Source organism: Ambystoma mexicanum, chromosome 8 (assembly GCF_040938575.1).
Source record: "Ambystoma mexicanum isolate Mex_15411 chromosome 8, UKY_AmexF1_1, whole genome shotgun sequence".
NCBI classification, from domain to species: domain Eukaryota; kingdom Metazoa; phylum Chordata; class Amphibia; order Caudata; family Ambystomatidae; genus Ambystoma; species Ambystoma mexicanum.
The window spans coordinates 996,620,193-996,764,371 of NC_090929.1; the positions used below are offsets into that span (position 1 = coordinate 996,620,193).

General features: G+C 45.9%; 1 protein-coding gene across 1 annotated transcript; it reads left to right on the plus strand.

Annotated features, from left to right (window-relative positions):
* The first annotated feature begins 10,612 nt into the window (after nt 1–10,612).
* LOC138472970 (mucin-3B-like) lies at nt 10,613–76,392 on the plus strand. The gene is made up of 5 exons (XM_069611400.1): nt 10,613–24,230; nt 24,342–44,831; nt 60,095–60,219; nt 61,371–61,435; nt 75,210–76,392. Exons 1-5 carry the CDS (start codon nt 10,613–10,615, stop codon nt 76,390–76,392), a joined length of 35,481 nt encoding a protein of 11,826 aa, XP_069467501.1.
* Nucleotides 76,393–144,179: the final 67,787 nt, after the last annotated feature.

A 144,179-nucleotide genomic window follows, 5' to 3' on the forward strand; every position in this document is an offset into this window, starting at 1 on the left:
TTTGGTGGATCAGAATTCTCCCACATCTCGACATAACTTAGGAACTCACTCCATAAGGAATTACGAACAAACAACAGAAGAACACCTAACATTCAGAAAACTACTAAAATCGTGCCTCTTTAACTCACAAACCTAAACACGAAATACCATCCAAGAGAAACAACCAACCACAGCACAAGAAGAGACAGCCAGAACCAAAAACAATTGAAACCTAAAGAACCAAAACTAGGATGCCCAATAAAATAAAGCATTTTAACACAAGCCATCATACAAGGTTATCAACTCAACCAAACCAACATAAGCCCACAGATCACTCTCATCGCTAACCCTACTAAAAAACCTTTCATTATCCTACACTCTCAGCCTCTACCACAAAACAAAACACACACATACCTCTACCTCAGCAGAAACCTCAAACTGCCACAAACTTCACACACTCTGCAACATACAACTCAACCCAACACACCACATAAAACTAATCGGCCGACCATAAAACCACCCCATGCACACTCATACACCAAAACACTGCAAGGCCCTTAACTAAAAGCAAACCCAACACACAGTGACAGTTTATTTTTTAACTTAAGCTACCAACAGCACAACAATGCTCCCTCGCACTCTCCCTCTCCATCCTACTAACTGACCTTCCTGAGCCCTCCTTCCTTTTCAGATCCGGCAGAGCACCTGGAGACCATGAGCATGGCAGTGGTGTGTGATATAAATCACAATAACATAATAGCCACTTTTTGGTGGAAGCAGGCCAGAGTGGCCAGAGTGTTCTGGCACCTGAACATGTTATTTAATCTAGATACAGGGGTGAATGAAAGCCTTTTTATGCAGAGACGTCTTTATGGGAGGGCAAAAGGGGCACTTGCCCGGGCCCCAACCTTAGAGGGGGCCCCAAGAAGGAGCCTTATTAAAAAGAAATGTCAGTTTCCCTAAGTCAACAAAATTAAGTATCACACATCAGGATTTTCTATGGTCTGCTGCTAAGGCTAAACCTATTTTCTGTCTGTTGTTGGCAAGTATATTTTGTTCATATCTTTTCATCCTGTAATGCTATTTTCACTATGGTATACATAGTTTGCGTGGCACACCTGCAACATTCTCACCTTTCTGTGGGGATTATATTGATCATGTGCAATACCCAAAGTTGAAATACAATTGATACATTTCAGTGTCCCGATGGTTCAGAGGATAGCTCAGTGTGTTAAGCACTCATTGCAGAGATATGCGTTCACATGCAAGATTACAATACCAAATTCCAGCAAGGCCAACTCAGCATTTCCAATGCATGAAGTTGTTAGGCCTGCATGTATATGTACTTTGTTCTATAGCACTCCAGGTGTTATCATCACCAATGTACCTGCACTAGATAGCGGTTGCTATAGAAACTAACATAGCGTCAGTATGGTGATGGTCTAGTAATTGGTCTGTTTAAATGGGGAGTTGTAAAACCTAGGCAGGCACCTCCAATAATGACAATAAAGTGTCCAAATTCCAGACTGTGGAACCAAAGCGTTCATGCTTGGATCCTGACTTTGCCAGCAGATGATACAGTGATCCAGGACAAATCTCAAATCACTGACAGGACTGTACTGCCTTCAATGAAAAGGTTTACTTCTCACATATTGGTGGCATTGCTTGGCCAATTACCTGATCTTTCCTATCATGTAGGCCATTTGAGTGGAAGGAGTTGTAGACAGAAGAGAGCAGACCATGTATTGTAGGCTTCTTACCAGCATATTTTAAGGTCTGCTTATGTGACAACAAAACAGTTTGCTTTTTTGTACAATTCAAATGTTTTTCTGTACGTTTTTTAAATGCCATTGCACAAGCCTGTATTTGAGATGTATTTAAAGCTTTACAATGCAAAAGAGAAACCTATCTGAAATATTTCAAGATCACATCCATTAGAATGCTGGTACTTATATACTTTATTTGATGATGGAGACAATGAAGCTAGAACCATTCCCATTTTGAATAATATGTTTCTATAACATTTTGTTTTTTAAAATGTTTAAATTGGGTTGTGATTTTCATATTTTCCAAGTCAGTTCTGTAAAATGGGATTATTTTAGTTCAAGGTAAAAACTAGAAAATTAATTGGTAAAGAGCAGAAACTGTGGATACGAATCCCAGCTTCACCTCTTAATCAATGTGTGATCCTGGGTATCTAATTTAATCTTGTATTTCCTCACCTGTTAAAATTGCCCCTAAACCTTTCAAAATTGTCAGCCCTTCAGATGATTTCGTTCTGAGGGAATGATCTTTAAAAAAGACTCATTCATGGTTCCACTGGCTATGTATAGTGTTGCATCCTCTATGATAGTGAGCATTGATATATTACACACCACAGCCTCCTGTTTCTTTGCTCTCGAATGGCAACACTGCTTGAAAACCATGTCCCACTTCTAATCTCAGTCTATCTGGATACAGACACCTTCCTGGTATCTTCAAATCGTCATACACTCTCTATGCTTTGGTATGTGTAGTTTTATCCTTGCTTTCCATTGGTCGTCTTTATCCATGCTTGAGCACTTTTGCTGTGTCTGAGGCAGCTAATCTCAGACTATTCTGGATTATGTGTACCTTTGACATAAAATCTGTGTCCTGCAGTTACACTATGTCCAGTATACCTTCCACGTGGCTGCTATTGATGAAATGTTTGCTATACCTATGCTTGAACACAAGTACCCTCGCGTAGACTGCTAATGTTGCCCTTGAAATGCTACTTGTTTATCACTCTGATTACAACATGAATGAAGAGTGTAAGGTATCTGAAAGGAAGTTTACCATGTTTATTTTGATCTCTGCGAGGCAGCATATCAAGCTATAGGTTGTTATTGTGAAACGGGGTGCGGCGCACTAGATATTCTATATCCCTTAATTCCTTTGGTCTGTTGGAGGGGGCCCCAGTAGTGTCCGTGCCCCGGGCCCCCAAAGTGCTTAAGATGGCCCTGTTTTTATGTGAGGTAAGGTAGGGAAAACATGGACCACATGTTTAGCCTGCACTCTGCATGGTCGTGCCCACTTTGGCCATATCCGCCTTTTGTTTTCCACCAAATTCTCTAGCAGGTACATTTTACCAGGGATTATTTTAAGTGTGCTGATTTCTTTTTAAATTAGTGAAAAGTCAGGTATTCTTAAAGGGTAAGTGATCAGTAACTGACAGTACATTGAGAGATTCTTGGCTTGTCTTGCATTGTCACTGGAAATGCTATTCCACTCACTTACCTTCAGTGCACCCCTCCCGAAGCTAGGGAAAGTTGAAGTGAAATGTTTAACACCGATTGAGTGATGCAGTGCCAGAGTCCTGCAAAGAAAAAAGAGTGACTGCACCGGGGTGTGCACACACCACCACTTTGTGTGTCTGTGGTCCTACTGTTTTTTCTATTTCTCTTTTTAAGGGCACTTTGTCTATGCACAACACTCTAACCATCACTACCTCCATCGCATTCGGGGTTAACAGGTGAAGGGAGAAAGGGTGCGAAGGGCATCTGTGGAAGGGGTTATAGCCAACCAGCGCACAAACCATGCAATAGAACAGCAAACAACCAATGGACAGCACAGACACACAGCACTGTCTGTGAGTGCACACTCTGCAGTGGTAACATATCACCCATTAGGAAGGACAATGGGCCTCATTCCGAGTCAGGCGGTCTGGTAAAAAAGTTCCAGTATCCGTCGATACCGGCACTTTACCGGACCGCCTGACTAAGGGTTTTTAATGGGGATTTACACTGTCCCGCCGGCACGCGTAATCTGGCAGCAATGCCGCTGCACCGAGTGCCGGTAAAGGCAAGTAACAAATGCTGGTAACCTGGTGGCTTTACAGACAGGATGCCGGCATACTCGGAATGAGGCCCAATGTCCACTCAAGCATCTTTCCTTAACCGTTATCATTCTCTTTCATTGATGTCTGCGACAAAGGGGAAGGAGAGTGGCTAGGAGATGAAAAAGAGTTTTTTGCTCTATGACTTTGAGCACCTTGTTATTTCAACATAGAGTGCTAATAGTTCTCTAGGAGTATTATTACACAGAGGAACAGTCATGATCACATATGACAATTATCCTTAGTGATTTAACTACTTTTTTTCAGATCTGGCCGATAACTCCAGAATGAAAGAAGAAAAGTGAAAACAAAAATTATTCTTTTCAAAGTAATCTCCGCCAAGATACATGTAACATATCACAACACCAGAACCACTGAAACATATTGATCTGTTTACTCTATTTACTCAATCAGGGATGGCAGAGGGGGAGAGGGAATTCGAAGAGGAAGGGGAGGAAGGAGGAGAAGGAGGAAAGAGAGCTCAGGGGCAACTCGTTTGTCTTAGAAGCAAGACAAAGCAGTGTAACACAGGTTCCAATCCCTATACTGTGCTTAGAAACCACCTGCAGGTATTAAGCGTGTTATAAATGAACAATAAAATTAAATTAAATTAAAAAATGAGAGGCGATGGACAGAAAGAAAACAAAAAATATGTCAAGTGCATATACTCAGTGACTGGCAGTATAGCCCATTAAAGCACCATGTTTCGATTACACAAAAAGGAATTTGCTTTTCATGTGTGTTTTTTGTCAGAACAAAATACTACAACTATCATGTTCGGAGAAGGAAAACCGTGTTGACATACAGGCTTTCAAAAAGGCGCTTGAGAGTTAAGATGGGTTTTGTAGCAGCGGACGGGTTGGGTTGGGGAAGGGAGAAAAAAAGTGCTTATGTAAAAGAATAAATGTGTAAACATGGATAATACATCATTTTAAGTACTAGGCCAATTTTACATATGTGTTCCAACTTCCTTACAGGTGTAATAATGAATATTCAGGATTATGGTGTAAAAATGAAGAGACAACAACTATTCATTCCTCAGGACAAGTGGAAGTGACTGAGTCGCAAGAATATACATCTTTAGGTGTGACACGAGAGGCAGCACCATCAATTTCAACAGAAACATCAGCAGCAACACCACCAACTACAACAGAAACATCAGCAGCAAAACCACCAACTGCAACAGAAACATCAGCAGCAAAACCACCAACTGCAACAGAAACATCAGCAGCAAAACCACCTACTGCAACAGAAACATCAGCAGCAAAACCACCAACTGAAACAGAAACATCAGCAGTAAAACCACCAACTGCAACAGAAACACCTGCAGCAGAGTCAGTAATTACAGCAGGCACATCGGCAGCAGTTTCTGTTACACAGAATTCAACGTCTGGTGATGCGCAAACGACACACATGTATAAAAATGGATCTGAAAGCGGCATGATTACATCCACTGAAGTAAACACACCTCTAGACAGTAGGATTTCTACACTACAAATCAAAACATTGCCAAAGAGCCTTCCTGGATCACCATCAAAGGCACCATATATATTTTCCACTGAGCCAGACACAAACCGAAATACCAAAGTGACACCACCAACTGAGTTCCATTATACTGAAGAAAAAACATCAGCTCTAACTACGTCAACATTCAGACCTATTGAAGAATCAACACTTGTAGGAACAGATCCTTCAAGAGTCTCAACATTTGCATCAGAAAGCAGCACATCTGGTCACGCAGATCAAATAGATGTGTCGACAGGCAAAATCCTTTCTACCCAACAAGCTAAAACATCTCCTACTCCAACGTCTGAATATTTATCCTTCCCTCCCCTACAAGTATCCACTGAATTCACAAAAGTCAGTGGTTTCACAGGAACTGATCCACAAGCTACATCAAAGGATGACATCTCTTCAGAAGCACACCGGTCAATCCGCTCAGAAAATCTATTTTCACCTCAGACTCGATCCCTCGCAACAAGATCTACAAAAATACAACAGGGTTTTACAAACTCAACAGATGGCTCAGAAATTATACCATCAACAGCATCTGTTGTCTATCCCACACGCCACTCACCTCCTTTCACAGAGGATCAATTAAACAAACTCTCAGCGTTGACCAAAAGCTCAACCCATTCAGAATTATCTGATTCGGCTCAAACAAAAACAACACGTGCTGTTTCATCCAGCATTTCATCTAAAAGCAGTGGCTCACCCTCAGCACCCATATTCTCAAGCAATCCAGAATTTTCAAGCGTAAGAGGCACAGTAATATCATCCCTTCGTTCTCCCAGCACCACAATGCATTCTCTTACACACATAGATGGGACTGTGCCTCTGCCACAATCATCATCAACAGTTACACTCGCACAACAACCACTGTCAACTGAGCCATCAGTATCGCTGTCTTCTTTTTCAGCATCAGCAAGCAGCCCTTCCACATCTGCTTCTGCCTTCACCCATACAGAAATATCAACACTGGGTGAAATTACTCTGTTGAATTTAATAACATCTTCTTTTTCACCTGAATATTCATCTAATCCAAAATCAGAAGTGTCTTCCTTCACCAGTGAGATTTCAAGCACTACAGGAACACAACCCCTTCTTACCTCAGTGACCACCACACTTGCACTTATACAATCCGGAACGAGTGCAGAGACTATTCCAACTTTTATGACTTCATTGGTCTCAAAAGAGTCTTCCAGTCACACATTGCCATCATATGACACTCGTATCCCTGAAACAAAGGACTCCACTGAATTGCTTCCCACCACACCAAGTCTATCCTTTCACATGACAGATTCAGAATTAACAGATCAATTCACACATTCCAGCACAGCATCAACATTTTCTTTGACACAAATGAATATCACTTCTGAAGCAAATGTTACATTGCAGGTAACAGTGGCCAGTTCTGAAAGCCACGCTACTGACAGCAGAATGCCAAGCACTGTAGTCTCCACAGCAAGCACCGCCCAATCATTACCAGCATCAGCTGTACTTTCCACCATGCAAAAGACAAGTAGTAATACCAAAACAATGCCATCAACTGAGCTCTATACTCCTTCAACAGATGTCTCAAAATCTATGGCATCATCAAGAACTGTTGTTCCTTCCACAAGACAAACAGCTATGTTCATAGAGGTTCAATCGACAGAACTTTCGGCATCTGCCAAATTTCCAGCACATTCCGACACATATGTTTCCACTGACACAAAACGTACATCTGAATCATCGTCTGTTGATCCATCCAAGATTTCTGGTGAAAGGAGTGTTTCACCATCAGCAACCACACTCTCCAGCAGCATTGAATTGCCAACCGTAATAGGGACTGTATTATCATCCCATTCTTTCCACAGTACCACAATGCAAACTGCTACACACATACCTACATCTGATTCTGGGTATGCGACTCCTCCACAGTCATCATTCACAGTTACACCCACAGAAGAAACAGTACCAACCAAACCTTCAGTATCGCTGTCTTCTTTATCAGCATCAGGAAGCACCCCTTCCATTTCTACATTGGCCGTCACCCAAACAGAGGTGTCAATATCGAGTGAAACTACTCGTCCTACATTAATACCATCTGCTGTTTCGTCTGCATGTTCATCTTTCTCAAACTCTTACATGTCTTCCATTGCCAGTGAGATTACAAACACTGCAGAAACACAATCCCATCTTACCTCAGTGACCACTACAACTGCACTTCTTCCATCTGCAACAGGTGAAGAGACTATTCCAACTTTAATGACCTTAACAGTTTCAAAAGAGTCCTCCAGTGGTACATTGTCCTCATCTGCAACTAAAATTACTGGAGCAAAGGCCTCCACTGAATTGCTTTCTACCACACTAAGACAATCCAGTGACATGCCAGACACAATATCCATAGAGAAATTCATAGATTCCAGCACAGAATCAATGTTTTCTGTGACACAAAGTGGTATTTCTTCTGAACCCAGTGTTACATTTGTGGAAACAGTGACCACGTATGCCAGCCGTGTTCCTGACAGCAGAATGACAAGCACCCCAGTTTCTAAGTCAACTGTACCTGGACCATTAATGACAGCAGCTGTACTATCAACCATACAACAAACTAGAAGCGTTGCTCAAACAATACCACCAACCGAGCTAAATTCAACGTCGTGGTTGACTTCTCCCGTGACCGCATCCACAGTACCATCTACTGAAGAAAAGACATCTGTTACATCAACTGCTAAGGGATTTTCAATATCTGCATCAGACAGCAGTTTTTTCACAGTTAACCAAACAGACAAATCCTCATCCAAAATACAGTCTACAGTAGATATTGAAATGTCTTCTACTCTGTCTTCAACACATTCATCTGCTCCTCATTCAGAAGTATCCAGTCCAACGAAAAAAGTCAGCAGTTTTACAAAAATTCAATCACAGCCTACGTCTGAGGTTGAAAAGCCTTCTGAAACAAAGCCATCAACCAGCTCAGAGACCGTTCATTCATCTCAGGCGTTTGTTTCATCAGAAACCTCAGTTACTCATCGGATCTCTACTCCTTCAACAGATGTCTCAAAACCTATTGCATCAAGAACTGTTGTTCCTTTGACAAGGCAAAGTCCGCCATTTACAGATGTTCAATCAGCAGAACTGTTGGCATCTACCAAATTCCCAGAGCATTCTGAATCATCTGCTTCCACTGAACCAAACTTTACCTCTGAACCGTCATCTGTTGCTCAATTCAGTATTTCACCTGAAGGCAGCGGTTCACACTCAACAGCCACACTCGCCAGTAGCCCTGAATTGTCAAGCGTAGTAGGCACTGTATTATCATCCTATCCTTTGCCCAGCACCACAATGCAATCTGTTAAACACATCGCTACATCTGAATCTGAGTATGTGTCTCTAACACAGTCATCATCCACAGTGACACTCACAGAAGAACCAGTGCTAACCGAATCAAAAATGTCTTTGTCTCAAAGTGGTATCTCTTCTGAAGCAAGTGTTACATTAGGGAAAACAGTAACCAGTTCTTCCATCCGTTCATCTGACAGCAGAAATACAAGCATTGTAGCCTCCATTTCCACAGTCACTGAACCATTAATGACAGCAGCTGTACTTTCCACAATACAACAAACTAGAAGGATTACCCATACAATGCCACCAACTGAGCTCCATTCAACTTTGTGGTTGACTTCTCCCCTGGACACATCAACAGTACAACCTACTGAGGTAACAACATCTGTTACATCAACTGCTGAGGGCATTTCAATATCTGCATCAGAAGGCGGTATTTTCACAGTTGACCAAACAGAAAAATCCTCAGCCAAAATCCTATCAACACAAAAGGTTGAAAAGTCTTTTACTCTGTCTTCTGCACATTCATCTGTTCCTCGTTCAGAAGTATCCAGTCCCACAACAAAAGTCAGCAGTTTTACAAAAATACATTCACAGCCATCGTCTGAGGTTGAAAACTCTTCTGAAACGCAGCCATTAACCAGCTCAAAGATTGATTATTCATCTCAGGCGTTCATTTCACCAGAAACCTCAACAACTCACCTGATGTCTACTGCTTCAACAGGTGTCTCAAAACATATTGCATCACCAAGCACTGTTGTTCCTTTCACAAGGCAAAACCCTCCATTCACAAAGGTTCAATCAACAGAACTGTCGGCATCTGAAAAATTCCCAGAGCATTCTGAAAAATCTGCTTCCACTGAACCAAAACTTATATCTGAACCATCATCTGTTGCTCAATTTAGCATTTCGACTGAAAGCAGTAGTTCACTCTCAGCAGCCAAACTCTACAACAGCCCTGAATTGTCAAGCATAGTAGGGACTGTATTGTCATCCTATCCTTTTCCCAGCCCCACAATGCAATCTGCTAAACATATCACTACGTCTGAATCTGGTGATGTGTCTCTACCACAGTCATCATCGACAGTTACACTCACAGAAGAACCAGTGCTAACCGAGTCTTCAGTATCAATGTCTTCTTTACCAGCACCAGGAAGCAGCCCTTCCTTGTTTACATTGGCCGTCACCGATACAGCCACTGGTATGACTGAAGAAATGGCCTCCACTGAATTGCTTTCCACCACACTAAGCCTATCAAGTTACATGACTTCTCCCCTGGACACATCAACAGTACCACCAACTGAGGTAACAACATCAGTTACATCAACTGCTGAGAGAATTTCGATATCTGCATCAGACAGCAATATTTTCACAGTTGACCAAACACAAAAATCCCCAGCCGAAATCCTGTCTACAAGAGAAGCTGAAATGTCTTCTAATCCATCTTCTGCACATTCATCTGTTCCTGTTTCAGAAGTATCCACTCCCCCCACAAAACTCAGCAGTTTTACAAAAACGCATTCACAGCCTAAGTCTGAGGTTGAAATGTCTTCTGAAACACAGCCATCAACGAGCTCAGAGATCGTTTATTCATCTCAGGCGTTCGTTTCACCAGAAACCTCCACAACTCACTTGATCTCTACTCCTTCAACAGATGTCTCAAAACCTATTGCATCATCAAAAACTGTTGTTCCTTCCACAAGGCATATGCCTCCTTTCACAGAGGGTCAATCAACAGAACTGTCGACATCTACCAATTCACAAGATAATTCTGAAAAATCGGTTTACACTGAACCAAAACTTACATCTGAACCATCACCTGTTGCTCAGTTAAGCATTTCGACTGAAAGCAGTAGTTCACTCTCAACAGCCACACTCTCCAGCAGCCCTGAATTGTCAAGCATAGTAGGGACTGTATTGTCATCCTATCCTTTTCCCAGCCCCACAATGCAATCTGCTAAACAAATCACTACATCTGAATTTGGGGATGTGTCTCTACCACAGTCATCATCGACAGTTACACTCACAGAAGAACCAGTGCTAACCGAGTCTTCAGTATCGATGTCTTCCTTACCAGCACCAGGAAGCAGCCCTTCCTTGTTTACATTGGCCGTCACCGATACAGCCATTCGTATGACTGAAGAAATGGCCTTCACTGAATTGCTTTCCACCACACTAAGCCTATCAAGTTACAGGACTTCTCCCCTGGACACATCAACAGTACCACCTACTGAGGTAACACCTGTTACATCAACTGCTGAGAGAATTTCGATATCTGCATCAGACAGCAATATTTTCACAGTTGACCAAACACAAAAATCCCCAGCCGAAATCCTGTCTACAAGAGAAGCTGCAATGTCTTCTTATCCATCTTCTGCACTTTCATCTGTTCCTGTTTCAAAAGTATCCACTGCCCCCACAAAACTCAGCAGTTTTACAAAAACGCATTCACAGCCCAAGTCTGAGGTTGAAATGTCTTCTGAAACACAGCCATCAACCAGCTCAGAGATCGTTTATTCATCTCAGGCGTTCGTTTCACCAGAAACCTCGACAATTCACTTGACCTCTACTCCTTCTTCAGATGTCTCAAAACCTATTGCATCATCAAACACTGTTGTTCCTTCCACAAGGCATATGCCTCCTTTCACAGAGGGTCAATCAACAGAACTGTCGACATCTACCAATTCACCAGATCATTCTGAAAAATCTGTTTACACTGAACCAAAACTTACATCTGAAACATTACCTGTTGCTCAGTTTAGCATTTCGACTGAAAGCAGTGGTTCAATCTCAACAGCCACATTCGCCAGCAGCCCTGAATTGTCAAGCATAGTAGGGACTGTATTGTCATCCTATCCTTTACCCAGTCCCACAATGCAATCTGCTAAACAAATCACTTCTGAATCTGGGGATGTGTATCTACCACAGTCATCATCGACAGTTACACTCACAGAAGAACCAGTGCTAACCGAGTCTTCAGTATCGATGTCTTCCTTACCAGCACCAGGAAGCAGTCCTTCCTTGTTTACATTGGCCGTCACCGATACAGCCACTCGTATGACTGAAGAAATGGCCTTCACTGAATTGCTTTCCACCACACTAAGCCTTTCAAGTTACATGACTTCTCCCCTGGACACATCAACAGTACCACCTACTGAGGTAACACCGGTTACATCAACTGCTGAGAGAATTTCGATATCTGCATCAGACAGCAATATTTTCACAGTTGACCAAACACAAAAATCCCCAGCCGAAATCCTGTCTACACGAGAAGCTCCAATGTCTTCTAATCCATCTTCTTCACATTCATCTGTTCCTGTTTCAGAAGTATCCGCTCTCTCCACAAAACTCAGCAGTTTTACAAAAACGCATTCACAGCCTAAATCTGAAGTTGGAATGTCTTCGGAAACTCAGACATCAACCAGCTCAGAGATCGTTTATTCATCTCAGGCGTTCGTTTCACCAGAAACCTCCACAACTCACATGATCTCTACTCCTTCAACAGATGTCTCAAAACCTATTGCATCATCAAAAACTGTTGTTCCTTCCACAAGGCATGTGCCTCCTTTCACAGAGGGTCAATCAACAGAACTGTCGACATCTACCAATTCACCAGATCATTCTGAAAAATCGGTTTACACTGAACCAAAATCTACATCTGAACCATCCCCTGTTGCTCAGTTTAGCATTTTGCCTGAAAGCAGTGGTTCACTCTCAACAGCCACACTCTCCAGCAGCCCTGAATTGTCAAGCATAGTAGGGACTGTATTGTCATCCTATCCTTTACCCAGTCCCACAATGCAATCTGCTAAACAAATCACTACGTCTGAATCTGGGGATGTGTCTCTACCACAGTCATCATCGACAGTTACACTCACAGAAGAACCTTTGCTAACCGAGTCTTCAGTATCGATGTCTTCTTTACCAGCACCAGGAAGTAGCCCTTCCTTGTTTACATTGGCCGTCACTGATACAGCCACTCGGATGACTGAAGAAATGGCCTCCACTGAATTGCTTTCCACCACACTAAGCCTATCAAGTTACATGACTTCTCCCCTGGAGACATCAACAGTACCACCTACTGAGGTAACAACATCTGTTACATCAACTGCTGAGAGAATTTCAATGTCTGCATCAGAGAGCAATATTTTCACAGTTGACCAAACACAAAAATCCCCAGCCGAAATCCTGTCTACACGAGAAGCTCCAATGTCTTCTAGTCCATCTTCTTCACATTCATCTGTTCCTGTTTCAGAAGTATCCACTCCCTCCACAAAACTCAGCAGTTTTACAAAAACGCATTCAAAGCCTAAGTCTGAGGTTGAAATGTCATCTGAAACTCAGCCATCAACCAGCTCAGAGATCGTTTATTCATCTCAGGCGTTCGTTTCACCAGAAACCTCAACAACTCACCTGATGTCTACTGCTTCAACAGGTGTCTCAAAACATATTGCATCACCAAGCACTGTTGTTCCTTTCACAAGGCAAACACCTCCATTCACAAAGGTTCAATCAACAGAACTGTCGGCATCTGAAAAATTCCCAGAGCATTCTGAAAAATCTGCTTCCACTGAACCAAAACTTATATCTGAACCATCATCTGTTGCTCAATTTAGCATTTCGACTGAAAGCAGTAGTTCACTCTCAGCAGCCAAACTCTACAACAGCCCTGAATTGTCAAGCATAGTAGGGACTGTATTGTCATCCTATCCTTTTCCCAGCCCCACAATGCAATCTGCTAAACATATCACTACGTCTGAATCTGGTGATGTGTCTCTACCACAGTCATCATCGACAGTTACACTCACAGAAGAACCAGTGCTAACCGAGTCTTCAGTATCAATGTCTTCTTTACCAGCACCAGGAAGCAGCCCTTCCTTGTTTACATTGGCCGTCACCGATACAGCCACTGGTATGACTGAAGAAATGGCCTCCACTGAATTGCTTTCCACCACACTAAGCCTATCAAGTTACATGACTTCTCCCCTGGACACATCAACAGTACCACCTACTGAGGTAACAACATCAGTTACATCAACTGCTGAGAGAATTTCGATATCTGCATCAGACAGCAATATTTTCACAGTTGACCAAACACAAAAATCCCCAGCCGAAATCCTGTCTACAAGAGAAGCTGAAATGTCTTCTAATCCATCTTCTGCACATTCATCTGTTCCTGTTTCAGAAGTATCCACTCCCCCCACAAAACTCAGCAGTTTTACAAAAACGCATTCACAGCCTAAGTCTGAGGTTGAAATGTCTTCTGAAACACAGCCATCAACGAGCTCAGAGATCGTTTATTCATCTCAGGCGTTCGTTTCACCAGAAACCTCCACAACTCACTTGATCTCTACTCCTTCAACAGATGTCTCAAAACCTATTGCATCATCAAAAACTGTTGTTCCTTCCACAAGGCATATGCCTCCTTTCACAGAGGGTCAATCAACAGAACTGTCGACATCTACCAATTCACAAGATAATTCTGAAAAATCGGTTTACACTGAACCAAAACTTACATCTGAACCATCACCTGTTGCTCAGTTAAGCATTTCGACTGAAAGCAGTAGTTCACTCTCAACAGCCACACTCTCCAGCAGCCCTGAATTGTCAAGCATAGTAGGGACTGTATTGTCATCCTATCCTTTTCCCAGCCCCACAATGCAATCTGCTAAACAAATCACTACGTCTGAATTTGGGGATGTGTCTCTACCACAGTCATCATCGACAGTTACACTCACAGAAGAACCAGTGCTAACCGAGTCTTCAGTATCGATGTCTTCCTTACCAGCACCAGGAAGCAGCCCTTCCTTGTTTACATTGGCCGTCACCGATACAGCCATTCGTATGACTGAAGAAATGGCCTTCACTCAATTGCTTTCCACCACACTAAGCCTATCAAGTTACAGGACTTCTCCCCTGGACACATCAACAGTACCACCTACTGAGGTAACACCTGTTACATCAACTGCTGAGAGAATTTCGATATCTGCATCAGACAGCAATATTTTCACAGTTGACCAAACACAAAAATCCCCAGCCGAAATCCTGTCTACAAGAGAAGCTGCAATGTCTTCTTATCCATCTTCTGCACTTTCATCTGTTCCTGTTTCAAAAGTATCCACTGCCCCCACAAAACTCAGCAGTTTTACAAAAACGCATTCACAGCCCAAGTCTGAGGTTGAAATGTCTTCTGAAACACAGCCATCAACCAGCTCAGAGATCGTTTATTCATCTCAGGCGTTCGTTTCACCAGAAACCTCGACAATTCACTTGACCTCTACTCCTTCTTCAGATGTCTCAAAACCTATTGCATCATCAAACACTGTTGTTCCTTCCACAAGGCATATGCCTCCTTTCACAGAGGGTCAATCAACAGAACTGTCGACATCTACCAATTCACCAGATCATTCTGAAAAATCTGTTTACACTGAACCAAAACTTACATCTGAACCATCACCTGTTGCTCAGTTTAGCATTTCGACTGAAAGCAGTGGTTCAATCTCAACAGCCACATTCGCCAGCAGCCCTGAATTGTCAAGCATAGTAGGGACTGTATTGTCATCCTATCCTTTACCCAGTCCCACAATGCAATCTGCTAAACAAATCACTTCTGAATCTGGGGATGTGTATCTACCACAGTCATCATCGACAGTTACACTCACAGAAGAACCAGTGCTAACCGAGTCTTCAGTATCGATGTCTTCCTTACCAGCACCAGGAAGCAGTCCTTCCTTGTTTACATTGGCCGTCACCGATACAGCCACTCGTATGACTGAAGAAATGGCCTTCACTGAATTGCTTTCCACCACACTAAGCCTTTCAAGTTACATGACTTCTCCCCTGGACACATCAACAGTACCACCTACTGAGGTAACACCGGTTACATCAACTGCTGAGAGAATTTCGATATCTGCATCAGACAGCAATATTTTCACAGTTGACCAAACACAAAAATCCCCAGCCGAAATCCTGTCTACACGAGAAGCTCCAATGTCTTCTAATCCATCTTCTTCACATTCATCTGTTCCTGTTTCAGAAGTATCCGCTCTCTCCACAAAACTCAGCAGTTTTACAAAAACGCATTCACAGCCTAAATCTGAAGTTGGAATGTCTTCGGAAACTCAGACATCAACCAGCTCAGAGATCGTTTATTCATCTCAGGCGTTCGTTTCACCAGAAACCTCCACAACTCACATGATCTCTACTCCTTCAACAGATGTCTCAAAACCTATTGCATCATCAAAAACTGTTGTTCCTTCCACAAGGCATGTGCCTCCTTTCACAGAGGGTCAATCAACAGAACTGTCGACATCTACCAATTCACCAGATCATTCTGAAAAATCGGTTTACACTGAACCAAAATCTACATCTGAACCATCCCCTGTTGCTCAGTTTAGCATTTTGCCTGAAAGCAGTGGTTCACTCTCAACAGCCACACTCTCCAGCAGCCCTGAATTGTCAAGCATAGTAGGGACTGTATTGTCATCCTATCCTTTACCCAGTCCCACAATGCAATCTGCTAAACAAATCACTACGTCTGAATCTGGGGATGTGTCTCTACCACAGTCATCATCGACAGTTACACTCACAGAAGAACCTTTGCTAACCGAGTCTTCAGTATCGATGTCTTCTTTACCAGCACCAGGAAGTAGCCCTTCCTTGTTTACATTGGCCGTCACTGATACAGCCACTCGGATGACTGAAGAAATGGCCTCCACTGAATTGCTTTCCACCACACTAAGCCTATCAAGTTACATGACTTCTCCCCTGGAGACATCAACAGTACCACCTACTGAGGTAACAACATCTGTTACATCAACTGCTGAGAGAATTTCAATGTCTGCATCAGAGAGCAATATTTTCACAGTTGACCAAACACAAAAATCCCCAGCCGAAATCCTGTCTACACGAGAAGCTCCAATGTCTTCTAGTCCATCTTCTTCACATTCATCTGTTCCTGTTTCAGAAGTATCCACTCCCTCCACAAAACTCAGCAGTTTTACAAAAACGCATTCAAAGCCTAAGTCTGAGGTTGAAATGTCATCTGAAACTCAGCCATCAACCAGCTCAGAGATCGTTTATTCATCTCAGGCGTTCGTTTCACCAGAAACCTCAACAACTCACCTGATGTCTACTGCTTCAACAGGTGTCTCAAAACATATTGCATCACCAAGCACTGTTGTTCCTTTCACAAGGCAAACACCTCCATTCACAAAGGTTCAATCAACAGAACTGTCGGCATCTGAAAAATTCCCAGAGCATTCTGAAAAATCTGCTTCCACTGAACCAAAACTTATATCTGAACCATCATCTGTTGCTCAATTTAGCATTTCGACTGAAAGCAGTAGTTCACTCTCAGCAGCCAAACTCTACAACAGCCCTGAATTGTCAAGCATAGTAGGGACTGTATTGTCATCCTATCCTTTTCCCAGCCCCACAATGCAATCTGCTAAACATATCACTACGTCTGAATCTGGTGATGTGTCTCTACCACAGTCATCATCGACAGTTACACTCACAGAAGAACCAGTGCTAACCGAGTCTTCAGTATCAATGTCTTCTTTACCAGCACCAGGAAGCAGCCCTTCCTTGTTTACATTGGCCGTCACCGATACAGCCACTGGTATGACTGAAGAAATGGCCTCCACTGAATTGCTTTCCACCACACTAAGCCTATCAAGTTACATGACTTCTCCCCTGGACACATCAACAGTACCACCTACTGAGGTAACAACATCAGTTACATCAACTGCTGAGAGAATTTCGATATCTGCATCAGACAGCAATATTTTCACAGTTGACCAAACACAAAAATCCCCAGCCGAAATCCTGTCTACAAGAGAAGCTGAAATGTCTTCTAATCCATCTTCTGCACATTCATCTGTTCCTGTTTCAGAAGTATCCACTCCCCCCACAAAACTCAGCAGTTTTACAAAAACGCATTCACAGCCTAAGTCTGAGGTTGAAATGTCTTCTGAAACACAGCCATCAACGAGCTCAGAGATCGTTTATTCATCTCAGGCGTTCGTTTCACCAGAAACCTCCACAACTCACTTGATCTCTACTCCTTCAACAGATGTCTCAAAACCTATTGCATCATCAAAAACTGTTGTTCCTTCCACAAGGCATATGCCTCCTTTCACAGAGGGTCAATCAACAGAACTGTCGACATCTACCAATTCACAAGATAATTCTGAAAAATCGGTTTACACTGAACCAAAACTTACATCTGAACCATCACCTGTTGCTCAGTTAAGCATTTCGACTGAAAGCAGTAGTTCACTCTCAACAGCCACACTCTCCAGCAGCCCTGAATTGTCAAGCATAGTAGGGACTGTATTGTCATCCTATCCTTTTCCCAGCCCCACAATGCAATCTGCTAAACAAATCACTACGTCTGAATTTGGGGATGTGTCTCTACCACAGTCATCATCGACAGTTACACTCACAGAAGAACCAGTGCTAACCGAGTCTTCAGTATCGATGTCTTCCTTACCAGCACCAGGAAGCAGCCCTTCCTTGTTTACATTGGCCGTCACCGATACAGCCATTCGTATGACTGAAGAAATGGCCTTCACTCAATTGCTTTCCACCACACTAAGCCTATCAAGTTACAGGACTTCTCCCCTGGACACATCAACAGTACCACCTACTGAGGTAACACCTGTTACATCAACTGCTGAGAGAATTTCGATATCTGCATCAGACAGCAATATTTTCACAGTTGACCAAACACAAAAATCCCCAGCCGAAATCCTGTCTACAAGAGAAGCTGCAATGTCTTCTTATCCATCTTCTGCACTTTCATCTGTTCCTGTTTCAAAAGTATCCACTGCCCCCACAAAACTCAGCAGTTTTACAAAAACGCATTCACAGCCCAAGTCTGAGGTTGAAATGTCTTCTGAAACTCAGCCATCAACCAGCTCAGAGATCGTTTATTCATCTCAGGCGTTCGTTTCACCAGAAACCTCGACAATTCACTTGACCTCTACTCCTTCTTCAGATGTCTCAAAACCTATTGCATCATCAAACACTGTTGTTCCTTCCACAAGGCATATGCCTCCTTTCACAGAGGGTCAATCAACAGAACTGTCGACATCTACCAATTCACCAGATCATTCTGAAAAATCTGTTTACACTGAACCAAAACTTACATCTGAACCATCACCTGTTGCTCAGTTTAGCATTTCGACTGAAAGCAGTGGTTCAATCTCAACAGCCACATTCGCCAGCAGCCCTGAATTGTCAAGCATAGTAGGGACTGTATTGTCATCCTATCCTTTACCCAGTCCCACAATGCAATCTGCTAAACAAATCACTTCTGAATCTGGGGATGTGTATCTACCACAGTCATCATCGACAGTTACACTCACAGAAGAACCAGTGCTAACCGAGTCTTCAGTATCGATGTCTTCCTTACCAGCACCAGGAAGCAGTCCTTCCTTGTTTACATTGGCCGTCACCGATACAGCCACTCGTATGACTGAAGAAATGGCCTTCACTGAATTGCTTTCCACCACACTAAGCCTTTCAAGTTACATGACTTCTCCCCTGGACACATCAACAGTACCACCTACTGAGGTAACACCGGTTACATCAACTGCTGAGAGAATTTCGATATCTGCATCAGACAGCAATATTTTCACAGTTGACCAAACACAAAAATCCCCAGCCGAAATCCTGTCTACACGAGAAGCTCCAATGTCTTCTAATCCATCTTCTTCACATTCATCTGTTCCTGTTTCAGAAGTATCCGCTCTCTCCACAAAACTCAGCAGTTTTACAAAAACGCATTCACAGCCTAAATCTGAAGTTGGAATGTCTTCGGAAACTCAGACATCAACCAGCTCAGAGATCGTTTATTCATCTCAGGCGTTCGTTTCACCAGAAACCTCCACAACTCACATGATCTCTACTCCTTCAACAGATGTCTCAAAACCTATTGCATCATCAAAAACTGTTGTTCCTTCCACAAGGCATGTGCCTCCTTTCACAGAGGGTCAATCAACAGAACTGTCGACATCTACCAATTCACCAGATCATTCTGAAAAATCGGTTTACACTGAACCAAAATCTACATCTGAACCATCCCCTGTTGCTCAGTTTAGCATTTTGCCTGAAAGCAGTGGTTCACTCTCAACAGCCACACTCTCCAGCAGCCCTGAATTGTCAAGCATAGTAGGGACTGTATTGTCATCCTATCCTTTACCCAGTCCCACAATGCAATCTGCTAAACAAATCACTACGTCTGAATCTGGGGATGTGTCTCTACCACAGTCATCATCGACAGTTACACTCACAGAAGAACCTTTGCTAACCGAGTCTTCAGTATCGATGTCTTCTTTACCAGCACCAGGAAGTAGCCCTTCCTTGTTTACATTGGCCGTCACTGATACAGCCACTCGGATGACTGAAGAAATGGCCTCCACTGAATTGCTTTCCACCACACTAAGCCTATCAAGTTACATGACTTCTCCCCTGGAGACATCAACAGTACCACCTACTGAGGTAACAACATCTGTTACATCAACTGCTGAGAGAATTTCAATGTCTGCATCAGAGAGCAATATTTTCACAGTTGACCAAACACAAAAATCCCCAGCCGAAATCCTGTCTACACGAGAAGCTCCAATGTCTTCTAGTCCATCTTCTTCACATTCATCTGTTCCTGTTTCAGAAGTATCCACTCCCTCCACAAAACTCAGCAGTTTTACAAAAACGCATTCAAAGCCTAAGTCTGAGGTTGAAATGTCATCTGAAACTCAGCCATCAACCAGCTCAGAGATCGTTTATTCATCTCAGGCATTCGTTTCACCAGAAACCTCCACAACTCACATGATCTCTACGCCTTCAACAGATGTCTCAAAAGCTATTGCATCATCAAAAACTGTTGTTCCTTCCACAAGGCATATGCCTCCTTTCATAGAGGGTCAATCAACAGAACTGTCGACATCTACCAATTCACCAGATCATACTGAAAAATCGGTTTACACTGAACCAAAACTTACATCTGAACCATCACCTGTTGCTCAGTTTAGCATTTCGACTGAAAGCAGTGGTTCACTCTCAACAGCCACACTCTCCAGCAGCCCTGAATTGTCAAGCATAGTAGGGACTGTATTGTCATCCTATCCTTTACCCAGTCCCACAATGCAATCTGCTAAACAAATCACTATGTCTGAATCTGGGGATGTGTCTCTACCACAGTCATCATCGACAGTTACACTCACAGAAGAACCAATGCTAACTGAGTCTTCAGTATCGATGTCTTCCTTACCAGCACCAGGAAGTAGCCCTTCCTTGTTTACATTGGCCGTCACCGATACAGCCACTCGTATGACTGAAGAAATGGCCTCCACTGAATTGCTTTCCACCACACTAAGCATATCAAGTTACATGACTTCTCCCCTGGACACATCAACAGTACCACCTACTGAGGTAACAACGTCAGTTACATCAACTGCTGAGAGAATTTCAATGTTTGCGTCAGACAGCAATATTTTCACAGTTGACCAAACACAAAAATCCCCAGCCGAAATCCTGTCTACACGAGAATCTGAAATGTCTTCTAATCCATCTTCTGCACTTTCATCTGTTCCTGTTTCAAAAGTATCCACTGCCCCCACAAAACTCAGCAGTTTTACAAAAACACATTCACAGCCCAAGTCTGAGGTTGAAATGTCTTCTGAAACACAGCCATCAACCAGCTCAGAGATCGTTTATTCATCTCAGGCGTTCGTTTCACCAGAAACCTCGACAATTCACTTGACCTCTACTCCTTCTTCAGATGTCTCAAAACCTATTGCATCATCAAAAACTGTTGTTCCTTCCACAAGGCATATGCCTCCTTTGACAGAGGGTCAATCAACAGAACTGTCAACTTCTACCAATTCACCGGATCATTCTGAAAAATCGGTTTACACTGAACCAAAACTTACATCTGAACCATCACCTGTTGCGGAGTTTAGCATTTCGACTGAAAGCACTGGTTCACTCTCAACAGCCACACTCTCCAGCAGCCCTGAATTGTCAAGCATAGTAGGGACTGTATTGTCATCCTATACTTTACCCAGACCCACAATGCAATCTGCTAAACAAATCACTACGTCTGAATCTGGGGGAGTGTCTCTACCACAGTCATCATCGACAGTTACACTCACAGAAGAACCAGTGCTACCCGAGTCTTCAGTATCGATGTCTTCCTTAGCAGCACTAGGAAGCAGCCCTTCCTTGTTTACATTGGCCGTCACCGATACAGCCACTCGTATGACTGAAGAAATGGCCTTCACTGAATTGATTTCCACCACACTAAGCCTATCAAGTTACATGACTTCTCCCCTGGACACATCAACAGTACCACCTACTGAGGTAACAACGTCAGTTACATCAACTGCTGAGAGAATTTCAATGTTTGCGTCAGACAGCAATATTTTCACAGTTGACCAAACACAAAAATCCCCAGCAGAAATCCTGTCTACACGAGAAGCTCCAATGTTTTCTAATCCATCTTCTGCACTTTCATCTGTTCCTGTTTCAAAAGTATCCACTGCCCCCACAAAACTCAGCAGTTTTACAAAAACGCATTCACAGCCCAAGTCTGAGGTTGAAATGTCTTCTGAAACTCAGCCATCAACCAGCTCAGAGATCGTTTATTTATCTCAGGCGTTCGTTTCACCAGAAACCTCGACAATTCACTTGACCTCTACTCCTTCTTCAGATGTCTCAAAACCTATTGCATCATCAAAAACTGTTGTTCCTTTCACAAGGCATATGCCTCCTTTCACAGAGGGTCAATCAACAGAACTGTCAACTTCTACCAATTCACCAGATCATTCTGAAAAATCGGTTTACACTGAACCAAAACTTACATCTGAACCATCCCCTGTTGCTCAGTTTAGCATTTCGACTGAAAGCAGTGGTGCACTCTCAAAAGCCACACTCTCCAGCAGCCCTGAATTGTCAAGCATAGTAGGGACTGTATTGTCATCCTATCCTTTACCCAGTCCCACAATGCAATCTGCTAAACAAATCACTACGTCTGAATCTGGGGATGTGTCTCTACCACAGTCATCATCGACAGTTACACTCACAGAAGAACCAGTGCTACCCGAGTCTTCAGTATCGATGTCTTCCTTAGCAGCACTAGGAAGCAGCCCTTCCTTGTTTACATTGGCCGTCACCGATACAGCCACTCGTATGACTGAAGAAATGGCCTTCACTGAATTGATTTCCACCACACTAAGCCTATCAAGTTACATGACTTCTCCCCTGGACACATCAACAGTACCACCTACTGAGGTAACAACGTCAGTTACATCAACTGCTGAGAGAATTTCAATGTTTGCGTCAGACAGCAATATTTTCACAGTTGACCAAACACAAAAATCCCCAGCAGAAATCCTGTCTACACGAGAAGCTCCAATGTTTTCTAATCCATCTTCTGCACTTTCATCTGTTCCTGTTTCAAAAGTATCCACTGCCCCCACAAAACTCAGCAGTTTTACAAAAACGCATTCACAGCCCAAGTCTGAGGTTGAAATGTCTTCTGAAACTCAGCCATCAACCAGCTCAGAGATCGTTTATTTATCTCAGGCGTTCGTTTCACCAGAAACCTCGACAATTCACTTGACCTCTACTCCTTCTTCAGATGTCTCAAAACCTATTGCATCATCAAAAACTGTTGTTCCTTTCACAAGGCATATGCCTCCTTTCACAGAGGGTCAATCAACAGAACTGTCAACTTCTACCAATTCACCAGATCATTCTGAAAAATCGGTTTACACTGAACCAAAACTTACATCTGAACCATCCCCTGTTGCTCAGTTTAGCATTTCGACTGAAAGCAGTGGTGCACTCTCAAAAGCCACACTCTCCAGCAGCCCTGAATTGTCAAGCATAGTAGGGACTGTATTGTCATCCTATCCTTTACCCAGTCCCACAATGCAATCTGCTAAACAAATCACTACGTCTGAATCTGGGGATGTGTCTCTACCACAGTCATCATCGACAGTTACACTCACAGAAGAATCTTTGCTAACCGAGTCTTCAGTATCGATGTCTTCTTTACCAGCATCAGGAAGCCGGCCTTCCATTGCTATACTGCCCGTCACCCATACAGCCACTCGTATCACTGAAGCAATGGCCTCCATTGAATTGCCTTCCACCACACTAAGCAAATCTAGCTACGTGACAGACACAATAGACACAGAGGAATTCACAGATTCTAGCACAGCATCAACGTTTTCTGTGTCTCTAAGGGGTATCTATTCTGAAGCAAGTGTTACATTAGAGAAAACAGTAACCAGTTCTTCCATCCGTTCATCTGACAGCAGAATGATAAACACTGTAGCCTCCATTTCAACGGTCACTGAACCATTAATGACAGCAGCTGTACCTTCCACAATACAGCAAACTAGAAGGATTACCCATACAATGCCACCAACTGAGCTCCATTCAACTTTGTGGTTGACTTCTCCCCTGGACACATCAACAGAACAACCTATGGAGGTAACAACATCTGTTACATCAACTGCTGAGGGAATTTCAATATCTGCATCGGAAGGCGGTATTTTCACAGTTGACCAAACAGAAAAATCCTCAGCCAAAATCCTATCAACACAAAAGGTTGAAACGTCTTTTACTCTGTCTTCTGCACATTCATCTGTTCCTCGTTCAGAAGTATCCAGTCCCACCACAAAAGTCAGCAGTTTTACAAAAATACATTCACAGCCATCGTCTGAGGTTGAAAACTCTTCTGAAACACAGCCATCAACGAGCTCAGAGATTGATTATTCATCTGAGGCGTTCATTTCACCAGAAACCTCAACAACTCACCTGAGGTCTACTGCTTCAACAGGTGTCTCAAAACATATTGCATCACCAAGCACTGTTGTTCCTTTCACAAGGCAAACACCTCCATTCACAGAGGTTCAATCAACAGAACTGTCGGCATCTGCCAAATTCCCAGAGCATTCTGAAAAATCTGCTTCCACTGAACCAAAACTTACATCTGAACCATCATCTGTTGCTCAATTTAGCATTTCGACTGAAAGCAGTGGTTCGCTCTCAGCAGCCAAACTCTACAGCAGCCCTCAATTGTCAAGCATAGTAGGGACTGCATTATCCTCCTATCCTTTGTCCAGCACCACAATGCAATCTGGTAAACACATCACTACGTCTGAATCTGGGGATGTGTCTCTACCACAGTCATCATCGACAGTTACACTCACAGAAGAACCAGTGCTAACCGAGTCTTCAGTATCAATGTCTTCCTTACCAGCACCAGGAAGCAGCCCTTCCTTGTTTACATTGGCCGTCACCGATACAGCCACTCGTATGACTGAAGAAATGGCCTCCATTGAATTGCTTTCCACCACACTAAGCCTATCAAGTTACATGACTTCTCCCCTGGACACACCAACAGTACCACCTACTGAGGTAACAACGTCAGTTACATCAACTGCTGAGAGAATTTCAATGTTTGCGTCAGACAGCAATATTTTCACAGTTGACCAAACACAAAAATCCCCAGCAGAAATCCTGTCTACACGAGAAGCTCCAATGTCTTCTAATCCATCTTCTGCACTTTCATCTGTTCCTGTTTCAAAAGTATCCACTGCCCCCACAAAACTCAGCAGTTTTACAAAAACACATTCACAGCCTAAGTCTGAGGTTGAAATGTCTTCTGAAACACAGCCATCAACGAGCTCAGAGATCGTTTATTCATCTCAGGCGTTCGTTTCGCCAGAAACCTCCACAACTCACTTGATCTCTACTCCTTCAACAGATGTCTCAAAACCTATTGCATCATCAAAAACTGTTGTTCCTTCCACAAGGCATATGCCTCCTTTCAAAGAGGGTCAATTAACAGAACTGTCGACATCTACCAATTCACCAGATCATACTGAAAAATCAGTTTACACTGAACCAAAACTTACATCTGAACCATCACCTGTTGCTCAGTTTAGCATTTCGACTGAAAGCAGTGGTTCACTCTCAACAGCCACACTCTCCTTCAGCCCTGAATTGTCAAGCATAGTAGGGACTGTATTGTCATCCTATCCTTTACCCAGTCCCACAATGCAATCTGCTAAACAAATCACTACGTCTGAATCTGGGGATGTGTCTCTACCACAGTCATCATCGACAGTTACACTCACAGAGGAACCAGTGCTAACCGAGTCTTCAGTATCAATGTCTTCCTTACCAGCACCAGGAAGCAGCCCTTCCTTGTTTACATTTGCCGTCACCGATACAACCACTCGTATGACTGAAGAAATGGCCTCCATTGAATTGCTTTCCACCACACTAAGCCTATCAAGTTACATGACTTCTCCCCTGGACACATCAACAGTACCACCTACTGAGGTAACAACGTCAGTTACATCAACTGCTGAGAGAATTTCAATGTTTGCGTCAGACAGCAATATTTTCACAGTTGACCAAACACAAAAATCCCCAGCAGAAATCCTGTCTACACGAGAAGCTGCAATGTCTTCTAATCCATCTTCTGCACTTTCATCTATTCCTGTTTCAAAAGTATCCACTGCCCCCACAAAACTCAGCAGTTTTACAAAAACGCATTCACAGCCTAAATCAGAAGTTGAAATGTATTCGGAAACTCAGCCATCAACGAGCTCAGAGATCGTTTATTCATCTCAGGCGTTCGTTTCACCAGAGACCTCCACAACTCACTTGATCTCTACTCCTTCAACAGATGTCTCAAAACCTATTGCATCATCAAAAACTGTTGTTCCTTCCACAAGGCATATGCCTCCTTTCACAGAGGGTCAATCAACAGAACTGTCGACATCTACCAATTCACCAGGTCATACTGAAAAATTGGTTTACACTGAACCAAAACTTACATCTGAACCATCACCTGTTGCTCAGTTTAGCATTTCGACTGAAAGCAGTGGTTCACTCTCAACAGCCACACTCTCCAGCAGCCCTGAATTGTCAAGCATAGTAGGGACTGCATTATCCTCCTATCCTTTGTCCAGCACCACAATGCAATCTGGTAAACACATCACTACGTCTGAATCTGGGGATGTGTCTCTACCACAGTCATCATCGACAGTTACACTCACAGAAGAACCAGTGCTAACCGAGTCTTCAGTATCGATGTCTTCCTTACCAGCACCAGGAAGCAGCCCTTCCTTGTTTACATTGGCCGTCACCGATACAGCCACTCGTATGACTGAAGAAATGGCCTCCATTGAATTGCTTTCCACCACACTAAGCCTATCAAGTTACATGACTTCTCCCCTGGACACATCAACAGTACCACCTACTGAGGTAACAACGTCAGTTACATCAACTGCTGAGAGAATTTCAATGTTTGCGTCAGACAGCAATATTTTCACAGTTGACCAAACACAAAAATCCCCAGCAGAAATCCTGTCTACACGAGAAGCTCCAATGTCTTCTAATCCATCTTCTGCACTTTCATCTGTTCCTGTTTCAAAAGTATCCACTGCCCCCACAAAACTCAGCAGTTTTACTAAAACGGATTCACAGCCCACGTCTGAGGTTGAAATGTCTTCTGAAACACAGCCATCAACCAGCTCAGAGATCCTTTATTCATCTCAGGCTTTCCTTTCACCAGAAACCTCGACAATTCACTTGACCTCTACTCCTTCAACAGATGTCTCAAAACCTATTGCATCATCAAAAACTGTTGTTCCTTCCACAAGGCATATGCCTCCTTTCACAGAGGGTCAATCAACAGAACTGTCGACATCTACCAATTCACCAGATCATACTGAAAAATCGGTTTACACTGAACCAAAACTTACATCTGAACCATCACCTGTTGCTCAGTTTAGCATTTCGACTGAAAGCAGTGGTTCACTCTCAACAGCCACACTCTCCAGCAGCCCTGAATTGTCAAGCATAGTAGGGACTGTATTGTCATCCTATCCTTTACCCAGTCCCACAATGCAATCTGCTCAACAAATCACTATGTCTGAATCTGGGGATGTGTCTCTACCACAGTCATCATCGACAGTTACACTCACAGAAGAACCTTTGCTAACCGAGTCTTCAGTATCGTTGTCTTCTTTACCAGCATCAGGAAGCCGCCCTTCCATTTCTATACTGCCCGTCACCCATACAGCCAATGAATTGCCTTCCACCGCACTAAGCCAATCTAGCTACGTGACAGACACAATAAACACACAGGAATTCACAGATTCCAGCACAGCATCAACGTTTTCTGTGTCTCTAAGGGGTATCTCTTCTGAAGCAAGTGTTACATTAGGGAAAACAGTAAACAGTTCTTCCATCCGTTCATCTGACAGCAGAATGACAAACACTGTAGCCTCCATTTCAACGGTCACTGAACCATTAATGACAGCAGCTGTACTTTCCACAATACAACAAACTAGAAGGATTACCCATACAATGCCACCAACTGAGCTCCATTCAACTTTGTGGTTGACTTCTCCCCTGGACACATCAACAGTACAACCTATGGAGGTAACAACATCTGTTACATCAACTGCTGAGGGAATTTCAATATCTGCATCAGAAGGCGGTATTTTCACAGTTGACCAAACAGAAAAATCCTCAGCCAAAATCCTATCAACACAAAAGGTTGAAACGTCTTTTACTCTGTCTTCTGCACATTCATCTGTTCCTCGTTCAGAAGTATCCAGTCCCACCACAAAAGTCAGCAGTTTTACAAAAATACATTCACAGCCATCGTCTGAGGTTGAAAACTCTTATGAAACACAGCCATCAACCAGCTCAGAGATTGATTATTCATCTGAGGCGTTCATTTCACCAGAAACCTCAACAACTCACCTGATGTCTACTGCTTCAACAGATGTCTCAAAACATATTGCATCACCAAGCACTGTTGTTCCTTTCAAAAGGCAAACACCTCCATTCACAGAGGTTCAATCAACAGAAGTGTCGGCATCTGCCAAATTCCCAGAGCATTCTGAAAAATCTGCTTCCACTGAACCAAAACGTACATCTGAACCATCATCTGTTGCTCAATTTAGCATTTCGACTGCAAGCAGTGGTTCACTCTCAACAGCCACACTCGACAGCAGCCCTGAATTGTCAAGCATAGTAGGGACTGCATTATCCTCCTATCCTTTGTCCAGCACCACAATGCAATCTGGTAAACACATCGCAACATCTGAATCTGGATATGTGTCTCTACCAGAGTCATCATCCACACTTACACTCACAGAAGAACCAGTGTTAACCGAGTCTTCAGTATCGATGTCTTCCTTACCGGCACCAGGAAGCAGCCCTTCCTTGTTTACATTGGCCGTCACCGATACAGCCACTCGTATGACTGAAGAAATGGCCTCCACTGAATTGCTTTCCACCACACTAAGCCTATCAAGTTACATGACTTCTCCCCTGGACACATCAACAGTACCACCTACTGAGGTAACAACATCTGTTACATCAACGGCTGAGAGAATTTCGATATCTGCATCAGACAGCAATATTTTCACAGTTGACCAAACACAAAAATCCCCAGCCGAAATCCTGTCTACAAGAGAAGCTGCAATGTCTTCTTATCCGTCTTCTGCACTTTCATCTGTTCCTGTTTCAAAAGTATCCACTGCCCCCACAAAACTCAGCAGTTTTACAAAAACGCATTCACAGCCCAAGTCTGAGGTTGAAATGTCTTCTGAAACACAGCCATCAACCAGCTCAGAGATCGTTTATTCATGTCAGGCGTTCGTTTCACCAGAAACCTCCACAATTCACTTGACCTCTACTCCTTCGACAGATGTCTCAAAACCTATTGCATCATCAAAAACTGTTGTTCCTTCCACAAGGCATATGCCTCCTTTCACAGAGGGTCAATCAACAGAACTGTCGACATCTACCAATTCACCAGATCATTCTGAAAAATCGGTTTACACTGAACCAAAACTTACATCTGAACCATCACCTGTTGCTCAGTTTAGCATTTCGACTGAAAGCAGTGGTTCACTCTCAACAGCCACACTCGCCAGCAGGCCTGAATTGTCAAGCATAGTAGGGACTGTATTTTCATCCTATCCTTTACCCAGTCCCACAAAGCAATCTGCTAAACAAATCACTACGTCTGAATCTGGGGATGTGTCTCTACCACAGTCATCATCGACAGTTACACTCACAGAAGAACCAGTGCTAACCGAGTCTTCAGTATCGATGTCTTCCTTACCAGCACCAGGAAGCAGCCCTTCCTTGTTTACATTGGCCGTCACCGATACAGCCACTCGTATGACTGAAGAAATGGCCTCCATTGAATTGCTTTCCACCACACTAAGCCTATCAAGTTACATGACTTCTCCCCTGGACACATCAACAGTACCACCTACTGAGGTAACAACGTCAGTTACATCAACTGCTGAGAGAATTTCAATGTTTGCGTCAGACAGCAATATTTTCACAGTTGACCAAACACAAAAATCCCCAACAGAAATCCTGTCTACACGAGAAGCTCCAATGTCTTCTAATCCATCTTCTGCACTTTCATCTGTTCCTGTTTCAAAAGTATCCACTGCCCCCACAAACCTCAGCAGTTTTACAAAAACGCATACACAGCCTAAATCTGAAGTTGAAATGTCTTCGGAAACTCAGCCATCAACCAGCTCAGAGATCCTTTATTCATCTCAGGCGTTCGTTTCACCAGAAACCTCCACAACTCACTTGATCTCTACTCCTTCAACAGATGTCTCAAAACCTATTGCATCATCAAAAACTGTTGTTCCTTCCACAAGGCATATGCCTCCTTTCACAGAGGGTCAATCAACAGAACTGTCGACATCTACCAATTCACCAGATCATACTAAAAAATCGGTTTACACTGAACCAAAACTTACATCTGAACCATCACCTGTTGCTCAGTTTAGCATTTCGACTGAAAGCAGTCGTTCACTCTCAACAGCCACACTCTCCAGCAGCCCTGAATTGTCAAGCATAGTAGGGACTGTATTGTCATCCTATCCTTTACCCAGTCCCACAATGCAATCTGCTAAACAAATCACTACGTCTGAATCTGAGGATGTGTCTCTACCACAGTCATCATCGACAGTTACACTCCCAGAGGAACCAGTGCTAACCGAGTCTTCAGTATCGATGTCTTCCTTACCAGCACCAGGAAGCAGCCCTTCCTTGTTTACATTGGCCGTCACCGATACAGCCACTCGTATGACTGAAGAAATGGCCTCCATTGAATTGCTTTCCACCACACTAAGCCTATCAAGTTACATGACTTCTCCCCTGGACACATCAACAGTACCACCTCCTGAGGTAACAACGTCAGTTACATCAGCTGCTGAGAGAATTTCAATGTTTGCGTCAGACAGCAATATTTTCACAGTTGACCAAACACAAAAATCCCCAGCAGAAATCCTGTCTACACGAGAAGCTCCAATGTCTTCTTATCCATCTTCTGCACTTTCATCTGTTCCTGTTTCAAAAGTATCCACTGCCCCCACAAAACTCAGCAGTTTTACAAAAACACATTCACAGCCTAAGTCTGAGGTTGAAATGTCTTCTGAAACACAGCCATCAACGAGCTCAGAGATCGTTTATTCATCTCAGGCGTTCCTTTCACCAGAAACCTCCACAACTCACTTGATCTCTACTCCTTCAACAGATGTCTCAAAACCTATTGCATCATCAAAAACTGTTGTTCCTTCCACAAGGCATAGGCCTCCTTTCACAGAGGGTCAATCAACAGAACTGTCGACATCTACCAATTCACCAGATCATACTGAAAAATCGGCTTACACTGAACCAAAACTTACATCTGAACCATCACCTGTTGCTCAGTTTAGCATTTCGACTGAAAGCAGTCGTTCACTCTCAACAGCCACACTCTCCAGCAGCCCTGAATTGTCAAACATAGTAGGGACTGTATTGTCATCCTATCCTTTACCCAGTCCCACAATGCAATCTGCTAAACAAATCACTACGTCTGAATCTGGGGATGTGTCTCTACCACAGTCATCATCGACAGTTACACTCACAGAGGAACCAGTGCTAACCGTGTCTTCAGTATCAATGCCTTCCTTACCAGCACCAGGAAGCAGCCCTTCCTTGTTTACATTGGCCGTCACCGATACAGCCACTCGTATGACTGAAGAAATGGCCTCCACTGAATTGCTTTCCACAACACTAAGCCTATCAAGTTGCATGACTTCTCCCCTGGACACATCAACAGTACCACCTACTGAGGTAACAACGTCAGTTACATCAACTGCTGAGAGAATTTCAATGTTTGCGTCAGACAGCAATATTTTCACAGTTGACCAAACACAAAAATCCCCAACAGAAATCCTGTCTACACGAGAAGCTCCAATGTCTTCTAATCCATCTTCTGCACTTTCATCTGTTCCTGTTTCAAAAGTATCCACTGCCCCCACAAACCTCAGCAGTTTTACAAAAACGCATACACAGCCTAAATCTGAAGTTGAAATGTCTTCGGAAACTCAGCCATCAACCAGCTCAGAGATCCTTTATTCATCTCAGGCGTTCGTTTCACCAGAAACCTCCACAACTCACTTGATCTCTACTCCTTCAACAGATGTCTCAAAACCTATTGCATCATCAAAAACTGTTGTTCCTTCCACAAGGCATATGCCTCCTTTCACAGAGGGTCAATCAACAGAACTGTCGACATCTACCAATTCACCAGATCATACTAAAAAATCGGTTTACACTGAACCAAAACTTACATCTGAACCATCACCTGTTGCTCAGTTTAGCATTTCGACTGAAAGCAGTCGTTCACTCTCAACAGCCACACTCTCCAGCAGCCCTGAATTGTCAAGCATAGTAGGGACTGTATTGTCATCCTATCCTTTACCCAGTCCCACAATGCAATCTGCTAAACAAATCACTACGTCTGAATCTGAGGATGTGTCTCTACCACAGTCATCATCGACAGTTACACTCCCAGAGGAACCAGTGCTAACCGAGTCTTCAGTATCGATGTCTTCCTTACCAGCACCAGGAAGCAGCCCTTCCTTGTTTACATTGGCCGTCACCGATACAGCCACTCGTATGACTGAAGAAATGGCCTCCATTGAATTGCTTTCCACCACACTAAGCCTATCAAGTTACATGACTTCTCCCCTGGACACATCAACAGTACCACCTCCTGAGGTAACAACGTCAGTTACATCAACTGCTGAGAGAATTTCAATGTTTGCGTCAGACAGCAATATTTTCACAGTTGACCAAACACAAAAATCCCCAGCAGAAATCCTGTCTACACGAGAAGCTCCAATGTCTTCTTATCCATCTTCTGCACTTTCATCTGTTCCTGTTTCAAAAGTATCCACTGCCCCCACAAAACTCAGCAGTTTTACAAAAACACATTCACAGCCTAAGTCTGAGGTTGAAATGTCTTCTGAAACACAGCCATCAACGAGCTCAGAGATCGTTTATTCATCTCAGGCGTTCCTTTCACCAGAAACCTCCACAACTCACTTGATCTCTACTCCTTCAACAGATGTCTCAAAACCTATTGCATCATCAAAAACTGTTGTTCCTTCCACAAGGCATAGGCCTCCTTTCACAGAGGGTCAATCAACAGAACTGTCGACATCTACCAATTCACCAGATCATACTGAAAAATCGGCTTACACTGAACCAAAACTTACATCTGAACCATCACCTGTTGCTCAGTTTAGCATTTCGACTGAAAGCAGTCGTTCACTCTCAACAGCCACACTCTCCAGCAGCCCTGAATTGTCAAACATAGTAGGGACTGTATTGTCATCCTATCCTTTACCCAGTCCCACAATGCAATCTGCTAAACAAATCACTACGTCTGAATCTGGGGATGTGTCTCTACCACAGTCATCATCGACAGTTACACTCACAGAGGAACCAGTGCTAACCGTGTCTTCAGTATCAATGCCTTCCTTACCAGCACCAGGAAGCAGCCCTTCCTTGTTTACATTGGCCGTCACCGATACAGCCACTCGTATGACTGAAGAAATGGCCTCCACTGAATTGCTTTCCACAACACTAAGCCTATCAAGTTGCATGACTTCTCCCCTGGACACATCAACAGTACCACCTACTGAGGTAACAAAATCTGTTACATCAACGGCTGAGAGAATTTCAATATCTGCACCAGACAGCAATATTTTCACAGTTGACCAAACACAAAAATCCCCAGCCGAAATCCTGTCTACACAGGAATCTGAAATGTCTTCTAATCCATCTTCTGCACATTCATCTGTTCCTGTTTCAAAAGTATCCACTCCCCCCACAAATCTCAGCAGTTTTACAAAAACGCATTCACAGCCTAAATCTGAAGTTGAAATGTCTTCGGAAACTCAGCCATCAACCAGCTCAGAGATCCTTTATTCATCTCAGGCGTTCGTTTCACCAGAAACCTCCACATCTCACTTGATCTCTACTCCTTCAACAGATGTCTCAAAACCTATTGCATCATCAAAAACTGTTGTTCCTTCCACAAGGCATATGCCTCCTTTCACAGAGGGTCAATTAATAGAACTGTCGACATCTACCAATTCACCAGATCATACTGAAAAATCGGTTTACACTGAACCAAAACTTACATCTGAACCAGCACCTGTTGCTCAGTTTAGCATTTTGACTGAAAGCAGTGGTTCACTCTCAACAGCCACACTCTCCAGCAGCCCTGAATTGTCAAGCATAGTAGGGACTGTATTGTCATCCTATCCTTTACCCAGTCCCACAATGCAATCTGCTAAACAAATCACTACGTCTGAATCTGGGGATGTGTCTCTACCACAGTCATCATCGACAGTTACACTCCCAGAGGAACCAGTGCTAACCGAGTCTTCAGTATCGATGTCTTCCTTACCAGCACCAGGAAGCAGCCCTTCCTTGTTTACATTGGCCGTCACCGATACAGCCACTCGTATGACTGAAGAAATGGCCTCCATTGAATTGCTTTCCACCACACTAAGCCTATCAAGTTACATTACTTCTCCCCTGGACACATCAACAGTACCACCTACTGAGGTAACAACGTCAGTTACATCAACTGCTGAGAGAATTTCAATGTTTGCGTCAGACAGCAATATTTTCACAGTTGACCAAACACAAAAATCCCCAGCAGAAATCCTGTCTACACGAGAAGCTGCAATGTCTTCTAATCCATCTTCTGCACTTTCATCTATTCCTGTTTCTAAAGTAGCCACTGTCCCCACAAAACTCAGCAGTTTTACAAAAACGCATTCACAGCCCAAGTCTGAGGTTGAAATGTCTTCTGAACCACAGCCATCAACCAGCTCAGAGATCCTTTATTCATCTCAGGCGTTCGTTTCACCAGAAACCTCGACAATTCACTTGACCTCTACTCCTTCAACAGATGTCTCAAAACCTATTGCATCATCAAAAACGGTTGTTCCTTCCACAAGGCATATGCCTGCTTTCACAGAGGGTCAATCAACAGAACTGTCGACATCTACCAATTCACCAGATCATACTGAAAAATCGGTTTACACTGAACCAAAACGTACATCTGAACCATCACCTGTTGCTCAGTTTAGCATTTCGACTGAAAGCAGTGGTTCACTCTCACCAGCCACACTCTCCAGCAGCCCTGAATTGTCAAGCATAGTAGGGACTGTATTGTCATATTATCCTTTACCCAGTCCCACAATGCAATCTGCTAAACAAATCACTACGTCTGAATCTGGGGATGTGTCTCTACCACAGTCATCATCGACAGTTACACTCACAGAAGAACCTTTTCTAACCGAGTCTTCAGTATCGATGTCTTCTTTACCAGCATCAGGAAGCCGCACTTCCATGTCTATACTGCCCGTCACCCATACAGCCACTCGTATCACTGAAGCAACGGCCTCCACTGAATTGCCTTCCACCACACTAAGCCAATCTAGCTACGTGACAGACACAATAGACACAGAGGAATTCACAGATTCCAGCACAGCATCAACATTTTCTGTGTCTCTAAGGGGTATCTCTTCTGAAGCAAGTGTTACATTAGGGAAAACAGTAACCAGTTCTTCCATCCGTTCATCTGACAGCAGAATGATAAACACTGTAGCCTCCATTTTAACGGTCACTGAACCATTAATGACAGCAGCTGTACTATCCACAATACAACAAACTAGAAGGATTACCCATACAATGCCACCAACTGAGCTCCATTCAACTTTGTGGTTGACTTCTCCCCTGGACACATCAACAGTACAACCTATGGAGGTAACAACATCTGTTACATCAACTGCTGAGGGAATTTCAATATCTACATCAGAAGGCAGTATTTTCACAGTTGACCAAACAGAAAAATCCTCAGCCAAAATACTATCAACACAAAAGGTTGAAACGTCTTTTACTCTGTCTTCTGCAAATTCATCTGTTCCTCGTTCAGAAGTATCCAGTCCCACCACAACAGTCAGCAGTTTTACAAAAATACATTCACAGCCATCGTCTGAGGTTGAAAACTCTTCTGAAACACAGCCATCAACGAGCTCAGAGATTGATTATTCATCTGAGGCGTTCATTTCACCAGAAACCTCAACAACTCACCTGATGTCTACTGCTTCAACAGATGTCTCAAAACATATTGCATCACCAAGAACTGTTGTTCCTTTCACAAAGCAAACACCTCCATTCACAGAGTTTCAATCAACAGAACTGTCGGCATCTGCCAAATTCCCAGAGCATTCTGAAAAATCTACTTCCACTGAACCAAAACGCACATCTGATCCATCACCTGTTACTCAGTTTAGCATTTCGACTGAAAGCAGTGGTTCACTCTCAACAGCCACACTCGACAGCAGCCCTGAATTGTCAAGCATAGTAGGGACTGTATTGTCATCCTATCCTTTTCCCAGTCCCACAATGCAATCTGCTAAACAAATCACTACGTCTGAATCTGGGGATGTGTCCCTACCACAGTCATCATCGACAGTTACACTCACAGAAGAACCAGTGCTAACCGAGTCTTCAGTATCGATGTCTTCCTTACCAGCACCAGTAAGCAGTCCTTCCTTGTTTACATTGGCCGTCACCGATACAGCCACTCGTATGACTGAAGAAATGGCCTCCATTAAATTGCTTTCCACCGCACTAAGCCTATCAAGTTACATGACTTCTCCCCTGGACACATCAACAGTACCACCTACTGAGGTAACAACGTCAGTTACATCAACTGCTGAGAGAATTTCAATGTCTGCATCAGACAGCAATATTTTCACAATTGACCAAACACAAAAATCCCCAGCCGAAATCCTGTCTACACGAGAAGCTCCAATGTCTTCTAATCCATCTTCTTCACATTCATCTGTTCCTGTTTCAGAAGTATCCGCTCCCTCCACAAAACTCAGCAGTTTTACAAAAACGCATTCACAGCCTAAATCTGAAGTTGAAATGTCTTCGGAAACTCAGCCATCAACCAGCTCAGAGATCGTTTATTCATCTCAGGCATTCGTTTCACCAGAAACCTCCACAACTCACATGATCTCTACTCCTTCAATAGATGTCTCAAAACCTATTGCATCATCAAAAACTGTTGTTCCTTCCACAAGGCATATGCCTCCTTTCACAGAGGGTCAATCAACAGAACTGTCGACATCTACCAATTCACCAGATCATTCTGAAAAATCGGTTTACACTGAACCAAAACGTATGTCTGAACCATCACCTGTTGCTCAGTTTAGCATTTCGACTGAAAGCAGTGGTTCACTCTCAACAGTCACACTCTCCAGCAGCCCTGAATTGTCAAGCATAGTAGGGACTGTATTGTCATCCTATCCTTTACCCAGTCCCACAATGCAATCTGCTAAACAAATCACTACGTCTGAATCTGGGGATGTGTCTCTACCACAGTCATCATCGACAGTTACACTCACAGAAGAACCAGTGCTAACCAAGTCTTCAGTATCGATGTCTTCCTTACCAGCACCAGGAAGCAGCCCTTCCTTGTTTACATTGGCCGTCACAGATACAGCCACTCGTATGACTAAAGAAATGGCCTCCATTAAATTGCTTTCCACCGCACTAAGCCTATCAAGTTACATGACTTCTCCCCTGGACACATCAACAGTACCACCTACTGAGGTAACAACGTCAGTTACATCAACTGCTGAGAGAATTTCAATGTTTGCGTCAGACAGCAATATTTTCACAGTTGACCAAACACAAAAATCCTCAGCAGAAATTCTGTCTACACGAGAAGCTCCAATGTCTTCTAATTCATCTTCTGCACTTTCATCTGTTCCTGTTTCAAAAGTATCCACTGCCCCCACAAAACTCAGCAGTTTTACAAAAACGCATTCACAGCCCAAGTCTGAGGTTGAAATGTCTTCTGAACCACAGCCATCAACCAGCTCAGAGATCCTTTATTCATCTCAGGCGTTCGTTTCAACAGAAACCTCGACAATTCACTTGACCTCCACTCCTTCAACAGATGTCTCAAAACCTATTGCATCATCAAAAACGGTTGTTCCTTCCACAAGGCATATGCCTGCTTTCACAGAGGGTCAATCAACAGAACTGTCGACATCTACCAATTCACCAGATCATTCTGAAAAATCGGTTTACACTGAACCAAAACTTACATCTGAACCATCCCCTGTTGCTCAGTTTAGCATTTCGACTGAAAGCAGTGGTTCACTCTCAACAGCCACACTCTCCAGCAGCCCTGAATTGTCAAGCATAGTAGGGACTGTATTGTCATCCTATCCTTTACCCAGTCCCACAATGCAATCTGCTAAACAAATCACTACGTCTGAATCTGGGGATGTGTCTCTACCACAGTCATCATCGACAGTTACACTCAGAGAAGAACCAGTGCTAACCGAGTCTTCAGTATCGATGTCTTCCTTACCAGCACCAGGAAGCCGCCCTTCCTTGTTTACAATGGCCGTCACCGATACAGCCACTCGTATCATTGAAGCAATGGCCTCCACTGTATTGCCTTCCATCACACTAAGCCAATTCAGTTACGTGACAGACACAGAGGAATTCACAGATTCCAGCACAGCATCAACGTTTTCTGTGTCTCAAAGGGGAATGTCTTCTGAAGCAAGTGTTACATTAGGGAAAACAGTAACCAGTTCTTCCATCCGTTCATCTGACAGCAGAATGACAAACACTGTAGCCTCCATTTCAATGGTCACTGAACCATTAATGACAGCAGCTGTACTTTCCACAATACAACAAACTAGAAGGATTACCCATACAATACCACCAACCGAGCTCCAATCAACTTTGTGGTTGACTTCTCCCCTGGACACATCAACAGTACAACCTACTGAGGTAACAACATCTGTTACATCAACTGTTGAGGGAATTTCAATATCTGCAACAGAAGGCAGTATTTTCACAGTTGACCAAACAGAGAAATCCTCAGCCAAAATCCTATCAACACAAAATGTTGAAACGTCTTTTACTCTGTCTTCTGCACATTCATCTGTTCCTCATTCAGAAGTATCCAGTCCCACCACAAAAGTCAGCAGTTTTACAAAAATACATTCACAGCCATCGTCTGAGGTTGAAAACTCTTCTGAAACACGGCCATCAACCAGCTCAGAGATTGATTATTCATCTGAGGCGTTCATTTCACCAGAAACCTCAACAACTCACCTGATGTCTACTGCTTCAACAGATGTCTCAAAACATATTGCATCACCAAGCACTGTTGTTCCTTTGACAAAGCAAACACCTCCATTCACAGAGGTTCAATCAACAGAACTGTCGGCATCTGCCAAATTCCCAGAGCATTCTGAAAAATCTACTTCCACTGAACCAAAACGTACATCTGAACCATCACCTGTTGCTCAGTTTAGCATTTCGACTGAAAGCAGTGGTTCACTCTCAACAGCCACACTCGACAGCAGCCCTGAATTGTCAAGCATAGTAGGGACTGTATTGTCATCCTATCCTTTTCCCAGTCCCACAATGAAATCTGCTAAACAAATCACTACGTCTGAATCTGGGGATGTGTCCCTACCACAGTCATCATCGACAGTTACACTCACAGAAGAACCAGTGCTAACCGAGTCTTCAGTATCGATGTCTTCCTTACCAGCACCAGTAAGCAGTCCTTCCTTGTTTACATTGGCCTTCACCGATAAAGCCACTCGTATGACTAAAGAAATGGCCTCCATTAAATTGCTTTCCACCGCACTAAGCCTATCAAGTTACATGACTTCTCCCCTGGACACATCAACAGTACCACCTACTGAGGTAACAACGTCAGTTACATCAACTGCTGAGAGAATTTCAATGTCTGCATCAGACAGCAATATTTTCACAGTTGACCAAACACAAAAATCCCCAGCCAAAATCCTGTCTACACGAGAAGCTCCAATGTCTTCTAATCCATCTTCTTCACATTCATCTGTTCCTGTTTCAGAAGTATCCACTTCCTCCACAAAACTCAGCAGTTTTACAAAAACGCATTCACAGCCTAAATCAGAAGTTGAAATGTATTCGGAAACTCAGCCATCAACGAGCACAGAGATCGTTTATTCATCTCAGGCGTTCGTTTCACCAGAAACCTCAACAACTCACCTGATGTCTATTGCTTCAACAGATGTCTCAAAACATATTGCATCACCAAGCACTGTTGTTCCTTTCACAAGGCAAACACCTCCATTCACAGAGGTTCAACCAACAGAACTGTCGGCATCTGCCAAATTCCCAGAGCATTCTGAAAAATCTGTTTCCACTGAACCAAAACTTACACCTGAACCATCATCTGCTGCTCAATTTAGCATTTTGACCAAAAATAGTGGTTCACTCTCAGCAGCCAAACTCTCCAGCAGCCCTGAATTGTCAAGCATAGTAGGGACTGCATTATCCTCCTATCCTCTGTCCAGCACCACAAAGCAATCTGGTAAACAAATCACAACATCTGAATCTGGGGATGTGTCTCTACCACAGTCATCATCGACAGTTACACTCAGAGAAGAACCAGTGCTAACCGAGTCTTCAGTATCGATGTCTTCCTTACCAGCACCAGGAAGCCGCCCTTCCTTGTTTACAATGGCCGTCACCGATACAGCCACTCGTATCATTGAAGCAATGGCCTCCACTGAATTGCCTTCCATCACACTAAGCCAATTCAGTTACGTGACAGACACAGAGGAATTCACAGATTCCAGCACAGCATCAACGTTTTCTGTGTCTCAAAGGGGAATGTCTTCTGAAGCAAGTGTTACATTAGGGAAAACAGTAACCAGTTCTTCCATCCGTTCATCTGACAGCAGAATGACAAACACTGTAGCCTCCATTTCAATGGTCACTGAACCATTAATGACAGCAGCTGTACTTTCCACAATACAACAAACTAGAAGGATTACCCATACAATACCACCAACCGAGCTCCAATCAACTTTGTGGTTGACTTCTCCCCTGGACACATCAACAGTACAACCTACTGAGGTAACAACATCTGTTACATCAACTGTTGAGGGAATTTCAATATCTGCATCAGAAGGCGGTATTTTCACAGTTGACCAAACAGAGAAATCCTCAGCCAAAATCCTATCAACACAAAATGTTGAAACGTCTTTTACTCTGTCTTCTGCACATTCATCTGTTCCTCGTTCAGAAGTATCCAGTCCCACCACAAAAGTCAGCAGTTTTACAAAAATACATTCACAGCCATCGTCTGAGGTTGAAAACTCTTCTGAAACACGGCCATCAACCAGCTCAGAGATTGATTATTCATCTGAGGCGTTCATTTCACCAGAAACCTCAACAACTCACCTGATGTCTACTGCTTCAACAGATGTCTCAAAACATATTGCATCACCAAGCACTGTTGTTCCTTTCACAAAGCAAACACCTCCATTCACAGAGGTTCAATCAACAGAACTGTCGGCATCTGCCAAATTCCCAGAGCATTCTGAAAAATCTACTTCCACTGAACCAAAACGTACATCTGAACCATCACCTGTTGCTCAGTTTAGCATTTCGACTGAAAGCAGTGGTTCACTCTCAACAGCCACACTCGACAGCAGCCCTGAATTGTCAAGCATAGTAGGGACTGTATTGTCATCCTATCCTTTTCCCAGTCCCACAATGAAATCTGCTAAACAAATCACTACGTCTGAATCTGGGGATGTGTCCCTACCACAGTCATCATCGACAATTACACTCACAGAAGAACCAGTGCTAACCGAGTCTTCAGTATCGATGTCTTCCTTACCAGCACCAGTAAGCAGTCCTTCCTTGTTTACATTGGCCTTCACCGATAAAGCCACTCGTATGACTGAAGAAATGGCCTCCATTAAATTGCTTTCCACCGCACTAAGCCTATCAAGTTATATGACTTCTCCCCTGGACACATCAACAGTACCACCTACTGAGGTAACAACGTCAGTTACATCAACTGCTGAGAGAATTTCAATGTCTGCATCAGACAGCAATATTTTCACAGTTGACCAAACACAAAAATCCCCAGCCGAAATCCTGTCTACACGAGAAGCTCCAATGTCTTCTAATCCATCTTCTTCACATTCATCTGTTCCTGTTTCAGAGGTATCCACTCCCTCCACAAAACTCAGCAGTTTTACAAAAACGCATTCACAGCCTAAATCAGAAGTTGAAATGTATTCGGAAACTCAGCCATCAACGAGCACAGAGATCGTTTATTCATCTCAGGCATTCGTTTCACCAGAAACCTCAACAACTCACCTGATGTCTATTGCTTCAACAGATGTCTCAAAACATATTGCATCACCAAGCACTGTTGTTCCTTTCACAAGGCAAACACCTCCATTCACAGAGGTTCAACCAACAGAACTGTCGGCATCTGCCAAATTCCCAGAGCATTCTGAAAAATCTGTTTCCACTGAACCAAAACTTACACCTGAACCATCATCTGCTGCTCAATTTAGCATTTTGACCAAAAATAGTGGTTCACTCTCAGCAGCCAAACTCTCCAGCAGCCCTGAATTGTCAAGCATAGTAGGGACTGCATTATCCTCCTATCCTCTGTCCAGCACCACAAAGCAATCTGGTAAACAAATCACAACATCTGAATCTGGATATGTGTCTCTACCAGAGTCATCATCCACACTTACACTCACAGAAGAACCAGTGTTAACCAAGTCTTCAGTATCAATGTCTTCTTTACCAGCACCAGGAAGCAGCCCTTCCATGTTTTCATTGGCTGTCATCCATACAACCACTCGTATGACTGCAGAAATGGCCTCCACTGAATTGCTTTCCACCACACTAAACCTATCCAGTTACATGACTGCTCCCCTGGATACATCAACCGTACCACCTACTGAGGTAACAACATATGTTACATCAACTGCTGAGAGAATTTCAGTATCTGCATCAGACAGCAATATTTTCACAGTTGACCAAACACAAAAATCCACAGCCGAATTCCTGTCTACACGAGAAGTTGAAATGTCTTCTACTCTGTCTTCTGCACATTTATCTGTTTCTATTTCAGAAGTATCCACCCCCCCCACAAAAGTCAGCAGTTTTACAAACATGAATTCAATGCCTACTGCTCAGGTTGAATTGTCTTCTGAAACACAGCCATCAACCAGCTCAGAGATCGTTTATTCATCTCAGGCACACCTTTCACCAGAAACCTCAAGAACTCACCTGATCTCTACTTGTTCAACTGAAGTCTCAAGACCTACTGCATCCTCAAGGACTGTTGTTCCTTCCACAAGACAAACGCCTCCATTCACAGAGAGTCAATCAAAAGAACTGTTGGTGTCTACCAAATTCCCAGAGCATTCTCAAACATCTCTTTCCGCTGAACCAAAACTTTCATCTGAACCATCATCTGTTTCTCCTTCCAGCATTTCTACTGAAAGCAGCGGTTCACACTTAGAAGCCACACTTTCCAGTGTCTCTGACTTGTCAAGCATAATAGGGACTATATTATCCTCCCATCCATTCCCAAGCACCAGAATCCAAACTGCTGCACACATAGCTACATCTGGTTCTGGCTATGTGTCTCTACCACGATCATCCTCCAAAGTTACATTCACAGAAGAACCCGGGCCAACCAAATATTCAGTATTGCTGACTTCTTTATCAGCATCCGGAAGCACCGCTCCCATTTCTACATTGGCCGTCACCCATAGAGAGCTGTCAATATTGAGTGAAACTGTTCAACCTACATTAATAACATCTGCTGTTTCGCCTGAATATCCATCTTCCCCAAAATCTAACATGACTTCCTTCACCAGTGAGATTTCAAACATTACAGAAACACAGTCCCACCTTACCCCAGTGACCAAAATAACTGCTCTTCTCCAATCTGCAATGGATCAAGAGACTATTTCAACTTTAATGATGTCAACAGTTTCAAAAGAGCCCTCCAGTGGTATAGTGTCATCATCTGCCACTCAGATCGCTGAAGCAATGGCCCCAACTGAGCTGCTTCCCACCACTAACCAATTCAGTAACGTGACAGATTCAATATCCCCAGAACAATTCACAAATTCCAGCACAAACTCAACATTTTCTTTGTCACAAATGGGTATCTCTTCGGAAGCAAGTGCAACTTTAGATGTAAGAGTGGCCAGTTCTGCCAGACGTGTTGCTGAAAGCAGAACAAGCACAAACGCCTTGACACCACAAGTCCCTGAATCAATAACAGCACCATCTGCATTGTTGACCTTACCACAGACCCTCACTGATGCCCAAACGACATCACCAACCAGGTGCCATTCTACTTTGAAGATGGCATCTTCCCTGACCACGTCAATAAGAATACCTACTCATGAATCAAGAACAGCTATATCAATTGCTCAAAGAAATTCAACTTCTCCATTAGAAAGGAGCACTATCACCTACACCACTGGGGCATCCAAGGTGACCACATTTAGATTGTCCTCTCCATTGCATAGCCCAACCTCCCAACATATTATGCCCACATCTCACCCATCATTAAAATCTACATGGGACAAGACGTCTACAGATACAATCACTGCTAATGAGTCTCCTATATCATCAAGATTGTCCACTTCCACAAACACAACGCGGTCTGCCAGTATTCTGCCAACAACCCATTTTTCATCACTGACAAGTACAGAGTCTGTTACTCCATTGGTATGTGTAGACAATGGCAACCAAGTATGCACGTATAACAGCACTACTGGAGAATGTGATTGCAAATGCAATAAATATTTGATTGGAAGCTCGTGTGAAAATGGAGTCAATCATACAAGTGTCACCTTAGGTAAGTAAAATGACAGATTTTACATTATTCCATTTTATCTTACTTGAATGCAGCTGCAACTATTATTTATGTCTTGGTGAATGTTGTGGGATGTTGTACCATTAGAAAATATTGATGTTTAATTTATCTGAATGTGTGTTCTCTTCTGAAATCTTGAGCACAGTGTCTGAGGCCAAAATTAATTGGGTGTGGGGGTACAACAATAAACCAAAATTTCAACCTGCTTGTGGTAAGGTTTATATTTGCAAGAATCAGTTGGAACTTTGCAAGTCAAAACACGTTTTGCGTTAACAACATTACATCACATTTCAAGGTTCCATGTAATAATGTCCCTGCAAAAATGCCTCCTGACAAAAAAAAGTTGCTGTTTTTTGCAGATACATTATTATATTGAACACGCGGGAGGGGGGCACCGGCAGCCCCTGAATTAGGTACATCCCCACAACCCGTCCCTATACATAATGCCAGCATATATAATGTCAATGGCTTTTCCCGGCGACATTATGTATGGGGACATTATTACCCGATACCCATTTCAAAGCTCTCCACCAAACAATTCAGGATACAATTTTCTGGATTGTGTCTAAGTGCTCTGCTTTGCTCTGGGGACTATCAGTGGTTCAACCAAGGAAACCAGATACGAAGCCTTGCGGGAATCCTATAACAACCCTCTAATGACTCAACCTACGCAAAGTATCCATTTGGGACAGACCTGGGCTGGCAAAAGGCAAGAGGTGAGAAACTGCAGAAAATAACAGGTAGCATTGAATTAACTACAGGGACAGAAGGTACCCCTGAGACTGGTTCAGTTACTGTGGAGGAAGACCACAGGATAAGTGCTAGGGGCCTGTGGGAACTACAGCTTCCAGACCCAGTCCCTGGCTGTAGCAGCGTAACACCAATCTCTGTCAATGACCCTGAAGACCATCCAGATGTGGATCATTCCATCAGCTCCAGAAAAGATAGAAGCAGAGACCTTCTCTCCATAAACACCCAGCATACCAGTGAAGTGGTGAGATATATAACAAAGTTCACTGCCTCACTCTGGGTACCTCCAGTAGTGTAGCAAAGATGGCCTGATGCTTCCTCAAGCTAGTGGATCATGAGTCAAACAGAAGTATGAGGAGGATCCCCTGGTCAACATCACTAAGCCCCCATCTCAGCAGAAGAGACCATCACATGGTGCCAATTAGGGGCAGGGTCCATTTAAGAGGCAAAGCATGTACACCTTGGAAGCAGATACAATATGGGATCAGGGCAACCAAGTTCTCCCCAAACCCAAGGCACAGATCCTTCTGTTCCACTAAAGCTAATGACTCTGTAGCTACTTTAGCTGCCTTGCCCTTTGAGGGAATCATGGAGTGGTGGTTTGGCAACGCGAACAAATTCAGCACGCTCATTTGCCCTCACACAGGTGCATAAATGGCTCTTGAATCTACCCAGAGAAAGAAGGGGCATAAGGTAAGACAAGTATTCGTAGAGGCAGTGATTTAGTCCATATACAAGGCCTCCACATTCAAACAGTTGAAAAGAAATAGGTGGGCCAAACCCAACCTGGAGGGCAGAGCGAGAAGGTGACAACTAGAGATAGGACTGCCCCCACAGGAGAGAGAAGGTAACCCCAGGTCCCACCTCAGAACTGGAAGCCATGATCTGGAGTGGGACCCACCAGCTACTCCCTTTACCAGTGACCTATAGAGGAAGATGAAGCTAAGAACTCCATGGTGGTGAGTGGGGCTCTTGAAGCTGCAGTCCAGCTGGAGACCACCCCCTAAGACTTCTGAGTTCTCTATCCAAGCTGCACACCTAAATTCCCTTGACCCAGATAGGGGCTGGAAGGCAAGCCTGGGGGTGGCAGGCAGAAAAAGCATTGCCCCAGCGGAGTCACAAGCCAAAGTCCCAGATAAGGGCTTTTAGCTATCCCCAAGGGCGGAGCCTGACAGTCAATATTCATCCCATCTACCACACCACAGTCTCCTTTCACCAGAGAGGGGTTGGGAGGCGGGACTAAAGCCATATAAAAATCCAAGAACTCAGCCTGAGTTAAGAAACAGCTGACATAGGAGCTGTAGACCAAGGACAGAAGAGAGTAGCTGTTTTGGAGCAGGCTAGAGGACGACCAGGAAGACCTGGAGTGGTAGCAGAGGTCAGGAGGTTTTAACAGTGGACAAGAAGGCAAGGTTATACTGGATCCTGGGAGCTGGTGGAGAGACCCAGGAGACAAAACTGAGGAGCTAATAGAATTTATGCTTCCAGTAAAGAATGAGGCAATGGTGGGCAAATATAGTAAACGTGCCCCGAGCAAAGGTGGTGCCTGGAGGGGTAAATACGGTGTTGAGAAGAAGTAATAAGTCAGAGGGGATCATTTAGGAGAGCAGTGGTACCCAGATGGATGAAGAAGGTGTACGAAGTAGTTGTGAATTGGAGAAGATCATTGAGGAGAGTGGATGTGCAAAAAAGGGGGGCAGGGATGGTGGTGGAGAAAGTGTGATAGACAGAATTTAGGGTCTCATTACAAGTTTGCCGGTATTCTGGCAGTAAATCCATTGTAATATCGCCAAACAGAATTACCATTGCCACCAGATTACAAGTGGTGGTAGGCGATGTTAGTCCCCATTTATTGGAGTCCACAGAACGGAGTTGACACTGCAATGAGGGAGGGAAAAATTGTGTTTTTGATATAAAAGGGGGATACAAAAGGAAAACCTACACTAAATGTAACAAGTAGAAATGGATTTACATATTTTTTCTATCGACTTTCTTCCAACTAATGGTATGTGACATTTATGATTTTATTATTGTGTTACACTATGGACATTCTGACTTTGATTCTTGATTTTGATTTCATGCGATTTATCTGCTTGCATTTCTTAATTAATTATTTGTAATATATTCCAATATGGATAATACATAATGTTGGATATAATGATGATGGACTATATTAACCATGTACAGTGCCATGAAGCCCTGGTGGCGGACCCAGTCTGAAGTGCATTGGCATAGACTAATTATGGCACTGAACAGTCCGGCAACCTTCATGCATTGATATTGAAGTTTGGAAAAGTGGCTTCTTCAGTATATACATACAAGTTTTGTTCCCGGCTCTCAATGTGTGAATATTGACATTAAGCAATTTCTTTTTTGCAAATCCATAAGGAGGGCAGTGAGTGAGCGCACCTCGAATCAGATTGGTTTCTGGTTCTCTCTTTTGGTCCATAAACCTGTCATGACGCCTCCTCTTCCCACTGCTCTCCAGAGCGTCAGAGGGGATCCTTGTGCATCTCCTGGACCCCAATTAGTTCTTGGAAGGGCCCCTCACCTCCATTACTCAAACCCTAGCATGTGACATCGTCATATATACATCTCCCTGATGCATCTGGTTCCTTTTTACGTTTGGATGGGCCCATTGGCGCTTTCTTTCTGCGCCACTTTAGATTTTAAGAGGTTTAACTTCACTCTAGGTTGTCAAGTCACTTCTGTCATGTTCCCCAAATGAGTTTCATTGCTTACCCTCCACATACCACAACTTAGCTCTTCAGTGTTCTGACATTCTTCATCTCCTCAAATGCTACCCACTGACTAGGACAGAAATCTGATTTACTAAAAGAAAGAACTCAACAGAGCACCCGTCCTCTGGAGCCCAGTAAAATTACCACAAATGGGAGTTTCTATCATTAGTATCTGGTGTCAGGTAGGCAGCTTTTAGGGCTGGCGATGTCATAGAAAACAAAGGGGAATATTTTTTAATAGGGGAAATGTTCAAGAAAACATTCTGGCACCCCACCACCTGTACCCCCCTGTCCCCAGCTGCGAGTAGGGCCTCCGGGCTGTCTATGCAGAAGTCTATACTTTCCACGTAGGAGGTTTGACAGACTTGAACCCATGACTTAAATTCTCTTGGGGGGGAATCTTGGCCTTCTGTTATGAAAATGCGATTCTTAGTCCCTGAGCGAATGGGTCAAACAAGGGAAGAAATCAATATATTGGATGGTATTTCTATCCCTTGTGTTATCTGAATGGGAAGATTGGAAAAAGGGATAACCAGTATGGTTTAATTGCCTTGGAAACTCCAGGGAGGATATACTGTACTACACTCGGTAACCCGTCCCAAAAAAAAGTTTTCTTTCGTTTTGTTTCTCATATGAGTGTGAGCCATAGACTTGCAAAGTTCACATTGGCTTTTCGTTTTCTATTTCCAATGACTGTGTGTCCCAGACAACCAAGTGGTTTCTGTATCAGCCTTGATGGCATGCAAGGTTTGATCCACCTTTTTGCCAAATAAATCTATGCCGTCAAACAGAATTCTAGTATGAGGATGCACACCACCCTCGTCATCATCAGAAAATACCCCTTCTGGTAGGTCCATGTCAGAATCGGCACTCTACTCTAGGAGTTTTGACAGGAGGGACCATTGCCGGGCAGGGGACAGTAGGTGGTACATTTGTTAGCAGTGAGAACAATGGCTGAGCACAAGTTGGCCTGGAAAGGTAAGACAGGGCTGACAGGGCCTCCCAATCCACCGAAACTCACTTTGGAAAGGATGAAACCAAGGGCCTGTGAACAGGATTCATTGTCAACAAGGTTGTGCTTGTTGATGGAGTGGGCCTAGCTGACAACGAGGTAGTTGGTGTAGTCGACTTAGATGTAGATGAGGTTGACTTGGTCGTTGACTAGTCGGTTGACGGAAGAGACATAGTTCATTTGGTCATCAACATAGTTGATTTGGTCCTCGACCTCTTCAATGAGGGAGTGCGCTCTAGGGGTCTGCTGTGCTGGCAGAAGCATAACTGCAGAGAGAGGCCGAGTCAGAGGCCCCAGTACCATTGTCCATCATCCAACCATGCCATTAACCTCCTGTGGTGGTCCTTTAGGGCTTTGGATGAGAACGACTGGCAGATGGTATAGTTGTTCAATTCATGGTCCAGATACAGAATATATGAAAGTTCCAATGATGGAGAAATAAAGTAACATGTAAAAAAAAACATATCTTTTCAATTCTCAATCTCTAGGCTAGACTTCACAATCCATCTGGTTGATGTCAGGCCAAATTATCCTATCTATGTCAATGGTCAGTTTAATTCTTTGAGGATTTTATGTCTCTGTTATTTTCCCTCATTATTTTCCAGATTCTAATGTGGCCACAGATGAACACGTTTTGGTAGGAGGAATCTGAGTAAACCAAACAGATAGCTTCTGTTGAACGTCAACACTCTTACCCACCTGTGTTTAGCAATACATGAGCCTGTTAAACTCAGTAGTCTTGGATAGGGTCAGGTGCCAGACTTTTTCTGATTATGTCAGAGCCAAGAGAATAAAGTCTTTGTTCTCCTCCCAGGTCTAGTTAGTTCAATGCCTTTGGTTCTCCACAAGCTTACCTTCATGGGTGTACCGGCATTTGGGCCCGGCTGACTTGGCCAGGTTTCTCTGTGCAATAGTTTCAGAAGTACTTGCTTGGTAGTTTGGTTCCCCGGACCACACTTCAGTCCTCTTCTTGTTATCTCTCTTTCTCTCTAGGCATCAGCCATATTTTCCTGTACTCTTGTGCCCCATTCTTGTGTCATCCTGCCTTTCATATGTCCAGTACCCCTTGTATAATGCTCCACCTTTCCCAGTATTTTCCCTGGGTTTTGCCTGGTTTGTTTCTCACTCTTCTTCACTACATTCAGAACATCTTCTTTTCCCAACGCCTCTTTATATCAACTTTTTCTTTCACTGTCATAGGGTACGTTGTTCTTTATTCTCCTTCATGTAGGACTTTCTCTATATCAAACCTTTCCTTTCCACCTTCCCCTCTTGTATCTATACCTCTTGCTCAGCATTTCCTTTTTCCATACATACCGTCACCCTGCTCTGATTTTACATTCTGACTTTCTCAGTTCCTTGGTGCCATCTTCCTCTCTGTTCTTCCATACCCTCCTCACCTCGCTGGATGCTACTCTATCCCTGGTTCTTTCACCCTATCTATTCCAAAAAAATGTCTTGCTGTCTCCACTTCTCCTTTACTGCATTCCTTGTTTTGTCCCTTCTCTCACTTTTTCTCTCTTTGCTTTCTTGTCGATCTGATGGTCTCTTCTTCTCACCTGATCATTTCCCTCTAATAGGTCTGGCTCTTCTTCCTTGGCATGCTGCAACATTCTTGATTTCACTTTCTCCTCCATTTCTAAAGTACACAAACCGATTATGCTTTCTTTTACTTTCCTCTCTTTATTCCTTTTCTCTCTTTCCCTCCAAGCATTATATGTTGCTTTCCCTTTCTCTCTCTGTTTCACCAAATGCACTGCTCTTCCTCATCTCATTTTCCTTCCTTTACCAATCCTCCATTTTGTCATAGGTCCTCTGCCTCTCCTCACTCTCTTCATCTTACCTCCATCCTCTACTTACTCATGAATCTTTCTCCTTCACCCACTCTTTCCTTCTCTACTCCACTCCTCCAGCTCCTCAGGAGTCATTCCAGACTCCTGAGGAACAGAGAGTTCCACCACTCTCTGTTTCTCTCCTTCACTCCTCTGCTTACTCATTTCTCCTTCTGCTTCCCACTCCTCTCATCCTCCACCCGCCTCCCACTTTATCGCATGTCTATCGCCTCATCTTTACACTCTTCTCTCGCCTTCATCAGTCCTCCACTCTCTTTAGAGTTCTCCTGCTCTTCTCTGTCTCTGTCCAACTACCTCCCCCTCGCAGCTCTGCTGCCTCTACTTTACACATTCTCTTTTCCTCTGCCTAACCTCTGCATCCTTAGTCATTCTCCACCACTTCACTGCTTCCTTCTAACTGTACTCTTTTCTTATTATTTTCTTTCTCTGCTAGCCTCTCTGCTGCTCAGTGTTCAAATGTCTAGCTTCCCCTCTCTCTGTGTGTAGGCCTTGCTCCCTGTAGACAAGTTCACCTGAGATTGCTTCCATCTCAGGGCTGAGGATAGGCTTGTCCCTCCCCATCTCTGCGATGAGAGTCTGTAGTTGTAATTATTCCATGGCTTTGTGGAACATGCTGTCAAAGACAATGGTGGGCATATCAGAGTCGAATGGACATTCCGGGGATGCTGCCTGACCTCACCTCAACTTCCTGGTCCGGACAAAAGTGCAACCTTCTGTCTGCTGCCACCCTTCTCAGGGTCCCCCTGCCCAAAATTCACCACAGAGAACAGAGGACATGACTTGGCCCATGAAGGACAACCCCACCAGGAAGCTTCTTCTCCACACTCCTCACCATTTCCCATGCTAGTCCAGCAAGGTTAGACTCTCCACCATGATATCTAAGGATTTTTCAATGTACCTCTAGGTTAGCAGCCCTGGACAGATTGGCCCTCGGGAGGCCCCCTCTCATTTGCTAATACCCCAGCATGTGTCATCCTCACATACCTCTATCATTCCATCTGACTCCCACGTGTTCCTTTTCCTCCTGATTGGGCTCAGGGGCCCTTTCTTTGAGCTCCCCTTTAATGTTTAAGAGGTTTAGCCTTGGTCCAGGAGGTAAAGTCTCTTCTGAATGTTCCCCAAATATCTTTCCTCGCGTACCCTCCAACTACCGCAAATGTCTTCTTCACTCGCCCAGGGTTCTCACTCTTTCTCTATAGCTTAATTTTCCTATTCTGTGTTCTGCTATTCTTTATCAGTTTTGCCTACGTTCCCCTCAAATGTCCCTCACTAACAAGAATCCCAATCTGATTTGTGTAATGGAGATGATTCAAATGGCCACCCTTCCTCTGGAGAACAGTCAAAGCTCCTGCAATGGGAGTCTCTCGGATGATAGTCTTTATCATTTGTGTCTAGCGAGAGGTTAGCGTCTCTGATGCCTGCTGTTGTCATAAAAGAGGAGGGGAAAAACGTATCTGGGAAAATGTTTAGGAACACCTTTTTGGCATCTCCACCAGCTGTGAGTATGGTCTCAGGGCTACCCATGGGCAAGTCTGTGCTTTTCACAAACATGTTTTAACAGGCGCGAAGTGTCGACTTAATTTCTCTGAGGGAATGAGCTCAGCCTTTTCTCCAAAATCCAGGATTCTTATACCGGGATATAGTGGGTGAAATGGATGTAAAACATCATAATACAGACAGGCTATTTTATCTCTTGTGTTTATTTGAATATGAAGTTGTATATATTGAGAACATGCATGGTTACATGCATTGGGCACTCTGATGATGATAGGACAGTGTCCACACATTACTCTGTCCATAGAGAATGCCCTCTGGGTTAGTTACCGGGGCATAGTTTGCAGAAGCTAGACTCAATCTGAGTTCAATTTTCAAGAGGATGTTCTGCCGCGCGGGAATAGCATAGGTTTGAGAGTTTAAGATGTGAAAAACACCAGCCACCCCACATCTGCTTCCCGTCCCAATTTAAAGGCCTTTCCCCCTCAAAGTGTAGCACCTGTGGCTGTATCCAAGCTGAGGCAGAGAATTGGCTTGTCCCAATCTGAGCCCCCATCCTTGCTATGAGCGTCCATAGTTATAATTGTTCTGCGGCTCCGTGGCCCGTGGCATCAGAGCAAGGGGCAGCCAAGTCAGAGTCTAGCAGCTTCTCTAGGGTGAACCTGAGTTCCTCCCACTGTCTGGGTCCAGAGCCAGATGCTCACTCCATCCATTGCAGCCAGTCTCCCTGCCTATAATGCCATCCCATATACCAACAGTTGTAGCTTGGTTCATGAAGGTCAACCCTGCCTGAACGCTTCTTCTCCTCTATCCAGTCTGACACTAGATCTGCCAGGTAAGGCTCTCTCCTATAACGTCTCAGGGGTTCTCTATGAACCTCCATTTTAGCTGTCGTGGACCAAATCAACTCTCAGAAGGCCCACTCTCCTTCTTTGCTTACACACCAGCATGTGACATCATCACACAGTGTTCTAGCTGGCGCTGTTAAACTCACTGTATCTAACTCTAGTACTCATAAAGAGTGATCTTTTACTCTTTTACAACTGTGTGTAGGAATATGTAATATCACTTGCATGTCCATTGTGATGTGTAATGTCTACAGGATCATATTTATCCTCATTTAATTTGTACCAGATTAAATTATAACCAGCGATATAGAGAAAAATATAATTAAACTACAAATTCAAAATGATTAGACAGTACATCTCGTACTGAATTTTTAAAAGGGTTTGGCGATTTAGCATTACAGTGGTGGTTAGAACATTTACATCTCAAAGAGTCTTGTCAATACTCACATTTCTTAATGCATATTATTGCAAGCACCCAATGCTGTCTGCTAGCTGACGTAGGCATTCACTCATGATTTTCCTCTCAGGTGGAGAGTGCCTTTTGAAGGGTGGAATTCGTGCTATGCCATAAATCTTCAACCAAACAACACCTGCGAGGCAAACAAAAACCACCAAACAGATTAAGTAACACAATTAAGATATTTCAATTTTTAAATAAAAAATGAAGCCCAAAGGGTGTGGTGGATCATGACAGAAGAAGGACAATGCATCCAGGGCAGGATTGCAGTCACACACTCCACACACACTTAGACACACAAGGGCAGTCCTGCTCCGCTTGTTTATTGTCAAGTAGGTCAATGTGGGATAGTCATTGATTTGTCGCATTTAATTCTCTCTAATAGCAGATTAAAAGTGGATTAAATACTAAGGACTCAAATGCAAATTGTGGAATTGTCAATGAACCATGCAGGGACAATAGACAGAAGAAAGAGTGAGATAAATAGGATGGTGAGTATCAATAACATTAGGAACTAGTGGTTGTGCATACTTAGCTCGTTGAGGCAATGAGGAGCATCTTCTGGTACCAAACAGCTGTAGAACAAATTGCACCATCTCCTGCATTGAAAGAGGGGACATTGAAAGCACAAACAGCAGGGGGGAATGAGAGTGACTGACCTTGTATAATGGTTAACTTTTATCACACAGGTTTACTTTTTGGGGGTTAGTAAAATGTTACAGCCAAAGCTTAGTTCTATCATTTCTGCCTAAATAAAAATATGATATTCTATGAAAATGTTATTATCATGTTTCTGAAAGGTGACCATTCAGTTTTTCCCCCTTTTTTCCAGTTATTCGATGACAGTGTTTCACCCTTGGTTCACCCAACGTTAACAGGCAGCTATGCTTCCCCCATAGTATTATGAGAATAAGCATCTAGCGTACTGATGTAAACAGTTTTATACTTGAACCATCTAATTCCCTTTTAGAACCACCATTTCGCTAAACTTTTACATGTCAAAACCACCAGGCTCAGACTGGCTTTTAGGTCAATAGGACAATGCCCGAATTCCAGCCCAACATGATACTGTGGGCCTGGTTTTTGGTCAAAGGGTGCTCGCTTTTTTTGTTTCCGCCTCCAAAGTGGCCAACTTTGATGGGGTATCTCACTGTGCAGCTTGTAGTTTTGACCAGTATTACTGAACAGTATTCTTTAAAAAGCACAAATTGGATTGGCCACCAGGGGGCGCAGAGATGACCTAGTTATTAGTACCTCTGTGTCGCTCCCCTTCAGCCAGGCACATTGTAGAGAAGAGGCCCCCCATGTAGACCCCAAAGTGCTACTAATGTGACCCCCCCTACCCCCCTGTGGAGCCTACAATCCGAGCATGGTGGGTGTAAAAGAACGGACCCGGAGTTCCACGGATTGCCTGTGTATGCGTACCGACGTTTGCAGCGGTGCTAACGCTGTCCCCGATCCACTCAGCAGTACCACACACGCTTCCAGCATGCTCACTGATCGGGGCGGGCCTGCGACGGCAGACACAGAGGAGGCCTGCGTGAAGCGAAACCCCTGGCAGAGCACCCAGTGGTTGCTCCCTCCCCCTGCCCTCCTCCCTGTACAAGGGGTGTGAGGCAGCACATAACTAGGTTGAGGGTGCTCCCCGCCAGGACTGGGAGCACCAGTAGAGGAAAATCGTGGGCGCCCGACCCCTCCTGCCAGTAACCTCCGCTCCGAGACTGAGAGAGCAGAGTGGGTGGGCTCCCCCCCGCACTATATACACCAGCCTCTGGGGAGTTGCGGACAGGAGCGAGACTTAGTGGGACTGTATACATAGAGCCCTGGAGACCAGACACCGCTGGAGGCAAGGCATTGGCCAGCCTTCGCTTCAATGGGAGAGCCCCAAAGGACTGTAACCTGATTAGCCACGCTCCAGCTGACCACCTCCTCGAGACGCCAGTAACGTGAGTGCACACCTTCATCCTCCGGTCTAGGGCCACCCTCTTCTCTCACGGACTGAGTGAGCCTTAGAGACGGAGAAGCTCACCCACATCCCACGAGGCTAAATCTGTGAACTCTCTGTGATGCCAATCAGCGCCCCTGGAAAGCCCCCGCTTCAGTCTTAAGCTGCCCCCACCATGTGTGCCGTCTCAGTGTGAGCCGGCGGAGAGAACTCCAGAACTCTGTGGCCCAGGGAAGCACTCCCTCTAAGCTCCAGGCAGCCCACAGCAGAATCAGAATGCAGAGGCCATCGGCAAGCCTTGATGACGTGGCCCCCTGGTGGGGGCTTTTGATGCTGTTGGACCACTGATCCTTGATAAGGCTTCCCCCGGGGTAGTGTGTATCCAGAGACCCAGAGGAATGTGAGCGATTGAAGCACAGTTAAGGCCCCTCCCCAGCTGGAAGCGGAGCACTGCCAGGGCCTTCCATCTCTACCATGGTCACAGGAGAAGGAGAGAAATATTGGGCAAGTACAGTGGACTTTGCCCCCCAGTGATAAGCGCACCCGCCTCCAGGGAGATTCCCTGCACCACTAATTGTCCCTTGAAGCACTGCGTGGAAGACTGTGCTCCCAACCCTATCTGAGGGCCCCCGCTGTTGGCACCATGTGGGCCTTCACTCCCCTCCAGCTGCAGGCACCCCCCCGGACCTGCACCACAGCTTGTCCCAGGAAAGAGCCTTGATGACTCCCGCTTTGCCCAGGGCCCACCCTCACCCACCCTCACTCAAGGTGAGTGAACTCCTTCAGGTGCCCCTTTGAGCGTCACCCTGACCAATTGCAGGGCCGCCCTTGCATCAACTGGCCTCGCACCAGCCCTACTGCGTCAGGAGGCCTAGACGTCATTCTCCTAGGGGCCCACCATAAGCGTTACTTGCTCTCTTGCATCTAAGGCCCGGGTGGCGCCCTTGGTCTCTGCTTAGATGAGGAGAGGACATGGGGCCAGAAGAAATATGTAGTGCCTCCCACGGTTGTGCAGTGAGATGCACACATCAGGCCTCTGAGCCTAGCTTAGTCGAGCACAAGCCCCTGCCTTGGCACAGCACTCCCCTCCACAGAACTCTATCCCCAGGGCTGGAGGGGCCCTGAAGTAGCCGGCCATCCATGAGTTGGGCAATCTCACTCCAGAAATTAAAATTCGAACGACAGCCCCAGCGACCCCTGGAAACCATGCCCACCACGACACCACCAGGTACGGAGGAGGCCCAGTCAATTAGCAAAGGTATGGAAGCACTCCTCGATTAAATAAGAGGCTTTAAGGCAGATATTAGCAAAAGACTAGATGGGCTGGATAACAAAGTAGATAGTATGGATGACCGAATCCAGGGGCTCGAGGCAAACCAATCTTCAGTGGATATACTAGAGACTCAAATTGACATGAGACTTTCGGAGCTCGTGAGAAGGGAAGAGAAGTATGCATTAAAATGGATGACTTTGAAAACCACAAATGCAGCAATAACCTAGGATTTTTTGGTTTCCTGGAACGTGAGGGAGAAACACAGAGCAACATCAAAGCCATAAACGATGTCATCAGGAAGCTTTTCAACGAGGACAACACCAACAAGCCCACTATCGAAAGAGCACACAGGGCAGGAGGGAGCTCCCACGCCCGAGGTCTGTGCTGGCTAGATTCCACTAATATTTAGAGAAATCAAAGATTCTGGATTTGGCGAGAAAGAGGGGCCCAGTGGACTGGGGCGCCTCGCAAATTACTGTATTCCAAAACCTATCAACCTTCACCCTGACCAGAAGGAGACTCTGTGCACCCCTGACGAAATGGCTCACCACCAAAGGGGTATGATACAGATGGGGCTTCCCCTTCTCCCTCGCCTTCAAGTTTGTGGAGTATAAATACAATCTCCCAACAGAAGAGGACAATAGCAGAGTGACACAGGAGATCCTTGGTGAATCGGCCCCGGCGCTGTCTCCCGATTCCCTGGGGTGAAGAGTGAAGCCCCAAAAAGCAAAGGTTTTGTTGACAGACCATGATTCAGAGGGCATCACAAATTTAAGAAACTGAGCCTGATGTCCCCCCCTGCAGTCCTGAGGATTTGTCTCCTGCAGGTGGCCACAGTGTACTACTTGCCGGGGTCCCAGGGGTTTTTGGGACCCGTGCCCTTTCTAGACTTTGGAAGCGGGGCCGTTACTGAGCAGTTGTCGAAAGACCGAGAGGCTCTTCAAGCCTCTCACCATGGAACAGTCCTCCCATCTGCCTATGTGACAATTGTTGTGGAGCTGTGTCCTCAACATGCACGGGGGAGCGGGTGGTGGGTTGAGTGTCAAAGGAATCAGGCTCATTGGTGGGGCTCAGAGGTGACAAGTTGATCATTGTAAGCCCAAGGGTGGGGCAGCAAAAGCTGTTCTAGCCGAGCAACATTTTCGATGTCACGGGTAGTCCAGGCGCTAGAGCGGGGGCTTAGGGGTTACGTTGATCTAAAAAGGGTTTTCAATCAAGACCACTCGACAGGAGGTTGGGGTATTAAAGTTCAGACATACAGGATGTAAGGCTCTGGGCCACAGACTACACTGCACTAATAAGAGGAGTTATTGCCTGGTCATGGCCCAAAATGGCTAGCACTGTGAACGCTATGGCATTGGGTCCCTAAACGCTAGAGGTTTAAAGTCCCCCCACAAGAGATCATTAACTATTTGTGTACTGAACCCTCTGAAGCTAGATCTAATGTTTCTGCAGGAGACCCACTGGCAGAGGGGAAGGGAGCCATCCTTGAAAGCTCAGTCTATAGGTAGGGGTTATCACACCTCATGCTTGTCTAAAAAAAAAGGGGTGGCAGTGATAGTGGCAAGTAAACTTATCTTTGCCCTGAAGGCACAATTGAAAGACCCTGATGGCCGCTTTGTGATGGTGAAGAGGGCATAAACTAACCGTGGTTTCATAGTACAGCCCGCATGACGCCCAAGAGCAGTACTGGGAGTCAGTCAAGGGTAAGATCCAAGCGTTTGTCGAAGGCTCACTGATAATAGGAGGCAATTTTAACATGGTCCTTGACCTAGAGTTAGATAGGAAAAGGGCAGGTCCCCACGTAGCATCCCAGTTATAGTACAGGAAGGCCTCCCGCCTTCAGCGGGTCAATGAGGAGCTGGAGGTGGCAGACTCACACATCCAGGTAAGTGGTTGGGACCCCCCGTTCAAATACTACTCCAGGGTACACAATACGTTCTCAAGGATTGACTACATCCTTGTTGAAACTCCTCTATAAAACAGGGTATGGGAATCAACCACGGAAACTATGGTCGGGCCATGAACTGGTGAAGGCCAGAATAGGTGAACTGCCTCCAGTAAACATGAATCCAGGTGGTCATGCAACAACCTGTTGCTGAGAGATAAGCAACTGGCTCTTGTGCTGCAAAGGCAATTAGAGAATTTTTTGACTTAAATGAAAATGGTGAAGTGGGGATTCCGGGAATTTGGGAGGCTGTCAAGGCCACAATTCGAGGAGTCCTGATAGGGATGGGAGCCAAGAGAAAGAGAGAAAGAGCAGCAGGGGAGGGGGCACTTAGGGGGAAAATTGAATTACTCCAACCAGGAGGAAAATTGAAATCCCAGATGTTTCCAGGGAAATTAAATAAGCTTCAGGAATATAAAGCAAAGTTGAAGGCCCTCTTGATCGGCCAAACGGAACTAAAGTTAGCGTTCCTAAAACAGATATATATGGAGAAGGGGAACAAGGCCAATAAAATACTGTCCTGGAGGTTAAAGGAGCAGAGAAATGTCAGAAGGGTGGCTGCTATGTTACTATAATGTATATGTTATGTATTTGGGGATATGTTATTGGCAAATTAACACAATGGTGGCGGTTTGATGTATTGAATTAAATATTACAACACTAGATTAAACTAGAAAAACTGAGCACATTAAGGATTTCTAGACAACAACATGTACAGGAAATTAGATGTATGCGGAATTGACCTGTGTGTGCTTGGTGTTTCGATTTTTAGCATGTACAAAATGACTGTGTTCAAAGAAAAAAAATTAAAGATTACTTACATTTCTAATCCATTTAAACATTGTTTATAATCCCTGGTATTATTTTAAGGCTAGAACGAAAAATGAACAAGAACAAATATGCTGATTTTGTCATGTTTTGCAGAGAGCACCAGCATGCCAAAGAGAACCATTTATGTTGTGATTTCCATTAATAAAACTTTTGATGAGAACTTAAAAAACCCAGCATCTGAAGAATACAAGACACTTGCAAAATCTTTGCTACAAGAGGTAAGGTGCTTAGTGAACTAGAAAGAAGTAGACTTTGCTTTGCAATCAATTACACAACTGTGGCTCTTTTACCATAGAGTATTGGCAATAACTTTAGGGAGACACGCTTTGAAATGTTGCATCACAGACTATTAAGCAATACAGCGATACACCTGGGAATAAGTAAGAGTGCAATAGTTCCTCTCAGGCTATATTACATTAAGAAGATTCAGCAGATAAGCATCCTCATTACATTTTTGGCTGTAATTCTGTTACCACCACTCTTTTGGCGATAATGGAATTAACGCCAACTTTATCTCCTCTCCGTATTCCGAATGTGGAGGTGAAGTGGAGGATCTATAGTTAGAGGTAGATCCTCCACTTCACCTTCAAAGTTCGCGCGATTTACTGCAGTGCTACTCTGCAAAAATCCCCAAATGACGTTAACCAGTGGTAAATCCATCAGACTGAGTTCCGGTAGCTGTAAATTCAGTAGTGCAGTACATGTTTGGTGCCAATTCTGTTACCATCTCTTTTTTTTAGAAGCAATGAAATCAATGCCAACTTTACCACACACCGGGATTCCAAGTTTGGATGTGAAGTGGAGCATTTACCTTCATCATGTATCTTGAGGCCAATCCTCCACTTCACCTCCAAAATTCGATAGATGTACCACAGTGCTGTTATGCTCTTGGAAAATCTGCAAAAAGTCCAAAAAGGGGATTAATACCCCCTTAACATCAATTGTTATCAGACAGTAAATCCATTGAACCAAGTGGCGTTAGCAGTAGATGAGTTTGTCAGTAATTTGCCTGAAAAATCACTGAATCACCACCATACTCATACTGATGCCCAGTATGTCACATGGAGTGATTCGTCAGAGACTATGAAACAGCAACATGATTGACATCCGTTGGTTGCTTTTTGAGTCACAACACATACACAGGTGCTTCTTCTTCTTCTAGGATACTGATAAAAAGGCTCATCGGTACGAAGGCACCTGTGCATTACATGAGATGTTTTCAGATCCAATGTTAATTGGGGCCAATGGGTGGGGAAATTCTCAAACTCAGAGTTTTTGCTTACATAAGGTGTAGAGTTAGGTAGCCACTTAGCCCCGCCCGGTTTCAATGACAGTGCATTTCTTGAATGTTTGCGTCTTTTCTTTATAGCTGCAAAAGATCTACAAGAAAGTGTCACCACAATATTACCGAAATACAACAATTACTGGCTTCAGGTATTGTATGACAACTTTTTTATTTTATACTAAACTGTTTCAACCATATGAAATGTGCTTGTTTGGTGATTTTGTCTGAATACTCCAGAAAAGAAAACAATGTTTACACGACTTGAAAACTGTCTATATTCTTGGACCTCTCTATAGCCTAAATGTCCATTGTGGCCTATAGCCTATATTCCCCAGTGTGATATATATACTGCCAGTACAGTTTATATTGCACCTGTGGCCAATAGACCATTTTCCAGTGCGCCTGACAGCCTTTATGCTGAGTGTGATCTTTAGACTACATTCCTATGGCAGTCTATAGCCTATGGTGCCAGTGCGGCCTATAGTCTGTAGCTCCAGTTTGGCCTCCTGCTTAAAGTGTCAGTGTGGTTAATAACTTATGTCCGAGTGAAATTGATATTCCATGTGTTGTGTGGCCTATAAACTATATTCCCAGTGTGACCCATAGCCTATAGCTACAGTTTAGTGTGGAAATGATATTCCAAGTGTGATCTATATTGCCAGTCCACTTCATATGCCACATATAGACTATAGCCTATTTTCCTAGTGTGACCTGCAGCCTATATGCCCAATGTAGCCTTTAGCCTACATTCCTAGGGCAGTGTGGTAGGTCAGCAGAAGGAAGCAGACCAATATTTGCCATTTTAACAGATGTGTATTTACAACATTAGAGAAATGCCTATCTTTCCCTATTCTAAGTTCTTCCCTACCTAACACAACTAAACTAGGGTGCATGTCATCTTGTCTAACGTCCAAAGTAAGTCTGTCCTCTGTTCAAAAGCTAATCCTCACTGACCCCACCACTTATCCTATATAACTAAAGACCAGGAGAATGAATCCCTTTTCCTGGGGTTACTTTGCCAGCAAGTATTTCTCAGTATAGAATCTTCAAGTAGCTTCTTGCTATTTCCTGTTCCAGTTTGTTCAGTTCTTTCAAGGGATTTCTCCACGTCCCTTTCTTTAGTTCTGTTTCAGCTCTCAAGTTCCTCTCTCTAGACACTCTGGCCTCTGAATATTTATTTACTCTACTCCTCTCAACTATTGTTGGAAGCTGTTCTTTTCATGTCACCTGTTCCTCAAATTGTATAGCTCCTTGATTATTACTGATTATCCTTTGTGGTATCCTTGTCTTCACACTGAGATCTGTGTAATTAACCCAGTGACCTGTTTCACTCCTTTTATAAGCTTTCACTTCACTGGTTCGAATAGGTTGAGTTCCTGAACAGTTCTCACTCTTCCTATTATTTATACAATGACTGTGACAATTATATTGCTTAACAAGGTTATGTTTAGAGGTGCACTCTTAAGTATTCAAATGTTGTTGATTCCTATAACCAATACCTATTTTAATATGTACATTCCCGGTGCTGCCACCCCCTGCCCCCACCATGGCTGGGGGCAGGGGGTTACAGCAGATGGGGGGCTCCCGGGGCTCTTGCCTCGAGGCGTTAGAGCTTAGCCCTTGGTAGAAGTATGGGGCCCCTCTAGGGTGCCCGAGGGCAGAGACAGTACCCCCAGCCAGCTGGGGCACATTAGAGCTTTTCCATCCGGAGGGTGCCAGAACCACTGCTGGGGTGCGCAGAGCCCTCGCCATGGGTGGGTGGTGAAACTTTGGGCTCGACTCTTGCAGGGTGTGGCCCTGGAATGCCCCCGCTGGCCTCAGGGAGCCCTGGTCAGGACCCAGGACTTGCCCTGACTGCCTTCCCATATGCCTGGGTGTCCAGCTACTGTGCTTGGTGGTACTCACATTCTTGTCTGGAACCTCTGGGGCCGTTCTGTTGAGGCTCCGTCCTATGGGATGCCAACACGGGGGGCCCCAGACTGCCTTGTGGAGCCCTGGAGCTCTCCCCTGGGACTCCCACTGGACCACAGGTCCCACATGGGCCTCACCTAGTGGCCTCGCCCTGGGCTCAGGCCTGTTGCGTACCATCTATATTTGGACCCCTTGGCCACCTCTGGGTGTTTGGCTCATCACCTTTCTAGGGCACCGGTCTGGGTCACAGAGGAGGCTTCTGCTTTCTGTACCACACAGCCACCCCGCAGGATGACACTTTCCATCTACTATTAATCTCCCATGAAGTGGGGGCTTATGGAGCCCGGCCGGAGACAAATGTAGGAGTCAGCTGGGCAAGCCACGACATGGGCCATCTGTTCCAATCGTCCTGGCCAGATGGCAATTCAGGACCGTTCCGACCAGATACCCAGGCGGCCACACGGTTGTTCTTGCCTTAAGGCCACCATCTCTGCTCCCTGGAGCTAGTGCTTAAGCTGCCATCTGCAACCAAGGTCCAGCCTCTCTTCCCTGCTTCACATGGGCTGGGTCCTGCCACTCTGCTGCTGGCTGGGCCAAGGCCATCTGGTCTGCTAGGCTGACCGGAAAGGGAGAGAAGAGTACTTCCGGGCCTGCATGCACCCCCGCGGGAGCAACCAAGGTTGGTGGGAGGTTCCTGTGAACCCTGCGGTGCAGTAGGAAGTACAGAGATCCTTTTCCGCTGCTGCTGTGCTTTTTTAACAAAAGCTTGGCTAAGAGGGTGACTTTCAATAGATCGCAGTGAGGTAGCTGCTCTGCTACATATGAAACCCTGACCGAGAATCAAGTCGTCTACAAATTATTTAGCACCAGGTTCACCATGAACATGCGCTGCACTGCGGGCAAAAGAGGTGGCCCCCTTCTGTCCACTCTTGAGTCCCTTGGCGAGTGTCTCTATGGACCGGCCCAGAGGCTGGCTATCGAAGGCCAACTGAGGCTCCAGAGTGCTGCAGTATCGTTACAATTTAGGGAGAATTCTGACTTAGAGGCGTTCAGTTATAATACTACGGATGGTGGCTTCGCCTCATTGGATCCTCAGCCAAGCACATACACCAAATGTCTGAACCTGCTGTTCCTCTCATACTGAGCAGAATTACTATTGCGACAGCACTTCATCAGTTAGGTAAAACTAACCTGTCTCATGATGGTCTAAACCCAGCTCATGTTTCCTATTGGTGGGTGAACAATCCAAGGGTTGTTGAATTCTGCTTCACAATGATAGGAAGAGCCAACATCGAAGGGTCAAAACGCAACTTCTCTATGAACGCTTGGCTGACAAAAGCCAATTTCTTTCTTTCTTTCCTTTCTTTCTTTCTTTCTTTCTTTCTTTCTTTCTTTCTTTCTTTCTTTCTTTCTTTCTTTCTTTCTTTCTTGCTTTCTTTCTTTCTTGCTTTCTTGCTTTCTTGCTTTCTTTCTTTCTAATGCACCGTAAGCCCGCAGGCATCAGGGCGCAACAGAAAGACATGGACATGAGCTGTGAAAATAACCAGCTATGTATGTAATGGGAGACTTGGCATACCAAGACAGAGAAGGACATATACCGCACTAGCGTTCTGTTTTCATTTAAACAGGAAGGTTTTCAATGTTTTTCTGAATTTGAGATGATTGGGTTCAAGTCTCAGACTCAGCGGAAGTTTGTTCCAACTGACGGCAGACCAGTTGGGAAAGGCCTTACCTAAGCTGCTTGTTTTTTTATGTGGGTTCACTACAATGAGTACTTGAGCATCGGACCTTAACGAACGGGTTGGTGTGTAGCCAACAATTTTGGACTTCAGGTAAGTTGGAGCCTTTCCATATATGCACTTATGGGTGAGTGTCAAAGACAACGTCTTCAACCCTGAGCCAGTGTAGCTCTCTTCTGGCTTCCCTTATGTGGTCTGTCCTTGCTTTTTGCTTGATTATCCGTACCGCATGGTTTTGGATACGTTGATATTTTGTCAAGCATTGTTTGCTTGCACCCAATAGTAGTGCATTACCATAATCCAAGCGGGAGAGTATGGTGGCTCTAGCTATAGTGGCACAGTTGGTTTCGTTAAGTAGGGGTCTAATCGCTTTCAGCAGCCTCAAGTAATATGAACAGTTTTTACTGACATACGAGGCTTGGCGTCTGAGTACATGGATGCTTCTAAGGTCATGCCCAAAGTTTTGACCCCGTCCACTACTTTGATGGAGGAGTCTTATCAAGAATGAATCATAGTCGGATGATAATTTCACCTTGGCTTGATTGGAGCCGAAGACCATCAACTCGGTCTTTGATCCATTCAGGCACATCCAGTTTTGATTCATCCACTGTTGGATGATGTTATAAAGATCATTTATGGTTTTATTGTTTTTTTCATAATCCCTGCTTAATTCCACCACCAGCTGAGTATCGTCAGAATAGTTGGTGAAGAAAGCGTTTATGTTCTCCAGGGCTTCACAGAGGAGGCGTAGGTATAGATTGAAAAGGAGTGGTGAGAGGCTAGCTCTTTGGGGGACACCAAAGAAGATATTAGACTCATGTGAACATTTGTCACCCCAGTGACTCTAGATATTCTATGGGAAAGAAAAGACGTTAACCAGCCAATTATTCCTGTGGTGACTTTTCTGGCCCCTCCTGCTTAAAACCCCAAAAGTCAGAAGGATTGGAAGGCCCCGCTTTCACAGTCTGAATTTATACTGAAAATCGAGATCAAGTGAGCTTTTGCCATTCTGCTCATTGGGAGGTTTCTGTCCTCCCTGAGCTCGCTTCAGGACAACTGTGTTATTGTTTGACAGGAGTATCTGCTCCAGTCAAACTCCCCACCTGCCACTGTGTCTGGAGCGGGTCGTGCCCAATGGGCACCGGGTGCATGGAGCCAGAAGCGAAAGCCCCATGGGGCTGCCCCCCTGCCTCACCGTTAAGTGAAAAAACGATGAGTATTTCACCAGCAGTCCGAGGGCCTCCCATTTATCCAACACTCTAATGTCTCTCTTCACAGTGCCAGAATAGAGTCAAGCTCTGAGTGGTCTTCTTTCCCCACTGATTCTGCCATGCCCGTTCCCTTGGCTGTGGTTTTACCAGATAGTAGCAAGGGACAGTGGGAATCTCGTTCATCCATTCATGCAAGTCACTACTTAGATGACAAGGCATTTGGCTACTTTTGTACCACCAGAGTGGCTCATTCCGGGTTAATGGCTGCCCGTCAGCTGAAGTTATTTTTGTTTTTTTAAAGCTGAAGGCATAATCATGTAAAACACCAAAGCGTACTATAGGTATACCTACCTGGTGCAGTACTTACAACAGATGAACATATATGTAATAATAAATAACTTTAGACACCTCTTAACAATATTATCTAACAATATTTATACATTTATAACATTCACAAAAGTCTTTAATATTGGAGGGCAGGCGCCCCGTTTGAATGACGGTCCAACACAACCATCCGGATGAAAGTTCGGCAGGCATCCTGGAGTGCTCTATCTGAATCATGAATGTTGGCAGTCTTCTGTCAATTCCTAGTCCATCTCTTGGTGTTCCTCCGTCATAGGGAACTCCATAGATGTCTTTGTGCCTTAATGCTCACATCTTGACTTGACGTCTTGCAGATCACCAATTAGAGTGGGTGGTTGGGCGTCTCTTGGAAGCGATTTACGATTCCCCTCTGTGTCTAGCATCTCTCTCTGCTCGATCTTATGCATCAAAACCAGTGTGTGAGGTTTGGATTTGTGAAAGGAAGCAACCCTAACTTCCCAACAAGTTTTTTTTGATCCAGGAAATACCCTGTCTGGTATTGGTTGGTTTTGATTCACCATTTCTCTTGGCACACCTAGCTACCAGACCATGGTCAGCATAGGACGAGATGTTATACCCTTTTTGGCTATCTCCAAACAGACGCCTCCTATCTAGGACTCATACAACATGGATAGTTACTAGCGGGACCATGCAAAGGTAAGAGTCACTATGACTGATAAAGGTTAAGAGAGTCATAGTTACTTCCACCGTTTTCCCAGGATTCATTGAATTTCTTCACTTTGATATTGAAAGCACTGGGGAGAAATCACATCGCGTCAACACCCACCATGGGCCTTCACAATGATTTGTTTTAATTAAACAGTTGGATTCCCCCGGTCCACACCAATTCCAAATCAGCTGCTATACATCAGCCGAGGCAGAACGCCGACCCCGGAAGAGGAACGCAGAGAGGCGACACCCGCAGCTGGGGAGATCCACAGGAAGGACCGAGCTCACGTCCAGAGTCGGCTTCACCCCAGGGGTAGACGCCTCATGCATCGGCTGCACCCACCCAGTCCTCCTTCACGCCCTTGCCTCAACGACCCACCCCTTAGAGACAATCCTTATCCCGAAGTTACTAATTTGACTTGCCGACTTCCCTTACCTACATTGTTCCACCATGCCACAGGCTGTTTGCCTTGTAGACCTACTGTGGATGTGGGTACGGCCTAGTGCAAGATTTACGGCTCTCCTCGATTTTCAGGTGCCAGCGAGAGCTCACTAGACACTGCCGGAACCGCAATGCTTTCCAAAGCTGGGGACCCTCTATCAGGCGGAACCACTCCAGGGTGCCCTGCCCTTCACAAAGAAAAGAGAACTGCGCAAGCGCACTGAACACCGCAAGGGCTCCCATCTCCACCACTTGGGGTTCAGGGATCTGAACCCGACTCCCTTTCAACCAGCTGAGGGTAATAGATGCCATAACCCATCCCTTACGAACAGCCATCTCTTAGGACCGACTGACCCATGTTCAACTGTTGTTCACATGGAACCCTTCTCAACTTCGACCTTCAAAGTTCTCATTTGAATATCTGCTACTAACACCAAGATCTGCACCTGCAGCGGCTCCTACCGGCCCTTGTGCCGAGGCTTTCAGTGTGTATCGCAGCAACCCTGCAACTTATTGTGGCTTAGCTCCCGCAGCTCTCAGTGCTAGCAACGGCCGGGTATGAGCCTGACGGGCCATTCATTGTCAGGGCTAGTTGATTCAGCCGGTGAGTTGTTACACACTCCTTAGTGGATTCCTACATCCATGGCCACCGTCCTGCTGTCTATATTTACCAACACCTTTTCTGGGGTCGATGAGCTTCGGCATCCAGCACCTTCACCCAGTGTTGGGTTGATCCTGCAGCACCATTTCTGCTTCTCAAAAGTGTCCCACTGGACACTCACATTCGATGCCCAGCTCCACGCCAGCGAGTCAGGCTTCAAACCCATTTGAAGTTAGAGAATAGGTTAAGATCGTTTCGGCCCCAAGTCCTCTAATCGTTATCTTTACTAGATAAAACTGGAGTTTCTGAATGCCAGCTATCCTGAGGGAAACATCAGAGGGAAACAGCTAGTAGATGGTTTTAGTCTCAGGTCAGATGACTGTTTTGCACATCAGAACCGCTATGGACCTCCACCAGAGTTTCCTCTGGCTTCGCCCTGTCCAGGCATAGTTTACCATCTTTCGGGTCCTTTCACACATGCTCATGCTCCACCTCTCCAACAGAGCGGGCAAGGCGGGATGATGGTGTCCCGCTGGGACCACGCAGTGGGATCTCACCTCAGTTGGCACGTGCCAGCCCTCATCTTCATTGTGCCAGAGGGTTTCTTTCAGCCTTCTGACTCATGCACGTGTTAGACACCTTGGTCCGTGTTTCAAGATGGGTCTAGGGTGCCTAACCAACATCTCTCCAGACTCCTGGCACCCTCTGTGGGCCTCCCCGCCCGGTGGCGCTGCATGGTCTGGCTGCACTGAGGGCAGTCCACCCCAGTCGACAGTCGCATTTTGAGCAGGGGGCCCCGTATGCAGTTGCCACACCGGGGACCCCAAGAGGAACCGGGACGGTTTCCAGAGGAGGGCATGGCTTTGGTCAATCTCCAAGGCCCTGCGGACAGAAAATGTGCCACGCTGGGGGCATGTGCATCTGAACGTCAGTATCGCAAGAGGATCAGCCGTGCCAGGCAACCGGCCTGCCCGCCATGTTGAGTCCTCTGGGCGGACTGCATGGACCCCACCCGTTTAGCTCTCAGTGGTTTCATGCCCTCTTGAACTCTCTCTTCAAAGTTCCTTTCAACTCTCCCTTACAGTACATGTTGGCTATCAATCTCACACCCATATTTAGCCTTAGGTGGAGTTTACCACCCACTTTGGGCTGCATTCACAAGCAACTCCAACTCCAAGAAGACCTCATCCGTGCACGCTGGGGGCTGCTACCAGCCTAACACGGTCCATGGGGTAAGCCATGATCAGAAGGACTTGGGCCCCCTGAGCGACGGCGGGGCGTTGGTCTTCTATATGCCACATTTCCCGCACCCGCCTCCGGGTTGGGATTCGCCACTGAGCTCCTCCTTCTTCAATTACCGTTACTGAGGGAACCCTGGTTATTTTCTTTTCATCTGCATAGTAATATGCTTCAATTTAGTATATCGCCACATCTAATCTAAGATCATAGTCATGGAGCTGAAGCTCAAGCGACCAGCCTCGGGACCAGGGCTGTTGGGGATTTCCCCAACCCCGTGCCTCTGGTGTGGCTGAATGTGCACTGTCCCGATCTGTGCCAAAGCCTGCCTGGGGAGAGGTTGCTCACCGGACATGGTCACGAGGCCTGCGCTGCAGGGCCATCCCATGCAGGCAGCCGTGGTACACCACAGACAGCCACAGGGTTGGGGAGGTACCTTGGGTTTTTAGGCCCTCTACCATCACCACCATTGAGACACACTGGGGACCTGGCCCCTGCTGACTCCAGTAGGGGGAAACAGGGAGTCCAGGACAGCCGGACCAAGCCTCTGCACCAGGTCCAGGGATCATGCAACGGTGCTAATCGGGGGCTGACCTTAGGGAGACGATGGGAAAGGGGGTCCCAGCGACAGCCCAAGCCGCCCCCCCGGGGAGGGTTCTTGGGTCGATTGACGTTCAAGCCACTGCCAGACAGGTGTAGTCCTGGGAGGAACTCAAGGCCGCAAGGTGCGTTTGATGTGTTGATCACCGGCCGGAAAGTATTTACTCCATACCAGCCAGAAAAGAAACTGGAAGAACCTAGAACTAGAGGCCCTAATAAACCTTCTAGACTCGACCCTCCCAAGCAGAACAGAACCCACCGGAACAACCGTAGACTAAGCAGAAAACCCTAGACCAGCTGGCACCAGCAAGAACATTCAAAGCAACACCAAAAAAACTGGCAGAAAAATGGTTCACAGAAGAACTGAAAGAACTAAAAAAACAACCACAAAATGGAAAAACAATCGAGCAAGAGAACAATACAACCGACAATACAAAATAAAATGCAAAAGACAGCTCAAACTGTAAAAATCAACAGTCCTCAAAGCAAAAAAATACTATTATGCCACAAGAATAGAATCCCCCATCTTGCAAGAATTCCATCATCCCGACACAAGCACTTTGTGACATTACCAACCACCTGAGATCAAAAATACATGCAATCCAGGAGTCCATCAACACAGCCCGGTCAAAACAACCACAACTGCCAGACCACAGACACCGGGCGAAGTGCAAACTACAGAAAAACTCGGCTGCCTAGAACCAATCACAGAACAAACCTTTTCCCACCCCCCCTCCACTGGTCAAGGACACCAACCTTGCAGGATAACCACCCCTGAGATCTTCAAAGGAATCCCCAACCACAGAACCCTGGCGACACTCTTCCGGAATCTAATGAATCACTCAAAAGAGGAATAGTACCACCCTCCTTCAAATCAACATACACCAAACCATTGATAAAAAAGGAATCTTAAAGCGCAGAAGACCCAAGCAACTACAGACAGATATCCAACCTGCTCTACCCAGCAAATATCCTGGAGAACCAAGTGTACAAGATCCTACTATAATATGTAGAAACAAACAGAATACTCGACCTAGTGACTCTTGCCTTAACGAAATGAGCATCCCAGCGAGAATTTGCCATGCATCTCACGCCCAGATAATCATAATGTTCAACCTGTTCTATTGGGCCCTCATCCAACTCCAAGGCTATCGCCCTCTTTTCCTTCTTTCTGCAGCCATTGAAAATCATGGACTATGTCTTTGCGACATTGACTGACAAGCCATTCGAGGCACAGAATTCCACAAAGGCATGTAATTATGTGTTTAGCCCAGCTGGAGGGAAGGAAAGAAGAACTCCATCATCTGCAAACATAAGCACTGGAATATTTTCTTTTGCTAAAGTTGGGGCATCTACCTGTAGTAGAGCAATCTCGGTGCCAGAACGCACCCTTAGCGGACTCCCATCCCTATCCCTATCCCTATTGGCTTGGTGATGCTACCATCCATGCCCCTTCTCAGAGGAGCAGTGTTCCCTGAGTACAGAATTTGTATGGCTTTCAAGAGCGAAAAAAGGTAAGTTAAGGTCACAAAGAGTGTCCCATAACCTTGCCCTTGGTACAATGTCAAAGGCTGTAAGCAAATCTTTGAACACCGCATATATGCAAATTCGTCTCAGGATAGCATATTTGTTGCATATCAGGCATAGGTTCTGACCAATTGTACCGATTCCGCTACTAAAGCCGGCCTGAAGGTGATTTATGATCTCATTTTCAGCTAACCCCATTTCCAAGTGTTCCAGGACTGCTCCAGCGTATATCTTCTCACCCACACCCAAAAGGTAGATGAGACGATAATTGCTAGGAGAGTTCCTAGGCACAATCTCTGTGTTGGTCCATGAAACAGGTACCATACAATGGCCCTCATTACAAGTTTGCGGTCTGGAAACTACGAGTCTGCAGGTGGATGCCGTTCCGCCTGCCAGGGTCAGACCTGGCACGGGAATGACACCCGTCCGCAGACCGTCACAGAAGGACAAGCACCGTTAAAAACGGTGCCAGTGCTTCTGTGATCCCCATTGCTTTTGAGTCCTATAGGATTCAAATGGGAATGGAGATTAACAATTTACCAGCGCCTGACTTCCCAGAACGCCAGGGTTGTAATACCCCAGTGTTTCTGGCAATTCAGGTGGCTGTAAATCATTACGGGTCTGGCGGCTACCTGCCAGTTTTACCAGTACGGTTTCCGCAGACCCATAATGAGGGCCTATGCCTGAAGTTTCTTAGAAATGGTATCCGGATTTCCAGCTCTGTTGTGTAAAAATCCACCTGTACCTTATCTGGGCCGAGGGCCGTGCCCACTTTCTGACTTCCAAACGCATGGCTAACCTCCTCCAAGGTCAAAACCAACAGAGCGAAGCTGCGCATTGGGGCACACTGTCCAGAATTAGCACTTTCATTGGCAGTACTCTCAAAGACCTTAGTTTTGGAGTATAAACTGGAGAAATGGTTCACCCAAGATGACTCTGTAATACAGTTCTGAGGGTTATTAGAGTACAGCGGGCGCCCAATGCCCATCAGAGACCAGCATTCCTGAGAGTCACCACTGCCAATAGCTAGCAGGAGGGAAGAGTTCCCTTGCCCAAGCTGCTTTCTCGTACTTCAGCATGTCACAATAGTTTTTCCAGAGGACCTTCCACACCAACAAGCTTGGCCTGATTTATTAGCACCCTCTTAGCTCGTCTGCAGTCACCGTGGAACCAGGGCATCCTACCCTGTACTTTTCGGCAGACTGCTTTGTGGGGTTTAGTAAAGAGGTCCCCAAGGATCTTAGTCAGCTTCTCATGGATGGATAGTCTTTCGAGGGCATTCTCTAGGTTGGAGGAAAAGAATCTCTCCAGCAGTGGTAAAATGCTACTGTAAGCCCTTGGAGGGACCTGGCTTCTATCCAACCAAGCCACTACTAGGGGGGTGAGGGGGTAGTCACTGTCAGGTCTCTGTATAATTGCACACACCCTGATATGTGACCAGACTTCCAGGCTGACCAGAATACAATCAATCCTACTCCTTCAGGTGCCATTATCAAATGTCATCTCTGGAGTAGAATCCCCCAGAATCCCCCAGATTTCGGCCATTGCAGGGCCTCATATTGGCTGTTGAGATTAAAATGACCACCTCTTCAGCATTCTTGTAACATCCCTTTGGTTTACTAGCATTTAGTGCACCAATACCCATATCACGTCTTCCTCTTTCATAACCTTGCTCATTCTAAGGGCTCATAGTGTTTGTTAAAGTCCCTTGTTATATTCATATGCTTGCGCTCATCTCAGCCTCTCTATGTACATTGTGATGTTCATACATTCTACTTCTGTTCTCTGTTTGTGTTCTGTGTTTGGTTCAAACTTTGTCAGTTGTTACTTAATAAATACCCTTAAAGCTCATCTCCTGTTCCAGTCTCACATAACACTGGCGACGAGGATCCTCTGCACCCCACGGCGTGGCTCTTACCTGCATACCTCTTCTCTCCTACCCGCCCATAACTGCGGTGTGAGCCGGGGTCCCAACGCAGCAACCGCTCTGCTCTGTGCTGTCGAGGCTGGCCCCTGATGGCTCCTTCTCTGCCCTGCTGAAGCTGCCCCTCCTGAGCGACCCCGCCTCAACCTCAATTAACGCTGGATACAGCCAGGCAGCAGACACTGAAGTCCAGCTTGCAGGTCAGAACCTGTGGGTACCGCGAGGAGGGCGGCATTATATTTTGGGATATACCTGTGTTGAAATTTGGGACGTTCCAGCCCACGCGCTTTTGTTTACAATTGAACCGCAGCTCGTGCGCCGTCGTTGAAGGAAGGGCCCTCACTCCCTCCGCGTCATCACGCGGCGTGTGGGCGGAGCCACCCGCACTACTCGGGCCATTTGTTGTTGTAATACCCTCCCAGGTGACTGTCGCTAAACAACCGGAATTACATTACGAAACGCCAGTCACTAGAAAGACAAAGCGAGCTCACGTCGAACATTTTGGATTGTTATGTCATGAATATGGCTGCACAAACATTCTTAAAGGAGTTCTTGTGATCCATTGTGCTCTCTGAAAGGGCGCCGCAGCATTAATGGAGTCCTTTGTGATGTCACATTAAAGGAGTTCTTGTGTTCCATTCTGCACTCTTAAAGGGCGCTGCACCATTTATGGAGTTCTTTGTGATGTCACAGTCAAGCAGATAGATTAATGTGGCTGCACAGACGTTCTAAGGAGTTCTTGTGTTCCATTGCGCACCCTGGAACTGGCACTGCAGCATAAATGTAGTTTGTCTTTTGTAGATAGAATTAAAGGTCTTGATTCATTTTTTTTGCTTTCACTGACACTTGCTGAAGTCTAGCTGAAACCACACATACAAGGGAAATAAGAGAGTGGGACAAATTAGAACCTTATTTTTCTGTGGTGTTTCAATTGCAGCTGTTTCTGGTTTCTAACATGGCTGCAGCAATTCCGCCACCAGCACCTTTCCTCAATGAGCCAGGCCGTCCCCCAGTAAGGTGGGACAGATGGATCTGAAGGTTTGAGAACTATTTGGTGGCCATTGGAGGTGACAGATACAGTTCTGCCAGGAGGAAGGCTTTACTCATTCACAATCTTGGTCCCAAGGGGCGCATTGTGTTTGATGGCCTTGTACCTAAAACCGACGAAGGGGCTGGTGATGCAGATGAATATCTCATTGCCGTAAAGAAATTTGAAGAACATTTTGAACCGAAAAAAAACACAACGTTTGAGAGACATATGTTTTTTCAACGTGCACAAGATAATGCTGAGTCTGTTGAATCCTATGGGGCGTCTTTGAGGACTTTAAGCCACACGTGTGACTTCGGAGACTTAACCGATTCACTCATCAGAGACCAACTGGTTCGGTGTACAAATATTACCGGAGTAAAGAAAAGCTGCTTTCTAAGGATGTATCGCTGGAAGAAGCCATAGAAATCACCCGCAGGGTGGAGCAGACCTCCCAATACATGAGGGCATTGAAAATTGACAAGCAAGCCACACAAGCTGCACCTAGGGTGTGTGCGGTGACATCCAAGAAAAGAATGACCCTCAGAAGAGAATGGTGGAATCAAAAGTGTTCCAGGTGTGGAACCCCCAAACACACGTCAAATTATCCCACATGTCCAGCAAGATTTGCAGACTGCTTTAGATGCAAGCGTAAGGGTCATTTTGCTAATAGGTGCAAAGAGTCCTCAATAAATGTTATAGAACAGAAGGATGCAGACAATCGAATAAAAAACCATACTGCTACCAGGACATTGGAAGGGCCACCGATTCAGGAACGGAACGCCAAAAACATATTCCACATCTATGTGGTCTCAGGAGACAAAGGGCCGATTGATCACTCTCTGACCAATGGAAGTCACATTAAAATGAAAGTGGACTCAGCCTCTCCATGGACAATAATTTCTGAAGACACCTTCAGAAATGTACTATGTAAGGATACTGGCATATTGGTTCCCGCCAAAGTCCAACCTTGTGGTAATGGGGAGTCTATCATCATGCTAATTGGTGAATTTTATGGAAGTGTGACGTATAGAGGAAGGGAGTGCTCTGCAAATATTCTAGTGGCTAAAAAGGGAGCATCTCTGTTAGGCTGGGATGAGCAAAGAAAATTGGGGGTCTGCATACAGGCGAGTGCTGAAGACCCAGTCACCATTACAGAACTCGAAGACAAATGGTCCAAGGAGTTTCCTGAAGTGTTTACCTCCAAGTTGGGAAAACTAAATAATTTTGAACATAACATTAAGTTGAAGAAGAGTGCGCAACCTGTAGTGCACAAAGTGAGACCGGTGCCCCTTAAGTTAAGGCAACAATTACGAGAAGAACTTGATGACCTGACTCAAAAAGGAGTCATTGAGCGCATAGAGGGCACTGAGTGGCTCTCCCCTGTGGTCCTTGTCTCCAAAAGCAACAGTAGCTTAAGACTTTGTGTAGATCTCAGAGATCGCAACAAGAACATTTTCATCGAGAGACATCCTCTGCCTGTGATATCGGAGACTTTAGCTACTTTAGGACAACCCAGCTGGTTCTCCGTGATTGACCTCTCCGCAGCCTGCCATCAAGTGCCTTTGTCTAACAACTGCCAACATGTCACAGCATTTATTACACCAGAAGGCACTTTCAAGTTTCTACGTATGCTGTTTGGGTTAGCATCAGCTGCTTCGGTGTTCCAGAGGATTATGGAAGAGGTCCTCAAGGGTCTCAAAAATGTCACCGTTTTTCAGGATGATATATTAATTTATGCTGACTCTGAATGTGCGCATGATGAAGTGTTGAGAAGTGTGTTGCAAAGGTTGAAAGAGTCTGGACTAACCGTACAGAGAAACAAATGTAGAATTGCTCTCAGGGACGTGGAATAATTAGGACACAAAGTATCTGGTAAAGGGGTGTCACCAAAAGCCAATTTGGTAGAGAGCATTTGTGGAGTGCCTATTCTGTCCGATAAAGACCAACTCAGATCTTTCATGGGCATGGTGGAATTTTACCACAAATTTGTGGATAAAGTTGCCACCATTTCCACGCCTCTTAGAAATCTTATGAAAAAAGGAGTAAGTTAGGTGGTCTGAAGATTGTCAAAAGGCGTTTGGGGCCATAAAGGAAGGTATAGCAAGAGCTCTTTCTCTAGGTTGTTTTATTTGTGGGCGGAAGACAATACTTATGGTGGATGCCAGTTTATCAGGTCTTGGGGCTTCACTAAGCCAGTTAGACTCAGGGAAGGAAGCTCACATTATAGCGTTTGCTTCCAGACCATTAAGAGGAGCTGAGAAAAACTACTCAGTTATTGAAAGAGAGGCTTTAGCTATGTACTGGGCTATTCTGCACTTCAAATTCTTTCTGTGGGGCCAGGAATTTCAAATTAAATCGGATCACAAACCGTTGGTACAACTGTTGAGCAGTAATGATTGGGCCAAAGGTTCCCCAAGGATTTCAAGATGGATGATAGGATTACAAGGGTATAATTTCAAGATAAATTATATTCCTGGCAGGGACAATGTGGTCGCGGACTGCTTATCAAGACTCCCCTTAGAGAAAGCTGGAGACGTTATAGGAATAGTCAGTGAAGAAGACATGTCTATATCCGATGTGTCTGCTTGTGCGGTGGGGAGAGAAGAGTGGTTTGAGGCTGATGCAATGGACACAACACTGTCAAGAGTAAAGGAATGGACACGGAGTGGCTGGCCCAATAGAGAAGCTCTAGATAGAAAGTTTGACCGTTACTTTGAAGTTAAGTTGGAGTTAAGTTTGTCGGAAGACGGGGTAAAATTGAGAAGAGGTTCTAAGATAGTTCCTCCCTTGAGTATTACACCCCGTTTGGTCACTTTGGCCCATCCAGGGCACTTGGGCATGAGTGGTAGCAAAAGACGTTTGAGACAGTGATATTGGTGACCAGGTATGGACAGTGAAGAAAGAAGTATTCGGGGATGCAAAGAATGTGAAAAGGCTGACAAAAGCAAGATTGTCAGGGAAGTTCCCCTTAGCCCTGTCCAAGTCCCTAATGAACCATGGAAGAAACTTGCAGTTGATATTATTGGTACCATTCAAGGTTTGGGGGATGGGTTCAAGTTCATGGTTGTTTAGTTGACTACCATTCTAAATGGCTTGAATGGAAAGCTTTAAGGGAGGCCACCACCTATGAGTGGATTTCTTTTTTTGAGGAAGTTTTATTTAGGGAAGGCTTTCCCACAGAGATCATCACAGACAATGGAGTGCAGTTCTGCTCTGATAGAATGAGGGAGTACTTGAGGCATCATGGCATTAAACATTCACGGACGGCCTTGTACCATCCTAGGGCAAATGGGTTAGTTGAAAGAGCAAATAGGTTTATTAAAGGTGGCATACAATTGGCACTGTGTTCGGGGTTAGAGTAGTTTGAGCTCTTAAAGGAAATGGTCTGGAGCTATCGTACGACACCCCATTCCACTACGAAATTATCACTGTTTGTGTCTCTTAAGGGCCATAAACCAGCCACTAGATTGTGCCCAGGATGGTTAGGTGTTGCCGGTTGTGTGGAAGTAGACAGGCAGGAAATAATGAGGTTAATCCATGACACCCAAGATGAATATAAAAAAAGATTTAATGTCACCTCCAAGGTTAAAGATGTTGAGTTTGTGGTGGGAGACTGTGTGTTGATAAAGAATCCAAGGTATGGGTTGAAGTGTGTGGAAAGCAAGTTTTTAGGTCCAAAAAAGGTTGCAGCCATACGTGGCAGTGTGGTTATACTTGAAGGGGGGGAATGTTGGTCTAAATCCAAATTGGTCAAGAGTACACCCGTATCTGATGATGAAGAGTTGAATGGGAATATTGTTGATGGTAAACCCAAGGGTGAACAGCAAGAAGGATTGTGTAAATTTGTTGGGGAAAGTATTGAAAACAAGGACTTGAATTAGGGTGCACTCAACAAAAGGGTAAGGAAAATACCCAATCATTTTAATGACTTTTATCTTGAGTAATGTTCTATTGAGTTTCCTTCAGCGTGTAAGGAGGGAGGTATGTTATGTTCATATGCTGGCGCTCATCTGAGCCTCTCTATGTACATTGTGATGCTCATACATTCTAGTTCTGTTCTCTGTTTGTGTTCTGTGTTTGGTTCAAACTTTGTCAGTTGTCAGCTACACCTTGTACCTGCAGGAGTGTCTGCTGCCTACTCCGGATTTTACTTAATAAATACCCTTAAAGCTCATCTCCTGTTCCAGTCTTACATAACATCCCTCACCACCAGAATCTTAATGGGGCCACAGGAGTTGGACCTCCCAGCGTTAATCCTCTCCTGTAGGAGGAGGAGAAGCCCAACCTGTTCTATCTGTACGCTTTATTTGAAGTTTCAGAACATCATTAGAGCTTTTTGAGTTAGCATTTACAGATACAAAAAGGGCTGTGTTCACCAAAGACAGAATTACCCTACTCGGGTGGCCACCCTTCCCTTGTATAGCCAAGATCAAAAAGGTGTTGTAACCCTGTAAATGAGGAGCTACTAGAGCCCACATTTCCTGGAGATTAATCACCTCAGAGGTTCGAACAAAGTCCGACCAATTACTTTCACTTAAGTATTTGTTGACCCCTGTTACGTTCCAGGACATAACATGCATCCCAGCTTCTGGCAGGGGGTTCGCACCAGCCACTCCTACCAAATCCGTGTCTGCCATATGGGCAAGTACCATCCCGCTATTCAAAGTTAGCTCCTTGACTGGGATGCAGAACCATACTTCAGTCTCTCAGGCAGACAACCCTTTTCTGTGTTGGTCCGATTGGGGCAGGAGCAGAGACTCAATGGGAGAGGGACAGGTTGAGTGCTTATATCATGGGCACTCAAAGTTTTAGGGTTTACTCACTAAGACTGGAATGAAGAGCAGGCACATTGCTGCATCAACAGTAGGCCTTCCAAAAGGTGTTCATGCGCTAACTGGACTTTAATAACATCACTGTTTTTGGGGTTCTAGCAATCTAGTACAGGCAATTATGTCTTCTCTTATAATGGAGTAACAGCACCGTTTTGCACTTAGCCAATTTATGACTTTATTAATCAGGCTGGCCCCAGATTAATACCGGGGATTCTCCAGTTTTAGTACATTTGCCAGGTAGACCTATTGTAGGGATATGTCCCAAGGTGGCGTTCAGATTCCGTCACTGTACAAAACCGATGCCTCCCCTGGGGCTTTCTTGGCTGGTTATTTGCCACATATGCATGTATGACCTCCATAGCCTTAGTGCACTCACCTTATCTAGAGGGTTCCCCTTTATCGGATCCATCACCCGCCAGCGTCCTCACCGGTACACAATTTCCTAAAATCCCAGATTGTTTCAGATCACTAGCGAGGGTCGCTAAACCTGCAAGGGTCTCTTTGAAAGCCTCAATTTCCGGGCGCAAAAGTTAATTGTCGATTCTTAAGTTAAGTCATAAGGTTGGAAGGTGCTTACATAGCTCACAATGAGTTATGCCACTCTGTTCAAAATTACCAATTTCTCTCAGATTCATATAATCCCGGCTCCCACTCCCATCTCTATCAGAGTTCATTTGGGTGGAACCCTGCACAATCTTAGGGTCCAGTCGGCATAGTGGTGAGAACCTGTTTCGGGTTACAATCTCTGGAGGAAAAGAAATAACACCAGAATCGTTGCAACCCTTCCCCCATCAGCTGCTATACCTGGCTGGGGATTGTTTATCAGGAATATCATAGGTTTCACCTCGTTGCTGCTCAGGTGGATTTGGGACTTCATAAATTGGCAAAATGTTCCCCACCGCGACCAATCCTGGAACTTCAGAAGTTCTCATGTGCCATTTTCCGTATTTCCTCATTCGTAACTTTTTCAGGCACATGATTTTCCAATGAGGGCAGCCTGACAGCTGAGTCTGCCCCTGACGCAATACGGGACAGTTCATCACTATAAATTACAATACATTTTGGGCTCGGTGCGCCCCCAGCCTTACCCCTCCTTTCCTGCCTCTCGCTACATTAGTTGTAGTCTGTGTCCCTTGGGATACAATATCATGGAGCCAGTTAGCTATTTCACTAATCATAGCTTTAGCTTAATCTATGCAATTGGAAAAGGTGGCTGCTTTTTTGCCCGCTACATTATTGGGGGGGGGGGGGTTTCACAGCTTTTGGTTTTGTCATTTTGTAAAAGGAAAATCAAAATTAATACCATGGGACCGAGTGTACAGCATACAATGCAAGCGTACTACACCTGAATCCACAATATCACATGCAAAAGGCAACAAAGTAACTATTCTGCTAATCAAACATATCTATCTGAGCATGAATAGATACAATAAATATAATGTAATATGTTTGAGACTTTTAAGGGAGAATTACCACATGGTAAATTTGTAAAAATCAAATGAGCCACACCTGCCCCGATTAGCACCATAAAACAGGTGGCCTGCTGGTCGTAATCAAACCAGAGCCAACCCAGTGATCTCCCACTTTTGTACCCACTCCCTCAGTTGGTCAATGTTTCTTAACTGCAGCCAAAGTAATCAGCACTGTATTAGTCAGATGAGGAGCCCAGAGCAAGCTACACAGGAACCATTTAAATCCAACTAATACTAACTAATACTTAACAGAGCTGAAGAGCTTGTATATGATAAAACAATCAGGGATCTTGAATAAAGGCACCAGCAGTCAGTAAGCATTATTCCATATGATCCAAATGTGGCCAAATCCCAGGAACTCCAGTGGGAGAAGAACAGAGCAAATCAGAGACTCAGCAGAGAATGAAGGGTCAGGGTGAGGCACGCTCGACTGCTTGAGGGGCAGTCAGAGTCCGCCCTTCACCCAGCACCCAGTCCCAGCACTGATGTAGCACCAACACCAAGGCAGTGCTTCACATGCCCAAAATAGGGAATTGACTTCCTGCTCGTATATGAAGTTTGTGTTAGCACCACTGGATCACATAGAAAAGCATAGGAGAGAGGCACATATAAGCAGCACTCTCTGGTTCCTTGCAATTCACTCCGACAATTAACCTCTGGGCATCCGTGGCACCTAATACCTGCGGTGCACAACAACGCTCCCAAAACCGCTTGCAGGGCTAATTTATGTGCAGTTGGGTATGGCCTGGTGTCAGGAGGAAGAGAGCTCCTGCTCTGCTGGCGGTGAAAACAATGAGTAGACATGCATCTTGGCAGCAAAGGCAAAGCAAGGTCACATAAATATTGTTGCCGAATGTACTTACTGTGGAGAATAGTTATGGTATTGTCCGCTGAAGGACAAACTGAAAAGGGAGTTGGAGCGCTCTGCAGGTGCAGTGATAAGGGGTCCTTGGAATGAATTAGAGGAGAGGGAAGCTGGGTTTTTCCACTTGGAACGGACTGGAGCGCATAGAATTGCGTGACGTATATAGTATGGTTTGAAATGCAGAGAACGTTTGATAGAGCATATAACCCATCATATCACAGCACCACGCTTACTCTCCCCTTTACACCACCACTCAACTAGAACACAGAGATACTATGACACCATTTGGTATAACTGTTCTCATACCAACATCCGCCGCATACTACCCATCATTCTAAGTAAACACTGCTGGTTACACACCCCCCAGCCAGGCGTTTTGCTCAGGCCTAACGCAGCCACATTCGGTCTGGATAAATCCTGCCAGAACAACCACATACTCCTGATCTCTGAACCACCACACCTACCGCTAAGAAGCAGCTATTACACGAATATCGCACCAGATGCACACATACCCGGTGCTCACACGCACCTTTGACTCTCTCTGCTCTCTCTACTGATCTGAACTTCGGTTCCCAAGGGCGTTCAACCTACCAGCGCCTTCAGACCATACCAATGGTATATAAGGCGCTATATAAATGCAAAATAACATAACATAACATCAATGTGTACTGCAATTCACACTTATCCTTGTTATCTTCACAGCTAGCTGCAGTCTTCATCGAAGCCCAAGCCTAGGGATCCACCGGCAAGAGTCACAGGCAACTTTCAGATGCTGCCCGTTCCACCCATACTATGAGAAGCCCCAGTGCCCTGTCTAGCTTCCCCACTCAGGGTTTAAATATAAAAAAGGTTTCCAGGCGCTCAGCCCGGGAAGCCCAGCCATCTGTGGCAGCAAAAGAGGCTTCCCACATTAACAGAGGCAGGCCACTCTGCTACCGGCCCACCCAGACACATAGCAGCCCTTCTTCTCCCTCCCACCCTTCGAGGGACAGAGAGGAAGGATGGATTGCAGGAGGTCAGGTGGGACCGCCAGAGTCTTCAAACCAAAGCCTGGCGACACAGGGATGAGCTATAGGTGCCTGGAGACAAGGGAGATTCAGCCACTGCGCCGGCAAGCCTAGCCGTTACTCAGCAATGGTGGTGGTGGCCAGACATTAACGCCCGCCCATCGAGTAGACCTGGCTTTGCCATGCACTCATAGCTCAACCGACACGCAAGGCCCCATCCGCCTGGGGATGTGTCCATCGAGAGCAGCCAGGTTTCCCTCACCTCTCGGATGCCCCCACTCAGGACTTCCCTGCCGACCTGGCCCCATCAAGGCCAATCCAGCCACTGGTGCGCCGGGGGTCAAAGATAGCCCAACTGGCACAGCAAATTGGGGCTCACTCAGAGAGGGGGTAGCTCGGCCCTCTCCCTCTCTCTCTCTCTCTCTCTCTCTCTCTCTCTCTCTCTCTCTCTATTGCTCTCTCCCACTCTCTCTCTCCCTCTCTCTCTCTCTCTCTCTCTCTCTTTTGTGTGTGTGGGGGGTGCTCTCCCAGCAGGATAAGTCAACCCTGCCGGATATCCCCACCTGTTTTTGGGACTTGGCCCTCCCCTGAGGGCTCCCGACCACTCTGCTGACCGGACTGTAGCTTGAGGGGCATCCCAGGCTGTGGTTGTGTGCATCTGAGATGCAAACAAGGTCAGGCCAGCAGCTCTCCCTCCGACTGCTCCAACATTAATGATCCTTCCACAAGTTCCGTAACTGAAACCTTGCTATGATTTCTACTTCCTCTTGATAGTCAAGTTTGATCGCCTTAGTGCTCCACCAGGGCAGTTGCCGATGCCTATCTGAGGACCTCACTAAACCATCCGATCGGTAGTAGCGACGGGCAGTGTGTTCAAAGGGCAGGAGCTTAATCAACGCAGGCTTATGACCCACACTAACTGGAAATTCCTCGTTCATGGGAAATAATTGCAATCCCCAATCTCCATTACAAGCGGACTTCAGCGGGTTACACGCACCTGTCTGCGAAGGGTAGACACATGCATATCCGTTCAGTGCAGCGTGTGTGCAGCCCTGGACAACTAAGGGCATCACAGACCTGTTATTGCTCGATCTTGTGTGGCTAAATGCCACTTGTCCCTCTAAAAAGTTGAACGCCAACCGCTGGAGGTCATTTAACTAGTTAGCATGGGGGAGTCTCGTCCATTATTGGAATTGACCAGAAATCACTTCACCAACAAAGAACTGCCATGCACCACCACACACAGAATCGAGAAAAAGCTATCAATCTGTCAATCCTGTCTGTGTCCAGGCCGGTTGAGGTTTCCTGTGTTCAGTCAAATTAAGCCACATCCTCCACTTCATCAGGTGCCCTTCTGTCAATTCCTTTAATTTTCAGCTTTGCAACCATACTCACCCCGGAACCTAAAGACTTTGGTTTCCCGGAAGCTGTTAGCCGGTAATGGGAATAACGCTGCCAGATCACTAGTCAGCATCATTTATAGACCGAATTATGCTGGTATCTGATCGCCATCAAACCTCCAACTTTGGTTCTTGATTAATGAAAACATCTTATAAAATGCTTTTGCTTTGGTTCGTCTTGCACTGGTCCAAGAATGTTATCTCTAGTGGCACAAAAATGAATGCCCCCGGCCGTCCCTCTTAATCATGACACCAGTTCCGACAACCAACAAAATAGAAGTGAAGTCTTATTCCATTATTCCTAGCTGAAGTATTCAGGCGACCGGCCTGCTTTGAACACTCTAATTTTTTCAAAGAAAATGCTTCACCCCCCCGCACACTCATTCCAAAGCATGAAGGGGGAACCGAGAGGCAGGGGCTGGGAGATACAGTAGTAGTTCGTCAGATGAGGAGCCCAGAGCAAGCTACACAGGAACCATTTAAATCCAACTAATACTAACTAATACTTAACAGAGCTGAAGAGCTTGTATATGATAAAACAATCAGGGATCTTGAATAAAGGCACCAGCAGTCAGTAAGCATTATTCCATATGATCCAAATGTGGCCAAATCCCAGGAACTCCAGTGGGAGAAGAACAGAGCAAATCAGAGACTCAGCAGAGAATGAAGGGTCAGGGTGAGGCACGCTCGACTGCTTGAGGGGCAGTCAGAGTCCGCCCTTCACCCAGCACCCAGTCCCAGCACTGATGTAGCACCAACACCAAGGCAGTGCTTCACATGCCCAAAATAGGGAATTGACTTCCTGCTCGTATATGAAGTTTGTGTTAGCACCACTGGATCACATAGAAAAGCATAGGAGAGAGGCACATATAAGCAGCACTCTCTGGTTCCTTGCAATTCACTCCGACAATTAACCTCTGGGCATCCGTGGCACCTAATACCTGCGGTGCACAACAACGCTCCCAAAACCGCTTGCAGGGCTAATTTATGTGCAGTTGGGTATGGCCTGGTGTCAGGAGGAAGAGAGCTCCTGCTCTGCTGGCGGTGAAAACAATGAGTAGACATGCATCTTGGCAGCAAAGGCAAAGCAAGGTCACATAAATATTGTTGCCGAATGTACTTACTGTGGAGAATAGTTATGGTATTGTCCGCTGAAGGACAAACTGAAAAGGGAGTTGGAGCGCTCTGCAGGTGCAGTGATAAGGGGTCCTTGGAATGAATTAGAGGAGAGGGAAGCTGGGTTTTTCCACTTGGAACGGACTGGAGCGCATAGAATTGCGTGACGTATATAGTATGGTTTGAAATGCAGAGAACGTTTGATAGAGCATATAACCCATCATATCACAGCACCACGCTTACTCTCCCCTTTACACCACCACTCAACTAGAACACAGAGATACTATGACACCATTTGGTATAACTGTTCTCATACCAACATCCGCCGCATACTACCCATCATTCTAAGTAAACACTGCTGGTTACACACCCCCCAGCCAGGCGTTTTGCTCAGGCCTAACGCAGCCACATTCGGTCTGGATAAATCCTGCCAGAACAACCACATACTCCTGATCTCTGAACCACCACACCTACCGCTAAGAAGCAGCTATTACACGAATATCGCACCAGATGCACACATACCCGGTGCTCACACGCACCTTTGACTCTCTCTGCTCTCTCTACTGATCTGAACTTCGGTTCCCAAGGGCGTTCAACCTACCAGCGCCTTCAGACCATACCAATGGTATATAAGGCGCTATATAAATGCAAAATAACATAACATAACATCAATGTGTACTGCAATTCACACTTATCCTTGTTATCTTCACAGCTAGCTGCAGTCTTCATCGAAGCCCAAGCCTAGGGATCCACCGGCAAGAGTCACAGGCAACTTTCAGATGCTGCCCGTTCCACCCATACTATGAGAAGCCCCAGTGCCCTGTCTAGCTTCCCCACTCAGGGTTTAAATATAAAAAAGGTTTCCAGGCGCTCAGCCCGGGAAGCCCAGCCATCTGTGGCAGCAAAAGAGGCTTCCCACATTAACAGAGGCAGGCCACTCTGCTACCGGCCCACCCAGACACATAGCAGCCCTTCTTCTCCCTCCCACCCTTCGAGGGACAGAGAGGAAGGATGGATTGCAGGAGGTCAGGTGGGACCGCCAGAGTCTTCAAACCAAAGCCTGGCGACACAGGGATGAGCTATAGGTGCCTGGAGACAAGGGAGATTCAGCCACTGCGCCGGCAAGCCTAGCCGTTACTGCTTTGAACACTCTAATTTTTTCAAAGAAAATGCTTCACCCCCCCGCACACTCATTCCAAAGCATGAAGGGGGAACCGAGAGGCAGGGGCTGGGAGATACAGTAGTTCGCCTCACGGCCGACAGCTAGCTCGATCCCAAGATCCTACTACAAGCTTATTTTTTTTTTATTTTTTTTAAAAATCATTTTATTTATTGTTTCAAACAGAACATCTCGTTCATCACCGTCACTTGGCAATACAAACAGATTACAAAATTCATAACATTACTAAGAACAATACAGAAATCTGGCAAAATTCATAAAAAGATAGAATTAACAACCAATGCAGAGCACAACTTTACAATCGTGTAATTAGTCCACAACACACAACAAACAAGACAAAACAATACGACACACAACCCACAACTCCAAACCTCCATAAAGACACCACCCCATCCCAAGTATCAGACAATCAATATCTGACACCATGCTTTCTAACAGTATAAATCATTAAAACGACAAGCTTTTTAATTGCAACAACTTTAATATACGCTATTGGAGCTGGAATTACCAGACTTGCCTTCCAATGGATCCTCGTTAAAGGATTTAAAGTGTACTCATTCCAATTACAGGGCCCCGAAAGAGTCCTGCATTGTTATTTTTTGTCACTACCTTCGAGTCGTGAGTGAGTAATTTGCACCAGTGCTGCCTTCCTTGGATGTGGTAGCTGTTTCTCAACCTCCCTCTCCGGAATCAAACCCTCATTCCCCATTCCCCGTGGTCGCCATGGTAGGTACAGAAAACACTATCGAAAGTTGATAGGGCAGACAACCGAATACATATCGTTGCTGTCACAGATACATACGATCAGCCCGAGGTTATCTAGAGTCACCAAAGCGGCCAGGCAAGCCTCGAGTGGTCTTGGTCAGATAAATGCAAGCATCCGGGAGGTCAGCGCTCTTCAGCATGTGTTAGATCCAGAATTACCACAGTTATACAAGTAACAGATGGAGTCATCAAAGGAACCATTACTGATTTAATGAGCCATCTGCAGTTTCACTGTAGCGGCTGTGTGTACTTAAATGTGCATGATTAATCTTTGAGACAAGCATGTGCTACTGGCAGAACAACCAGCTACCTGCACCTGCTGGAGAGTGGCAATGGGGGACATGCACGTCCATCTCAGGCCAGCCTTCACACCCTCTGTGGTCTGCGTGAGCCGCAACACTTGGAGGGTAGGTGGACAGGACAACCATACTTAAACGTAAACTTGTACGTACATGGCGTAAACATCCCACCAATTATAACCTCTCTGCATACAAACTGGCAGCTAAAACGTATAAGACTTCGATCTTTAAGGCTAAGGAAACAAATCTGGATACTAGAATCCTAGCAGCCAAATCTAGACCAAAGGAGCTGCTCTCTATTCTACAGGAGCTAAAAGGAAGCACTACTACTCCCATAACACCCATAGATAACAACTAGTGCCAACGTGTACATGATGGCTTTACAGAGAAGACACAAAAACATCAGAAGAACATGCAAGATGAAATAAACCTATTGGCTAATATAGCTGACCCTACCCTTAATGTAGAGGACACGGTTCTAAGTCAGCATTCATTTTGTATCAAACGTTTGCAGACTGTCAGGATATTCTTGCAGCTCAGCAATCTGGTTTTTGCCCCAATTACGGGACGGCTTTGTTGGATATGAAGTCGCATATTGCTGGTACTATTGAGGATGGGAAAGTGGCGATGCTCTTGCTATCGGATCTTTCTGCCGATTTTGACTCGGTGGACCATAGTCTTTTGGCAGATAGACTGTCCACCCCTGGCAGATGTACCCCTTCTGCCACACAATGGTTTAACTCTTTACTTGTTCCAAGAAGAATGAATGTTGTAAAGGGTACTGCACACTCAAGCAGAACTGCTCTCACTTGTGGAGTCCCTCAGCGGTGCTGTTTGTCGCCTTTGCTTTTCAATATCTATTCAAGACACTTATGTGATCTTTTGTCTACTTTCGGGGTATATTTAGCAAATTATGCTGATGATACCTATATTGTAATAAGGTTGTCTGGCATATACACTGATTATTCTGAGCAGTTTAACACTATCTTCATGGCAATTCAAAAATGGATGGCACTGAATTCCTTGGCTCTGAACAATTCCAAGACCGAACTTCTTATTTTAGGCACTCAACACAAGCTGAAAAAGCTTGACCCTAAATATGAGAGTTTTGTAGTAGCTCAACACACCATTACTATTTCAAAATCAGTAAATACTTTGGGAGTCTTTTTTTACCCCCAGTTATCTTTTAACATCCAGGTTAGTTACCTTAAATCCACATGTTACTATTTTACAGTTATTATGGCATACTCGTCCATTCTTAACTGATGCAAACCAAGCAATGACTGCAGCTGCTATTATAAACTCTAAGGTGGATTATTGCAACAGCTTGTTTATTGGGACCTCATAGACTAACATTAAAAAACTCCAGATTATTCAGAATGGCGCTGTACACACCATCTGTGGCTTGAAGCGTCAAGCACATGTGACTGAAGCTCGTAGGAATCTATATTGTCTGCCAATTCGGCAAAGGCTGCAATATAAGGTCCTAGTTACAGTTTTTAAGTGCCTCCATGACAAGGTCCCCTCCTATCTAAAAACCAGGATTACAAGGAATCCTATCAGACATACCCAACATTCTAATAACATCACTCGATTGAGTCAACCACGTACCCTGCTGAAGAAAATTGGGGGAGCCAGCTTCAATTTCTGAGCCCCTGCTTTATGGAATGTACTTCCCAAACAACTTGCTGACAGCACTTCGACTGCCATTTTCGAAAAACACCAGAAGACGTTCTTCTTTGATGAAGAACTTGGTTAAATGACTAGACAAATCTACTTTCCTTTTTGGCTCGCCCCCTTCTGTGACTGGGTTTTTTCCCCTTTTTATTGTCTGAGGCCTACGGGTTAGTGTCGCTATAGAAATTAGCAAATAGATAAATACGGGCACCCGCAGGCCCAGCCTGCTCTGCCATGGTGGAGGGTGGGGAAGGGGAGTGGCTGGGCTCAGGCACAAATTAAAGTAGGCAGGGTTTTGCCATCTGCCACCACTGGTGTAGTGACAAGGGGGTCAGCAAACCACAGACCGGCCATTCTGAACTGCTGGAGAAACGTGCTCGATGGAGAAGTGGCCACAGCAGGGCTTACAAGGACCACCGGGGCTAGCACCACTTAACCCCATCCACTCTGATCTGACCATTAGGGAGCTGCCAGGCTGCTCTGCCTTTGCTCTGCTCAGAAGGGAGAGCTACCCACGTTTGGGTGCCCTCCCCGAGGGGGCCTACCTTGAAGTCGACATTGTTTCAAGGTGGGTGGAAGCTAATTGCTTGAAACAACGGCCAAGGCCGGCAAAGCAGTCCAACCCTAGATTGACCAAGTGCACCAAATCATTTCCATGGATTGCGGGGAGGCACACTGACAGGTTTCCCTGCTGTCTGTGTGCAAGTCAGCTGTGATTCTTTTGTCAGCCAGGCGTCCGGCTGCCAGAACAAAGTTGGCCTCCAAAAGTGCTTTTTTTTCTTCCCTGCTGTGGGCCGGCCGGATGCTCCCAGCAGGCCAGGCTCTGCTGGGACATGGTGTGGGGCACAACCCTTTGCCATCTTGGAGGTGTCTGTGGTTTCACAACACAGATTGAGAAACAAGTGGAGCGCAGACAGGACCCATAGACACTGTATACAGTAATCAGGGGGAAGGTCTCTAAAGTTTCTTGTGATCTGTGTACCCTGGATGACAGAGGGGGAGATCAGGCCAAAAGTGTCCAGCCTCCTTATAGACCCAACTGGAGAAAAATGTCAAATCGGCAACCATCCGGACCTCCAAATCAGGCCGGCCATCTGGTCCTGCCTTTCATTCCAATGGGTCTGGGCTTGAAGGGCCCCTGGTGCCCAGGCAAAGTAACAGTAGTCGCCCCACGCCTCCACCCAGGAAGGCAACAAGCAGGAGGTTAGCCGTGGAAAGGTAGGCCTCTCGTTAGAGCTCCAAAGGCTTCAAGCAGGGCTCCCACCCCCAACAGGCCGGCTCTGCTGGGACACTTAGCCGGGTTGATGGGAGGCAACAGTGTCTCGACACGGAGCCCGAGTTGGGAAGCAAGAACCAAGTGAAGCACAGACAGGACCATTAAACACTGTCTACAGCAAGCCAGGTGAAGGTGACTAAGCTTTCTTGTAATCTGTGCACCCTGGGTGACTTTGAGGGAGGTCGGGGCAAAAGTGTCAGCCTTCTTATAGACCCAACTGGAGAAACATTTAAAATTGGTGCCCATTTGGACTTCCTGAGCAGCATGGCCATCTGGTCATTCCATCCATTCCTATAACCAACTACCAGATGTCAGGCTCGCAGTGCAGCCATCTGGTAGGGCCCCTCATGCCGTGGGAAAGGAATGGCAGGCCCACAGGATAATGCTAGGACTTTAGCTGGGCAGGGGGACAGTCAACACATGTGCGAGGCAGGCTCCCAAAAGATGGGGCAGCACCCCCGGCCATCTTGGAGCTCTCACCCGGGAGCGATAGAGCTTTTCCCTCCAGGGGGGGGTTGGAGACCCCGCCGGGGCACCCGGGTCCACCGATGGGTATGGGGACTGTCGACATGCGTGTGAGCCACACGTCCAAGGGCTCCGGCCGGGGCACATTAGAGATTTTCCCTCTAGTGAGGCACTGGGACACCTCTGGGGCGTCCCGGAACCGCTGCTGGCCAGGGGGACGGTTGACCCATGTGCAGGCACCCAAGGGAGGGGCAGCAGCCCCGGCCACCCTGGAGCTCTTGCCAGGGCATGTTAGAGCTTTTCTTTCCAGGGAGGGACAGGGGCCCCACCCGGGCACCCCGGGACCTCCGCTGGTCAGGGGGGTGGTTGAACCATGTGCGAAGTATGCGCCAAAGGGAGGGAGCAGCACCCACAGCCATCCTGGAGCTCTCGTGGGGACGCGTTAGAGCGTTTCCCTCCATGGAGAGATGGGGAACCCGCCGGGGAGCCCCAGGACCGCCATTTGGCAGGGGGCCGGTTGACCGTCATGCAAGGAAGACATCCAAAGGAGGGGGCAGCACCCCCAGCCATCCTGGATCTCTGGCCAGGGCACTTTAGATCTTTTCCCTCCAGGGAGGGACGGGGACACAGTTGGGGCACCCTAGGGACCACCGCTGGGCAGGGGGACGGTCGACCCATGTGCGAGGCAGGCACCCAAAAGAATGAGCAGCACCTCTGGCTGTCCTTAAGCTCTGACAGGGGAGCAATAGAACTTTTCCCTCCTAGGGGGGGTCAGTGACCCTGTCAGGGGACCCCGGGCCCACTGCTGGGTACGGGAACAGTCGACCCACGTGTGAGGCATATGTCCAAGGCAAAGGGCCGCACCCCTGGCTTTCCTGGAGCGCTGACCGGGGCACATTAGAGCTTTTCCCTCCAGGGAGGGATGGGAACCCTGCAGGGGGTGCCCCAGGAACGCCGTTAGGCAGGGGGACGGTCGACCCACATGCAAGGCAGGTGCCCAAGGGAGGGGGCAGCATTCTAGGCCACCCTGGAGCTCTGGCCAGGGCATGTTAGAGTTTTTCCCTCCAAGGAAGGGCAGGGACACCACTGGAACGCCCCCGGACTGCGCCTGGGGAGGGGGCTGGTTGACCCACGTGCGAGGCAAGCACCCAAGGAAGGGTGCAGCACCCCCGGCCGTCCTGTAGCTTTAGCTGGGGCACATTAAAGCTTTTCTCTCCTGGAAATGACAGGGACACTTCTGGGGACCCACGTGCAAGACAGGCACCCATGGGAGGGGGGCAGCACCGCCAGCCGTTCTGGAGTTCTGGCGAGGCCATGTTATAGCTTTTCTCTCCACAGAGGAACGGGGAAGCTCTAACGTGCCCTGGGCCTGCCGCTGGGCAGGTGGACGGTCGACCCACATGCAAGGTAGGGACCCAGGGGAGGGGAAAGCACCCCCGGCTGTCCTAGAGCTCTGACTGGCATGCATTAGAGCTTTTCCCATCCAGTAGGGTGGGGACCCCACCAGGGCACACTGAGACCTCTGCTGGGCAGGGCCATGCATGGCTGCCACCCTTGCAATGTGAAAAGCAAAACTACAAGTTCCAGCATGCAATTGGAATCAAAACCCAGGACTGGCTCGAGGTATCACGCATGGAACTGGGAAACTTGGCAGAGAGACATAATGGGTATTTACTATGTTTTGCTGGGTAACATAAAAAGAAATGTAAGGAGCACATTGTTTATGTAATGCAATCAACACAGTGCAAAATAACTGTCTGATTAACTACTATCCTAGAGGAAATGTTTTAAGACAATAGTGATTTCTCATTCCCATTTAGCCAAGCTGAAAAACTGGTGATTTGCTAAAATTTTAGCACAGATGTAATTAGCTAAATAATCTGGCCCCTGGGAATCATCAATTATAGGGGTAGCAAGTTGGCCAAAATGTTCTTTCTTTCGTTATTTTGTCAGAAGTTGCAGGAATCCCTCTAAAACCCCTCAGTGTCATCTCACCCTTTATGTGTCCGATGGTGTTGTGTTATTGAAAATGTCATTGCTTGTGTGTTTTGCCATGATGAAAAGTTGCAGGTTATGTTAACTGTCGTGCCTTCCTCTGCAGAAATGGTAGCATTCTGGTGAACAGCACTGGGTCCTACAATTACCCAAATAATCAAACCGCCACTGACTTTCTTAACAACGACTTGGAGTCTGCAATTGGATCCATTGTCATGGAAAAGGAGACCTTAGCAGCCCTCTTCAAGGCAGCCAACGCGAGTGCCGTGCTACTGTCAGTAGGGTCTATCTCGTCGCCCATCAAAAGTAAGCCTTTGGGATTTCCGAAAAAATGATTTTCTGTTTAGAAGGCTCCATCATTTGTAAAGATTTCAGTCAAAAATCCATACTCATTTGTGTTTTATTGGGGCTATCTATACAGAGCAAGCTTGGCTCAGAGGTGCAGAGGAGCTCTTAAAATAGCACAGAAGAAAGAAATACATCCCTGGATATGGTGGGGTCTTTTGCACACCGGGATATTTACATGGGTGTGGGCCTGGGAAGGGGAGGGGGTTAGATTGGTCAAGGGAAATGAAGATGGGAGTTCTGGGGCTTTCCTACAAGTGTCTGGAGAGGGTGCAAGTCTAGGCTGGAGGGTCTCAGAGTTACAGATGTTGCGAGTTTAGATGGTGGAGGCTGGTCTTCTAATTATTTTGTTGGCCGTTTCCCTCTGAAGTACCATTTTGTTGGGAGACGTGTGTTAAAGAATGATAACGATAGGAGCTCATTCTGAAATGCATACTGCAAACTGATTTCCCTAAAAGGGGCGATAAAAAAGCATTACTATAATTATAATGCTCTCAAAAGTATAAAAAGGATGAGTAAAACAACCTGGATCGAAATTAACTTAGTGCACTTTATGGAAACGACGTGGGTGGGGTAAGATTGAGGTGAAAGGGTGGAGCTGTTGGATAGTGCCTAAGTGTAGAACAGACAGGGGATGATTCTGCAGGAGGTAGCATTCAAGTGTGGTTGAGTATTTAAGAAAGCACATCGCAAGGACTGTTAGGTAGAGCGAGCGGTTGTTGGCAGCAGGGCTGGACTGGGCCATAAAGTTGTCTCGGGCACCAATGAAAAAATGGCCCATGGTTGCAAATGACAATTAATTCCTTTTGTGACAGACTGTTTGAATAGTAACCATGGGAGAGTTTTTTGATAAAGTGTGATGCAAATTGTGCATTTTAAAGAATATTTATTCAGCAGCAGAGGTCAAAACTACAAGCCACAGAGTGAATTAACTCATCAAACTGGCCCAGATTGGCCAAAAAAGTGGCCCTCTTTGGCCAAAAAAAAGTGGCTCATACCAGCCTTTTGGTTTTTTGGTTCAGCCATGGGCATATTGCCCTATAAGCCAGTCCGAGCCTAGTTGGGAGTGCCTACGTGTTCATAGAATCAAATGTTCTTTGATGGGGAGGATTTGTATCAGTTTGCAGTTATGTTATTTACAGTGGTCAAAAGTGAATTCCTGAGAAGGGGGGGGTGATGATGCTATAGGCTGGGCTTGTTCGTAAAAGACGTTATCAACCTAGCCGCCTGCAGACCCTTCTTGCTCAGCTATCACCCTATCTCTAGCACCCATTTCTTAGGCAAACTCATGGAGAAGTTGGTCATCACCCAACTAACCCACCACACCGAATCAGCTGGCTGCCTCCACGACCACCAGTCTGGCTTCAGAGCATCCAGAGTCACGGAAACTACTCTCCTGAACACCAGTGAAGACCTCCTCTCAGACCTGGAATCAAACTCTCCTTTGTTCTGATCCTTCTCGAACTTTCTTCTGCCTTTGACATGGTCAATAATGCCATCCTCATAAATCGTCTCTGTGATACCCTTGGCATCACAGACCGGGCACTGGCAAGGCTGACCTCCTTCCTTACCTCCCACATGCAATTGTGCCTTTTCCTATCCTCCACCTCACTCTCTACCTGTTGCGTCCCTCAGGGCTCTATCCTATTGCCATGGCTCTACAATATCTACATTGCCCCTCTGGCCCACTTGATCTCCACCTTCTTTCATCACTTCCATTGCTAGGCTGACGACACTCAGCTCTCCTTTAAGCTCCCTTCTACCTCCTCTCCTTCCATACCTGAATGCCTGACTGCTATTCAGGTGTGGTGTCCTGCTAATGATCTGCGCCTTAATGCCAGTAAGACAGAGACCAGTCTCATTGGGACACCTGCTTGCTGTTTCCCTCCCTCTCTCTGGCCACCATTCTTAAGTGCCCTCCCCTCAATTTCTTGTGAGGCAAAAAACATTGGGGTCATCTTTGAGTCTTCTCTCTCCTTCTCCCCGCACATCACAGACCTTGCCAAGAAGTCCAACTTTCAGCTTCACCTCCTCAGAGGCATTCTCCCTTTCCTCACCTTCCCCCAGAAGAAAAATGTCTCCGGAGCTCTGGTTCTTTCCAGGCTGGACAACTGCAACAGTCTCTTCCTCAATCTGCCGATTCCTTGCCTTCGCCCTCTTCAACTAATCCAGTATAGGGCTGCAAGACTTATCCTTGGCCTCAAGCCCAGGGGCCGCATCTCTCCAGCTCTAAAATCTCTCCACTGGCTCCCAGTGACCGCAAGGATCAAATTCCCAATTACCCTTTGCATCATCCACAAGGCTGCCTGGGGCCTGTCACCTCTCTACATCCAGCTTTCTCTTCCTAAGTACCTCCCTGCTAGAGTTCTTCGGTCCTCTAGGTCCAACTCTCTGCAGGTCAGATGCTTCTCCAAGCAGAGAGTGGGAGGTAGATCCCTTTCCTCAGCAGGAATGGCCTCCCTTACCCCCTCAGACTTGAGCCAGATCTTCTAAAGTCCTGGAAACTTCTCAATGCTTTCCTCTTCTCCTTCCCCTCTCCTGTGCTAATCTCCCTCTGCTGCTGAGACTGGTGCTTGGTCCCTTATGAGTCTTACAGGGACGTGGCCCTCCTTTGACCAGTCTCCATCAGTATCCCTACCAGTACCTGCCTTTGGGAGCCCTTCCCAGACTAGCCTGAGTCTGGAACATCCCACCACACTTGTCCTCCCTCTCCCACTTCCCCCGGCACTTGCCCTTGTGGCTCCCCTTGCACTTACTCATCCCCCTGGGCTCCCACTCTTGCACTTCACCCCCTCCCAACCTTCCCCATGCAATCCTTTCCTCCTACTTTCACTCTCCGTGCACTTCTTGGTCTGTACACTTAGACAGTAAAAATGTCACAAGGCCTAGTACTACCGTTACTGCTGTTTATATTTCCCTATGTCCGCCTGCCTCCCTTTTTTGTCTTGTGGCACCTGGAAAGACTTGTGTATAGGTGCCATACAAATGTCCAATAAACCCTTTAACAAAAAAATCTAATAGCAGTGCTTGACTTCATTGCAGGATCTTTGTCCATTTTAGCAGCCAGTAGCATAAAATCTTTAACCCTGTCCACACTGCCGACTGAAATGTGTAAGGGTTCCAGGACATATCCTGGGCCCAAACATTCTGGTACTCTGAAGCTTAAGCTGTTTGAAAGCTTTGTGTGACATGTGTCAAAGATTGCATGATGCCACAATGTAATTTTATTTTATTTTACTTATCAGTAGTCACTATATTTTGCTTTCATCGAAAGTGCTTTACAATAGACAACAATCACAGTACATTGATTTTGAGTAGATGAAATAAAATAAGCCAGCACAATCAATGACTTAATTCACATCACGATTCCAGGCAAAACACACTGTAGTACATTCTGTTTCAGCCATTTTTTTTAAACTGAACATGTGACGAACAGGAACGGATGTTGAGAGGTAACGAATTTCAATGTTTAGGAGCAAGAGATTGAAAGGAACCAAAGCGTGAGGAGGCACAGGGAGAACGGGGGACAAAAAGACGAAAATGTGATGCAGAGCAGAGATTTCAAGAGGGAAGATAGAGAGAGAGATTAGAGAACAGAAATAGGAAGCTGCCAGAACATGAATATTTTTAAACATTAAGAAAAGAAACTGATATTGAAAATGTTGATGAATCGGCAGCCAATGAAGATGAGCAAGATCGTGTGTAACAGTAGAAGAAAAGGGAAGACAAAAACTAGCCCCAGCCGCGGCATGCAGAATTAAGTGTAAAGCAAGTAGAGCATAGATTGGAGGACGTACATAAAGGGAACAGCAATAGTGAAGATGAGATAAGACCATGGTTTGCAACAAAGTTTTGGTTGAGGAAAAAGTAAACATAGGACATATTATTCAAATATTGAAAAGATGGTAATAACAGGATTTTACTACAGCTGATGTCTGAGCCTGCAGTGAAAAGGAAGAATAAAAAACAATACCCAAATTACGATCCTGGTGCGAAATAGCTGAAATGAGGAAATGGTATAAAAGAAGTAGGAATAATCCTAGGAGAAGCAGGAAAAAGGAGAATTCCCGTTTTTTTTTTAACTGAAACAGAGAAAATGTGAAGACATCCAGGATTCAACATTCGCATTTAGCCTTTTCCTACTGTGTTTGCCTCATTTGAACTGCCCTTTTTGCACCTAGCAACTATTTCGATTTTAGCCTGTGCCTACCTGTGCTTGCTTCATTTGAACTGCCCTAGCTACAACTTCGCATTTAGCCTGTGCCTACCTGTGTTTGCTTCATTTGAACTGCCCTTTTGCACCTAGCAATAATTTCGATTTTAGCCTGTGCCTACCTGTGTCTGCTTCATTTGAACTGCCCTTTTGCACCTAGCAATAATTTCGATTTTAGCCTGTGCCTACCTGTGTTTGCTTCATTTGAACTGCCCTTTTGCACCTAGCAACAATTTCGATTTTAGCCTGTGCCTACCTGTGCTTGCTTCATTTGAACTGCCCTAGCTACAACTTCGCATTTAGCCTGTGCCTACCTATGTTGGCTTTATTTGAACTGCCCTTTTGCACCCTAGCTACAATTTCGATTTTAGCCTGTGCCATCTGTAGCGGTATTACTGAAACTGCCCTTTCTGCACTATAACAGCAACTTCAATCTATAACCTCGGCTGTGCTTTAATTAAAATTGCCCGTCTCCGCACCACACCAGCTAGTTCAAATCTTGCCCCTGCCTATCCTACTGCGCCAACAACCAAACTACCCACGCTCTCCTCAATTCCAATTATGATCCATTGGCTCATACTCATCATGTTCCCTTTCTGTATCTTAAACAATAACACTCCATGTAGCAATAACAGCTACATTCCATACAACAATGGACTAGCCAAACTAGGCTGCCCTAGGCACCACCCCATCCCCTGCCCCACACCCTTCCTCCCCTCCCTTCCACCTTTCTCACACACCCCCCACCAACAACTCTTCGCTAAAAGTAAGGCCACACCAGCCAACATCCTACCTAACAGTACCAACTCAACAAATGCCAACCATACTGCCTCCAACCTTCTCCTTCCCAACCTATTAGATCACTGTCCCACAACTTACCCCACCTTCCAAGACCGCAATAATAGACTTGGCGTTAGACTCCCCACCACTTCTAGCAAACTGCCTACCAAACCTATGACTAAAACTTCAACCACTAAGGATAGTGCCATGACCACTAACGCAACTGCTCTAAAAGGTGCACTACTCAATGTTAGATCTCTAGTAGCCCACCCCACCGAAATTGCTGACATTATCCTCTCAGGAGACCTCGACTTCCTTGCCACTACAGAAACTTGGTTACATGAAGCAGCAGGACCCTACCTCACTCTGGCCCTCCCCGACAACTACTCCATCCTCAGAGCAGACAGACCTAATGCTCGCGGAGGAGGTGTAGCTATCATTTTCAAATCCTCACTCGACTTCAGACACATCACCTCCCCCCCGCTAAAGTCCTGCGAGCACCTCACCTACAAAGTACAAACTACCCCCAAGAGCACCATTACTGTGCAACTAATATATAGACCCCCAGGCCCCACAGGATCCTTTGAGGAAGACATTACCACTCTCATAGCAGAGAACACCAAACCCCACTCCCAAAATATCATTTTAGGAGACTTCAACTTAGGATTTAATGACCCTAACGACTCTCCAGCTGCCTCCCTGGCCAACGCCTTATCCGAGCACGACTTCACTCAAGTCGTTACACTACCCACCCACCAGAAAGGCAGAACCATAGATTGGATTGCAGCCCACAACTGTAATATCACCTGCAAAGCCCCACAACCACTCGCATGGACTGACCACTCCCTCATATCATTTGAAATCAACCTAAATAATCCCAACCCCAAACAGAGCCCCTGTGCACCAGCCTGCCTGTCTAGAAACAAGCGCAATATCTCAGCAGAGACCCTCACACCTCTGATCCTCCCTTCGCTAAACACACTGCCTGCCACTGCCGACCTGAACCTTCTAGTCAACACCTACAATGATGCCCTCACCAGCGCCATTGATACTGTCGCTCCCCTAAAGGAACGCAAAGGTAAACCCATAGCCCACTTGAACCCTTGGTTCACACCAGAACTCAAATCCATAAGAAAAAAGAAAGCCAAGATGGAAGCCTTATGGAAATCCAACCCCACTGCAGAAAACAAATCTAATCTTAAAACCATCTCTTCCTTCTATAAGAAAGAGATAATCCGCACTAAAAAGGAAACCTACAATACTAGAATAAATAATGCCCAATCGTCGGTTAAAGAACTCTTCACCATCCTGAAGGAACTAGAAAACCCTAACCCTCCTACCGATACCTGCGTGAAGGACAAGCCTTGGTGCACCAGTATCCAAAATGCCCTCGCCAATAAAATTACTGGTCTCCAAAACAAAATTGAAACCAAAAGACAACAACTCGCCAACAGCAATGCCCTCATTCCTAGCGCACCCACCCCGACCCATAACACCTCTGGCTTCACTTTCAAACCGGTCACTATTCCTGAAATCCAAAAAATCATAGCATCCCTCAAACCTTCTAATTGTAAAGGGGACAGCTGCCCCGCCCAGATCATCAAAGATGCTGCACGAGACCTAGCCCCCTTCATCTCCAAACTAATAAACCTTTCATTCTCAACCAATTCTGTACCTAACAACCTGAAACAGTCCTGGGTTCTGCCCCTCTTAAAAAAACAATCTCTCGACCCGGCCATACCCACCAATTACAGACCCATCACTACGGTCCCTTTCCTGCTAAAAATCCTCGACAGAGTCGCCTACCTGCAAATCCAAGATTACCTGGAGACCAATCAACTGTTAGGCCTGCGTCAATCTGGCTTTCGTCCTCAACACGGAACAGAAACAGCCCTCGTTGACCTCAAAAGCCAGATTGATGGCATCAAGGACAACAGCAAAGCAGCCATCCTACTCCTCCTAGACCTCTCAGCAGCCTTTGACCTGGTTGACCACAAAATACTCTGTAACCACCTTTCATCTGCTGCCCACTTCTCACACTCTGCTGTCACTTGGATACAATCTTTCCTAGCCAACAGAACCATGAGGGTTTTTTCATCTTTGGCTGCAGCAGACCCCATCCCCATCACATGCGGTGTCCCACAAGGGTCCTGCGTCTCCCCTACCCTCTACAATATCTTTACCAAACCCCTCTTTGACAAATTGGACCATCTGGGTGTCACCTACACTAACTACGCAGATGACACCCAGATACTCCTCACCATCACTGGCAACTACAACACTGACGCCACCAGGATCAACGAAATCTTCGCCATCATTCAGGCATGGATGGCCATACACGGCCTCTGCCTGAATGATGAGAAGACCGAGCTCCTCTTGGTCGGCTCCCCCAATAACCTACAGAAACTCAGCCCTGACTACTCCAAATTCATCATAGATGGCAACATCATTCCAGTTGTAAACCATGTGAAAACCCTAGGCTTCTACCTAGACGCCAATACCAACCTCTCCAAACAAGTCAATATGACCGCCTCAGCTACCGCCTACACGGGGAAATTAATTAGGGCTTGTAAACCCTTTCTATCTACAAACAGCTGCCTCATTCTGGCGAGGGCCCTCATACAATCTAAGCTCGATTATTGCAACAGCCTCTACCTTGGTGCCAACCAAGCTATAATCAAGAAACTTCAGATCCTCCAGAATAATGCGCTGAGAGCAGCTCTAAACATTCCCAGGAGAGAGCACATCTCACACATAAGACTAGCTTGTAAATGGTTATCTATCCAACAAAAAATCGACTTGAAAACCCTCTGCCTCACCTATAAAGCCCTAAATCACCTTGCCCCCCAGTACCTCACCAACAAATTCTCCCTCAAGCCTAACACAAGACTCACCAGATCATCCAATACTCTCTGCCTCACCGTGCCCAGATTCTCCGCCAAAAGAGCGGGGGGCTCAAGCTTTAGTGTCCTTGCCCCTCAACTCTGGAACACCTTGCCACTGAGTATTAAATTGACCAAATCCTTCCAACTGTTCAGAAGATCAGTCATTAGCTGGCTTCTAGAGAAGGAAATCCCCAGATAAATTAAGCTCAGTCCCACTTGCGTTTACTGTACATACCTTGAATAGATGATTGTCTTAGACCTGCACCAACTGTATATATTGTACATACCTTGAAATGCTCCTACTGCCTGCCTGTATACTCTATATTTGGCATCTTAACGCCACAATTGTATAACTGATTATTTACTGTAATTATGTAACCTATCCTTAAGCGCCCATTTACCCCTGGGTCTGGAGCGCTATACTAAATAAAACAAACAAACAAACAAACAAACAAGATAAGCAAGCAGAAAGACGCTGGTGAATGAAATCATTGAAAGAGGGGAATGAAACCAAATTATGTGTGTCATCAGTTTTAAAATGGATTTCTGAACTCTGACCTGGTGGGCAGAGGTTCAGAAGGCCAGCCTAGTTTCTTGGAACAGGGTAACCTTCTGAACAAGCCACACCAATCACAGTAGCATTGGCAGTGGTTAATACTAGGTCTCAGGAGCGGCGAGGGTGATTGAAAGCCCACAATGAGCGCACACAGTAAACAAAACCACAAATTACTCTCAGTCAGGTGTATATCAAAAATATATGTACATTTACTAAAGGCCTTTTAAGTCAAACACAAGTAATTCTTCAGCAGTAGTAACAGAACCAACACAACACTAATCTAGCTAACATATTTACAGTAACCAATGGGCAACAGGGATATTACTCAGTACAGTTCAACAACCTGCTAAGAAAGGGGTTATACAGTGTGAATACCTCTGTAGCAGTCCTGAAGATGCGTGGAGCCTGGAGCTCAAAAGTACTTTTGGTGCTGGCGCATGCAATTGTGTGGTTAATTCAAAACGGGGTCTCTTCAAGGGGCTGTAGCGACTCAGGAAGGTGGGTGACGCAGTGAAGAATAAGTTCCCACTATTTGAGGAGGGTCTCCCCAAGAGGGCAGAACAAGATCCAAGAGTTGGGAATAGCTAGGTAGCACAGGCTACCTCGATAAAGAAGAGTGGCCCTCAGGGGACACTCATGCGTAAAACTGGATGGATGCACCATGGGCCACCGGTAAGGGTTGCAAGTGCTCACAGACCCTCAGCGCACTTCGGACCAAACTTTGGCAGTCCAGTCCACTTCGGTCGCAGGTTCAAAACCTGCAGTTGCTGCGTTCCAGGAATGATTCTGTGGTGGAACAGTGGAGATTGCTCCACTCCTGGTGAAGGGATCTGGCCAGTTCTGCAGTAGCGAGTCAGAAGGCACAGGGGGGCACAGCAGCAAGGCACCCATGAAGTTTGTCGCCACAGCTGGGCAACACGGTGACCGCATATGCTCGGGTTCAGACGTACTCTCCTAATTCCACACCTAGGAATGCTAGGTGTACGAAACCCAGCGGGAGAGTGCCTTATACCCAGAGCTTACAGTCTCCAAAGGCTCAAGTTGAAGCTAGAGACAGCAGCGGTTCCAGGGCAAAGGTCCTGTACGAGCCGGTCAGTTCACTGGGCGGTCCAGGAACACTTCCGAAAAGGCTTGCTTACAGGTTAAGTTGGAAGTGCAGAGAATAGTTGGTCCCACTATTCCAATGGGTCGAAGCACCCTGTAGGCCTTCAAGGTTCGATCAAAAACAGGGGATCGGACGGGACAACATTGGGCGCAGGTTGCCAAACCTTCCAGCGGGTCACCAGTGGTTCCACAGATCTGCTTTGTTGATTCAGGATACTTGGCTCCTTTATTAAGTTAAGTGTGAACTCAGAAGATCAACCTGGAATGGGTGTAAGATGCCTTCTCTTATCCAAAATCTCCTTCGTGCTAAAATGAAGAGAAACCAATAGGAGATCTGCTCACATACAGCCATCGCAGGCGTGGACCAATCATGGACCATGGTGGTCCCAGTCATCCCAGCACACCAGACATCCTGGCACCCAAGATGTGTATTGGAACTAGACATCTCCAGCACACATCCTGGGCGCTCACACACAAGACATGCAGAAGCCCGCAAAAGCTTCAGTTTGTGCAGAGGTCTGCATGACCAAATAAGGAATTTCCAGGGTCTGCTTGACCTGGTGAAGGCAAAGGGTCAAAATGGCCAAAGGACAGAACAAAGTACCTTATGGCATGGCCATTTTAAGCACTGGCCACTGTCCTGGGCCAAACCCAGTAAACATGGTTTGGACCATTGAAAAGAGTTGAAAACACATAACAAAGTAACAGCTGCCACCAGCTCTGTCAAAGGCACACTTGTACATTCACCAAAAATCCTTTGAAGGGGTCTAGAGCCTTAAAAATGCAAAAGGTACCCCAGCGCACTGTACTGTAAGGTACTTTGTGCACTGATCAAATGTTACTAAAGAATAGCAACACAATGAAAGACTAAGGGAAACACAGTCTCCCAGTACTGACTGTTTTAAGAGCATGTCAGTTTCCCCGTAACAGAAATGAGCAAAAGTCCAGCAGAGAACACCAGGAGGCTGGGCTCTACTGGAAAAAGTCAGGCTAGGATGGTCAGACAACAGCATCAAGTTGGGGGTTCACAACTGGAGGGAAAATTGGCCATACATGGACATTTTTCCTAACACTCGCCCCTCCCAGACCAGGGAGAACTAATCCACCCCTGAATGAGCTTCTTGTTCAGGTCGGTTAAACATTCTGGACAACCCATCATCATTGCTATGTTGAACACCTGGCCTGTGCACAATGGTTAAGTCAAACCCTTGCAGGGTTATGGACCACCTGAGCAATTTAGGAATATCTCCCTTCATGTCATGAGCCACTTTAAGAGCTTATGGTCAGTTTGCACAGTGAACTGGATCCCATAGAGGTAGGGCCTCAGCTTCCTTAGGGCCCACACAACAGAGAAATATTCTTTCTCTACTGTGGACCACCTGAGCTCTCTGTCCTTATGCTGGTGACTTGCCTTTCTCATCTATCTGTGATAGTACAGCACCTATCCCAGTGTCAGAGGCATCTGACAAAAGGTATTTTGTAGTCAGGGGCCCTGAGAACAGGAGCCTGGCACAACTGGCACAAGGAGTCTTTCAAGCCATTAAAGGCCTTCCCACATTCCTCAGACCAAGTGACCTTCTTGGGTTTCTTATGAGTTGTGAGAGCAGTCAGGGGGGCAGCTATGGTACCATAGTCCGCCATGAAGTCTCTGTAATACCCAGTGAGGCCTAAACAGGCTCTCAACGGAGTTTGAGTAGTGTGGGTAGGCCAGTCTTGTACTGCTTGTACTTTACTGGGTAGAGGTTGAATCCCCCCTCCACCTACTTCATGCCCAAGGTAGACCAATGAACCTTGACCAGTCTGGCACTTGTTGGCCTTTATGGTCAAGTTGGCCTGCTGAAGAGCCTGCAAAACAATTCTAAGGTGTTTCACATGATCCTCCCAGGTGGCACTGAAAACTGCTATATCATCCAGATATGCAAGACAGAATTCATGCAACCCATTAAGGACATGATTCACAAGCCTCTGAAAAGTGGCGGGTGCATTCTTCAATCCAAATGGCATTACCCTGAACTGCCGAAGGCCTTCTGGATTTGAGAATGCTGTCTTCTCCTTGGCTTGTTCTGCTAGGGCTATTTGCCAATACCCTGAAGTGAGGTCAAATGTGCTGAGGTACCTGGAGCCATGGTGACAGCAGTTAGAGCCATGCAATCCTCACAGAGCCTCAACTAAGAGGAACCTGCTTTTGGAACCAGAACCACTGGACTGGATCAAGGCCTACTGGAGGGTTTGATCACCCCAAGATCTAACATCTTGTTGACCTCTGTCTTGATGTAAGATCTCACCTTATCTGACATCCTGTATCCCCTACTTTTGGTAGGTACACTATCTCCTGTGACAATATCTTGTTTGCACCAAGGTGTCAAACCAGGAGCTGTGGGAGAACTGCCTCAGCAAACTTCTCACTTCATCTTGATGAACATAAGTCAGGTGAGGGGCCACTTTGACACGCTCTCTGGAGCTGTCTGAAGGACTGCCCTGGAACAGATCAGGAAGAGGTTCTGGCTCTTCCTCCTCTACGTCTGATGACAACAGCAGTGCAGCTATTTCAACCCTAGGGATGAAAGCCTTCAGTCTATTCACATGGAACACTTTTGGAGCCTGACCAGCCCTTCCAAGGTCCACTAAATAGTTTACCTCACCCACTGGCTCCACCATTGAGCAAGGGCCTGACCATGTATCCTGTAAAGCTCTAGGCCTTATAGGGTTCATGATCAGGACTTGCTGGACTGGTGTAAAGTTGACAAAGAAAGCCTTCTGGGTATACCAGTGTTTCACCAGAGCTTACCCAGCCTTCAACGTATTACTAGCCTGAGTCATCAGGAGGACCATCCTCTTCATCAGACCTAGCACATAGTCCACTACATTGGAAGTGATTGGGGGAGTAGGCATCTCCAACGCCTCCTTGACTATAGCCAAGGGTCACCTAACAGGGTGACTAAAAAGAAGCTCAAAGGGGCTGAAGCCAACCCCCTCTTGAGGAACCTCTCTTTAGGCAAACAATAAGCATGGGAGAAGGAAGTCCCATTTTCTCCTCTGGGGCTCTTCCAGATCCCCAATCATGCTTTTGAGGATTTTATTGAACCCCTTAACTAAGCCATTGGTTTGGGGGAGATATGCTGAGGAAAACCTGAAACCCCACACTCCTTCCACATGGCTTGCATGTACTTGGACATAAAGGTGCTGACCCTATCAGACACAACTTCTTTAGGGAAGCCAACCCTAGTGAATATGCCAAGCAAAACTTTTGCAACTGACTTGGCAGTTACAGTCTTTAATGGGATGGCCTCAGGATACCTGTTGGCATTGTTCACCAGCACCAGGATATTGCCCGAGGATGTCTGATGGTCAAGGGGACCAACAATGTCCATCCCTAACCTTTCAAATGGTACCTCCACAACTGGATGTGGTACCATTGGAGCTTGGATTGCTGTGCCACTTTTTCCAGATAACTGGCATGTGGCATAACTCCTGCAGTGTCTTTCTACCAGGACCCCCTTCTTGGACCAGTAGAAGTGCATGGATAACTTTTGCTTGGTTCTCTTGATGCCAAGGTGACCAACAAGGGGCTCTTCATGTGCCAGCTGCAAGAGGAAGGGTCTTACATGAGGGGAACCACCAACCTCCTTTGGTCTCCTTCTGTGGGCTCACTCTAGAGGAGGCTACCTCCCAATAAATCCTTTGCTTCCCAGTAGGTTCACCCTCAAGTTGGGAGCAGGCCTGTCTCCTTAGGCCTTCCAAAGATGGGCACTCACGTTGGCCCTTAATAAACTCAACCTTATCAGGACCACCTTCTACCAATAAACTTAGGAGTTCAGGATGGTCATGTGGATTAAGAATTTCAGGCAACACCTCTTCCTTGTCAGTTTCAGGTGTTTGGCCAACTACCTAGACCTCAGTGGTAGTTAAGTTAGGGGGAATGTTTTAGTTCCCTCTCTCGTCTTTCTTGACTCCTTTAGCCTAGGGATTCCCCTTTGGCTTGGGCTTTGCTGTGGTCTTGGCTAAGGCAGACCTTGTTTTTGACTCTTTGCATGGTCTCTCTGCTGTGTCGCCCACAAGACGTAAGTCTCTGAGATCATTCCCCAGCAGGACCTTACCTGGGACTTGCCTCTGAATGCTCACTGGAATCCTGACCTTTGTACCATTTATAGTTTGACAGGCATTACTGGGAACTTGAGAGGGGTACCATCAGCTAACTTGGTGGGCATCAGGGGAGCTCTAGCAAGCTCCTCTGGGTTTACCAACGTGGAATCCACCACAGTAGCCCTACTATCCCTATGGGCAGGAGTATCTACTCCATTGATTAGCACACTGTCCTTAAGGTAGTGCTTGGTATTGTCTGGAATGCTAGCATAAGCCTCTGAGACTTTAGGCTGCCAGGAACCCAGGGAAACTAGGACTACCTCAGATTCTATACCACTGGGGAAGGAGTCTGAGGAGAAGGATACCCATGTGATCTCTTCCTCCTCATAGGACGGGAAGGCCAGACTCACAGAGTGGACGCCCAACGTTTTGACCTTACATCTAGGGTCCCCCTTCACATGATCATTTGTTCCACAAGCCACTCAAGATCCACTGGGTCTTGGGACATAGGGAGGCTTACATTAACCAGAGTTCTGTCTGTCAGTATAACTCCCACTACTCTGAACATTCTCTTCGGACTTAAACTTGTTTTTCTTTTTGTGGCTCTTTTGGGAGGAAGCTTTATCAGAACCCCCACCCCCTTGTCTTTGTTCTTTTTCCCTTGCTCCTGCTTACCAGGAGTAGTCTTGTCCTTAGGGGACACTCTGTGTGACACCCACAAATCTGCTGCACTAGCCAGCTTCTTAGGATCTATCTCATTTGAATCAGCCAAGTGCTGCTTAAGCTCAGGGGAACAAGATGCAAAAATATGTTCAAGCATGACTAAGCATATCATACCCTCAAAGGTGGTGGCCTTATAGCCTTCAACCCAGCCAATCAAGTTGTTCAAGGAATCAGTAACATAGGACACCCAAGTGTTACTTTCTTTCTTTTTTGTACTCTCTTTTTTGTACTCTCTAAATCTCTTTAAGTATTGAGTAAGAGTCATCTCAAACTTTAAGATGAGCGTTTGCTTCAATTTTGCAAAATCTACTCTATCAGTCTTAGACATTTGCATAATGGCACTGCAAGATTCAATAAAGGGCGCCTGGCGGAGTCCTGATATGCCCAGGAGGGTACCTGTATGTAAAATGCTAGAAATCAGGATGGGAGATCCGTAGACAGCTGTATTGTTTTGAACCTATTTTATTTTGCCCTCAAAACGATTTTGCACAGATAAATCGAATTAAACATTTACAGGACTTTCGATAAGCACGAAAGTATGGACAGATGTTTTTTCTTAAGGGAAATACAGGTGAGTATAGTCCTCTTCATTTATCGAGAGACAATTTCCACAGTGGTGCACGAGTATACAATACAGGTAGGTAGTGACATAGAACTTGTGCAGGGTGTGACCCAGGACTGTAGTAGGTCCGGGGGTATTCAACAAAATAGTGTACACAACACTAACCATCAACACATACATACAAAGGTTGTGCCACAAAACATCGACACAGAGGTGTTTTGGCCAAACAGGGCTGGGTAAGGGCCCATGGTGGTGGTGGCCTTCATCAGGATGATCACTGGTAGTGGTGCTGTCCGTATAGGTAATCGTCTGCAGTGGTGCAGCGGGGACGCTGTGCTTGGAGTCCTGTTATGGGTACTGGACTCTGGGAACCATGTCAAGGTATGGACAGACGTTTTTTCTTAACCTCTTTAGTGCCAAGGACAAGCTATCTCGTCCTTGGGATTACCTCCCTGTTGCCAAGGATGAGATAGCTCGTCGTTTCAGGCACTCTGTTTTGTGCGATCCCTGCAAAGCAGGGATCGCACAAAACTGTAATCCAACCCCCGGGCTATGTGAGGGGTAGGTTCCTCTTCATGGCCCGGGGGTTGGATTTCCTTCAATTTCACTGCGGCGTGCGTGACTCACGCCGACATGAAATTGAAATTAAATTCACTGTGGCAGCCATTTTCGGCTGCTGCGGTGAAGAGAGAAGGTAAGAGCCCCTCTCCCGCTGCCTCGAACTCCGGCTGTATTTCAAGCCGGAGATGAAGGCAAGTATCGTTGGAAAGGGAAGATCCTCCCCTTTCCAACGATACCTTGTGTGACAGCATTGCTGCCCGCGGATCGGGCGCAGAGCTTGATCCGCGGTCAGCAATGACCACTAGACCACCAGGGATCTGTTTTGAGAGCGGAGGGAGGGGGGCTGCTTACTAGGTAAGCGGCCCCCTCTCCCCCAAGCCCCCAAAGCATGGCGCCATGGCTGTGGCGACCCCTGGGGGCAGAGATCATCTGCCCCCAGGGATGAAAATGAGAAAAAAAAAATGTATACTTTCGAAGGGAGGTGGGAGGGGTTTGGGGCCCTGGGGCCCACTAAACCACCAGGGATTCTGCAGCAAATGGTGTCTTTGGAAAGGGGAGATTCTCCCCTTTCCAAAGACACAATTTTACAAGCATTGCTGGTCACGGATCGGCGCAGAGCGCTCGATCCGTGACCAGCAATGACCACTAGACACCAGGGATTCGTTTGTGATGTGGGAAGGGGAGGTGGAGGGGAGCTGCTTACAGTAAGCAGCCCTCTCCCCCCCCAGCCCCCAAAGCATGGGGGCACATATCTAATCAACCCTGGTGGCAGATGGCTGATCATCTGCCCCAGGGAAGGGGAAATAAAAAAAAACATTTGTAGGGAGATGGGAGGGGGTTTAGGGCCCTGGGGCCCACTAGACCACCACGGATTATAGAAAAATCGGTGTCGTTGGAAAGGGGAGATTCTCCCCTTTCCAAGGACACCCTGTGTGACAGCATTGCTGCCCGCGGATTAGGCGCAGGGCGCTCGATGCACGGGCAGCAATGCACACTGGACACAGGGATGTCTTTGAATGGGGGGGTGGGGCTGCTTACAGTAAGCAGCCCTCGCCCCCCCTGTCCCCCAAAGCATGAGGGCACATATGTGTACAACCCTGGGGGCAGATGGCTGATTATCTGCCCCCAGGGAAGGGGACAACATTTTTTTTTTTAAAGTGATGGGAAGGGGGGAGGGGGTTTGGGGAGAATGTCTTTGAATGGGGGGAGGTGGGGGCTGCTTACAGTAAGCAGCTCTGGCCCCCCCTGGTCCCCAAAGCATGGGGTCACATATGTGTACAACCCTGGGGGCAGATGGCTGATCATCTGCCCCCAGTGAAGGGGGCAACAAAATAATAATAAAAAATTGAAGAAAACAAAACATGATGGGAAGGGGGAGGGGGATTGGAGGCCCTAGCCACCAGGGATTTTTCCAGAAATGGTGTCCTTGGAAAGGGGAGATTCTCCCCTTTCCAAGGACACCCTGTGTGACAGCATTGCTGCCCGCGGATCGTGCGCAGGGTGCGAGATGTGCGGGCAGCAATGCACACTAGACACAGGGATGTCTTTGAATGTGGGGGTGGGGGCTGCTTACAGTAAGCAGCCCTCGCCCCCCTCCTGGCCCCCAAAACATGAGGGCACATATGTGTATAAACCTGGGGGCAGATGGCTGATCATCTGCCCCCAGGGAAGGGGGCAAAATAAAAAACGAAAAGCACAAAAACAAAAAGAGAATTTTGGATGGGAGTGGGGGGGCCACTAGCCACCAGGGATATATTTTACAGAAAAGGGGGGTGGGCCTCTCCCCCTCACCCCAAGGAGAAATGGGGGCACCCCTTGTAGCCCTCCCTGGGGGCAGATATCTGGTCTTAGGAAGGGGCATCTGACCCCAGGGAGGGCTGCATGAGATGCCCCCCTCTTATCTGCCCCCAGGGAGGGCTGAATGAGATGCCCTCCCCTGCATTTGGTGTGGGGGGTAGAGGGTCACCCCCCATTACATTAGAAAATTACCTGGCGGTTTAGGGTGCCCCTCAGCCTGCCCTAAAGTGTAGTGTACCATTTTCCATTTTTTTCTTTGTTTACAAAACTTGCCTTGGCGCAGAGGGGCCTGGCGCCAGGGTGCCCAAACCTTACTGCCCCACCCACTGGGGGGCCTGTCCCACCATTTTTGGGGACCCTCTCCCCCTCACACCAAATGGGTGGCAAGGGCACCTCATGCAGGCCTCGCTGGGCCTCCTACAAACGGCTGCGTGACGTACACCGCCCCTCCATTTGGGGTGGGGGGGAGAGGGCCCCCAAAAATGGTGCCACAGGCCCCCCAGTGGCTGGCGCAGTAAGGCTAGGGCACCCCAGCGCCAGTTTGGCACACCAATGTGCCCCTCTGCGCCAAGGCAGGTATAGTAAACAAAGAACACAATTCACAATGGCAGGCTGCCCTTTAGCGGGGGCGGAGGGGCCCCCTACACCGCTGTGGAATTTTCTAATGTGAAGGGGGGTGAACCTCACCACCCCCACCCCAATTGGAGGGGCGACCCATCTCATGTAACCCTCCCCAGAGGCAGATAAGGGGGGGGACTGTCCTGCACTCCTCTCTGGGGTCAGGCGTCCGTTCCTAGGAGCAGATATCTCCATTACGGGTGGGGGGTAGGGGGTCAACGCCCCATCCCGTTCGAAAATTCCCCGACCCTTTGGGTTGCCCCACAGCTTCCCCTAAAAAGCGTTCACCCACACATGTGAGGTACCGTTTTCATCGGGACACCTGTGGGAACGTGGGACGGTAGGCCATGTGTTGTTGGGGGCGTGTTTCGATGGGTGAGCCGGGCGAAATGTGTGGAAAATGCGTTTTTTTTCCCCACATTTCAGACTTTGCGGGGGTGTCTGGGTAATACATTCTGGGGCGATTTGGGAATATCATACCTCTGCGGATTCCCACGGGTGTCCTCTTTTCGGAAATGCATGGGGTTCCCTGTTTTCCTTGGTGGCTTGGACACCCGAGGCCAATATCTGTATGTTGTGCCGGTCGGCAGAGCGTCTCAAATTCAGGTTTGAAAACAGACTTGGGGTTACTTGTGTTTTAGGCTTTCCCCTTGGCGGCCAGGTAGGTGCACCCAGACATGTGAGGTACCGTTTTCATCGGAACACCTGTGGGAATGTGGGGCGGTAGGCCATGTGTTGTTAGGGGCGTGTTTCGATGGGTGAGCCGAGCGAAATGTGCGGAAAATGCATTTTTTTCCCACATTTCGGACTTTGCGGGGGTGTCTGGGTAATAATTTCTGGGGCGATTTGGGCATATCATACCTCTGCGGATTCCCACGGGTGTCCTCTTTTCGAAAATGCATGGGGTTCCCTGTTTTCCTTGGTGGCTTGGACACCCGAGGCCCATATCTGTATGTTGTGCCGGTCAGCAGAGCGTCTCAAAATTCAGGTGTGAAAACAGACTTGGTGTTACTTGTGTTTTAGGCTTTCCCCTTGGCGGCCAGGTAGGTGCACCCACACATGTGAGGTACCGTTTTCATCGGGACACCTGTGGGAACGCGGGACGGTAGGCCATGTGTTGTTGTGGGCGTGTTTCGATGGGTGAGCTGAGCGAAATGTGCAGAAAATGCGTTTCTTTCCCACATTTCGGACTTTGCGGGGGGGTCTGGGTAATACATTCTGGGGCGATTTGGGCATATCATACCTCTGCGGATTCCCACGGGTGTACTCTTTTCGGAAATGCATGGGGTTCACCGTTTTCCTTGGTGGCTTGGACACCAGAGGCCCATATCTGTACGTTGTGCCGGTCGGCAGAGCGTCTCAAATTCCGGTCTGAAAACAGACTTGGGGTTACTTGTGTTTTAGGCTTTCCCCTTGGCGGCCAGGTAGGTGCACCCACATATGTGAGGTACCGTTTTCATCGGGACACCAGTGGGAACGCAGGACGGTAGGCCATGTGTTGTTGGGGGCGTGTTTCGATGGGTGAGCCGAGCGAAATGTGAGGAAAATGCGTTTATTTTCCCACATTTCGGACTTTGCGGGGGTGTCTGGGTAATGCATTCTGGGGCGATTTGGGTATATCATACCTCTGCGGATTCCCACGGGTGTCCTCTTTTCGGAAATGCATGGGTTCCCTGTTTTTCTTGGTGGCTTGGACACCCGAGGCCCATATCTGTATGTTGTGCCGGTCGGCAGAGCGTCTCAAATTCAGGTGTGAAAACAGACTTGGGGTTACTTGTGTTTTAGGCTTTCACCTTGGCGGCCAGGTAGGTGCACCCACACATGTGAGGTACCATTTTCATCGGGACACCTGTGGGAACGGGGGACGGTAGGCCATGTGTTTTTGGGGGCGTGTTTCGATGGGTGAGCTGAGCGAAATGTGCGGAAAATGCGTTTTTTCCCCACATTTCGGACTTTGCGGGGGTGTCTGGGTAATAAATTCTGGGGCGATTTGGGCACATCATACCTCTGCGGATTCCCACGGGTGTCCTCTTTTTCGGAAATTCATGGGGTTCCCGGTTTTCCTTGGTGGCTTGGACACCAGAGGCCCATATCTGTATGTTGTGCCGGTCGGCAGAGCGTCTCAAATTCCGGTCTGAAAACAGACTTGGGGTTACTTGTGTTTTAGGCTTTCCCCTTGGCGGCCAGGTAGGTGCACCCACACATGTGAGGTACCGTTTTCATTGGGACACCTGTGGGAACGCGGGACGGTAGGCCATGTGTTGTTGGGGGCGTGTTTCGATGGGTGAGCTGAGCCAAATGTGCGGAAAATGCGTTTTTTTCCCACATTTCAGACTTTGCGGGGGTGTCTGGGTAATACATTCTGGGGCGATTTGGGAATATCATACCTCTGCGGATTCCCACGGGTGTCCTCTTTTCGGAAATGCATGGGGTTCCCTGTTTTCCTTGGTGGCTTGGACACCCGAGGCCAATATCTGTATGTTGTGCCGGTCGGCAGAGCGTCTCAAATTCAGGTTTGAAAACAGACTTGGGGTTACTTGTGTTTTAGGCTTTCCCCTTGGCGGCCAGGTAGGTGCACCCACATATGTGAGGTACCGTTTTCATCGGGACACCAGTGGGAACGCAGGACGGTAGGCCATGTGTTGTTGGGGGCGTGTTTCGATGGGTGAGCCGAGCGAAATGTGAGGAAAATGCGTTTATTTTCCCACATTTCAGACTTTGCGGGGGTGTCTGGGTAATACATTCTGGGGCGATTTGGGAATATCATACCTCTGCGGATTCCCACGGGTGTCCTCTTTTCGGAAATGCATGGGGTTCCCTGTTTTCCTTGGTGGCTTGGACACCCGAGGCCAATATCTGTATGTTGTGCCGGTCGGCAGAGCGTCTCAAATTCAGGTTTGAAAACAGACTTGGGGTTACTTGTGTTTTAGGCTTTCCCCTTGGCGGCCAGGTAGGTGCACCCAGACATGTGAGGTACCGTTTTCATCGGAACACCTGTGGGAATGTGGGACGGTAGGCCATGTGTTGTTAGGGGCGTGTTTCGATGGGTGAGCCGAGCGAAATGTGCGGAAAATGCATTTTTTTTCCCACATTTCGGACTTTGCGGGGGTGTCTGGGTAATAATTTCTGGGGCGATTTGGGCATATCATACCTCTGCGGATTCCCACGGGTGTCCTCTTTTCGAAAATGCATGGGGTTCCCTGTTTTCCTTGGTGGCTTGGACACCCGAGGCCCATATCTGTATGTTGTGCCGGTCAGCAGAGCGTCTCAAAATTCAGGTGTGAAAACAGACTTGGTGTTACTTGTGTTTTAGGCTTTCCCCTTGGCGGCCAGGTAGGTGCACCCACACATGTGAGGTACCGTTTTCATCGGGACACCTGTGGGAACGCGGGACGGTAGGCCATGTGTTGTTGTGGGCGTGTTTCGATGGGTGAGCTGAGCGAAATGTGCAGAAAATGCGTTTTTTTCCCACATTTCGGACTTTGCGGGGGGGTCTGGGTAATACATTCTGGGGCGATTTGGGCATATCATACCTCTGCGGATTCCCACGGGTGTACTCTTTTCGGAAATGCATGGGGTTCACCGTTTTCCTTGGTGGCTTGGACACCAGAGGCCCATATCTGTACGTTGTGCCGGTCGGCAGAGCGTCTCAAATTCCGGTCTGAAAACAGACTTGGGGTTACTTGGGTTTTAGGCTTTCCCCTTGGCGGCCAGGTAGGTGCACCCACATATGTGAGGTACCGTTTTCATCGGGACACCAGTGGGAACGCAGGACGGTAGGCCATGTGTTGTTGGGGGCGTGTTTCGATGGGTGAGCCGAGCGAAATGTGAGGAAAATGCGTTTATTTTCCCACATTTCGGACTTTGCGGGGGTGTCTGGGTAATGCATTCTGGGGCGATTTGGGTATATCATACCTCTGCGGATTCCCACGGGTGTCCTCTTTTCGGAAATGCATGGGTTCCCTGTTTTTCTTGGTGGCTTGGACACCCGAGGCCCATATCTGTATGTTGTGCCGGTCGGCAGAGCGTCTCAAATTCAGGTGTGAAAACAGACTTGGGGTTACTTGTGTTTTAGGCTTTCACCTTGGCGGCCAGGTAGGTGCACCCACACATGTGAGGTACCATTTTCATCGGGACACCTGTGGGAACGGGGGACGGTAGGCCATGTGTTTTTGGGGGCGTGTTTCGATGGGTGAGCTGAGCGAAATGTGCGGAAAATGCGTTTTTTCCCCACATTTCGGACTTTGCGGGGGTGTCTGGGTAATAAATTCTGGGGCGATTTGGGCACATCATACCTCTGCGGATTCCCACGGGTGTCCTCTTTTTCGGAAATTCATGGGGTTCCCGGTTTTCCTTGGTGGCTTGGACACCAGAGGCCCATATCTGTATGTTGTGCCGGTCGGCAGAGCGTCTCAAATTCCGGTCTGAAAACAGACTTGGGGTTACTTGTGTTTTAGGCTTTCCCCTTGGCGGCCAGGTAGGTGCACCCACACATGTGAGGTACCGTTTTCATTGGGACACCTGTGGGAACGCGGGACGGTAGGCCATGTGTTGTTGGGGGCGTGTTTCGATGGGTGAGCTGAGCCAAATGTGCGGAAAATGCGTTTTCTTCCCACATTTCAGACTTTGCGGGGGTGTCTGGGTAATACATTCTGGGGCGATTTGGGAATATCATACCTCTGCGGATTCCCACGGGTGTCCTCTTTTCGGAAATGCATGGGGTTCCCTGTTTTCCTTGGTGGCTTGGACACCCGAGGCCAATATCTGTATGTTGTGCCGGTCGGCAGAGCGTCTCAAATTCAGGTTTGAAAACAGACTTGGGGTTACTTGTGTTTTAGGCTTTCCCCTTGTCGGCCAGGTAGGTGCACCCACACATGTGAGGTACCGTTTTCATCGGAACACCTGTGGGAATGCGGGACGGTAGGCCATGTATTGTTGGGGGCGTGTTTCGATGGGTGAACCGAGCGAAATGTGCGGAAAATGCGTTTTTTTCCCACATTTCAGACTTTGCGGGGGTGTCTGGGTAATACATTCTGGGGCGATTTGGGCATATCATACCTCTGCGGATTCCCACGGGTGTCCTCTTTTCGGAAATGCATGGGGTTCCCTTTTTTTCTTGGTGGCTTGGACACCCGAGGCCCATATCTGTATGATGTGAGAGTGTGACATTTCAGGTGTGAAAACAGACTTGGGGTTACTTGTGTTTTAGGCTTTCCCCTTGGCGGCCAGGTAGGTGCACCCACACATGTGAGGTACAGTTTTCATCGGAACACCTGTGGGAACGCGGGACGGTAGGCCATGTGTTGTTGGGGGCGTGTTTCGATGGGTGAGCCGAGCGAAATGTGCGGAAAATTTGTTTTTTCCCACATTTCGGACTTTGCGGCGGTGTCTGGGTAATAAATTCTGGGGCGATTTGGGCATATCATACCTCTGCGGATTCCCACGGGTGTCCTCTTTTCGGAAATGCATGGTTTTCCCTATTTTCCTTGGTGGCTTGGACACCAGAGGCCCATATCTGTATGTTGTGCCGGTCGGCAGAGCGTCTCAAAATTCAGGTGTGAAAACAGACTTGGGGTTACTTGTGTTTTAGGCTTTCCCCTTGGTGGCCAGGTAGGTGCACCCACACATGTGAGGTACCGTTTTCATCGGGACACCTGTGGGAACGCGGGACGGTAGGCCATGTGTTGTTGGGGGCGTGTTTCAATGGGTGAGCCGCGCGAAATGTGCAGAAAATGCGTTTTTTTCCCCACATTTCGGACTTTGCGGGGGTGTCTCGGTAATAAATTCTGGGGCGATTTTGGCATATCATACCTCTGTGGATTCCCAAGGGTGTACTCTTTTCGGAAATGCATGGGGTTCACCGTTTTCCTTGGTGGCTTGGACACCAGAGGCCCATATCTGTATGTTGTGCCGGTCGGCAGAGCGTCTCAAATTCCGGTCTGAAAACAGACTTGGGGTTACTTGTGTTTTAGGCTTTCCCCTTGGCGGCCAGGTAGGTGCACCCACACATGTGAGGTACCGTTTTCATCGGGACACCTGTGGGAACGCGGGACGGTAGGCCATGTGTTGTTGGGGGCGTGTTTCAATGGGTGAGCCGCGCGAAATGTGCAGAAAATGTGTTTTTTCCCCACATTTCGGACTTTGCGGGGGTGTCTGGGTAATAAATTCTGGGGCGATTTTGGCATATCATACCTCTGCGGATTCCCAAGGGTGTACTCTTTTCGGAAATGCATGGGGTTCACCGTTTTCCTTGGTGGCTTGGACACCAGAGGCCCATATCTGTATGTTGTGCCGGTCGGCAGAGCGTCTCAAATTCCGGTCTGAAAACAGACTTGGGGTTACTTGTGTTTTAGGCTTTCCCCTTGGCGGCCAAGTAGGTGTGCCCACACATGTGAGGTACCCTTTTCATCGGGACACCTGTGGGAACGCGGGACGGTAGGCCATGTGTTGTTGGGGGCGTGTTTCGATGGGTGAGCCGAGTGAAATGTGCGGAAAATGCATTTTTTTCCCCACATTTCAGACTTTGCGGGGGTGTCTGGGTAATAAATTCTGGGGCGATTTGGGCATATCATACCTCTGCGGATTCCCACGGGTGTCCTCTTTTTGGAAATGCATGGGGTTCCCTGTTTTCCTTGGTGGCTTGGACACCCGAGGCCCATATCTGTATGATGTGAGAGTGTGACATTTTAAGTGTGAAAACAGACTTGGGGTTACTTGTGTTTTAGGCTTTCCCCTTGGCGGACAGGTAGGTGCACCCACACATGTGAGGTACCATTTTCATCGGGACACCTGTGGGAACGCAGGACGATAGGCCATGTGTTGTTGGGGGCGTGCGTGTTTCGATGGGTGAGCCGAGCGAAATGTGCGGAAAATGCGTTTTTTACCCCACATTTCGGACTTTGCAGGGGTGTCTGGGTAATAAATTCTGGGGTGATTTAGGCATATCATACCTCTGCGGATTCCCATGCGTGTCCTCTTTTCAGAAATGCATGGGGTTCCCCGTTTTCCTTGGTGGCTTGGACGCCCGAGTCCCATATCTTTATGTTGTGCCGGTCGGCAGAGCGTCTCAAATTCCGGTCTGAAAACAGACTTGGGGTTACTTGTGTTTTAGGCTTTCCCCTTGGCGGCCATGGTGGTGCACCCATACATGTGAGGTAACGTTTTCATCGGGACACCTATGGGAACGCGGGATGGTAGGCCATGTGTTATTGGGGGCGTGTTTCGATGGGTGAGCCGAGCGAAATGTGTGGAAAATGCATTTCTTTTCCCACATTTCAGACTTTGCGGGGGTGTCTGGGTAATAAATTCTGGGGCGATTTGGGCATATCATACCTCTGCGGATTCCCACGGGTGTCCTCTTTTTGGAAATGCATGGGGTTCCCTGTTTTCCTTGGTGGCTTGGACACCCGAGGCCCATATCTGTATGATGTGAGAGTGTGACATTTTAAGTGTGAAAACAGACTTGGGGTTACTTGTGTTTTAGGCTTTCCCCTTGGCGGCCAGGTAGGTGCACCCACACATGTGAGGTACCGTTTTCATCGGGACACCTGTGGGAACGCGGGAGGATAGACCATGTGTTGTTGGGGGCGTGTTTCGATGGGTGAGCTGAGCGAAATGTGCGGAAAATGCGTTTTTTACCCCACATTTCGGACTTTGCGGGGGTGTCTGGATAATAAATTCTGGGGCGATTTAGGCACATCATACCTCTGCGGATTCCCACGCATGTCCTCTTTTCGGAAATGCATGGGGTTCCCCGTTTTCCTTGGTGGCTTGGACACCCGAGTCCCATATCTGTATGTTGTGCCGGTCGGCAGAGCGTCTCAAAATTCAGGTGTGAAAACAGACTTGGGGTTACTTGTGTTTTAGGCTTTCCCCTTAGCGGCCAGGTAGGTGCACCCACACATGTGAGGTACCGTTTTCATCGGGACACCTGTGGGAACGCGGGACGGTAGGCCATGTGTTGTTGGGGGTGTGTTTCGATGGAAAATGAGTTTTTTTTCCCACATTTCGGACTTTGCGGGGGTGTCTGGGTAATAAATTCTGGGGCGATTTGGGCATATCATACCTCTGCGGATTCCCACGGGTGTCCTCTTTTTGGAAATGCATGGGGTTCCCTGTTTTCCTTGGTGGCTTGGACACCCGAGGCCCATATCTGTATGATGTGAGAGTGTGACATTTCAGGTGTGAAAACAGACTTGGGGTTACTTGTGTTTTAGGCTTTCCCCTTGGCGGCCAGGTAGGTGCACCCACACATGTGAGGTACCGTTTTCATCGGGACACCTGTGGGAACGCGGGACAGTAGGCCATGTGTTGTTGGGGGCGTGTTTCGATGGGTGAGCGGAGCAAAATGTGCGGAAAATGTGTTTTTTTCCCCACATTTCGGACTTTGAGGGGGTGTCTGGTAATAAATTCTGGGGCGATTTGGACATATCATACCTCTGCGGATTTCCATGCGTGTCCTCTTTTCGGAAATGCATGGGGTTCCCTGTTTTCCTTGGTGGCTTGGACACCCGAGGCCCATATCTGTATGTTGTGCCGGTCGGCAGAGTGTCTCAAATTCAGGTGTGAAAACAGACTTGGGGTTACTAGTGTTATAGGCTTTCCCCTTGGCGGCCAGGTAGGTGCACCCACACATGTGAGGTACCGTTTTCATCAGGACACCTGTGGGAACGCGGGACGGTAGGCCATGTGTTGTGTTTGTGTGGTTTTCATAACGTTTTGACCAATTTTTGCTGGTGCCCTTTGTCACACAACCCTTTCATTTCCCAAATGTGACCTACATTTAGTCGCTGCTTTAGGCACCATACTCTTTTGAAACCTGCACAGTCACCTACCCTTGAAAAGGTCTGCCTCTGCTCTTTCAGAAAATGTGTGCTTGCCGTTCTTCACCACATTGGTTTTCCCGATTTACACATACTAAGTGCGTCTGTTCAGGCCGTGAGCGTAAACCTCCTGTGTACCATGGCTCAGTGTTTGGCTTGTGGTATTGCTTGTTTTGTAAAACACTACAAAAAATGTGTGCTCTCCTAACTGCAAGAGTCAGGGGAATGTAGCGGAGCATTGCCTTTCTCAAAATTCATAGAAGCCATAGCCGTACCAAGCCAACCATGTCCAACACATACCTTTTTTTCGGTCATTTTCCCGCTTTTCCCCCAATCTATGGCAGTTTCCCCTACCTAGTTGTTGCCTGACCTACGCAAATCACCCCTTCCTAAACTTGGAATTTTGTCTACTTTTCAGAAATATATGCCTTTCTGTCCTCCAATTCGGCTTTCCTACCCTTTTCTTCCATTCCGTCCATGCATGTCCAATTGGCAAAAATGGCCAAAATCGTCTGCCTCTCACAAAACGGTTGATAACCACATCAAAATATTTTTTTTTTCGTTTTCACTCAACCTGTTCTTGAAAGCCAGGAAATTGGGGAACTCAGCACAGCAAACCATTTGTTCCTAGCTCTTACAAGGAAAAAACCACAGGCTTCTATGTACATCATTGTATTGGCATTTTTGGAAAAAACCCAACATTTTCGCCCTTTTTGCTTATTTTCTCTCACCCCCCTAAAGCAACCTAGGATTGCTGGGTGGCGTTACGACCGCCTAAATGTGGGAAAAAGGAGCCAAATTTGGCCGAGATACCTCATGTAACAAAAAAGTTACAAGCCACTGAATGGCCACATACCACTATTCTTAGAGAGGCACAGATCCACCCTACTGATGAGGTCCAACCAGACTGAAACACGTGTCTGGGGTTTCTGTTGGTACTCTTGTTCAGAGGAGAATTGCCTAGCATTTCGGTTCTGGACTGCCCCAGGGCAGGACAAAGACTGATATGTTTGGGATATTTCTTCTTTGTGAAAGATAGTGAGCTAAAGACACTGGGTAAATCTCTCGTAACCAGGACTAATGTCTGGCAGAGGGACTCCCAGGACCCCCCTTGTTAATCTGCATATTTAAGTACCTTTGGGTCTCACCCTAAGTTACTAGGGGAATCCAGACGTGGATCCCTTGCTCACTATTCTTAGAGTGGCACAGATCCACCCTACTGATGAGGTCCAACCAGACCGAAACACGTGTCTGGGGTTTCTGTTGGTACTCTTGTTCAGAGGAGAATTGCCTAGCATTATGGTGCTGGACTGCCCCAGGGCAGGACAAAGACTGATATGTTTGGGATATTTCTTCTTTGTGAAAGATAGTGAGCTAAAGTCTCTGGGTAAGTCTCTCGTAACCAGGACTAATGTCTGGCAGAGGGACTCCCAGGACCCCCCTTGTTAATCTGCACATACCGAAATCACCAAAAAAGGCCCTGGCACTCGGGGGAAATACCCATGGCAGTTAAAGGGTTAAGGGAAATACAGGTGAGTATAGTCCTCTTCAATTATCGAGAGACAATTTCCACAGTGGTGCACGAGTATACAATACAGGAAGGTAGTGACATAGAACTTGTGCAGGGTGTGAACCAGAGCCACAAGGAGTGCAGACGGCATTTTTTGCATTCGCTCCTCCGAGGCCTCAGGCTGTATTTATTGGCCAAGGAGACCCGAATCATACGAGTCTTCCCATGCTCACTGCCGACATGGTTCCCAGAGTCCAGTACCCATAACAGGACTCCAAGCACAGCGTCCCCGCTGCACCACTGCAGACGATTACCTATACAGACAGCACCACTACCAGTGATCATCCTGATGAAGGCCACGACCACCACGGGCCCTTACCCAGCCCTGTTTGCCCAAAACACCTGTGTCGATGTTTTGTGGCACAACCTTTGTATATATGTGTTGATGGATAGTGTTGTGTACACTATTTTGTTTAATACCCCCGGACCTACTACAGTCCTGGGTCACACCCTGCACAAGTTTTATGTCACTACCTACCTGTATTGAATACTCGTGCACCAATGTGGAAATTGTCTCTCGATAATTGAAGAGGACTATACTCACCTGTATTTCCCTTAAGAAAAAACGTCTGTCCATACTTTCGTGCTTATCGAAAGTCCTGTAAATGTTTAATTCGATTTATCTGTGCAAAATCGTTTTGAAGGCAAAATAAAATAGCTTCAAAACAAGACAGCTGTCTACGGATCTCCCATCCTGATTTCTAGCATTTTACATAATGGCACTGCAGCCAGAATGGGGAAGTCGACTGAGCAGCCATGCAATCTTATCAGCATCCACAACCTCTTGGACTTCACAGGCATACTCAAATGCAGTCAGCCAGTCCATAATGTCATTCTTCTCATCATACATACTGAGCAGATCTTTAGGAAATCTTGGATGAGAGGAGAATCCAGACCCATGTCCAGATCCCTTGGAGGAGCCAGTTGTAGCCTGAATCTTGTCCAGCTCCAACTGGTGACACCTGTCCTTTTGTTTTTCTGCCTGCTCAACTCTCAGCTTTGCCATGTTGAACTCAAGCTCCTTCTGCTTAAACTGCAGTTCTTGCTTCTTGAATTCAAGCATGGCTTCAGCATCAGAGCTGACAGATAAAACTTGGGACTCTACATCATCCCTGTCTTCATGGACCGCATGAATGAGTGCAGCGACCGCTCAACTAGAGCTGTCAGTGAGAGCAGCCCCACCACCTTCTGCACTCTCATCCGAGGTAATGGCATTGAGTTGCACCTCTTGCCAATCAATGATCCTTGGGATCATTTCACTCTTTGTACCTTGAGTAGATAAGCCTCTCTCGGTACACATCATTCTCAGTGTTTCTGACTTGGAAGCATTCAAGGTTATGTTGGTTATTGCTTTCATGTTTTAAGATTAGCCATTACTGTTACATTACCACTAAGGTCACCATTTGTCCTGAGTAAGTGTGATCTGGGTACATTTACCAGTGCGCAACACTGGGTACCTTCGATCCTATCCCACCGCTGTACACCAAGTGTTTAGATGGATTTCTGAACTCTGACCTGGTGGGCAGAAGTTCAGAAGGCCAGCCTAGTTTCTTGGAACAGGGTAACCTTTTGGACAAGCCAGACCAATCCCGGTAGCATTGGCAGCGGTCAAGACTAGGTCTCAGGAGGGGTGAGTGTGATCAAAAGTCCACAATGAGCACACACAGTAAATTAAACTACAAATTACTCTGTCAGGTGTATATCAGAAATATATATACATTTATTAAAGGCCTTTTACGTCAAACACAAGTAATTATTCTGCATTAATAACAAAACCAACACAACACAAATCTAGCAAACATATACAGTAACCAATGGCCAATAGGGATATTACTCAGTACAGTTCCACAACCTGCAAAGAAAGGGGTTATACAGTGCAAATAGCTCTGTGGCAGTCCTTCACAATTCACTCCCTAGCTAAGAGGCAGTCCAATCCCTAAGATGAGTAGAGCCTTGAGCTCAAAAGTACTTTTGGTGCTGACGCACGCGATTGTGCAGTTAAGGCAAAACAGGGTCTCTTCAAGGGGTTGTGGTGACTCAGGAAGGTGGGTGACAGTGAAGAATAAGTTCCCACTATTCGAGGAGGGTCTCCCCAAGAGGGCAGAACAGGATCCAAGAGTTGGGAATAGCCAGGTAGCACAGGCTACCTTGATAAAGAAGAGTGGCCCTCAGGAAACACAAAAAGGGGCCACCGCTAAGGGTTGCAAGTACTCACCAACTCTCGGCGCACGCCAGACCAAAACGTCTGCAGTCGAGTTCACTTCAGTCGCAGGTTCAAAACATGCAGTTGCGTGGCTCTGCAGCTTTCATGGGCTGAGTTCCAGGAATGATTCTGTGGTGGTACAGTGGTGATTTCTCCACTCCTGGTGAAGGGATCAGGCCAGTCCTGCTGCAGTGAGTCGGAGGGCACAGTGGGGGGCACAGCAGCAAGGCACCCACAAAGTTCGTCACCACAGCTGGGAGACACAGTGATCGCGTATGCTCGGTTTCAGGCATACTCTTTTAATTCCAGACATAGGAATTCTAGGTGTATGAAACTGAGCGGGCGAGTGCCTTATACCCAGAGTTTACAGTCTCCAAAGGCTCAAGTCCAAACTCGAGACGGCAGCAGTTCCAGGGCAAAGGTCCCGTACAAGCTGGTCAGTTCACTGGGCTGTCTAGAAACACTTCCAAAAAGGCTTACTTACAGGTTAAGTTGGAGGTGCTGAGAATAGTTGGTCTCACTATTCCAATGTGACGAAGCGTCTTGAGGCCGTCTAGGTTCAATCAAAAACAGGGGCTTCAACGGGACAACAGATGGCTCAAGGTGCCAAACCTTCCAGCGGGTCACCAGCAGTTCCACGGATCTGCTTTGTTGATTCAGGATACTTGGCTCCTTTACTAAGTGAGGTGTGAACTCAGAAGATTGACCTGGAATGGGTGTTAGATTGCTTCTCTTATCCAAAAACTCCTTCGCTCCAAAACGAAGAGAAAACAGTAGGAGATCTGCTCACATACAGCCATCCCAGATGTCAACCAATCACAGACCACAGTGGTCCGAATCAACCCAGCACACCATACATCCTGGCACCCAGGATGTGTATTGGCACTCGACAGCTCCAGCCCACATCATGAGGGAATACACACAAGGCATGCAGAAGCCTGCGAAAGCTTTGGCTTAAGCGGGGGTCTGCATGACCAAATAAGGGATTTCCCAGGTCTGCTCGACCTGGGGAAGGCAAAGGGACAAGATGGCCAAAGGACAGAACAAAGGACCTTGTGGCATGGGCATTTTAGTCACTGGCCACTGGCCTGGGCCAAACGCGGTAAAAGTGGTTTGGAACATTGAAAAGAGTTGAAAACACATAACAAGTAACAGCTGCCACCAGCTCTGTACAAGGCACACTTGTACATTCACCAAAAATCCTTCAAGGCTGTCTAGGTCCTTAAAAATGTAAAGGGGACCCCAGCGCACTGTACTGTAAGGTACTTTGTGCACTGACAAAATGTTACTAAAGAATAGCAACAAAGTGAAAAACTAAGGGAAACAACGTCTCCCAGTAATGACTGTCTTAAGGGCATGTCAGTTTCCCCATAACAAAAATTAGCAAAAGCCCAGTGGAGTACAGCAGAAGGCTGGGCTCCACTGGCAAAAGTCGGGCTAGAATGGTCACACAACAGCAAAAAGTTGGGGGGGTTCACAACTGGAGGGAAAATTGGCCATAAATGGAAATCTTTCCTAACAATCAGCATAAAGATTAACTTGAAACCAAAGTCTGAAAGGAAGGAAGGTAGAGATGAAGTGTAAAGAGTGAAAATGTCAACCAAGGGCAGTACCCTGACAAAAACCCTAAGGAGAAGAAAATTAATGAGGGGAAAGAACCCTTCCAAAAAACAGTGAATGAGCGATTAGAGAAATAAGAGAAGAACCAATTAAGCACCAATTAAGAACAGTACAAGGAAAGCGAATAGAGGAAAGAGTAGAAGGCAATGTTCATCAATGTCAAATGCTGTACTACGATCTAACAAAATCAAGATGGAGAACAGTTTTGGTGACGGGCATTAAGAATAGAGTTAGAAAATGATAAATGTGCAGTTTCAGTAGAGAAGCACAAAAGAAACAGGTGGTTGTGGAGGAAGCAAATTATAACAATTAGGATAAAAAAGGTTTTCAGTTAAGAAGTCTCTCTAAAGGTTTAGACAAATAAAGAAGGGAACATGGACAACAATTAGAGGCATCAGATTGATATAGAGTTGTTTTTTAAGCAAAGGAACACCAGTTGCAGTTTTAAAGGCAGAGGGGAAAGAATCTGAGGATACAGGAGAGATAGAAGAAATTAAGCAGAACAGAGCCAAGAACACGAAAAATAGATTTGACCTGGGAAGTTGGTAAAGGAACTCAACTAAGAGGTGGCAGTGTTATCAGCCCAAGGAGGTAAAGAAATAATCGCCCCGGAAATGGGAACAGAGGAAGGAATGGAATCACTGGGAACAGGACCAACATTGGATAAGAGAGTCGTTAGGTGTGGAATCAAGGGGGGCATCATTATTTAGAGAAAAATAATTTAGCAAGCTCTTCAGGAGTAAGAGTGGAAATATTAGAAGTATCAAAGGGAGGAGGAGCAAGGGCCTTAGTGAGGGGTAGGTAAAAGCAATGTAGGAGAGGTAGCAGGAAACTGATTATGAGATTGAAAGTAGTTAGCCTCAAATTATTTAAGGGCAGAGGAATAAGAATTAAGCAATGCAGAAAAGAGTTGGTGGTGGGAGGTAGAACGATTTTTCAGCCATCAATGTGCGGCTTTCCAAAGTTGAATCCTGAGGATCTTTAGAGAAGAGGAAAACCAGGGGTGGGGATGTTTACCCTTAGGAGTGAATTCAGATAGAGGAGAAACACATATAAGTGGTGAACTAATAACAGAGTGGTATTTGCAAAGAAAACAATCAATATTGGAAGGAGGAGAATGTTCAATATCCAAGAGATGTAATAATACAGAAGAAATAAGAGCAGAGGCATCAGGATTACATAGATCAAGGTGTAGAAAAGTGGGTGGAAGATAGGGGTGGGGAAGAAGAGAGAGAATCATAAGAAAGTTAAAAAGAAGAAGAGACTAAGAAATTATAAGCAGAGGGCACAGCATGCATGTGAACAGAATGAAGATTACCCAAGCTTACAGCACAGGGAGTATTGATTCAATTAAAAGCACAGATGTGAGCATCATGCTTCACTTCTTTATCCTCTACTCTCTAGCAGGTCTTTAAAACTTTCAAAATGTCCATCCTTTTTTATTTTTTAAACATCAGCAACAAGCTGTAGAAAAAACAACAAACGAACAAACAAGGGACTACTATTCCCCATAGTTATTCTTTCTGTAGTCCTGAGTGCCATTCTCTGTATTCTAATCAGGATGCACTCCTCCTCTACATAACCTTCCCTGCCTGGGTCCCTTCCTGTTTTTTTTTGGATGCTGTAACCTGACACTCTCGAAACAAAACAGTCCACTCAAACCAAACTAATCATCTGCCCAGCACGCTTTAACCAAATTCGGCTTCCTGGAGGAACAACAACTTCGGCCTCTGCTGGTAGACCAGCTTTGCCTCTCCGAACGCCCAGGTTCGCATTCGCTCAACCACTCTTCTGGTCTTCTCCTGTAAGAATAGAGAACCCACTTTTAGGGAGGGGAATACGCTGTGTCATTGCATATAAATGTTATACAGTACAATATGTAGGGTGTATTCGCTGGGTGGGATAATGCTCGCCTACGTGTCTTTTATGGAATCAAGACTCCCTGTGCTGTAAGCTTGGGTAATCTTCATTCTATGACAAGACCGGAGGCAAGCATTATGCTTGTTCAAAGCTCTCTACTACCGCTGCAGCAATAGCTGATATAGGCTTGAAATAGAAAGTCTTGAACATGGAGTCACTGGACCAATCCGCTGCCTTTATGATCTCCTGCAGGGATATTCCCGCTGCAAAAGCCTTGGAGGCCAGGCCTCCCATCGTGGAATGTGCTCCAAAAACAGGCATGTCAAACGCTACTAGGGTCATTACTTCTCTCACCCACCTCACTATGGTAGCGGACGCTACTGCCTGATAAGGCTACCTGAGCACAGTCAGCAGCTTTGATACGCTCTGTGGCCTTACTTCCAATGTAGCAGCCTCGTAACTCATAATGTACTGCGCTACGTATAATTGATATTGATATTTTATTTCTATCGAGCTCGTACACAAGTGTTTCAGAGCGTGACAAGGCAAGGGAGGGGAACAGGGGAGAACAAAACAGCGATCTTACTAGGCCCAGTGACATTGAGAATGTGCAAGTGCATGGGAGAGGGGGAGGGGAAAAGTGCGTGGAAGGGGGTAGAAGTGGAAAGTGCGAAGCAGAGGAAAAACAGATAAATAACAATAAATAAATAATAAAGGCAACAAACAGTGGTAACGCAGCCAGCAATTTGCAAGTGCTCGGTTCAAGGCAGCAGACAGGGTAGGTCTGATAAGTGTAGGAAGAAAAAGGGGGGGCTGTATGGATACAGATACCAACCCCAGTGCAAGGGGTGGCCCGGAGGCAGTGCAGGAGGGTGGCAGGGTGAGCAGGTACCTGGGCCCGTAGGACAGAGGGTGGCCAGGTGCACAGTGCCAAGAGAGAACAGATCAGCAGGGGAGAGGAGGAGCGAAGGCAGAAGAAAAGAGGAATGTCTTGAGGTGCTTCCAGAACTGGAGATGTTTCTCCTCAAGTTTTAGAGTGGCAGGGAGGCTGTTCCAGAGGGAGGCCCCAGCCGAAGACAGAGATCTACCCCCAGCTCATTTCTTTGAAAAACGACTGACTCTGAGGGAGTTGAAGGTAGAGGAGCGAAGAGCTTGAGAGGGGAGGTATTTGCAGAGGGATAGCTGAAGGTATTTTGGACCCAGGCCCCTGGGTCCAACTTCCAAATAGCAATAACTTGCTATTATTCAGGAAATGTGGGTAAAAGATCACTGAGGAGTTGGTCTTGGTGCACAAGAAATCAGACAGAGCAGGGTCGCTAGCTTGCCTCATAGCTGTTGAATTGAAAGAAGGTTGTTACGTGGCCACTGGTCCAAAAGTCTAAGGACTGTGTTGATGTTCCACAGGGAAGAGTACTTCGGTAGGAGAGGCTTGCTAACCTTCACTCCCCTGATCAGCCTAGTCACTGCCAGATGTTCTCCTAGCAGAGCACTATCTACTAACTTGTGGCCTGCTGAGATGGCTGACCTGTAACCTTAACCATCCTAAATGCTCTTCCCTGGCTGGGCAGACTTGCTAATAAGTTTATTACTGGCACTACAGGGGCAGAAATGGGAAGAACACCCCTCCTCCTGCCATCCTTCCCAGGCAAACACCATCTGTGCCTGAAACTCTGCATGCAATCCATTCTAGTCTCTGCTCTCGCACTAGTGGGTATGCTGCACCTGATGGGTTCGTCAGCAGGTCCATCCGATGAGGGAATCCTCCACAGGAAATCTAAGGAAACTTCCATTAGAACTGGAAACCATACCTGCGAACTCCATTCTGGTGTCACTATCACCACTTTCACTTTGTCTCTGTAGATGTTTGCTAGTGCCCTCGCCAGCATCGCGAAGGGGGAAAAAGCATAGCGGACACTCCCTGCCCAACTGTGTAGGAAGGTGGTGTCTATCCCCAAAGCCTCTGGATCTAGAATCCAGCTGAAGTACTGCGGGAGCTCAGTGTTTTCAGCGTGAAGCAAAGAGGTCCGTGCTGAATGGTCCTCACTCGCGTTGTAGCTGTGCGAATACGGCCCCAGGTAATTTCCAATTGCTTGAGTCCTGCAAATAGTGGGAGTTGCAATCTGCTACTGTGTTCTGCGCTCCCAGCAGGTACTCCGCTGTGACCGAGATCCTCTGATCCAGACAGAAGTGCCAGAAATCCTTTGCTAGCTCTACCAGCATCCTGGATCTCATCCCCCCTCAGCTTGTTGATATAACGCACTGCGGATATGTTGTCCATCTGCAAAAGGATGAAGCTTCGCGCCTTCCCCTTTGCGAAGGCCTTCACAGCAAAGGAGCCTGGAAATCGTTCCAGGCAGCTGATGTGCAATTCTAGCTCTGCTGGAGACCATTTCTCTCCAGTCTCTAGCTGTCCGCATCTTGCGACCCAACCTGATCTGCTGGCGTCAAACACTGATGAGCTCTGGATCATCTCTGCATATGGCCTGACCATTCCACGCTGCCATGTTGTGTAGCACAAGCTGGTGATAATGCATGCCTCCTCGGAGGTGCCTGATCTTGATCTTGATCCCCTGAAGGGCTCTGTAGTGTAGTGGCCCAAGAAGGATCGCTTGGATTGGTGCCGCAAGCAGTCCCGCTACTCTGGCTAGACTCCGAAGCGATACAACCGGTCTCTTGAGTGCTACTCTCAACTCCTTCTTTAACGCTCCCATCCTGGGGTCTGGCAACTCCAAGGTCGCCTTCTGAGTATATATCACGAAGCCTAAGAATTCTTGGCTTTTGCTGGGAACAAGAGCCAACTTCTCTCTGTTCACTAGGAACCCCAGACCCATCAGCTCCCCCACTGCACTTGTGTACTCGGCCTTTCCCTTTTGTTCGCCATGAGTAAGATGTCATCTAGATATATGATCATCCGTACCCCTTTTTCTCTGAGCGCCACTGCTACTGGCTTCATTACTTTGATAAATTCCTTAGGGGTCAAGGAGAGGCCAAACGGTAGGCTCCCGAACTACCAGGGCTGGTCTCTCCAGGTACATCTCAAAAAGGATGACGTTCTGTTGCTACCGGGAAGGTGAGGTAAGCATCTTTTAGGTCTAGTCACGTTAGCCAACTGTCTTTCCTGAGAATATCCCCCAGCAGATGGATTTCATCCATCTTGAAATGTCTGCATATTAACCAACTCCTGAGCTATCCTTCCTTCCCATCTGAGAGTCTCTACGAATTCTAGGCGGAACCCTACCACGGCCTATAGTACCCATGCATCGCCTGACAGCTTGTGCCAACTGTCTTCAAATAACTTCATCCTTCCCCCTATTGGTGGGTATTGTGCGCAGGGGACGCTCACCTGTTGGGGCACCTTGATGCCTGTAGTATCCTCGATTCCTGTGCCCTCTGTAGTTCCTTCCTCTATTGGGAAAGAAGGCGTCTTGTTGCCTTGACTGCTAGTATTGTGCTCTCATGCCTTGTGGTCTCCTCTGCAAGCTAAAGAAGCCTGTCGAGTGACTCCTGTGTCGACCGGCCCGGCAAAAACCCTTCTACAGAATACTTTTCTGATGGACGCTTGTGCTTTCTCTAGCCCGGTAAAAGTCCCCACTTAGCTGTTCATTTCTTTGACAAAGGCTTCGCCAAAGAGCAGCCCCTGGGCTCCTTTCCCTGCTTCGAAGGACGCAAGATCGGCCAACTTGTTATCTATTTTTAGCAACATGCTTCTGCGCCTCTCTGACAATTTGCATTCCCTAGCATACACACTGTGCCCTGGGCCCAGTTAGCCAGCACCTGTGCGTCTACTGGCTCCCCAGTGTCTCTTGCTCGTTCCATGGGGTCTATAATTTTGGCTATGGGCCCACTATGTCGAGTACTTTGTCCTGACAAGATTCCATGCCCAGTCCATGCCCTTCCTGATGTGTTTGCCTGCTTTTGTCACAAAGGTGAGCATTTTAGGGTCAAGTTCTGGGGTTTCGGCCACTTTACCCGGCAACTCGGTCTCTGGCATTCTGCCTTCAAGTGGAGCCTGGTTTCTTTTTCCAGGGGCTTACACATCTTCTGCGTCATATATAGTGCTACTCTGGGTGATGGCACATAGTCCATTGATCTGAGGTGCCTAAACAGCTTGGCCTCAAACATATCCAACATATCGTCTTCGTCCTGTGCGGCCACCACAATGCTGGCTTTAGGCTTTCAGGTAACTAATATATCAGTTTGTGTATCAGTACCTGCTTCATCATCATCTCCATTATGATCTGTCTGTGCTTCCTTTGTATTTTTCGCCCCTGGGGTAGGGGGTAAGAGTCTGGGCAAGGCTGTTTTCTAAGTAGAAAGGCATTTTTTAGCCTATTAAATGCATCAGCCACTCCTGGGGCTTTCTTTTGACCCCCATCTCTGTGCCCGTGGGAGTAGAAAAGGCTTTTCTTTTCTGGGCTGATTTGCTTCCCTTATTGAACACCCCCCCACCCCCGGTCGGAGTTACCTCTGGAAGGCCCCTCACCAGGATCCTTACCTACGTCGCCAATCAATCTTTTTTTTAATATTGTTGCCCAACATGTTCTCTAGGACTTGTAGTCTGTCCTGCAGGGGCCTCCCACCTTGTGCTACAGCTTTCACTACAGGTTCCCTAGCACCTTCTTGAAACTCTGTTAGAGGTCAGCCTCAACTGCGCCCTCCTCTTGTTCACTCTCCTCACTCCACCTCGAGTCCCCTCTTTCACAGGCCATTGTGTGTATACTGGTCCACAAAGGAGGTGGGTGGGGATGGAGCAGACCATCTTTATCTGTAGTGCCACTTGTATATTTGTTATAAGCACTCTGCTGGTTTTGTGACTTGCTCTGGCTGTGTGGTGCGGTAGGCGGTGCTTTGAGCGGGGTTTACGCTCTTTATATTAATAACTGTTGGCGGTGCTTTGGTCAGGTGATCCGCTCTTTATATGTATAAATCCTTGCACATAGCACTGAGCGGAAGCCGCACTGACATTTGTTTTGTCTCTGACTAATTGGGACTCTGCTCATGCTGGGGACTCATGCGCGTTGTGCGCCGACCACTCACAGGAAGCGGCACGTGGCTCCTGTGCATGCTGGGAGATGAGGCAGCAGAGCGTTGCTGAGTGGATCGAAGCCCTGTGGAAAGCAAGTCCGCTCACAGGCTTGGTCCGCTCCGCTGGAACCCTTAAAGTGCTCGCCTGGAAATTGGTGAATGTGCTGTTCCCTTCTCTGCAACTACGCCCAAGCGACCGCATGCTGAAGGAGAGATCCTTCTCCTGCGTTCGTGTTCGCTTGTAACCCACAAAGCTGCGTGGACCGCTCGCAGAACAAACACAAAATAAACAAACTTTGCGCTGCCCCGTTAGTTGGGTATCATAAGTGCTATCAATGCAACATGCTTGGTTACAAACAATGCTACTGCGAACTGCAGTGAAACCTTTATCACATTCATGACCATTAGGAGGAACGTGAAAAGGTACTTAGCTGTCAGAGAGCAGCAAAAGAAGAGGAAGGGACCCAGGCAGGGCACGTTATGCAGAGGAGAAGTGCATCCTAATTGGTGGACAGAGAAGGGTACTCAGGACTACAGACAGGAGAACAAATACGGGGGATAATAGTAGCTCTCTCCTTTTTTGTTCGTTTGTTGTTTTTTCTAGAGCTAGTTGCTGATGTTTAAAAAAAACAAAAAGAAAGATGGACATTTTGAAAGTTTTAAAGAGCTGCTAGAGAGTTGTAAATAAAGATGTGAAGCATAATGCTTGCCTCCGGTCTTGATATAGAATCAATAGAAAAAAGATGAAAGGAAACAAAAATATCATCGTGAACGGCCCCTTTGGAGCATGTTGGCGGAGACAGAATATGTTTAAGATTATAACCTGAAGTAAGAAACATGAAGGGGCAAAGCGAAGGATCAGATAGGGAAGGTGAAAGGCAAAGTCCCCTTCAACAATAAATGAAGAAGATGAAGTCGACGTGGAGACCAAGGATAAAAGGGAGTCAAGATCCTTATAAAAAAGAACCAAGTGAACCTATAGGACAATAGATAGAATAACGAGAGGGGCAGGGAAGGAAAAAGAAAGAAAAAGATATTCAAAAGTAGGAAAGGAAGGTAAAGAAGTACTGGTAGGAACAGTAATCCAGCAAGGGTTCAATAAGAGACCCGTGCCACCACCAGGATGCAAAAGCCTAGGAGAGGGTGAAAATTATGAGTATGTAGATAGAAAGGCTGCGTGAGAGGTAGTATCACAATGATGTAGTCAAGTTTCAGTAATACAAAGGAAATCAAAATTAAAATAAAGAAAGAAATCAAGAACTAGATAAGTGTTTGAAACAATAAAACGAATGTTCCAAAAACAAAGGGGAAAAAAAGACAGAGTGGAACCACGAGTTAGGGGATAGATAAGAATAGAGTGGGGGTCAAAATAAACGACATGCTTCCTCCTAAGATTAGAAAAGTAGACAGAAATGTTAATAAAACTGAAAACAAGAGAAAACACATAAAAAGCATGGAAAATAAGTCATAGTGGATATGTCAGTGGATCATGCTTTGCCAAGGTAATTAGTTCAAATGTGTCTATACAAATCGGAGCGAACATGGAACTACAATAATAACCTTAAGGAAGACTGCCCTTAGTGAAGGCCGCCCGGGCGATGGACGTCCCGGATATGGACTTTTAAAGACATAGAGGTCACGTGACCGGGACACTGCGTAATGTGGAAATAACCATGTAAAGCTTGACGTTTTTAAGTATTTTTTTAGACAGGAAAAATCTTATGGTCAGATATTTAAGTCCTTTGGATGTGCATACGTTATTTTTGATCTCGGAGTACAATTGCTAATTTTTTCATATAAAAATATGCAAATTATAGAAAACACCTGGATGGGTTTGAATGGAGGTGAAAGGAAGAGATCCATGTGCTCTAGAAAGCTACCAGACCAAAATATGAGTTAGATAAAGATGCCATTTTTGCAAGATCCTGTTTTGTGTTTTGCTTATAGAAAAAACAATAAAACAAAACCACCTGCATTGTTTTTTCGGCTATCACAGTATTCCATCTGCTCTATGAAAAATTATGTCTTATTCTGAACTTTTAAAGTCTGTATCCGACTAACCTGCACAAATACTGTAACAAAACCATTTCACTTTTGTTCACTTCCTATCCCTCCGATTATTTTTCCTCTCCATCCACCCATTCTTATCTCACTTTGCTTTCAATCTTTTTTCCATCATCGACCTTCCTTCTAACCGCCCCACGCTAATTTCTTTCCGATCAGATGTAACCGATCTGAAAGCGTATGTAAGCTGCCACTTGAACTTTTCCGGCTACCTGGTGACCTGCGACAACCAAAGCTGCTTCTGCATTGGGCCATGCTACCAGCAACCAGGCTACTGCAATCACAGAGGCCTCTGCTACAATCGACAGGAAGGACCTATCTGCCAGTAAGACCTAACTTCACTTATATTGTAGGAATTGTGGATATTCCTGTAGAAATCACATCAACTAGCTATCAGGGCAACCAAACTCTTCCTTTAGTTGTATTACACATCATTGGAGCACTGCATATGTGCGGGAGCCAATTAGGGAGCATAGAACGTGGGCTTTCTCTACTGATCAAAGCCCATGTTCATTGCACCCTAATGGACACCCGCACAGCTGCAGAGCTCTGTCCCTAGCTGTGTTGTTATGTTATGTTATTTGGCATTTGTATAGCGCTTACTGCCATTGGTATAGCCTCGAAGTGCTGTGAGGATGAACGCCCTTTCGACTACTTTCATCTGAGTTGAGAAGTAGTGAGAGCAGTGGTAAAATGCATGCATGCATTTTTAGCTTGATCGAAGGTGGGCAGGGAATGACCAGGTCCCTAACAGCAGCCCATATTATCAGGTGGGGGATGGGTGCTGTGTCAAATTGTCAAGAGAGTCAAGTTATTTGAACAGCTGAACCGAATTTTGTGTGAGACTCAGCTGTATTCTATGGGTGGTGGTACTCAGGCCGAGGGTGATGTATGTGTTGGGGAGGGTGTGGTCAAATAGTGTGCATGTCAAGTGTGTGTGCCTATGTGAACCATTGGAATGACCACCCTATGCCCCCCATTGGACTCATCTGTATTCCATGGGGTGTCATCAAAATACAGCAGTGGGGAGATTCAAAGTAGCAAACCTGCCTATGGAATATTCTGTATAACGCAAGAGTGGCAAAATATAAACAGTGTCGAGAGTAAAGCAGCCAGTATAAAATGGGAAACTTAGTACCGCAAAACGCAAGTGTAGCAAAATACAAACAGTGGCATGATTTAAACAGTAATCTAAAATGGGAAGCCTAGTTCCGCAAGATGCACGTGGGGCAAAATACAAACAGTGGCGGGATTAAAACAGCAAATCTAAAATAGGAAACCTAGTCCTGCAAAAATGCACGTGTGGTCAAATACAAACAGTGCTGAGATTAAAGCAGCAAATCTAAAATCGGAAACCTAGTCCTGGAAAATGCAAGTGTAGCAAAATACAAACAGTGACGCGATTTAGGCAGTAGTCTAAAATGGGAAACCTAGTCCCGCAAAAATGCATGTGTGGCAAAATACAAACAGTGCTCTGATTGAAGCAGCACATTTTAAAACAGAAACCTAGTTCTGCAAAATACAAGTGTAGCAAAATACAAACAGTGATGTGATTTAAGCAGCAATCTAAAATGGGAAGCGTAGTTCTACAAAATGCAAGTGTGGCAAAATACAGTGACGCAATTCAAGCTGTAATTTACACTGGGAAACCTACTCAGGCAATTGTAAAAAGTGATGAGATTTAATGTAACAAGCCCCCGTTTGGAACATTTTGGAAAGCTCTGTGCAGGTGTGGCAAATACAATAGTTGCAAGATTCAGTGGAGACATCCCTTACGTGGTAGTAGTAGCTGTAGATTGATTACGTGACGTCCTGCAGGGCTGGGGTGCCTGGGTGTACAAGCAATCAGGGATGGTAATGGCCCCAAAGAAAGGCGCCCTTTGCCTGTGCTCTTAGCAAGCTGACCTGGGAAGGATGCCCTGAGGGAGAGATTCAATTATGGTGTTCTGGGTCTCATGTCCTGAAAGACCAATAGGGCGAGGCTGGGCAGTGGGAGTGGAGAGGTGGAGCTGGCTTTCGGGTCGGGAGCACAGTGGATGCGCTTGGGGAGATTTAAAATACCCCCATGGATAATAAAGTACCTGACAAGGGCTGCAAGGGCTGCTCTTTCCCTCGGAAGTCTCCTCATGGTTGCAGGTGGCCGAGAAAAAGTGTTCATGGACTAGGCTGCTATGAGGGGTCAGTAATGTGAGACTCATGAATGTGTTTCGTTTTCTCAAGGTTCCACATTTTATTTTAAGCAAAATTATAAAAATAAACCCTAACTAAACCTACTATACCAGTGAATTCCCTACCTAATCTAAGATCTAAGGGAAAACCTCCTAACATACACAAAACTAACCCTCACACTAACCAACATAAACATTCAAGACAACATGAAAACAACATAAATAAAAGGTTACCAAACAGTCAGTGTCTTGGATGACGTCTACTTGTCCTTGGCAGATCCTGCTCCCCCAGGAATGTCCCAAAGTCAATTTCTTCCAAACAAACAGGAAGTCTTGAATAAGGTCTTGAAAAGTTCCAAAGAAACAAAAAGTTCACACAAATAAAATCCATTAAAATTCCTTCTTCGCTTTTCAAGTTCCACAAAGAAAACAACAGCACCAATGAGGTTCCTGGATAAACTCCTTCTAGGAGAGAATGGGCAAAGTTGGAGACAAAAATACCACTTCTGTTTAACAACAACTCTTCTGCTTACAACCTCTGCAGCGTCTTTTACATACAGTTTGTTCAGGATGCTTCTGCTTAGGGTTTGCTCCCTCTCCAGCAACACTCTTCTACTAATGATACTGTGGGAGTAGGCTCCACTGCCCTACAGTTGACAGTTGACTTCTGCTTCTACCACGTTCAACTGCTACAGTCCTGACGAGAATGTTGATGACCACAGTTCTCCTGCTGCTACTGAAACTTGAAGTTGGAGGCAACTTCAACGAGACCTCTTCGACCTCTAAAGGTTGGCAAGGCCCTCTTCTCTCTTGTATGGCACGAAAGGGCAGCCTCTTTGCCTTTCCTTCTGTCTTGCAGCTATCACAAAATCTGCCTTTAGATTCCTAGCTATTTCTTCTCCACTTGAACAGTCGAAGCTCTACAGATTTTAAATATAGACTTTTTTAACAAGTACCCAGCTCGCTTCCCCAGCTTCATATACACCTTTTCCTCCAGTAGTTACCCCAAAGTTATAGTATCACTCGTTCAACCATGGATAACCTTGTCACACTTATACTAGAGGACTCTTGGTTAACAACAGCTTCAGCCACTCTAAAAGAATGGTGTGCAGTTTTAACTGAGCTGGATTCACTTTAACATGGTTTGGTCTGCTGGCATGGGTAATACTTGTTCTTTGTTCAGCTTCAGCCACTTCTACACCTTCTACTTCAGAGTTCATTATGTTACAAGATGCACGTCTCTTAATGTAAATGAAATTAGGCACATGCAATTTCGTTTTGATCTTGAATACCCACTTCAAAAGATGCTCGTTCCCACCTACAGGCTCTCTTGGGACCCACACCCTCCTGCTGCACGGGTTTCTCCAATCCGGCCTCATTAAGTGAGAACCTTTCATTCTCCAGCTTCCATGGCTTGCTTCTGTATATGGGCCTTGGGTGGATGCACGACGTCCGCTCTGCATTCATAACAATTAGGCACACCTTGAAAGACTGACTGTTTCTTCCAGTCTCTTCCAATGCTGCCACAGCCAAACAGGGTTTGTGGGCACAACACCAACTCAGAGCCTGCGGATTAAATCTGCTCTTCCTCTGCTCTGGCGTCCCTTCTGTGGTCACACTTTTTTGTGAACTGCCAGTCTCATGCTCTGCTTCTTTTGCTTCTGCTACTGCTGACCTTCCAGCTCCTGCTCCAGCTTCTTTCTAAAGCTTCTCTCTGCTGCAGTCCTTTATGCCCCTCAAGTGGGTTAATTGGTTTCAGGTACAGGCCCTTAGAACGAATTGCCTGACCTTGCCAAAAGCTATTATGCTTGCCTGCCTGACATTGGCTCTTCTTCACAGTCACTGAGAGATTTTGGGACATGGAGTCCACTTTAGAAAACAACGATCTCTACTTCTTTAAAAGGTTTAACAACAGATTTTGCTTCCTTGATATTATTAAAAGAGGAGTTATCAGGTGTAACCTTTTGAGAGACATATTAGGCAGGAACAGTCATTCCTGTTGGCATACCTTTGGCATTGTGGAGGACATAGGGATTTGGGGGTTTAAAAGATGGGTTCTTTGAGTTCAACACTAGATTGAGTCATTTCTTTAGAATGTACCTTTTCATCCTTAGTAGGAGGTTGGGATATATCAAAATGGCAATAAGCCAATTCCTCCTCTAAGTCTGTGGTAAAAGTATTCCTCTTCAAGGAAAAATACTGTGTCTCACCCTGCGAAATCTCCCCATTTCCCGGGGCCTGGTCTCCACGCAGGTGATCCTCCTGCAGTACATCACCCCCAGGATTGGGATCAGGAAGTGCCTGCCCTCTCCTGGCCACCTGGGAGGAGACTCTAGGCAGGGATTTAGTGGGGGATCTGCAGGATTGCAGACCTTTTGTCAACACAAACTGGTTACATGTGCAGGAAAATCTAGGTGCTACGCTACCTCCATCTGGGCATCCTTTTTGTAGGCAGAGGCTAAATCAGGACAGATCTTAAATAATGCCCCTCTCGCCCAATTACGTTCCTTGATTGGAGGTCAGTTTCAGTCCCATCCAAGTAAAAGAAAAAGAAAAAGGAAAAAAAAACAGGCCAGCAGATTCAGAACCCCGCCATCCCCCTTGATAGACAGGGCGCCCCATGGGTGTCAGAGTACAAATGCTTCCTACACCCCTGCGTGTGCGGATTGGCCATATCCTGGAGGAAGTAGTCCCATGCCTTAACAGTGAGGGAAAAGCTGTCTATTCAGTTCCTCAGATGCAATTATTTTAAGCCTTCCTGAACTGGAAGCAAGTTTAAAACCTTACTGCTGTTTTAGATCAAATTCATATTCATACCCCGATTTAATTGCATGAATTCCATGAGCGTTTCCAAAAAATTTAAAAACTATCTCGCAAGGAGTTAATTTATATACATTGGGCCTCATCACGAGTTGGGTGGTATCCTGGCGGTAAATCCACCAGAATACCACCCAAAGCAATTACTGTTATCGCCACTTGGTCTGGCGGTAATACAGTTACAGGTGGTGGTGGCGGTGTAGGTCCTCAATTTTTTGGAGTCCATTGGACTGAATGGGGCATTTTCGGCACAATTACTGCAGCAGTAATTACACCAAAAATTGGTGTAAAGTTGTCAGATTTACCTCCTGGAGGAAACAAAAGATTTTGTGAATTGAAAAATGTGTCCTTAGAACACATTTTCATAGATTGTTGTCATTTACAGGATCTGAGGAAACAATTCTTCATTGAGTATGTCTATGAGGAGTGATTCCTTAAAACAACAATGTTTTGAGGCTGCATTGTTTCTGGTCAGCCAGTTGTGCTACTAATCAAAGTGGTTTGCTTCTTAATCAAGTTGAAATTGATAGAAACATTCTAATGAAGTGGTATTGTAATGGAAGGATCATATTGCTTTCTTTTCTAATCACTGATGTTTATACTAACTGAAGTTTTATGAAACAATGAGATTTGGATTTTAAGTCTTGAGGGTATTAGATTTGTATGTTATATCACTGTGGTGATGACATTTGTCTTTTAAGCTGTGAATTGTGATTGATTTTGTATGCTCTTTGTATAAGGTTTGAAATAAACCAATACAAAATAAAAAATGCTTAAAAAACAGGATATAAGCATTCAGCTTTGCACATCAGTCAAGTTAAAGGAAAGCTACAAGTTTGAATTATATTTTCTGGTGCACATCAATAACCCATCAGTGCAGCCTATGCTTATCCCATAATGAGAATATCCCATAATGAGAATAATTCCACTGTATGTGACAAATTAATCCACTGAACGCACCCCCCAAATAGTTGAAGCAATAGCTAACAGAAACAATAGCAATAGCTAACAGAAAAACTAAGACGGCAGACAGAGGGGTGTAAACAAAAATCTTAATGGTATTGCAGCAGTAAAGGCCGTCAAAGCACTTGGTATTTTTTCTTTTCCCACTAATCCCAATGGGGAAAAAATGGAAATACACCTGCAATTTTCAGCCAAATGTGGAAGGATTTTATTACAGGGAGTCACGTCCATTTGGAGAAGGGACTCTGAAAGATACAGCACCATTCATCCTACAAACCAAGGACAGATCTCAAATTTGATCTGCAGGGCTATGGGCAACTGGAAAGGAATATAGTACAACCACCGGCATTGAGTGAAATGCACTCTGGATTGAGGGAGGATACACTACATCAAAGTAGTTTTTCCAGTTTGTAGAGACATAGGACCAGTCTAGTTGTGACCCAGGAATAGTTTGATTACAATGAATTTGATATATCCAACAGAAAAGCTAAGGGAGTCTTGGACAATAATCCAATAGATGGAAGATGTATAGCTTCCCCATAACTACACCAAACACTGCCCAGGATAACAAAAGAGCAGCAATCCTTTCTTGGAAAGTAAGATAAAGGAACTGCTGCTGGTCCCTTGTGCAACTGGCTGGCAATAGGAAACTGCTTCTGTGCTTTGAATTCTGCCCAGCGAACTCAGTATGAATGAGTAGTACAATATAGCCCGTTAAGGCATTTAGTACAAACCATAAAATGATTAAAACAGAGCTTTAAAAAAATGCAACAATTCATATTATTTCCATACAATAGTCATAATGTATTCAATGTTTTTTTATTTATTTAAGCATTATATTAGTTTACATTTAAACCTTATATGTTTGAAACCATAAAAATGTAATTATTAGATACTATTCAGTCAATTTTTTAAAAAAAAAACATATCTTCAGCATCTGTCCATTTTCCTTAGATAGAACCTTTTTCTGTTATCTTCAAAAAAATCTCTTTAACAAAAAACAATAGTGCTAAAATTTCAGTAGATCTCCTCCCCTGAGTCAAATAGTCCCAAAGTTCCCTGGATGAAAATGTCATTAAGTACTGGGAAAGCGGCTCAAATGTTTCATTCTCAGTACTGTCAGTGCTCCACATTCTGTCACCAAGTGTGCAAGAGTTTCCAGAGACCCCAGGCAAAGCCTACAAGTGTAGACATGCTGCCCTACTGGTTTCCGTCTTTTCCCCTGTGGAGATCCAGTCCAAGTCAAACAATGTTCTCTTTTCAAGAACTGGATTTGTCATTAAGGAATCTTCGTTTAGTGCAAGGCTTTTTAGGATTTTAATACAGGTATTCCTCCATTCCTTAAGAGTCTTCTCACAGTTAAAGGACATAGCTTTATTCAAAACCTCGTAACCTCCTTTTCCAAGAGGGATCAAACATTTTCTTAGAAAAGAGAGTGATTTCGACACCATGATGGAGTAGAGTGAGGTTGTATTCAATAGACATCCACATCTTGACACAAGTTACAGATTATTGAAAATCCTTGCCTCAAAACAATTTTAAAATTGAAAAGAAATGCTCCTGTTGAGTATGTGTGGTTAGAACTTGGGTTACAGAGTTTTAAAAGTGTTATGGTCTTGAATGGAATGAACCTAAGTTGGAAATTGGTTGATGCCTCCTCTTATTCCCTTCTTGAATGGAATCATACATTTAGTCTTGAATGTGCATCGGGATATTCAAGAACGACACTTGACACGTTGAGCAGGGAATTCGATTTTTTGGCACAAGCAAATAAAAGCCAATTGTATTGAGATAACAGCTAATAAATTTAAAACCCTAGCCAAAAGATTAGTTTGGGGTTTAGATCTGGAACAAATTCTTACGGATTTATCGTCCAAATCGCTTAGCCAAGAAGGTATTTCCAATAATTAAATTTCAATGGTCTCCAGAAAAACTTGAAAGAATATCCATATAACTAGATTATAAGCAAATATCTGGGTATTACATTTAATAGTGTGAATTATTTTGAGGTATTAGGGGGTCAGTTGGCAGTGACTTGAAATAGACAGTAAAAAGAGAGGTATGGACGGGCACCGCTATTTTTCTTTTAGGTTCCTATAATGACTTAGTAGGAATAGACAATGTTGCAGGTTATGTGGAGAAATGGTGATTGAAAGCATGAAGCATGTATTTCTGGAATGCACTGGTTTACATAGGATAAGAAGATCTACGCTTTTAGGGAGTGGATATCATCATATTATGGACCTTGAGACCATTTGGACTGCCTTCTATGAAGGGAGGGACATGACTTTAATGTATTATTTTGTCAAGATGTGAATGTCTATTGAATCAATTATGAATAGTGTATGGAAATAATATGAAATGTTGCATCTTTTTCAAAGCTCTGTTTTAATCATGTTATGGTTTGTACTAAAAGCCTTAACAAGCTATATGGTACTGGTAGTTAATACATACATTAATTAACACTCTTTATATTTATGTTTTCTTTATTGTGCATTTGGTTAGTATTTAAAACCTTTCACACAAGTCATCAAGCATATTTACATCAATTTTATACATTATTTCATCTTACAAAATACACCTTAAATACATTTGGACACAGGTTAAAAATAGATTTTTATATTGAACAGTCGGCTGGTAGGCTTTTTTCTAAAAATTCGAAAGTTGCAATTAAGAGACTTTTTTCATTCAGGTTTAAAATTCAAATCCGTAAGTGGTTCTCAGGTATGACCCTGAGGTTAGTGATGCATCTACCCAGCTTCTCATGTCGGAGGTGTGCGATCATATGGCACTCCGCACAAGTGTTTTAGTGATTCCAGTACCTTGTTACAGAAGTGATGTAATCTGAAACTGGGAGCCCGGCCTTCTTGTGACCCTTGAACCTCCTTTGTCAAGTATAAATTACATCTTAGTCTCATGGCCTTCATTCGAAAGTCCCTGGACGGGTGCTTTCTCAGGTAAGAAGACAATATGTTAAAGCTTTTCATATTGTGTTCAAAGTGGTCATCGAAAGATTGGTAATTCATTAGGATCGTCCTCTTTTTTAACCATTCATTTGTATATAACTTACATTTCACCTTGATATTTATAACGCGCCTATACACAAGTGTTTCAAGGCGCGACCTTGTTGGGGTTACTAACAAGTTCAGCGGCTGAGGAATCAATCCGTGTTCATATCAACTCACAATTTAGCTTCCAGGCCACTAATGGTATACAGATTGCTTTGGTGAGTTCTTGACCCAGTTTAATGTACAATTATGCATATGGTGGAGTCAATATCAGGGCACATGTTTGCAACATTTTCCATTCAACCAAAGAACCAACAGGCAACAGACCCAATTCATGCCTTATCGCTGCCATAGGAAGTGAGTGGGGCAGGTGCAGGGCCCTTCTCCAAAGGAGGACCTCTAATGTTGATCAATCTATGATAACTCCCAAATTTTCCACGCCAAAGATAAGTCCTGGCAGGATTTTCTGCCTGTACAATTTCAGCATGGGCAACGTTGAAAAGCGACCAAACTTATTGTCAAACAGTTGCAGCTGGCCAAAGCCAAAAAGGACGATCTAGATTTCCTATAAATGTCAGCTTTACATTTGTTTGATGATGCCATACTGCCCAAATATTTAAACTCCTTTACTACTTCCAGCGCGTGCCCCTGGACCGACCATGTAAAGAATTTCCATTTGGATTTTAATTCGTTTAAGATCAGAACCTTTGATTTGGCAACGTTTAGTTTGATTTCCAGCCTTTTCAAAGTAAAGATTTAATTTGTCCAAGGCCCGTTGTAGTCCTATCAGAGTTTTGTCGAAAATGATAACATCGTCCGCATAGTTTAAATATTGGATCTTAGTCTGACCTAAGAGAGGGGGGTTTGTACGGCCAAATTCCCAGCAGAGGTCCATGTCCATTATGTAGAAATTAAATAGGAAAGGCGCCAAGACACACCCCTGA

What these genes read in the sequence shown, in the direction of transcription:
- LOC138472970 (XM_069611400.1), top strand. Translation starts at nt 10,613, where the DNA reads ATGCAATCTGCTAAACAAATCACTACATCTGAATTTGGGGATGTGTCT. An exon ending in AATATCTGCATCGGAAGGCG is followed by an intron (nt 24,231 to 24,341) that starts GTATTTTCACAG and finishes TTCCTCGTTCAG; the next exon opens with AAGTATCCAGTCCCACCACA. An exon ending in ACAACAATTACTGGCTTCAG is followed by an intron (nt 61,436 to 75,209) that starts GTATTGTATGAC and finishes TTTTGCTAATAG; the next exon opens with GTGCAAAGAGTCCTCAATAA.